The 144,179-nt window shown below is 32.0% G+C and overlaps 1 protein-coding gene and 1 pseudogene across 2 annotated transcripts in view; both read right to left on the bottom strand.

The window, feature by feature from the left end:
• LOC119606469 overlaps window positions 1-16,004 on the bottom strand; it is an 85,107-nt gene extending 69,103 nt beyond the window's left edge. The window contains exon 1 of one of the 2 annotated variants that reach the window (XM_037959985.1): window positions 15,560-16,004. The gene's annotated coding sequence lies outside the window, so the exon portion shown is untranslated. The remainder of the gene's footprint in view (window positions 1-15,559) is intronic. The other variant, XM_037959986.1, reaches the window with a different exon arrangement.
• Window positions 16,005-37,416: 21,412 nt separating this feature from the next.
• On the bottom strand, window positions 37,417-140,814 carry LOC119606468 (annotated as a pseudogene).
• Between the last annotated feature and the right edge of the window lie 3,365 nt (window positions 140,815-144,179).

The raw sequence follows: 144,179 nt of genomic DNA, 5'->3' as shown, positions 1-144,179 counted from the left end.
GAAAGCATCTATCTTACTGTTGAGATCACCAATTTCCTTTTGCAGCACACTCTCAAGACCAGCCCTAGGATTACTATCACAGGCACTACAGGAAAACGATAATGATTTGTTAGCTTTTAGAGCAGTAGGATCACTGTCAGTAATGCCTGCACACGGAACATGAATCCATAATGTACATATTTTGCATTGAATGCTAGGCTGGGTTTTTATAATAGTCTCCTTACAAACGCCACATTTGAAAACACTAGCAGTCGGCGACATTTTGGTTTAAGTTCTTTTGGTTGTCTTTGTTAATTTGTATATAATAAATAACAATATGGCGTTAAAAATCAACCAAAAAAATTTTATTGCAATAACTCGCCAAGAAATCCAAAAATATACAATTGTCTTTATATAAAACCTGTTGACAATACACAATTCTCTTAAAATATTCAGTTTTAAGAAATTAATTTGATTTATTTTAATTAAAAAAAGTTTAAAAAGTTAACAAATGATCAGCTGCAAAATCACACACGTCTACTCAGGCATAGCGTTGCCAGATTTATATTTTACATTTACATACACATTTAGCAATGTTAAGCAATTTCTTTCACAGTTTTAAATTTTTATTAAAGAAAATTTGAAAGTCGTGGCTCCAATTCAGCCGTCAGAGCTCATATGGTCAACCAGGCGTTGAAAAAAATACCCGTTAACATAAAGAACCGAGGAAACAGTATATTTTGATATTAAGAATATCATTTACAATTCAAATTTTTAAAAATAAATACAAAACGCAGTTTAAGAAATCTCAGCTAATGTCCCCAGTGTAATACTGTGAATCGTTTCTATTATTTTTTCCAATGCCAAATTTTTTACCCCTTTCAGGGTCATATATAATTTATGTCTAGAAAAAAACTTGAAAACTTATATTTAAGATAATTTGAGTATGCTGAATCCGGGAAAAATAATACTTTTTGAATTTGAGTTTTCCCTAGTGAGTTATAGAAGGTCAAAGTTAATTGTCAAATATATTCGACATTCGAAAAACAGTCTCCAAAAAGTACCACCAATATTTTTTATGATTTTTTTTTTTTTGTAAAATGTCTTCTTAAACTTCTTTCAATACAATACAATTTAAATCTGCATAGTCCGATCTCCTAAAATACAATTTTTTTGGCCATTAAATTAAGCTGTTTTTTAAACGTTGTTAAAAAGCACTTTTTAAAAAGTAGTCATAAGTGTAAATTTCTTAAAATCTGATTTTTAAATACTTTTAAAATACGGAAGATCTCAATTATAAATATAATAAAGTCTTCATTTTCATTTAAAAGAAAAAATTTAAACTAAAGTTAAATATTATACCCAAAAAATGCTTAAAAACAGAGTCTATTGTAATGTCGACAAAACCACGGAAAGGGTTAAATACCAATAAAATACGATGGAGCAAAAAAACTTACAAACTCCATTTATCATTGGAAAGTAGACCTAAATACCTTTTATTTAAGACACAAATAATCAAATTGTAACGGGTACTTTTTGAGAAAATTTAGTTTTCACCACTATATAAAGTCGGTTCTATTATTTTTTCCACCACTATATATATATATATATCTATATATATATATATATATATATATATATATATATATATATATATATATATAGCGATGTTCGATGAAATAGAGCCACCATCACGTTCAAAGTTTCTCTCCACTTAAAATCTCTCCTACAAAGAATAGAGTTGAAAAACTAACTGAAATGTTGTATTGATCTGTTATGAATGTAATAGCATTATTTTTGCAATAATTTACGCGTCGCTATTCGTAATTTTAATGAAATTTTAAATTAAGCTATATAAAATGGTGTAACAAAAAATAGAGCCAGTTTGCACAAATATAAAAATTTAACAATTTGTAGACAATTTTCAAATTAAAATAGATCCAAATAGTAAGTTTAATGCTTTTTAAATTATAATTTTGAGTACAAAAGAAGCAGAGGCAAACATTGAAGGCGATACAGCAGAAAAACGATAAAAACACTCCTTGATCTAGGAAAGGGCTATAGACAAACTGTTGAAATAATTAGGTGCTCCAAGAATGTAATAGAAGATGCTGTAAAATATAAGTTTAAGCCAAAAAATATGGAGAAGAAATAAAAAATTACATCTTTTTTTAAGCGAAAATCAGGCTCATGCAGAGGATGAGGTTGGAAATAAGTTGTTTTTTTAGTAGAGTTATTTATAGAATATTTATGAAAAAATAAAAATAAAAAGTCGACACAGACTGGGGTTGAACTCAATACCTTCCGTCTGCCAGTTGGATGCTCCACTCACTACACCACTGCTTAGCTGTTTTATTGTGCGTCAAATAATAGTTTTCACACACAAATACTATTTTATTTTCTGTTTGTCTAAAAATAGATATTTGATATCGTGTGCACAAAAAAAGAAAAAGTAACTGTTTTATGTTTGTTTGTTTCTTTATTATGATTTTTTTTAGACTTTACATACAAAGTAAGTCATTAATAAAGTACTTAATGGTAATCATTGTAAGCAAAGATTTTGCTGGGAAGTATATTTATTTTATTCTGATATGATCCGTATAGCTATACGTAGACGTTCCAACACTGGATTTTGTCCCCAATGTGCTATGAAGATCATTGAACATGGTGGCGGATACGTAATGGTATGGAGTTATTTTTTCTTGTTTGGAACATGGTCTCTATTTCGGATTGAGGGAAGATAGGACTGTAAATATCCCATAATTATAATTAAAGATTCCTACTATTCCTATGTCCTCAAAAGCGCAATTTTTTTACATGACTCCATATTTCTTGCTCCAAAAAGAAGTGTTATTTCTTATTCTTTCTTGATATTTTCTGGTTTAAACTTATGCATTTTTACAGTTTATACTATTTTTTTGGACCAAAGAATTATTTCAACAATTTGTCTTGAACATGGCGTATTTTTATAATTTTTTGTTTGCTTCTGCTTCTTTTTGGACTCAAAATTATTGTTTATAATGAGATTATATTAGGATTGTAATAATAAGCCTTAAACTTACAATTTGCATCGATTTCAATTTTTTTTTTTTTTTATTAATTCATTCTCTTACTTGATATCATCAAGTGCAGTTGTCTTGTGTGTAATCGTCAATTCTGTAATTAGTGTGAGATTAGTATAAACAGTTAATTTATCTACTCTCTTTTGTTATCTGTTTTGATATTCATTTGTTTATTAATATAACAAGTGAATATTTAAAATAAGTCCACGTGCACCACCTGGTGAACATGGCAAGAAGAAGAAAATCTAAAGGCCTAAAGTCGTCTATTACGCAAACTCCATCGATTCATATCTGAATAATCAGAGGAAAAATATAACGGCCAATAAATTTTGCTATATTAGCAAAAAATGATAAAATGAATGTTGATCCCCAAGCTTCAACTCCGCCGGCTATCACTAAAAAGCCACAGAAGGCCCCGCCTATAGTTGTTGACTCGTCTGTAGAGTTCACAAAAGTCGTTGAAAAAGTAGGCTATGACGGATATTTCTTTCGTAGAACCTCAATGGGAACCAAAATCTTCTCTGAAAATATGGATAAATACCTTAATCTCCTTAGAGAATTAAAACTCACGGACTTTAAATATCATACCCACAAAGTATATGATAACTCCACCTATAAAATGACAATTAAGGGTCTTCATAAAATTCCCACAGATCTAATTCAAAATGAATTGCAAAATTATCATGGAGTTAAATGTACTGAAGTTAAAGAGATAATAACTCAAAAATCATCTAACAATGATGCTTTGTACTTACTCACATTTAGCCGGGCTGAAGTCAATAAAAAATTTCTATATAAGATTAAATATATTCAAAATGTCTCAATTACATGGAAAAACCAAAAATCCTCTCCAAATAGAGGTCCAACACAATGTCAAAAGTGTGGATTGTACGGTCATGGCACCGAGAATTGCTTCAGGCAAGCTATTTGCTTCTTATGTTCTAGCACCTCACACGAAGCAAGCACATGCGTTATGAATAATTCCGCCGGTGGTAAAATTTATAAATGTTTTAACTGTGTTTCTAAGGGATATACTAATTATGCGCACAAGGCCGATGATCCCAATTGCCCATGCAGATCAAATTACTTAGAAGCTCGTAGGAGAGCCACTAATAAAAACGCAGTTAACCAGAGACGTCAATTAGATGCACCAATATTTAACATGAACAGCTTTCCTAACTTATCTAATTCAAATGTACATAACGTAAATGCCAACGTTCACGATAAAACATCATATGCCAGTCAGGTGAAACAAAACAACGTTTCGCAAAGCGATTTATTCTCCATGGATCAGCTCTTTGCAATCTTTCAAAATGCAGTAATAGAACTAAAAAAATGTTCGACTAAGTTAGACCAACTTAATATCATCATGAGTCTTCTTAAATATGGAGTCTAATCCTGAAATAAAAAACCTGTATTGGAATGCGCAAGGCATCAATTCTTTTTCCAAAAAGATACAATTACAAAAAGTTCTAAAACTAAGTATATCGATATAATCTTCCTATGTGAAACTCTCTTATATGAACAATGTAGCTTCTATCTCCCAGGTTATCGCATATTTATTTAATTTACAAGTTCAAAAAACCAAGCCCTTGGGGCCAAATATGGCTTACATACTACTCCATAACAATACTTTCCAAAGTTATTTAAATAATGTAAATTGTGACAGAATAATAAAAGTTAAAGTGTGATATACATATATAAATTATAAAATAATTGTTGAAACGAATGTAGCGATAACAAAAAAAAATATTATTTTTGAGTAATGAATTATGAATTATAATAATTAAGCATTATGTTCATTAAAATGTTTAAATATTTTTTTCTTAAAAATCTGATTAGAGTAAGAAAAATTTTTAATTTCCCTAGGTAGCGTATTCCACACTCTCGAAACTCTCACTTGAAATGACTTTTCATATACTGCAGATGCAATGTGGGGAAATATTAATTGAGGATTCCTCAACGATTTAGAAAATTTAAAAGTGTCAGCGATGTATATAGGACAATTATTCTTGATAATCTTATAAAAGAGTAATAAAATTCTTGTATCTACTAAATTTTCAAATGGAAGCATATACAGAAGGGATAGGGCTACCGCAGGAGGAGGAGTTGCTATTGCAGTTACAAATAAATTTAAAACACAAATCTGTCCAAAATATCAAACTTCTGGTATTGAAAATGTATCAGTTGAGCTATTTCTACAAAATCGGTCGATAATCCTAACATCTGTTTATTCACCCAAATACGACGACAAATTTAAAGAGGATCTCAACAAGATAACACCTTCAAATAAAGAATTTAAAGACCTACACCTAATCTGTTAAAAATATCTATGAATACAAAACTTTGTATTCGTATGAGAAATAAAATGAAAAGACAGTTACAAAGGACAAACATTAACAGCATCAAAATTACACTTCAGGCAATTATCAAGCAGCTAAACAGACTCATAGAGAAAAATGTGTGGAAAGACAGGAATGAAAACTGGAATCGGTTTTTATCAAAGCTCCCTACAGGATCCAAACGATTTTGGTGTATTACTAAAACCCTTACAGGGAAAAAACATAATAAAATTCCAACTCTGAAGCATAATAACTTAGACTTTGATGAAGATGTTGATAAAGCTAGACTTATCGCTGATCAGTTTGAAAAATCTCATAAAATAACAGCAAATATAAAACATAGAGTTGAGGAGAAAGTTGCTAAAACCAATTGCCGACTTGAACCAGGAACAATCCCATTTCTCGACAGTGAAATTCTTATAACCGAAGAAGTTAAACAACACGTCATGCAACTGAGAAATAACAAAGCACCCGGTAATGATGGAATCCTTAACATATTTTTAAAAAAATTACCTGATATTGGATTTACATTTTTAATGAATATATTTAATGCCTGCCTTAAATTAGGTTTTTTTCCCGACAAGCTTTAAATGTGCAAAGGTTGTAGCCATACATAAACGAGGTAAGGATCCGAAATTATCTACTAGCTATAGACCAATAAGTTTATTAAGTTCGGTGGATAAAATTTTTGAAAAAATGATTCTGTCTAGATTAAATACTTTTATCGATGATAACAATTTGATCAATAAAGAACAATTTGGATTCCGCCAACAACATTCAACGGTACACCAAATAAAAAGATTAACAAATATGATCCATAAAAATAAACGTCAAAGACTACCAACTGGCGTTGTTCTTATAGATATAGAAAAAGCATTCGATAGCATCTGGCATGATGGATTGGTATATAAATTAAAAAAGTTCAACTTCCCAACATATATTTTAAAAATAATAAAATCGTTTCTAGCAGATAGATTGTTCAAAGTATACATAAATAACACCGCATCATCTGCACGAAGTATACCTGCTGGAATACCACAGGGAGCTGTACTCTCTCCTACATTGTACTCACTGTTTGTATCGGACTTTGTACCTAAAAAAGGTACTGAAATAGGGCTCTATGCTGACGATTTAGCTATGATCGTGGCAAACTTTCAAATGTGGTTATTAATAAACTCGAGAAAAGTCTACACAAATGCAATAAGTACTATAATAAATGGAAAATTAGGATTAATTTGGACAAAACTCAGGCAATATTGTTCCCCTTTAATAAGTCGCCTAAACGTACTCCTTCTATTCCTCTCAAAATCGAGAACGTTAATATACCTCTAAGTAATACTGTTAAATACTTTGGGGTACAACTCGACAGAAAATTGACATTTGCTGCCCACGTAGAACACATAGTGGACAAAGCTACCAAATGTTTCCGAGCTCTTTATCCATTGCTTAACAAGAGATCTCACCTCAACTTTAAAAATAAACTAATCATATATAAAACAGTAATTAGACCGATTTTGCTCTATGGGTGCTCAGTTTGGAACAAAACTTGTAAAACACGTGTCAAAAAGATTCAAGTAGTCCAAAATAAAGTTTTAAAGATGATACACAAACTCCCACGTTTATACCGCACCCATGAATTACATGATAGATTTGGACATCAAACCATTAAGGACATAATACACACTCAGAGTATCGCATTTTTAAATAAATGCAGGATCTGATTATGAACTGATTAAAAACTTATCCATGGACACTTAGTAGTTTACCTAGTTAACTACTAAGGTGTCAAGGGTAAAAAATGATATATCGTTCTCCAGATACAGCCAAATCCCGATAATAAAGAAAGGTTTTCTGTCATTTTTTCCTTTAAAATTTTTTCTATATACTTATTTGTACTTTTATTTTTATTTATGATTTTAATGCTGAAATATCTTATGTTTGTTAACTAGATAGCAACTCATTAATTCGATTTTATATTAAACTTTGTATATTTTGACTTTCAATAAAATAAAATAAAAATAAATAAATAATCGATTTCAATTTGAAAATTGTCTACAAATTGTTAAATTTTTATATTTTTGGAAACTGGCTCTATTTTTTGTCACACCATTTTATATAGCTCAATTTAAAATTTCATTAAAATTACGAAAAGTGACGCGTAAATTATTGCAAAAATAATGGTATTATATTCATAACTGATCAATACATACATACATACAAATTTCAGTGGCTCTATTTTTCGGAACATCACTGTATATATATATATATATATATATATATATATATATATATATATATATATATATATATATATATATATATATATATATATATGTATATATATATATATGTATACAGTGGTGGCTACGATTTCACCGCACTTGGTATATGTTGCCTACAACATAAAATATTTCCTATAGTTCTTAACCTTTTTAACAAATTCTTTTTTATGCGTAACACATGTCCTTCGTGGATCACGACACATTACATTTTGTTCCACTACTTCCAAAGTACATCTACCTCCAAAAAAATCTGGACATAAGTTTAGCACAAAATTAAAAAATCATTAAAAAATTAAAAATAAAACAAAACAACCGGCTATATTCCTCTTATTGCACTTAAAATTTTATATTTTGTGGAATAGTTGCAGATTTTGATAATATCATTCCTCCTCCTGGACATAATCTTCACCAGAACCCTCAAGAAATTTCATGACATAAATATTAACTTTCAGCCCATAAATTGGCAAAATTCTTGGTGATTTCTGCTTTTATTTGTTGGTCCATATCATGTTATATGTTCTCTATTGAATTGGAATCAAGAAAATATACTGGTCACTGCAAACATGACAATCCCGCTCGCTTCCAAGCAGCTCATCTCAGCACTTTTAGCATATTTACGGTCGATGTCGACCAAAAAACGCCATCTTTGTCCTCCGATTTTTTTAATAAAGTATTTAAGATCCTATTTTGATAGTCATACGGATCCACTTCTGCATCCAACATCAATATAGGACCAACAGCACTCCAAGAAAATGCAATGAATACCATGAAATTTACCCCCATTGTGATATATGATTTCTCTGGAACACTTTAGCTTTAGCTTTATCTGCATGATTGGAGGATACTAGTTGAAGATTAATAGGATCAAATTTGATGGAAAAATGTAATTATGCTGTACTCCAAACATGCAGCAACAACCAAAGTGTACATTTAAAACCATAAAACACAATGGGTGAAATATGACGAATTCGGAGGCGTTTTCCGGGCGTAGTGGAGGTTCTATACGCAAGGTGGATGCACAAATTGATCAGTATGACCATAAAAATAGACTCTTAAATATTTTAGTAAAAAAATTAGTGGACAAAAGTTCAGTTAAATGGCATTTTTTGGTCGACAATGACCCAAAATATGTTAAAAGTACAGAGAGGAGCTTCTTGGAAGCGAGCGAGATTGACATGTTTGCAGCGCCCAGAATAATTTCTAGATCCCAATCCAATAGGGAACATATGAAACGAAATGGTGCAACAAATAAAACACAAATTCCTAAGAATTTTGCCTATTTATGGGCTGAAAGTTAAAATTTATGTCATGAAATTTCTAGTGGGTTCTGGTGAAGATTATGTCCAGGAGAAGAAATTATATTATCAAAATGTGCAACTATTCTACAAAATATAAAATTTTAAGTGAAATTATGTACATAAATTTATCCGGTTTCTTTGCTTTATTTTTAATTTTTTAATGATTTTTTTATTTTGTGCTAAACTTATGTCAAGATTTTTTTGGGGGTTGATGTACTTTGGAAAGAAAAAAATCTATATGCGACAAAGTAGTGGAACAAAATGTAATGTGTCGTGATCCTCGAAGGACATGTGTTACGCATAAAAAAGAATTAGTTAAAAAAGTTAAGAACTATAGGAAATATTTGATTTTATATTTAACAGATACCAAATGTGCTAACCTCATGGCCGCCACTGTATATATATATATATCATAGGAAAGAGTATATATATATATATATATATATACAGTATTGTTCGAAACCTAAGCAACTTTTTTTGGCATTGTATACAAAGTGCTATATTTTCTATTTTAATTGATTTATTCAAAATTATATAATTGATAATAATAATATTATGTGTCTACATTATAATAACAACAACAAAATTGTAATTCCATTTCGATGTGAGTTACAAGAAAATAATAACTGAATTAACTCAATAAATAGCTGTTCGAAACTTAAGCAACTTTTTGATCTTCTTATGCAAATCTTTGGTGCCTTTGAGTTCCAAACACCTTTATGGAATAGATTAGTTACTAGTGTAGTTCGTAATGAAACCCAATCGGATTTTAAGCTATTCGGCCCTGCAATGTTTTCCAAAACGGCGAGTTCCGAAACAGCACTTCAAAACGCCGAACAGCATCTCTAAGGGATTTGAGTCAGGAAATTTTGATGAGCAATCAAAGAGTTTGGGTCCTATTACCCGATAACAACTCTTAGATCAACTTTGCTAAAGGATTTGGTTCATTATCATGCTGAAAATCGCAATAAAGTAAGTTGATCTGTTCGATGTACTCAATCATATGATTCATTTTGTTGGCGAAAAACGTCCCAAAAGGAAAAACAATCCAACTTTGTTTGTGTTTCAACATCAGGACTAACTCTTCTCTTTAAAAAACATAGCCACACCCTAAAATTTTGCTCTCCATTCATTATTGGGCCTTTACTAAAAGGGTATATTGTAATATTTCCTTCAGCCTCTGAGCCTCGCATACTCTGTTTGAATTTAAGACGGAAAATGTGGACCCGTTTGTAAATAAAACTGTTTTTATTAGTCTTGCGTAATCTATTTCAATATTCTACCCAAAATTGTACAAAATTTTTGAAAAAATCGAATTTCTTTAAGTAAACTCTGTGCCATGTCACTGCGGGATTCATATGCGGTTACATCATCGTACATTAAAGACTTAAAAAAGCAAGGAGGTCACACAATTAAGGTTATGGGCAAGATTTTTAGTGAGTAGAGTAAGTCCTGATGTTGAAATACAAATAAAATTGGGTTGTTTTACTTTCTGGGACATTTTTGGCCAACAAAATAAACCAAAGGATTAAGTACATTGAACAGAACAAATTACTTTGTTGCGATTTTCATCATGATAATGAACCAAATCCTTTAGCAAAGTTGATCTAAGAGTAGTTATCGTATAATGGGACCCAAATTCTTTGATTGTCCATCAAAATCTCCTGACTCAAGCCCTTTAGAGATGCTGTTCGGCATTCTGAAGCGCTGGGTCGAAACTCGCAGTTTTAGAAAACATTACAGCTGGCGAATGGCTTAAAATCCGATTGGGATTCATTACGAACTACACTAGTAACTAATCTATTCCATAAATGTGTTTGGAACTCAAAAGGATCAAAGATTTTCATATGAAGATCAAAAAGTTGCTTCAGTTTCGAACAGCTATTTATGGAGTTAATTCAGTTATTATTTTCTTAAAACTCACAGCGAAATGGAATTAAACTTTTGTTGTTGTTATTATAATGTAGACACATAATATTATTATTATCAATTATATAATTTTGAATAATTCAATTAAAATAGAAAATATAGCACTTTGTATACAATGCCAAAAAAAGTTGCTTAGGTTTCGAACAATACTGTATATATATATATATATATATATATATATATATATATATATATATATATACTATCGGACAAAATAAAGTGCAAAAGTGCTCATGCTACATTATTTCATAGAAAAATCTGTTAAATGATTATTGAATATGGAATTTTTTTAAATTCATTTAGTTTATATACAATGCTACAAAAATAACAATAAAACAAATTTATTCCACCTAAAAATTTTCTGTATAACATTTAAAATTAAAGTAAATTCACTTTTTTGTCGGACAAAATAAAGTGTAAATTTTATATACCATTATTTTAATTTTATGTATATCAAAATTTTTTATCTATTTTGGTTCTGATTTGAATATCTGGATCTACTCAAGCCATTTTTGTAATTTTTTCACCATTATTATTCGCAATCGCTTTCACTTTCCCTTGCTTTCTCCCATACTATTATTTTCAAAAGAAATCCGTTTTTGTTCGCTATTTTAGCGGAATTTTGTGATCAATTGTGGTCAAATATTAATCTATTAGATTTAGGGCGATGCTCTGAGCAGGTCATTCAAATTTTTCAGTGTTTTTTTTTCTTACAATAATGTTTTTAACCTTAGTCGTGTGTTTGAAGTCATGAATCGGTTGAGGCATTAGGTCTCCCAAACCCATTTTTACGGCATTTATTTCAAAATTTGTATTAAATACGCTCGTGAATTGCTCATTTGTTATTGCTTACTTCATTTCCGTTAAGATTCTCGCTCTTAAAGTTGAATAATGTAACAATACCGATAGCCCTCCACCATAATGTTTAAAACCTGGGGTATTGTTTTTAAAATTTTGTATATTGAAGGGCTTAACTCACACTCATTGTCGACATTTCAAAATTTTCGGTAGAAATTGGGACTCATCTGACCAACTACGTAAATTTGAGCTAAAAAATACGAAATTAAATACTAAAATCGAAAAAAATTTTTAAACTTTTAAATATGTTGATGAAAGATTGAAGGTATGGGTCAGTTGACTCTTCGTATGTGTCCAATTTTTAACGTTAGGTGTGGGGAACCTAGGTGAAATTTATTCAAAAAGCTCCAATGAAAACTATATGAGCATATTACAGTCAAATCTTAAGATCAGTGCCTTCGAAATGGACTTGGGCAACTTTATATTTCGGCAAGATAATAAGCTTAAGCACTTGATAAAATTAAAAAATAACATTTCTGTAGGAAAAATCATTGAAAAATTTAAATAAGTTGCTCAGAGCACCGCCCTAAATCCAATAGATTAATTTTGGACCACAATTTATCAAAAAATTCCGATGAAATAGTGATCAAAAACGTATTTCTTTTTAAAATTGTCATATGGCAAGGGGAAGGGAAGGCGATTGCGAATAATAGTGGAGAACAAAATTACCAAAATGGCTTAAGTAGATACAGATATTAAAATCAGAACCAAAATAGATAAAAAATTTTGATATACAAGAAATTTAAATAATGATATATAAAATTTACACTTTATTTTGTCCGACAAAAACGTGAATTTATTTTAATTTTAGATGTTATACAGAAAAATTTTAAGTACAATAATTTTGTTTTATTGTTATTTTTGTAATTTATTAATTGGCCAATAAGGATTACAAATTACAAATGAAATAAATAAAATAAAAATAAAATAAAAAAATAAAAAAATCATTAAAAATTTTAAAATAAAGCAAAGCAACCGGATAAATGTATCTAATTTCACTTAACATTTTTTTAATAATAAAAAAACTATTCTATTATTTCTACAAAAATCAATACACCTATATTTTGTATTATCCTAAATAATACTTCCGATTTTAGTAATGATCTCTACGATGCATGTACCAGATAAATATGAACTAAATCTATTTAATTAATGTTAATCTAACTAAATATTATTTTCACATTGGCGCATGAATAAGTTGATTTAATATGTTTTGGTGCAGGGTATAATTAACGGTTTTTTCATACTCGGTTAACCGACAAACCGGTTTTCTAGAAATAGCCAATTTTTGGGTAACCGGCAAACAGGTTTATCCAAAAGTCGTTTTTATATAAACTCTAAAGGGGGTTTTACATTACAATACTTTTTAATAATATCAGAGTTTCGTTATTTTTAATAAAAAATGGAATTTGTTGTCAAACTGTATTGAACAATTTTCATGTATTATGAAACCTTTTTTGTTTATTTTCAATTTCAAAAATAAAAGAAAATGAATTTACAAATTAAAATCCAAAAGAAAACCATAAATTATATATATATATATATATATATATATATATATATATATATATATATATATATATATATATATATATATATATATATATATATATATATATATATATATATATAATATATTATATTAATACAAAATAACATAATGTAAAGTACCTTCAAGTAGTAGCAATTAAAAACAATAACAAATTAATTGAAATCAAACACACTAAATGAATTTTTCATTAAATACTTTTCTGCTTTTGTTTTCTTCAAAAGTATTTATTTTTGTTTTAGTTTTGCTCACGTACATTAGTATTAGTATTGTACGTTATATAAACGTTTGCGAAAGGTTTCGTTTGATTTCATACTCTGCAACGAATACTGGACGAATGGTGTGAACGTTTTTAGTTTTTTCATGTGGCATTGAATTATTTCGTTGCTTGATGTATAGTCATATAAAAAGAGATTGAAATAAAGGCAATGCACATTTGTATTATTGTTGAGTAAAGACAGTTCAAAAGAAATTAATTTGCGAATGATCATAAAACGTGAATAGTTTAATTCTGTTCTCTGATGTGCAATACCATGAATCGTTTTCATTATTTTGGAATGGAAGTTATGTGGGAGGTGGCACGCCCATTCATACAAAATATAGTGCCTTTAACTACTATAGTTTAGATATACGCTACGCCCACTAATTCTTCATCCATTTATTTTTGAAATATATTTTTTTTTTTCGCAAATACTGGGTTAAAAGTCATATAAATAATTAAACAAAATTTAATTTTTTAAATGGTAGGCAGTGTGTCATACCTATGTACACTGCCAGTTTTTCGGATTAATCCTGATTTGTGCCTTCTTTTTAGAACTATACCTACTACAAAGTAAAATGACTGTTATTGACGGATTTTCGGTGCCCTCCATTTTTGTATTGACGGAACATTATTGATATTTAAAACTTATTCACGAATATAGCCAAATCTATACCTCATGTATCACCATAAATTATGTATTAATATATAAGTCGTCCCATATCTTCGATTAATTATGTTGTTCCTAATCGAAACCCCAGCAAATTTCGTTAATTTATACCAAAAATACTCTGCCGAAGACAGATTGGGTATGTGTTTTTGTTTACTCTGAAGTATGTAAGGCTTTGTCATTATTTCCAAGCCCACTATACCTTCAGTTTTTACTCAATAAATACAAAACTACAAGACCTTATTAATTTTTGCACGAATAATCTTTAAAATTTGTTATATCACACATTAATTTATATTATTTATTCTGTCACAATTAACACTATTAAAATAACTTTAAGTATTGTTATGGAGTAGAATGTAAGCCATATTTGGCCCCAAGGGCTTGGTTTTGAATTTACAAAATTACAAGATAAAAAAATTATGTTGGTTCAAATTTTCTATAATTTAAAAGATAACAGAGTTGTGGAGCAGTATAACTTTAAGTCTGTCTAAAAATGATTAAACATCCATACAAATATAGGTCTGTTGGTGTCTGCAAGCACCAAATCGTATATTTAAGGAATTTATATTAGACAGTTGTGCAAAGATTGCAGGTATTTTTTTTTTTGCAATGTCAATTTGTTTGTTTTTTCATTATTTTCGGTTATTAATAATAATGTAATACCTATGTATATGCATTTGAAAGTATATACCTATATATGTACATATAGGTACGTTTACATATGTAAATAAATATATACAACACATATAATAAATAAGGATTTATATATATATATATATACTATATATATATAATATATATATGATATATATATTATATATATATATATATATATTATATATCTTATATATATATATATATATATATATATATATATATATATATAGTTACTATATATATCTCTCTCTATCTCTCCTCTCTAATATCTATCATATATCTCTATATCTCTATTCATCTATCTCTCTATATTCATTATGCATCAACACTAATACTTCTTCTGTTCTCACCAACTCATTAAGTGCTTAATTTCCAAAGGTGACGATGTTTCTTTTTATCGGAAAATATTAATTAATCCATTTCTTATTGCAATATGTACTACATATATAGATATAGACATATATAATATATATATATATATATATATATATATATATATATATATATATATATATATATACACGCATACATACGTATGTGCATCCATATACACTATTTTACACAATTGGTGGTGCACAAAAAAATCAGGTTTTATTCAATACACAGAATAGTGACAATAATTTATGAAATCTTTTCGTTATAACAATTATACGGGATTTTTAAGCACTTACATTTAAAATTTATTTTTTTTTTAATAATCTTAAACTTATTGCTTACAAAAGTTTGTAAACATTATCCACATATTTTTTAATTAATTTACTAACACTTTTCTTTCCACGAATTCCTTCTTTGTTGTTACAAAACCTACAAGCTACAAAATGGCTGCTGTTTTTGTTTGCAGGTTTAACAGCAGAGTTGCCAGATATTATTGGGTGCAGACAATTTCTGCAGTCCAACAAAATTTTTAATTTTTTTTTTTTGTTTTTTACATTTTTTGTTTGACTTTATCATGATCACAAATTAAACATATGGTAACATGACATATAGTTCATTATTTTTATTTACTGTATTTTCATAGTATATTTTATTTAAATTTTCTTTGTCTACTTTCACATTGCGTTGATTTAATTACTCCATTTTATTCGATCTGGTATTTAGTTTTTATGCTTTTGCAGAATATATTGAGTATACGGGTATTCAGTATTAAGTACCATCTATATTAAACCGGTACATAATACGGATTACACTCAGTGTTGCCACTTTGGTTATTATTAACCAAAATTGGTTATTTTTATTTTGCATGTGTACATGTGATTATTTAGGTTTAGTTATTTTTTGCAAACAAAATGCTGATTGCTTTTATTCCGTTTTTAAAATAGAAAAACTTTTTGCTCTCTAGTAATAAACCAACTATGCAAATAAACATACATACATATCTTTTTTATACGCACCAATAAAAAAGGAGTATATTGATTTTGTCATTCCGTTTGTAACACATCGAAGTATTGGTCATAGTCCCACCAATGTATATATATTCTGCAAAAGCATATATTCTGGGTCCTTATAAAATTTTAGGACGATCTAGCCATTACCGTCCGTCTGTCTTTTGAAAACACGATAGAGTCAAAACAAAACAAAATTCAGAGGTGAAATTTTGCGGAAATATTTTTAGTTGGCATAATTTATTTGCTATTAAAAATGGACAATATCGATCAACGATTTCAGCTAGTCCCCATATTAGGTCTATTCAGAAAATGATTATATTGCTAGTAACTGGCTTAAAGCGACATGGCCACACATCAAATTTGTTGACTCAAACGGTAAATTTTTTAAGTGATAACACAAACAAAAATTTACCGTTTGAGTCAACAAATTTGATGTGTGGCCATGTCGGTTAAAAAAGCAAATATAGCGATGAAATCGACATAAACAAGTTTTATTGGAGCCAAAATATTTTTGTCAGTTTCAGAAAATTATTATATTGCTAGTAACTGGCTTAAAAAAGCATGTGTAGCGATGAAATTCGGTCTATAATTCGGTTAAATAAATAAATGAAATAAAATAAAAATAAATAATTGACTTTACGCACGATAAAAGGTCGAAGAATTACTTTAACGCTCATGACTGTCTTTATTATAAGTACCAGTATAGAGACGAAATTCAACATAAAACATTTTTGTAAGAACATAAATCTCCCTTCCAATTTATGACTCTAAAGTTCATACCTAACTATCTAAATGTAAACACGAAATAAATAAAAATATTTTGGTTACATTTTATATTTATATGGTTTTATTTTATACGAATTTTGGTTAGAAAAATATTGTTGTGCCAACACTGATTACACGAAAACATATAAAACAAGTAAGAGTGCTATATTCGGCTGGCAATCTTATATACCCACCATCAAATCATATGTCTAAAATTTCAGGTGATTTTCGGAAAGTGGACCTATACTATAACAACCGATGATTTATCATATATAAATATATAAGTACACTTATTTTATTGTATTTAATAATTTTTTAATATTTTGACTTCCTGTAAATTTACTTATGCTAAATTTTGGATCCTCCTAAAATTCTACAAAGATTTTGCATTCAATAAAACTTGTTTTGTTGAATATCAATTCCTTCTAAGACTTATGTGAAGGCTTTAATCCAATATGGCTCGATGGTCATAAAATTTGACAAAAAGATTTTAGATCCCATAATACTAGTTCATGACGAATTTTATTTTATTTTATTTTTTTTATTTTATTTCAATTCAGGTAATAATAAGAAGCCATATTTGGCCAAAAAACATTATTACAGAGCTTACATCTAAAAAAAAATTTAAAATTTTACAATTTAATTAAGTTAGAATTAAATATAGAAGGCCCCCCAGCCAAATTTGTAAAGAATAAATAACAATAAAGTAAGGTCCATGGTAGTAACAGCAATGTTTATATTAAAAATAGATGAAAGAAGATTATGATGACTCACACATATGCAAATATAGTTTATGTTTAAATATGTTAGCCGAATTTGCGAACACCCTAAGATCTGGTGCAGGGTGCACTTATAAGGTGAAGTCAATTCTACAAAAACAACAAAAGTAGATACTTCTGTCAAAAAATTTACATGTTGCCACCGTGTTTTTTTTAATTTATCTTACAAAAAGACAATCCCACATGCCCAAAATTCTCTTCACGTAAAGTAAATATGTATTATAAGATAAAATTTATTAAAAATTATACATGAATTGAAAAATTATTTACAAACAAAATTTTTATTTTATAAGCGGTATTTTGTATGGAAATTTTGTTTTATAAACCTTTTATAAAATAAAAATACTGTTTGTGAATAAGGGGGATAGAATATTATTTATTATTTACTTATTAAAAAAGTAAATAAATTATCAATTAAAATAACAAAAAATTAGTATTAGATTACAAAATTGTAAGAAGTAGCAAAAATACAAATTATATACATATTATTTTTTAACAGTCAATATTGGGAACTTATAATACCGTGTAGGCCTCTACTATTGTCGTATAAGAAATATATAATGATCTTTATAGAAATGTGACCAAACCACTACCATTTAAAGTTGTAAAAAAATAAGATATCTATGATAAAATCGAGTTTTAATAATTTTTTTACAATTGTGGGATGTTTGTACTCTCAATTGATTAGTAAAAAGTTCCCTATACTTGATAAAATAGATGCATATTTAAGACAAATAGTTTGTGCAATTTTTTAGTATTTCGCACAAATTAACTATGGATTAAAATGAATATAGAATTTATTTATTAATTTTTTGTCCTAAAAATATAATGAATCCCTATATAGATGTGCATATTTTTTCGGATTGTGGCAACTCTAAAGTTGTATCTACCTCAAATAAAAAAAATGAGTGATCAGCTGTTGAATTGACTTCACCTTATAAGTGCACCCTGATCTGGTGGTAGGCAGTTCCAGAGATGGGTAACTCTCACAAGAAAAGAATGTTCAAATATAGATTTAAATATTCGGGGAATTAAAATTTGAACATTTCTGGTGGATCTAGAAAAGTTAAAAAGGTTTCGCAGGTTTGGTGGTGATGAATTAAAAATTATCTTATAAAAGAAAAACAATAAACGGTAATCTAAAAATTTCCTAAATGTGCAGCCCAAAAACTGAATTACAAAAGGGGTTACATGTTCTCTAATTTTAACATTGAAAACGAAACGCACTATCATATTGAATATCTTTTCAAGTCTATTTAAATTAATTAAATTAGTGCCTGATATTATTTCTAAACCGTATTCTAGTTTCGACATTAACAGTGCGAAAGCAACCTTACGCCTGACATGTAGCGGTAGAAAAATATCCGAATTGTATAAGCGACGAAGTGTATAAATAATGCTGCAAACGTGCAATATGACTACCAAAATCTAATTTATCATCAATAATTATTCCTAAACAACGTAATTGGTCAACACATATTATACTACAGTTATTTATTTGAATATTAAAGATATGGTTAGAAGTATTACCAAAAATAATATACTTGGTCTTTGAAGGATTAATGGTAAAACCATTCCTTATCATACAAGATGATATCTAGGCAGAAATTGGTATTAACTTCTAAGACATCTAAAAATTGCCTTTCATTCCCTAATATAATATGCACATCATCTGCGAAAACAAACATCTTGCACATATGTAATTCATTTACTTTTTCTATGAGGTCATCAAGATATAAAATGAAAATAAGTGGGCCAATGACTGAGCCCTGTGGCACACCTAAGTTCATATCACAAGTCCTAGAGATACTACAATCAATATCAACAAACTGAGAACGTTCTGACAAATATGAATATATAAGTTTACACGCATGCCTAGAGAATTTAAATTTATCGTGAAGCTTTTTCGCGACTCTACTACGGTCAATACAGTCAAATGCTCTAGATAGATCTAGAGATACTAACAAATCCACCTTTCCCCTATTAAGATCGTTTCTTATAAATTCGGTCATCTCCGTCAAAAGTAGTGAAGTGTTAAGGCTCAGTTAGTCTCTACGTTCCGTTCCGTGATGAATCAGCTGATTCCTTTTTGGCTTACGAAAACCTGTGTAAGTGGTTAGTTTTGCCGTAACGTTGATATGCAAGGTCCCTCAACGATGTTGCATATATTATTTCTCTAGTTCTCATCCAAGCATCCTTTTTAACAATAGCTTTACGACGATTTGTGGGAACAAATGTATAAGCCTGATTTAAAAAGGTATTTAATATGATCACCTGAGTGTCTACATTTTTTTATCGCTATATTGGTATTTTTAAGCCAGTTATGGCCGTTAATGTTAATCTATGATAGGGGATAATGCCAATTATGAGCGTTAAAGCCATTTTATGTAGGGGACCTTATATGGGGGGCGGGGGTGTTGTATAATCAATTATGGACCGATCACTTAATATTTGGCAGAGAGATATTAGTTTCTATAAAACATGTTTATGTCAATTTCGTTGATATACTGTCATTTTGAAGCAAATTATGAACTTTAAAGTAATTTTCTGAGAGGAACCTTATATGAGGGGTAGGGTCAATTATGAGCCGATATCCGTAAAATTTGGCAGAGATATTTGTTCTTCGAAAACTTGTTTACGTCGAATTTTGTTGCTTTACTATAATTTATTAGCACATTATGAGCGATATAGTCAATTTATGAGGGAACCTTATATCTGGGGTAGGGCCACTTATGAACCGTTCCTCATAAAATTTGGCAGAGATTTTAGTTCCTCTAAAACTTGTTTATGTTGACTTTCGTGATTTACTGGTATTTTTAAGAAAGTTGTGAACTTTAAAGTAATTTTCCGAGGGGAACCTTATATGGTGGATAGGGTCAATTATGGGCCGATCTCCATAAAATTTGGCAGAGAGATATTAGTTCCCCTAAAACTTGTTTATGTCGAATTTCGTTGCATTGCTATTATTTTGTCGTTATAGTCGTTTTCTGAGGGACCTTATATGGGGGTGGGGTCAATTATGGACCGATTCTAATAAAATTTGGCAGGGAGACTTTGGTTCCTTAAAACTTGTTTATATAGAATTTCGTTGCATTGCTATCATTTTGAAGCAAGTTAAGAGCGTTATAGTCGTTTTCTGAAAGGGCCTTGTATGGGGGGTAGGGTCAATTATGGACCGATTCTCATAAAATTTGGTACGGAGATTTTGGTTCATATAAAACTTGTTTATGTGGAATTTAATTGACATACTGCAGTTTTTAAATCAGCTATAACTGTTTACAATGTTTTTCGGGGGCGAATTGTGTGGGGCTATGCCAAAACATGGACCAATATTACCCATTTGCAATAGCAAACAAACCTTACCTATAGAGAATATTTGTGGAAAATTTCAACCCTCTAGATGTTTCCGAACTCTATCGTGTATTCAACAGACAGACGGACGGACATGGCTAGATCGTCTTAGATTTTAATAAGGACCCAGAATATATACTTTTGTGGGTCTATGACCAATATTTCGATGTGTTACAAAGGGAATGACAAAAAAAAATATACCCCCATCTTTTTTGATGGTAGGTATAAAAACGTTAGAGTCGACTTTCTTTCAATGAGTTATAGATCTACTTTCTAATTCATGCACTGTTGTTCAATTCATAATCGAAAAAAAGAACATAAAAATTACTAGAGAATGACTTCAGGAGTAGTAGTGAATTTGAAATCAAATAAAAAGGACATCTCTCCTATGACAAGCCTGTGTTAAAATCATCACTTCTGCAGGTCTTTTTCAGTACTTCCATGAAGTAAATTCTATTTCTTTTTGGCTTCTTTGGATGTTCTTTTTTGCTGGGTGTTGGTATTTTCTATGCAAAAGCTCTATACAACTCTTACGACAATTTTTCACTCAATCAATTTTGTTTAAAAAACGATAAAGTGGTAACATTGAAATCACAAACAGACAGCTGTTTACCAAAACAAAAAAATAAAATTTTATTAAAAACTGTTTATTTTTAGTCGTAATTCAGGCACAAAGTATACTTTGTGATTCAGGTCCCTCGCGTCATCGCCATTATTTCTTAACCAGTGTCTATATTAGAAAAAATATTTATTATGCTAAACGTCAGATTGTTATCATGATAAAAAATTAGCAGGTACAGACAGTATTTATTAGCGTTATAACATCGTTATGACAGTGTTGTCTAAACAATTGTTTAGACAACGTTGTCTTGATAACAAACGTCATTTTATTGTAAAATTTGTTTAGAATTTTGTTTTTGTGCAATTAAAATGGACTTTTAACATAAGTTTTGATGAAAATAGTGTTTATTTACAAAATTTGCATTTAATTTTAATTGTTTTTATAAAATATAGCATTATTTCAATAAAATTATCTGTGAGTTGTCGTGACAAAATCAGCATTTTGTTGCCGACGTTTTGTTAAGTGCCGTGATAAATATTTGTCTAATATAGACACGGGGTTAAGGACGATCAGACTTGTGTTTGTTGCCAAGCTTTCGACAGAGTTACGTCTCACTCGCACCAATTGAGTGTATTACTCAGTATAACTGTTTTAAAGTTATACGTTGTTTGCATTAATTGCGTGCTTTCGTTTAACTTACCTCCTTTGAGGTTATGTTTGATTAAATTGGTGGAGACCAAATACTTTTGATGGAATAATTGTTCGGGGCTCCAACTTCCTATATAAAGGTATAGGTCGATTGTTGGGCTCTCTCCGAACCAACGTGGGATAACCTGGCATTATTTGATTTTATTTATCTTTTGACATTGTTATGTATGTAGGATGTACACTTGACCCACTGTAACATAACAGGACACTAAACAGAACACTAATACAGTGTACACTTAATAAGGTAGCCTCGTCCACACAGTTCATCAGCTGTTACAGTCTTATCAGTCAAAATTCCTGTTTGTTTACATTAAGAAAAAAATCGCAAAAGTTGTAAAAATTTTTAAAAAGTGCAGAAAATTATGTATTTAAATATGATTTCTGGGTCAATTGTGATTAAATGCCTTTGTCCTCCTCCCTTGATAAAATAAGAAAATCTTTTGCTCCGGCATACGTTCCAAATCAGATTCAACAATTTTTAGCACGACCTATTACTTTTCACAAAAAGCACGTTTTATTCGCAAAATTTGTCTTCCCAATAGTTATAGTTATGATTTTCAGGCATTCCACGTTTAATTAATTTAATATATTAATATTAATTGTTAAAATTTAAAATATTTGCTTAAAACTCGTATTTTTATTGTGTTTTATTTGTATCTTTTTCATTCTCCGCATGCAGTTAATTTTGACAGATGGGATTATTTCACAATAACAAATCGCCTGTTGTTTTTGTATTGTTGTATTTGTTGTAGCGACGAGGCTACCTTATTAAGTGCACACTGACTATGACATACACTCTGAACCAGCGTTGCGCGTTCATACTGTTCAAATTACGAAGATTTTCTGCAATTTACGCGTACACTCAGGGCTGTTAGATGGATTTTTGAAAAAATCTTCAATTTCCCGATAAATTTTTAAATAATCGTCATTTTGGTTTTCAGAAATCGTCAAAAAAAAAAAAATCGGAGAATATAAAAAGCTTAAAATTTTTATAAAAAATTAAAAATATTGTAATATTTTAAGATGAAATATATTAAAGAATTTATAATATTAATACATATTTATGTAAAATTCGTAAAATATGAAATATTATTGCTCAAAATTCAATAAACTTAGAGTTTTGAAGAATATTCGACAGTAATGTTAATTCTTTTCTAATGTTCTCATAATGTTTTCAATGTTCTGGTTTTTTTAAAATATCAAACATAAATACTGCTAAAATTTACATAGTGTTCACATCTAGTTTTTAGGTATAGAAACTTGTTCATCTTTTTCATTAAATTACTCAAAGTTTGTTGCATCACAATATTGCTTGTTTTGGTGCACAAGGAATATTTTAATCTTTTTAAGCAAAAAACAGTTTGTAAAATGTTTGAAATAAGTATAACAACTGCATCTTTAACTCCTTCCTCTATTGCATCTTAAAATTATTGCCTTACAAAAAAGATTTTGGAAGGCATATATTCAGCAATTATTGTTTGTGGTGTAGAAATTTGCTTCTCAACAGCTCTAAAATCACTTAATTTTTGCATCTTTCTAAATTTAAATCAATGTTCAGTGTTGAAAAATAATATTAATTCACTGAAATCAGCGCAATTTCAACAATATGAAACATGCACATTTTGGATTCCTTAGGCAGAGCCTCTACGAGAGGAATCCCATATAAAAATCATATATTCTTTCATAACAAGTGCAAGCAGTAACAACTGCTCTCTGTCTTACAAATCTGCTTCCGAGGAAGCACTATTTTTTGCTGGGTAGATATAAAAAGATTAAACTTGGTGAGATTTCTTCGTAAAATTTAGTTCTTTTACAAAACTTGTTTGTACTGGATTTAACTTATAAAGTGTGAAAATTTGGTTCAGATCTGTCGATCTCTTCATACACATACACATTTAGATGTAAAATATGTTTAAGCTTTGAGAGCTTAAAACTCAAAACACACTTTTTCAACTTAGAATGTTTTATAGAATTTAATTTCTAGTTTTCATTATAATATAAATTCTATTTTTACTGAATTCCAAGTTTAATATTAATTTCTTTTTTTCACTGTAAAATAAAAAAAAATATATATTAAAATCTTTAATTTTTCAAAAATCGTCAGTTTCAAGGAAAAAATCGTCAAATCGTCACTTTGCTATTTTTGAAACGAAGAATCGTCAAAATGACGATAAATCGTCGAATCGGGCAGCTATGCGTACACTACCCGATCCAGGGCACACTTAGAAAGGTGACTGCGATGAAACAGCCGATTATTTTTTTATTTTTGCGTAGAGTATGCTTATTGTCAAAAGTTGTTATTGTTTACATTTTTTGATGTCAAAAGTTGTTATTGTTTACATTTGAACAAGTGACATTTAAAAAAGCGTGGGTTATTTAAAGTTAATTTTGTGCCAAATTGTGATAAATTATCTATAATAACTAATTTATTGAAAAAAGTGTTTTTAAAAACATATATAATATGGTTAACTGTGCCCTGTGCAACAAAAAGGCACAGCCAGGCAATGGCACATTCTTCGCTGTTCTAAAAGATGATAAGAGGCGGATGAATTGGAGTGCGATCTGCCGAAAGCGCCTTAATCCAAGTTCACGTATTTGCGTGGATCATTTCGATTCGTCCCAACTAATAACGGCTGGGCGAAAGCAGCTCTTATTACCAATAGCGGGGCCAAAAGCACTGTCGCCGACCCCACAACAGTAAGTAAAACCTAATGAACCTATATTTATATTTCATGGTTAAAGTCCTTCTGAGGGGACTTTATATGGCAGGTAGGGTCAATTACGGACCGATTGTCGTAACATCTGATATAGATTTTATATCCTATACGACTTATTTGTGTAAAATTTTAGCATTATGCACTGACATTTGTAAGCTAGTATGTGGGTTAAAGTCAGTTTTTGAGAGGGACCTTATATGTCAAGTAGGGTCAATTATGGAACGTTCGTCACAAAATTTGGTAGATAGATTTTGGATCCAACTTTTTCAATTATTTATTGTTTAATTTAGAATGCCAAGTTTCATAAATAATGAAAACATTGAGCCAACCAATATGGAAGCAGATGAGTTTTTATATTTAAATAATTCAAGTGTTCCATGGACAGCAAATTCTGTACTTTTGGAACCAAATTTGTTGAATAATCCTGCTTGTTCAACGAATGACTTGTTTGTCCATTGGACAGCAAATGCTGTACCAACAACAATTGTTCCAACTTGTAAAACGTTTGTAAATCAAGAAACCCAAACAGAGTAAGACATAAAATATATAAACGTTTGCAATTATCTTTTAGCATAATAAAAATTTAATGTTTTAACCCAGACATTTTTGCTGCGGAATCTGCGAAATATGTCGAAAAAATTCTCACATTAGAGAGGGAGAACAAAGATTTACGGGTTGAACTCCTCAAAACAGAAATGGCCAATGATGGCATAAGACAATCCGTAAATAAAATATTTACTGAAGGCCAAATAAGGAAGTTGGAGAGGTCGAAGAAAATTGTGTGGAGATGGGCCGATATCTCCAATGCAATTTGTTTGAATGCTGCTGGGCCAAGAGCTTACAACCACGTTACCTCACGTAACCACACTACAGCGCTGGTGTCAAAAAATAAACATTGATGAAGGAATTCTCAACACGTCGATATGTTTCATGAAACAAGCTGTAGATCTAGCACTCGACGATAAAATGTGTATCCTTGCGTTCGACGAGATGAAAGTTGCAGAAAGTTTCGAATACGACATACGAAAATCGTGGAAACAGCCCGTCTTCTACGATTTTGACTGCAAAATGACTAGTGAACTTTTGATAAGTATCATTTCAGATGTCTCAAAGGCTGGGTTTCCGGTGGTGGCAGTGGTTTGCGACATGGGTCCCACTAATCGTAACTTGTGGAGTGATTTGGGTATAAGAAAAGGTAAGTATTTTGAAGAACAAGGAACATGTAAAACACACCACACACCACTTTTTAAACATGGACAAAGGCTGTAACGATTTCTACTACCACTATCAAGTCTCTGAAGGACGAGGCTACCTAATAAACCGGCTCTGCTCGTCGTCGGGGTGTGTTCTTGTCCTTTAGAAGACCTGATCGAAACTCGCTACAATGAACTTTACTTTAGGTAGCTTTAAAAAAAATTATAGTGGTATTTTAGGAAAATAACATAAAAGGGAACATTATTGATAATGGTTGGGAATGGGTTAAAGTGTTGATTCCATTCCCTCTATTTCCGACCCTCCCTAATGGCAAATATCTAATTTTCAATACCATCCCAAAAGATACCTTGCATTATCTACAAGACTTCACCGTTCGTAAATGAAAATAACAAAAGTTTAGTTTTTCATTTTAAAATTTAAAGAGAAATGTTGACATGTTTATTCATTGGAATTTCCTAATATACATACATATATAACAAATTGACCAAATTATAAAACAAAATTTTTTTTATGTTTAAATATTTACAATGGTAAATTAGAAATTAATAAAATATGGTCACTCTTATTTAACTTCATAAATCTAATATTCGTTAAAATATTTTCTATTAGACCACATAAACTTTAAATGTTATGTACTTTCCTTAGTTTATTATAAAAATGTTTAAAGCATGAATAACAACAACAATATTAATGTTCAATCACTAAAGATGGTAACTTTAATTCCGAAACTCAAAACAAAATGAAATTAATTTGCTCAAAATTTCAATTAGTGTTATTCATGCTTTTATTTGTATGTATGTTCGAAAAGTGTTATAAAATAAGAAAATATTCAAACTTACATTATTTATCCCACGAAGTCTGCAAGCGCTCGTAGACGGCTGTGAGTTTTATCTTCAAATTTGAATTTTCAAAATTTATATTATTATGTATGTATTAGTTAGTTAGTATAATAATGATGTGAGAGAGATTTTCAAATATGGTGATTTGTGTTTATGAATCAATTTTGATGTTTATGAAATTTTTATTAGTTTATTGATGTGTTAGTGTTTCGTAAAGTCAAAATGTGGAATGTGGAATTTATTTGATTTTAATATTTATGAATGGATAATGTAATATGATTATTACATTAGCACAAAAATTGTAAGGTGACCATATAAAATTTTATATATTAAGGAAAATGTACGTTAAGTATTTAAGATTATTCAAAAGAAATTTAAGAAGTTTTAATTATTTAAAACAGAATTATTTAAGAATATAATAAGAAGTTTAAAATTGAAATAGTACTTAATAACATTTAAATATAGAATAGAATGAGTATAGTTCAAGAAAGATAGACGAAAAGTTAGATTAAGATGAAAAGTTAATAAACAAATTTAAAATAATGTATAAAATCATGAACAATTATTATAATGCAAATTGTTTCCTTGTGTAAATTAGGGAAATGTACTAGTTGCGATAAGTCCAGGAATAAGAAAGATGTTTTAGAACGAAAGTAACCACACTTTATGTATAAAATTGGTAACGAAATTTAAAATTATGACCAAAATCGTTGGTTAGTTGGATTTCGCTCAATAAAAGTTTCTTAAAAATTTAAATGGCCAATATAAATATGATGTTCGTCGGTCACAAAAAAAAAATAATAACGAATATCAATATCGTGGAACTTGTGTTACCACGATATCTGTACCCAAACACCAATACAAATTGCCAAAAGTTGATTGATGAGAGCTTGATCTTTCTTCCAGAAAACAAATATGGATGGATTCGATAACCAATAACAAAAATGGAGTGTTTTGCAACCCAAATCTACATATATGAAAGAATATTCCAAATAAGAGTAACATATCCTTTCTTACCAATATAAATATATCCTTACCAGTTTATATAACTTGTTTTCCCCCAATATACAAAAATATCCTCTTCCTTTAGTTTACAAACAGAAATAATATTGTTATATTAACAAATGTTGAAACGAACTTCTTTTTTAAATTTTCGACACACAAATGAATTTAAAATTTTCATAATTTTCCTTTTCGATAATAAAAAAGCCTACTTTAAATTATTTAAAAAAAATTAAAATTAATAAATAAAAACCCAAAAATATACACTCAAATAATTTCGTCAATAAAACTTCTAAAATCGACACCACAAGGCTTAGTTGATTCTTGTGTTCGCCTCTGTACAAGGGATTTTGATATTAAACAACTGGTCATCTAAATCATTGGTGGCCACAAAGAGAATTTTTAAAATGCTTATGTAGTAGTGTAACATATGAAAGAGAACATAAATGAAAATGTGTGTGCTTTGCACTGAAAAAAATTATATGTTTGTACTTATTTGTGTTATTCATATTATTTGTATTATAAATGAACAACAGAGGGAATGTATACATCGATGTATGTATGTATTGACGAAACGATATATTGATGCATATATTAATGTAAGAATGTATTAATGCATATGTTGATGTATTTATGGACCAATGTATGTATGTATGTATGTATGTCCGTCTATAAGTGTGCAAATGATTAACCGTTAATCGATAAAATGTTGGCGATTAATGGCGGTAATTAGTATAATCGATTTTAAAATTTATTAAGTTTAAGAAATTCAAATTAAGTTAAGATTCGGTTTTAAAATTTCTCGATTATGCTCGTTATAATCTTTAAGAAATATCACTTAACATTAAGTTCACTAAGATTTGTTTTAAAAATAAGAATAAATTATGATTAAGTTTTATACTACACTATAATAAGCTCTATGATACACAATAAGATTCTACACTAAGATAATATTATTTGATGTTATGGATCGTTATTTATTAAATATATTTTATTCTATTTTCCCTTTAGATAAGCCATGGTTTCCTCACCCTTTAAATTCTGAGGTTAAAGTTTCCACTTTTGTGGATGCTCCTCATTTATTGAAATTGTTAAGGAATCACTATATAGATACCGGCGTAATATGTAATGGCGAGCACCTAACATCGCGCACCATCGCTGACGTTTTGAAACATACTGGTAAAAGCGATGTATCTATCACATTTAAACTTAATGATGAGCATCTCTTAGTCAAAGGCGTAGGTATTGATGCATATATTTACTTATTATATACCAAAAAATAATAAATAAAAAATTAACTTACAGGTAGACAAAAGGTAAAACTGGCTGCTCAGTTATTTTCGCATACAACTGCAAGTGCAATCCGGCGTTGCTATGCGCACGGATTAGATATTTATAAACCAATTGAGACTGCTGAATTTTTTCAGACAGTTAATGATTGGTTTGACGTCCTTAACTCGTCGATGAATACGTCTGGACTCCCCGGCAAAGTAAGTGATTTCTTTTAAGTATTTAGATAATATTAAAATAAACGTAAATACCTATAGGAACCATACGGGAATGATTTGGAAAATCAGAAGGAAAAGTTAAGTAAAATGAATCAAATTATGTCCGTTCCAATCGTGCCAGGAAAAAAAGCCTTGAACTCTTCCAAAAGGCATACTTATCACTAATTCTGCCTTAGTAATGCTCCACAAATATCTAAAAAAGTTTGGCATGACGTATATTTTAACAAGCAGACTAAACCAAGACATTCTGGAACACTTTTTTGGAGCGATTTGAAGCAAGGATGGATTGAACGATCATCCTTCTCCGCAAGATTTTAAGTATAGGCTAAGGAAGTATATATTAGGTAAGTTTGATATTACATTTAATACTATATAACCCTTTATACCATTAAACAGTTAGCCCGAAATACCGAACAGTTAAGTGGCAGAGGGAATGTGGAAAATGACGAAACGGAATGGCTCAACTCGACGAGTAACAATTTAAATCGCTTGGAAAGTTTGCCAGAAGTTTTCTTCGAATCGGAAGCAGTCCTCACTGATGATTTCGAAACTTCGGTACCAACCCCGACACAGATGGAAGACCTTGACGGCGAAGATTTAGAAGACATTGGTATTCTTCAAGAGGATGCTCTTGAATATATATCCGGTTATATGATTCGAAAGCTAAATCTTGAGGAATACCAATGTCATGAAAACACATTCACTTGGGTCGACGAAGTTTCAAAGGGTCCTTTAAAAAACCATCCACCAATTTATTGGAAAAAGTGAAGCAGTTGGAAAAGGTATTCTACCGTATCAATGGTACCGAAATATCCGACTTGGTAAATCTTCGCCAGCCGGATCATGTAAACCAATTCTATTTCAAATGTAGAATACTTTTTTCGCATACGATTTTTAAATAATCGCCTCAAATTTGAGAAGAAAACAAAAGCAATAGCCTCCAAAAAAATGAAAAAAATTGTTTTATAAATGTAAGTATTATTCATTAATTTCCTGTCCCTATAAAATACCTACTAAAATACAATTATAATAACTAGAAACGAGTTATTTGCATTATAAAATCATACCTTTAGTTATTGCCAAGTTGTAATAACAAAATTATTTTGTTTATTAATTTCATCTTATATTTTTTTTATTTCATTATAGTATCTTCATCCCATGTGTTCCCCTCAACACCCAGCGACAACTGTATCTTCCTCAGGTAAAAACTATCGGCCACAGTCGAACTGTTACGACAACAACAAATGCCCTCAAGTTTGTCCAAAAGTTTTAAGAAAACTTCATCACAATATGCTCTTCAAAAAACCATTTCCATTTAATGATATTTAAAATAAATAATAAATTAACAATATTATATAATTTTCAACAGAATTTAATGTTGCCTTTAATTTAAAAAAATATTAATTTAATAAAATAAAAAGAACATTTTTAATTTTCTACACATAAAAAATTCAAATTTAAAAATTTTTTCTCGAAATAGTCTTATGGCATTTTAAGTAATTTTCGGATAAGAGGTTTATATGGGGACTAAGTCAAATGAGGCCCGATTATTCTAAAAAATCAGCGGTATCACTAACCCAACAAAAAATAATTGATGTAATACTTTACAAACGACATCTTAATCACATCTAAAAATAAAGAGAATAGTCTAGTCTATAGTCTAGTCTATAGTCTAGTCTATAGCCTAGTCTATAGTCTAGTCTATAGTCTAGTCTATAGTCTAGTCTATAGTCTAGTCTATAGTCTAGTCTATAGTCTAGTCTATAGTCTAGTCTATAGTCTAGTCTATAGTCTAGTCTATAGTCTAGTCTATAGTCTAGTCTATAGTCTAGTCTAGTCTAGTCTATAGTCTAGTCTATAGTCTAGTCTATAGTCTAGTCTAAGAGTCTAGTCTAATAGTCGAGTCTATAGTCTAGTCCCTATAGTCTAGTCTATAGTCTAGTCTATAGTCTAGTCTATAGTCTAGTCTATAGTCTAGTCTATAGTCTAGTCTATAGTCTAGTCTATAGTCTAGTCTATAGTCTAGTCTATAGTCTAGTCTAGTCTAGTCTATAGTCTAGTCTAGTCTAGTCTATATATAGTCTAGTCTATAGTCTAGTCTATAGTCTAGTCTATAGTCTGTCTATAGTCTAGTCTATAGTCTAGTCTATAGTCTAGTCTATAGTCTAGTCTATAGTCTAGTCTATAGTCTAGTCTATAGTCTAGTCCTATAGTCTAGTCGATAGCTAGTCTATATCTAGTCTATAGTCCTAGTCTATAGTCTAGTCTATAGTCTGTCTATAGTCTAGTCTATAGTCTAGTCCTTAGTCTAGTCTATAGTCAGTCATAGTCTAGTCTATAGTCTAGTCTATAGTCTAGTTCTATAGTCTAGTCTTAGTCCTAGTCCTATAGTCTAGTCTATAGTCTAGTCTATAGTCTAGTCTATAGTCTAGTCTATAGTCTAGTCTATAGTCTAGTCTATAGTCTAGTCTATAGTCTAGTCTATAGTCTAGTCTATAGTCTAGTCTATAGTCTAGTCTATAGTCTAGTCTATAGTCTAGTCTATAGTCTAGTCTATAGTCTAGTCTATAGTCTAGTCTATAGTCTAGTCTATAGTCTAGTCTATAGTCTAGTCTATAGTCTAGTCTATAGTCTAGTCTATAGTCTAGTCTATAGTCTAGTCTATAGTCTAGTCTATAGTCTAGTCTATAGTCTAGTCTATAGTCTAGTCTATAGTCTAGTCTATAGTCTAGTCTCTAGTCTAGTCTATAGTCTAGTCTATAGTCTAGTCTATAGTAGTCTATAGTCTAGTCTATAGTCTAGTCTATAGTCTAGTCTATAGTCTAGTCTATAGTCTAGTCTATAGTCTAGTCTAGTCTAGTCTATAGTCTAGTCTATAGTCTAGTCTATAGTCTAGTCTATAGTCTAGTCTATAGTCTTGTCTATAGTCTTGTCTATAGTCTAGTCTATAGTCTAGTCTATAGTCTAGTATATAGTCTAGTCTATAGTCTAGTCTATAGTCTAGTCTATTCTAGTCTATAGTCTATAGTCTAGTCTATAGTCTAGTCTATAGTCTAGTCTATAGTCTAGTCTATAGTCTAGTCTATAGTCTAGTCTATAGTCTAGTCTATAGTCTAGTCTATAGTCTAGTCTATAGTCTAGTCTATAGTCTAGTCTATAGTCTAGTCTATAGTCTAGTCTATAGTCTAGTCTATAGTCTAGTCTATAGTCTAGTCTATAGTCTAGTCTATAGTCTAGTCTATAGTCTAGTCTATAGTCTAGTCTATAGTCTAGTCTATAGTCTAGTCTATAGTCTAGTCTATAGTCTAGTCTATAGTCTAGTCTATAGTCTAGTCTATAGTCTAGTCTATAGTCTAGTCTATAGTCTAGTCTATAGTCTAGTCTATAGTCTAGTCTATAGTCTAGTCTATAGTCTAGTCTATAGTCTAGTCTATAGTCTAGTCTATAGTCTAGTCTATAGTCTAGTCTATAGTCTAGTCTATAGTCTAGTCTATAGTCTAGTCTATAGTCTAGTCTATAGTCTAGTCTATAGTCTAGTCTATAGTATAGTCTATAGTATCTATAGTCTAGTCTATAGTCTAGTCTATAGTCTAGTCTATAGTCTAGTCTAGTCTAGTCTAGTCTAGTCTATAGTCTAGTCTAGTCTATAGTCTAGTCTATAGTCTAGTCTATAGTCTAGTCTATAGTCTTGTCTATAGTCTTGTCTATAGTCTAGTCTATAGTCTAGTCTAGTCTAGTCTATAGTCTAGTCTATAGTCTAGTCTATAGTCTAGTCTATAGTCTAGTCTATAGTCTAGTCTATAGTCTAGTCTATAGTCTAGTCTATAGTCTAGTCTATAGTCTAGTCTATAGTCTAGTCTATAGTCTAGTCTATAGTCTAGTCTATAGTCTAGTCTATAGTCTAGTCTATAGTCTAGTCTATAGTCTAGTCTATAGTCTAGTCTATAGTCTAGTCTATAGTCTAGTCTATAGTCTAGTCTATAGTCTAGTCTATAGTCTAGTCTATAGTCTAGTCTATAGTCTAGTCTATAGTCTAGTCTTATCTAGTCTATAGTCTAGTCTATAGTCTAGTCTATAGTCTAGTCTATAGTCTAGTCTATAGTCTAGTCTATAGTCTAGTCTATAGTCTGTCTATAGTCTAGTCTATAGTCTAGTCTATAGTCTAGTCTATAGTCTAGTCTATAGTCTAGTCTATAGTCTAGTCTATAGTCTAGTCTATAGTCTAGTCTATAGTCTAGTCTATAGTCTAGTCTAGTCTATAGTCTAGTCTAGTCTAGTCTATAGTCTAGTCTAGTCATAGTCTAGTCTAGTCTAGTCTATAGTCTAGTCTATAGTCTTGTCTATAGTCTGTCTATAGTCTAGTCTATAGTCTAGTCTATAGTCTAGTATATAGTCTAGTCTATAGTCTAGTCTATAGTCTAGTCTATAGTCTAGTCTATAGTCTATTCTATAGTCTAGTCTATAGTCTAGTCTATAGTCTAGTTCTATAGTCTAGTCTATAGTATAGTCTATAGTCTAGTCTATAGTCTCGTCTATAGTCTAGTCTCTAGTCTAGTCTAAGTTAGTTCTAGTCTGTCTATAGTCTAGTCTATGTCTAGTCTATAGTCTAGTCTATAGTCTAGTCTATAGTCTAGTCTATAGTCTAGTTCTATAGTCTAGTCTATAGTCTAGTCTATAGTCTAGTCTATAGTCTAGTCTATAGTCTAGTCTATAGTCTAGTCTATAGTCTAGTCTCTAGTCTAGTCTATAGTCTAGTCTATAGTCTAGTCTATAGTCTAGTCTATAGTCTAGTCTATAGTCTAGTCTATAGTCTAGTCTATAGTCTGTCTATAGTCTAGTCTATAGTCTAGTCTATAGTCTAGTCTATAGTCTAGTCTATAGTCTAGTCTATAGTCTAGTCTATAGTCTAGTCTATAGTCTAGTCTATAGTAGTCTATAGTCTAGTCTATAGTCTAGTCTATAGTAGTCTATAGTCTAGTCTATAGTCTAGTCTATAGTCTAGTCTATAGTCTAGTCTATAGTCTAGTCTATAGTCTGTCTATAGTCTAGTCTAGTCTAGTCTATAGTCTAGTCTATAGTCTAGTCTATAGTCTAGTCTATAGTCTAGTCTATAGTCTAGTCTATAGTCTAGTCTATAGTCTAGTCTATAGTCTAGTCTATAGTCTAGTCTATAGTCTAGTCTATAGTCTAGTCTATAGTCTAGTCTATAGTCTAGTCTATAGTCTAGTCTATAGTCTAGTCTATAGTCTAGTCTATAGTCTAGTCTATAGTCTAGTCTATAGTAGTCTATAGTCTAGTCTATAGTCTAGTCTATAGTCTAGTCTATAGTCTAGTCTATAGTCTAGTCTATAGTCTAGTCTATAGTCTAGTCTATAGTCTAGTCTATAGTCTAGTCTATAGTCTAGTCTATAGTCTAGTCTATAGTCTAGTCTATAGTCTAGTCTATAGTCTAGTCTATAGTCTAGTCTATAGTCTAGTCTATAGTCTAGTCTATAGTCTAGTCTATAGTCTAGTCTATAGTCTAGTCTATAGTCTAGTCTATAGTCTAGTCTAGTCTATAGTCTAGTCTATAGTCTAGTCTATAGTCTAGTCTATAGTCTAGTCTATAGTCTAGTCTATAGTCTAGTCTATAGTCTAGTCTATAGTCTATAGTCTAGTCTATAGTCTAGTCTATAGTCTAGTCTATAGTCTAGTCCTGTGGTCGGCAAACTTTTGAGTCGGAAGAGCCAAAATTTACAGTTTACAAAACATATGTTTTAAAAGAGCCACAAAATTGTTGTTTATTAAAACTTTACAAATACTTTATGAATTCACTTCAAAAACATAAATTTGGTTTAATTATCTACAGGACATTCTGCAAGGAATCTTTCTTATAGATTTTTGACTACAAATACTTTTTGAATTTTTATGGGTCATTCGAATGCATTTTTAAACACTCGTTATATAAAAATATAGAAGTTTATTAGAGTGACAGTGTTATCATTTAAAAGGCATTTGGAAACATATCAGGAAATGTAAAAATAACGAAAATAGATGACGCAGCTAATACAGTATAAAGTAATATATTAATTTGGCGGCAATGGAGATAAATAGTTTACCAACCCCAATATTAGGTCCTTTTCAGAAAATGACTAACGATCATAATTGACTTAACAGTAGCAATATAGCGGCGAAATTCAAAATATACAACATTTATAAGAACAAAAATCTATCTTCCAAATTTGATTCTAACGTTCATAACTGTCTTAATAATAGCAGTATTATGACAAAATTCAACACAAACATAACATAAACATAATGACAAAAGGTCTACTTCAGAAAATAACTTTAACGTTCATAACTGATTTAATAATACATATTAGTATAGCGACGCAATTCGACACAAACAAGTATTATAGGAACGAAAATCTCTTTCCAAAATTTTTTAAGGGTCAGTTCATTGTTGACCATACCCCCATGTAAATTCCTCTTCAGGAAATGACTTTAACGATCATAACATGCTTAATAATACCAGCATAGTGGTGAAATTCGTCATAAACAAGTTTATAGGAACAAAAATATCCAGCAAAAACTCTGTAATGGGTTGTACTTCCATAACCACTTACTTTTCAATGACTACTACTTATCGTCTGCATTACTTAGATGTACTCTAGTAATGACTTTCTTATAATCTGATATAGAAGTACTTTATTTTCGGCTTTGTCATATTGTTTGCACATTTTATTTTATTGCGTTTTAAGAATTGTGTTTTACAAAAAATAAAACAAAATTAATTTTGATTGTGAAAACCATTATTTGATGCGCGATAAAATAGCTATGCAGTGGTGCAGTGTGTAGAACATTTGACTGGCTCTTTTTATTATTAAAAAACAAAACAACTTACTCAACAACTGTTTTGTAAGAGAAATTGCAAGTACTTCTTTAACTTCCTATTAGTAAGCGTGCGTAGAAGTACTTGCCTCCAATGACATCACCGTGTTAAAATAATGACTTAAAATGCTAATGAAGAAGTAGTGAAAAGAGGTTTTATTAGCTTTTTAACTCACTACTTTTCAATGTCAGTTTTTCCTGGGTAACTGTGTCCAATCTCTACATTATTAAGTAATTATTTAATTACTATATTTTCAATTTCCAAAAAATATTTTTTAATTGGAAATACACAAAAATTTCGTAATGTATGATCTTGTTTTACATTTTATCTAATGGCACTTCGTAGGAGCGCTCATATACCCCATCGTTTATAAGGAACTTTTCAACTAAAAATTTAAAGAATTAAACATTTTCTTACAATACTAACTTGTTTTAGAAAGTTTGTATCATAACTTGTTGTTTAATGTTTCACAAACGACTCTAAACTTTCATTTGTTAGTTGTCTCACATACAGAAGAATTAAACAAAGTTGAAATGTTGTGTATATTGTAGAAACGTTTGCGAATTGTTTTGTTAGTTTTAACAAACACTGCTCGTTAATCTATTCAGAAATATTTTAATACATGTATATACATATATTTTTTTATAAAATAAAAAAATTGCGTATGAAACTAAAGAGCCATAGCTTCACATCCAAAGAGCCGCATTTGGCTCGCGAGCCGTAGTTTGCCGACCCCTGGTCTAGTCTATAGTTTCTAGGCTCTAGTCGATTCTCTTTCCTTTGTCTTATTTTGTTACAATAATCCTTACCCGGTTTAATATTAATTGCCTGATATATATCAGCACCGGTTTTATTGGAATCTGTATTTGCGTCTTCCGAATATGTTACATTTTGTTATTTGCCTAAAAGGGAGCGTGTGAGAGAAGAAAAAGTGAAAATTTTATTCCAAAAATTTACTACTTGAGCTTAAATAGATAAAAACTATTTACCATAACTATGGCCCACAAATTCTACACCACAAACATGGCTATTTTTATGAGAATCCAAATTTTCATAATGCATTTGATGCAAAATGAAACGATTTCAATTCTAAGAAATAAAAAACACAAAACATAAAAAACGTAAAACAATTAGTTTTCTAAACCCACCTGTATTAAACTAATTAAATTAATATTTAATGATCTATCGGATAAAATGAGGCCCAAGGCAGAGGCCTCGGGTACAGTACGAAAAGATCTTAAGAAATTGCTGGCCTGGCAAGGTGTAGAAGCTAAAAGCAAAGTCCATTAAAATGTTTGTTTTACAGCAATTTATTAATAACAAAACTTACCACTACTTTTATCCAACATATAGAAAAGAAAACCCAATTCACAAGATAAACAAAACTCCTTGGCACAACTTTGATTTAATAATTTCTGGCGCAAAGGTTATATGAAATATAAAATCTGCAACATGGCATTGCATTAGGAATTGGGCAAGGTGGCCTCTAGGCTAGCAAAACAAGTTTGATTGTGTTGTTCGAAATCAAAGTCATGAGTACCCAATTTGGTGTATATCAATTCCACCTTGCGATAACGTCTTGGTATAATTTTCACCCCGGAGTCAGAGGATTTGACCGCATTATTAAGACCATTACCACTGCCTGAACTTAAGCCGGCACCATTTTCCAAAATGTAGGGTATTTGATTATGTCTCAAAGTGCGCGTTTTGGGAGAATAACCAATGGGTCCTTGTATTTTCATGTTATTCAAAACATCCTGTTCAATGGGCTTGGGGCGATATTGATAGCGCAATAATTCTGAGGGCCAGTCGGAAAACCAACGTGATCCGGTTACCAAACGTGGCAATACTATAGACTATAAAGGGAATGTGGTGTCGGTTATGGGTACTATAGGCAACTGCGGTACTGGATCGGCAAATTCGGTGTCACGTGAAAAATTATTGAATTGCGGTTGGGCAGAATTTACTGCTGCTCTGATACTTATATGACCCGACTGATCACCAAACGCCATAACTTGAGACGAAGAACTGACATCAAAACTTAACAAACACTGGTTACCGGTGGTATTTATCTGATACATAGAGACACGCGGTTCACTTAATTCCACCGAATCGACCAATTACACCTGACCATAACTGGAAACGACAGCCAAACGTGAAGCTTGTGAGGGCAAAAACTTTAAGAGTTGTGGATCGAGGAGTTCTTGTATGGGTGATACTAGACGCAACATACGTAAATCATAGACCATTAGAAAACGATCAACGGCCAGAGTACCTTGACGACAACTATAACCACAGGATATTAGATAATTGCTTTGAACATCAAAGTCCGATAAACTGTCGGTATGGGTCTTGATGGTGTGTTCTACATGAAGAGAATTTAGACCGCGCAAGGTAATGGTGTCATAAGGATCGCCAGCAAAAAGAAAACGGGAATTCTGTCTTAACAGAGCTTAAGGCTTCTTTTGTACTGTGATCGTTTTCCTTTCTTTTTGGTGGCTTTTTAGCAATAGGTGAGGAAGATTTCTCTGGTTGTATACGAGTAGACTTACGACAAATAGTGCAGGAAACTTTTTATCACGATTAAAATAAACTAATAACAAAACTATGCCATTTTTATGAAATTGAAATAAAATTTGTTGATAGAAAAAACAAAAACATTTTTATTTTTATATCAGCTGATTTTGACAATACGCTGATTCTAGAACAAAAACAAAATATATGTTGTTTTTGTATTGTTGTATTTGTAGTGATGCAGTCACCTTTCTAAGTGTGCCCTGACCCGATCGTAAACAAAACTCACAGCAAGAGCGTAAAAATACAAAAAATTATCTTCAGTTGCCTAACAGCCACAAAGTATACAGAGGTGTCACTTTTGACATTTAAAAAAGTCTAAAATCAACTTTTGTTTGATTTTGAAATTGTTTGGTGAGAAGAGGTATATAAAATACAGCTAAAAAAAATTATTGAATTCGTTTTGTGCGAAAGAGAGGGAAATAGTTTTTTGCTCGTGACGCCTCTGTATACCCTGTGTAACAGCATTCAACAATGTAGGTTGACTTCGATTTGTTTCAAAAATTGCAAAAACAATTTTTAAAAACTACAACACAATTTGTAAACAAGAGAATTACTTGCAAATACTCGTACACTCCAAAAAAATTTCACTAATGCATAAGAATGAAAACACATAAAAACAGTATTTTAAATACTTTTTTTACACATTTTAAATAAAAAACTTTATCTTTGTGAAGAAATATACATTTTACTTTTCTTTGAATATGTTTTATCCGTAAAATTTACCATTCTACTTGTTATGAAATTTGATCATAACAAGCGTAATTAGGCAATATTTTTTCTAAGTGTTTTTTTAGTATTTTCTCACCACTACAGTAACAGTTTCTTAGCATCTCTCTTTCTGCGCTTGGCTGCTCTGAACTCATCATATTTTTATTAGAACAGAACATTAAGTTTTTGCCAAAGAGATCAGTATCAAATCGAACACGAAAGTAAAACAAACGTTATAGCTTAAGATTTAATTATAAATAAATTAATATTTGAACTTTGAATTAATTAAATTAAAGTGTTTGATTTGGTACCCCTGCATATAGGGGCTCAATCGGGATGTAGCCAAAAACAAAAAGTGATTTGTAAATTATTAAAAATATTGAAACAATTGTTAACACATTTTTTTCCTACAAAGAACATTAAAAGCGAGCAGAGAGATGAACAGAAACTAAATAAAAAAAATTTGAACGCAAAGTAAATGTCATAAAAAAAAGTTTTCTTTTGTGACTACATATCATGTCCACATTTTTATAAATTAACAGTTATAATTGTTCGCTAAAACAAATAAATGAAAAGTAGAAGAACAAAACGACAAAGTGTGGGAAAAGAAAGAACCTGTTTTTAAATAATATTTGTTGCGAGTGATCCGAACCCAAAGTAGAACTGCTGGCACTGTGTTTTGTTTGTGTTCTCTTCTGTTGTTGTCTGGAGTCCAGTTTGTATATTATATCTGGTGTTTTCGTTCCTCATGTTCTTTTGTTTGTTGATTCAGTTTGATTTGTGAGTAGTCCAGTGTGTTAAGCCTGTTGTTTTCTGTGTTTCTGAAATAGAAATAATTTAGTTATTTATATATATAAATGATTTACATGTGTACTTACCATTGATTGTAATCTTTTTTGCACGTCTCGATTTTTATACCCTACACCACTTTAGTGGGGAGGGTATATTGGATTTGTGCTGATGTTTGTAACATACAAAAATATTCGTCCTAGACCCACCTTAAAGTATACCAATCGGCTTAGAATCGTTTTCTGAGTCGATTAAGCTACGTCCGTCTGGCTGGCTGGCTGTCCATGTAAACCTTGTACGCATGTTTTATTTGACCCAAGGACGAAGCCTATTGAAAATGGTTGAAATCAGTCCATTATTCCACCTAGCCCCCATAGAACAGAACCCCCCGAAAAGGGCTTCTGAGCTCATAATTATGTTAAATACACAGATATATCGATAAAATACGGCACAACTAAGTTTTATAGAAGTCTTGGTGACCCTGCCAAATTTCATAAAGATCCCCCCATTTGACCCTAGCTCCCATACAAAGTCCTCTTCAGAAAATTACTTGAATGTCCCAAATTAACTTATAAACACAAATATCGCGATGAAATTCAGCACAATAAAATATTATGTAAATTAAATATATTCACAAAATTTTATCGGGCTTGGTCCATATTTGCCCCTAGCCCCCATATAAAGCCTCTTTCAGAAAATTAGTTTTTCATCCATAAATTGCTTAAATGTATCGGAACAATGGAATATTGAAGATAAATGCTTTATTATGAAAAATAAATCACATATAATATTCATAAATGGTGTAGGGTATCATATGGTCGGCCACGCCCGACTATACTTTCTTACTTGTTATACCCTACACCACTTTAGTGGGGAGGGTATATTGGATTTGTGCTGATGTTTGTAACATACAAAAATATTCGTCCTAGACCCACCTTAAAGTATACCAATCGGCTTAGAATCGTTTTCTGAGTCGATTAAGCTATGTCCGTCCGTCCGTCCGTCTGGCAGGCTGGCTGGCTGGCTGGCTGGCTGGCTGGCTGTCCATGTAAACCTTGTGCGCAAGGTACAGGTCGCAATTTTCAAGATAATTGGATGAAATTTGGCACGCACGTTTTATTTGACCCAAGGACGAAGCCTATTGAAAATGGTTGAAATCGGTCCATTATTTCACCTAGCCCCCATAGAACAGAACCCCCCGAAAAGGGCTTTTGAGCTCATAATTTTGTTAAATTTACAGATATATCGATAAAATGCGGCACAACTAAGTTTTATAGAAGTCTGGATGACCCTGCCAAATTTCATAAAGATCGGGCCCCATTTGACCCTAGCTCCCATACAAAGTCCCCTTCAGAAAATTACTTGAATGTCCCAAATTAACTTATAAACACAAATATCGCGATGAAATTTAGCACAATAAAATATTATGTAAATATAAATATATTCACAAAATTTTATCGGGCTTGGTCCATATTTGCCCCTAGCCCCCATATAAAGCCTCTTTCAGAAAATTAGATTTTCATCCATAAATTGCTTAAATGTATCGGAACAAGGGAATATTGAAGATAAATGCTTTATTATGAAAAATAAATCACATTTAATATTCATAACTGGTGTAGGGTATCATATGGTCGGCCACGCCCGACTATACTTTCTTACTTGTTTTAATGTCTTTTTGTTTGTTTGTTGGAGTGAATTTGTTTTAATTGCATGTTCTGTGTTGTTTTTTTCTTCTTGCATATTTGTCATGTGTTTGGTTGTGTGTCAGCTGTTCGGTGTAGAAACGCCTTTACTATAATGTAGTAACGCGGAGAAAAGGCGTAAAGCACAGGGATGCATTTTCTGGAATGGAAAATAATAATTTTGGCGGATTTTGAAAATAAGAATAAATTATGAATGAAAATAATATTTGCTAATTTTTATGGGAGCCTGTTACCACCTTAATTGCGGACGAAGCTCTGGATGATGTTTATGGGTCAGGAGGAATAGGAAATATGTAGGTTCATAACATATAGGAGAAAATCATATAAATATAATATAAATTAGAGTTGACAACTGAGAATAAACCTAAGAAGAAAAAAAAAAGAGCTCCCCGTCTTGTAATACACAGTCGAAGCCAAGCCATACTTCACTCAAAGGAACCCCAAGTCAGAATCCTGAGAGTAAGGGTGACAACGCCAAGATAGATATCCCGAAGACGACCACGTCGGCGAAATCAACCTCGAAGGTAAGGGTATCGCAAAAGAAACCCCGAAAAGCGAGGAAAGATAGGCTTGACAGTGGAAAAGAGCCGCCATCTTACGCCAAAGTTGCCAAAATAAGACACCGGGACGATCCCTTTTATGCAGTTTACGATGCCGGTAATCTGGCAGGCAAAATTCCAACAGAGTAAGGTAGAAGATCTGGTGAACAATAAGATAGTGGACCACGCAATCGCTTCAAAGGGCAAACAACCAATAGAGTGCGTGAGCTGCGAGTTCAGAATGGGCGTGATGTTGTTGAGGTTGGCATCTCACCAATGTGTGAGCACCCTAAAGAACTTGGTGGAAAGTATCCCTCCACCCTGGAACGGTGCTAAGCTGGGACTGGCAAAGAAGAGCGAGCTTCTGGTGCTCTTAAAGTCCACTGTCTACATAAAAGGATGGGACAGTAAACTGGCTAATGAACGTATACTGGAAATTCTTGGTGGTCAAAATGCTGAGCTGGCCGTGGAAAAATGGGACGTCTTTTACAGGAAAGAAGAACCTGAGGAAACTTTATTTGTAATAGGTATCGACCAGAAATTTATGGCTAGTCTTGCCAAGAATAAAGGTAGGGCTTACTTCGCCTCTAAAGCTGTCATATTCAAAATTGGGAAGGTGCCGATTGGAAGGGCTGTTACAACAAGCCTCGAAAAGGACACTAAAATACCTAAGACCACAGCATCAGTAGCAACTACTGATAACGTTAGGGAGTCAAATCCTAAAAGCGAGGATGATACCACTAACTCGCCAAAAGAAGGTGCAGCTGCTCTTTCCAAAATTGGGGAGGTGCCGATTGAAAGGGATGTCAAAACCGGCCCCGATAAGGACACTAAAACACCTAAGACGGTACTCAAAGCATCATTAGCAAGTACTGGTAATTTTGAGGAGTCAAATCCTAAAAGCGAGGAGGAAATCACTCACTCGCCAGAAGACAGAACAGCAGTGCTGTCCAAAATTGGGAAAATGTCGATTAAAAAGACTGCTCTTCCTATGCCTGATAAGGACACCGCAGTGCCATCAATGGTACCCACTGCATCAATAGCCACTTCAGGTTACCCGGAGCAGTCAAATCCAACGAGCGGGGATGTGATCACCAGCTCGCTGGAAGACAGTTTAAATGGATGACAATGATTGAGGTCTCGATCGAGAACATGTATCTTATGTCACAAGAATTTATGTTTTCTCCTCTAAACAGGATTATCCACATCGGAAGCAACAGTACTGAAGCAAGGTCGTGGCAACATATACCTTGCATCTGTTTACCTGCCTTTCGATTCTCCGACACTACCACCAACGTCGGAGCTGATGAAACTGGTCGAAGAGGCACAAAGGCAAAATAAGAAAATTGTAATAGGTTATGATGCCAACTCCCACCATGTAGCTTGGGGTAGTACAAACACCAATCGCAGGGGACAAGCCCTTATGGATTTCCTTAATACTAAAGACTTGATCACATCGAACTTAGGTAATAAAGCTACCTTCGTCAATAGAATCAGAGAAGAAGTATTAGATATAACTGTATGATCAGAAGAGCTTATAAACGAAATTCAGGATTGGAGAGTTTCGGACGAGCACTCCTTTTCTGACCATCGGTACATAAGATTCAAAATACTACGGCCGCCACTAAAGCCGATAAAGTTTCGGAATAAGTCTAAAACTAATTGGACAATGTTCGGTTCCTTACTAAAGAACCGTTTATGTCAGAACACTTTTCAATGTCGAAATAAAGAGGACATAGACGCCAAAGTAGAAATGCTCACAAGTGCCTTGGTTGAATCGTTCGAGGACAGCTGCCCTCTGCGAGAGCGGAGATCTGCCCAGGAGAAACCGTGGGTAACCGGGTAGATTCGGAACCTTGGTAAGACTCTTCGCAAACTATTTAACCGGGCACGGCGTAAAAAGACCGCAGTATACTGGGATGAGTATCGTAGTAAACTTGGTGAATATAAGAAAATTGTTTGTAAAGCCAAACGAGACTCCTGGAAACTTTTCTGTGAAAAGGTAGACAGTGTAAATGACGTATCGAAGATAAAAAATTCCTATCCAAAACTCATGTCCAACCAGAATCTATGGTCGATGATACGGGCAGGAGGTTGGAGGATATGGAGGAGACAATGAAACTCCTAATGGACTCTCATTTTCCACCCGGTTATTGGAGGAAGGGGAGGCTAACACGGAAATTGTAATTACATCTGATATGGTTAAAGGGGCAATCAAGAGCTTCGCTCCCTATAAAGCTGCAGGGCCGGATGGCATTTTCCCGGCACTCTTACAGATGGAGGCGGGACTGGTTTCCGTACATCTGTCTCAGATATTCACTGCATGCTTAAAATTCACATATACCCCCATTAAATGGCAGGATGCAAGGGTAATATTTATACCTAAACCAGGGAAATCTAGCTATTCGACACCTAAGTCTTATCGACCGATAAGTCTTACGTCCTTCCTACTTAAACCTTTGGAACGGATAGTTGATAGTATGGTGAAAAGCAGTATACCCGACAAAGACATAAAATTTAAGCAGCATGCTTAAATTTAGGGACGATCGGTGGAAACCGCTTTAAACGAAGTTGTCCACTACATAGGTGCATCCTTTGATAGCAAACTGTATACACTGGCGGTATGCAAATTACTTGTGTAGAAGAACTGAGGTGGCTCTGAATACGGCCTTGAGCTGGGCTCAACCGAGAGGCTTCAATGTTAACCCGGCAAAAACGGAAATCTGTCTTTTCACAAGAAAGACAAAAATTTCTACGTATACTGAACCTTGCTTCCTTGGCAAGAAGATACCAGTGACAGACAAAGTTAAGTACTTAGGTGTAATCCTCGACCGGAAATTAAAATGGAGATACCACATAGAGGATAGGATCAACAAGGCTCATCGGTGCTGGGCGATATGTAGGAGAACTATAGGCGTGAAATGGCTTTATAAAATTGTAATTAGACCAATTCTAGCTTACGTTTACGAACTGGCCAAAAGCGGTTATAGGACAGGTCATCAATGTATTCTGGACATATTGGAAGGTTATACACAATCATCGGACGTGCCTGATCGTATACCAGACACAGAATATGTCGGAAACTTTGAAACGCTGATCCCAGATAGAATGTCTTGGTCATGCGGAACATTAGAGCAAATACCATTAGGAATCCGTTGTTACACGGATGGCTCTAAATTGGGGGGCAAAGTGGGGCTGGGTTTCTATATTCAAGACCCAGAAACAGAAATATAGCACCGTTTACCAAATCATAACACAAGCTTCCAGGCAGAAGTACGAGCAATAACGGAATGCGTAAATTGGATTAGAATAAATATGGCGCCCACAGCGCTTAATATATTTACCGACAGCCAGAAGGCAATTAGGGCGATATCAGGCGATAGAACTAAATCTAAGACCGTATTGGATTGTAAGAAAACTTTAACTGAATACTCTCCCAGAGGTAAGGTTCACATCATATGGGTACCTGCCCACTCGGGAGTAGTCGGTAACGAAAGGGCGAATGTAATAGCTTTAAAGGGAAGGGAGCTCGAGGCAGTTAACCTGACAAACGCAAAACCATTCGACGCAACAAAAGCTGAACTAAAAATATGGGTGAGAGAATCCCATAAGGCCTCTTGGAATAATGAAACAGTGGGTAGAACCACGAAGATCCTATTGGGTGACCCTGATGAGAGCAAGACGAAAAATCTCCTCAAAATGAGCAAGTCTGAAGTTACTATGATGGTACGTATTCTGAGTGGACACACAGGACTACGAGCACATCTATGCAAAATTGGACGTGCGGATTCAGACGAATGTAGAGCATGTGGAGAGGACAGTGAAACTCTGGAGCACTTTCTTTGCCACTGCCAGGCATTCGTCGAAGTTAGATCCAAGTATCTTGGAAGTGATGTTATTCCGGAAATAACATTCCTGACTAACACTGATTGGAAGATTCTTCGAAATTACGTTCAGGAAACTGAGTTTCTGAACACTGAAAAATAATTCTTTCAGTTTTTTTTTTTTCATGATAAGGAGCGCATAACAGGCCCGATAGTGGCCTAGGTGTATTTCTTCGGATTTGATGTAGTATACATCCTCCTATCGACCTACCTACCCTACCTACCTAATATAAATAAGGCTGAAAAAAACAAGTAAGAAATTATAATCGGGCGAGGCCGACCATATAATACCCTACACCTTTGACAAAAATATAATGTGATTTAGTTGCCATAATAAAGCATTTAAGTTGAATTGTACCTTGCCTTAGATATACATACTTAAGCCGTTTATTGTTGAATAAAATTGTGGACATTTAAGTGAAGCTTTTCATAGGGGCTAGGGTCATATGAGAACCTAATATTATGGAATTCGTGGGGGTCATCAAGTCTTGTATACAACTTGGTTATTGCAGCTTTTTGTCGAGATATGAGTATATTAAACATAATTATGAACTTAAAAGCCCTATTCGGCGGGTTCAGTTGTATGGGGGCTAGGTGAAATAATGGACCGATGTAAACCATTTTCAACAGGCTTCGTCTACGATACCATAAAAGATCATGTGCCAAATTTCATTGAATTATCTGCAAAATTGCGACCTGTAGTTTGATTACAAGGATTACAAGCCCTATTGGGGGGTTCAGTTGTATGGGGGCTAGGTGAAATAATGGACCGATCTTAACCATCAATAGGCTTCGTCCCTGGGACAATAGAAGATCATGTACCAAATTTCATTGAATTATCTTCAAAATTGCGACCTGTAGTTTGATTACAAGGTTTACATGGACGGACGGACATAGCTAAATCGACTCAGAAAATGATTCTGAGCCGATTGGTATACTTTAAGGTGGGTATAGGACCAATATTATTGTGCGTTACAAACATCAGCAGAAACCCAATATACCCTCCCCACTAAAGTGGTGTAGGGTATAAATAGAATATTTAAATATATATTTTAAATAAACAAATGTATATACTTACAGTTAACGGTAGGAAAACTGGCAACATAGGATTTTCTAGTAAATAGCGATAATCTCGCGAAAGACAAAGTAGTTTGGTAGTTGAAAAGCAAAAGAAAAATCATAAGCGATATTAACGTCAAATAACAAAGACGTTAAAAGTTAAATTAATCTTTGATTTTTTTCTGTGTGGTTACTAATTTAATATTTTTGTGGTGACAATTATAAAAGAAAGATTAATATGGAAACGTAAGTGTGTTATATAAATTTTTGTGATAAAACGTCGTCCTGATTTAATTTTTTTTATCATTTGACTCAGCTGGCTATTATCAGGAAGATGGTTGGATTAATTGACACCTTCCAAAACCACATAGACCACATATTTATAATAGCCAGGTAACCTACTTTGATTCTTTTAAATATAAAGATAAGATTATGTTAAACACTTAAAGTGGCTTAAAATTTATTGAATTGTGAAATACAAATAACTCATCTGTGTTTTTAAACAAAATCCGTAAATAAGATCTTGAAAGAAAACGTCAAGAAAGATCAGGAGTAGATTTTTTTAAAAGGGAGAATTTTTAACATTTAATATCAAGTCTTGATGCAGAAGAGAACTGGGAAGAATACACATGGATAACAATATCCCAAAATATAGATTATGTTTAAATTAAGTGTAGTCGTGTTTCGGTGAACCAAGTTTATAAGTGTCGCGTTGAATGTACTAGTTGATGTGTGTGTGTGCTGTCTATTTATGTGTTTATACACTTATCCCTCGATCGTCGCGATTTAAACGAGAATCGTGAATCTAGAGCCCAAGTAACGCGGTAGTTATTTAGAATTTTCCCGTATAGTGACAGGTATTATACGACCTCAGAAAGCTCTTTTAGGTATTAGTAAAATTATAGAAATCGTCAAAACCAAAATTTGAGGAAGGAAAATTAACTTGTGCGCTAGATAGACAAAAAATATATTTTTTTAATTGAATCTACGATGATAGCTGTTAATAGTAATGTTATATGCGAGGAAAAAATGTATCATAAGTATCCATATTTGTTTCGTTAATAATTGTTATTTACCTTAATATAAGTTAAGAAACGTTAAATTGTATTTTAATAAACGATGTGATTGTTGTTCTTGAAATATAATATTTTCTATATTGGTTATTCAGCTAGGTGCGGGTGATGATGGATTGGTAAGTGAAGGAAGTCAAGGGGATTTGGGTCGCTAGCCTAAATTAGATGTGGATGCAGCTGCGACAAGGTTGGGAGGGCAGAAGAGACGAACAGCTGTCTCGGAATCTCTTTATGTGGTTGTTTTGGTTTATTTAGTTTCTGTAGCTTGTTTATTGTAGTTTTCTTTTCTTTGTTTACTGTTCGGTTCTGTGCCTGGTAAGCAGGGTTGGGACCACCTGAGATCATTAACATGCTCCATAGTCAGAAACCTCGCCAGGGAACACGTTCCGTAACATATAGAGACCGTGTAAAGGAAAAAAACAATGTATGCATCAACATACACATGTGTGGAGAAACGGTTCATAATTTGTATATGTGAAGAAAATGAACTAAAAGGAGAATCAACTATCTTAGAGTGCCGAGCAGTGTGACCAGGTCTCAAAAATTATTGCAGCTAAATCCTATCCAAAATAATGCTAAACAAGTAAGAAAGTATAGTCGGTCGTGGCCGACCATATGATACCCTACACCATTTATGAATATTATATGTGATTTTTTTTTCATAATAAAGCATTTATCTTCAATATTCCATTGTTCCGATACATTTAAGCAATTTATGGATGAAAAACTAATTTTCTGAAAGAGGCTTTATATGGGGGCTAGGGGCAAATATGGAACAAGCCCGATAAAATTTTGTGAATATATTTATATTTATATAATATTTTATTGTGCTGAATTTCATCGCGATATTTGTGTTTATAAGTTAATTTGGGACATTCAAGTAATTTTCTGAAGAGGACTTTGTATGGGAGCTAGGTCAAATGGGGCCCGATCTTTATGGAATTTGGCAGGGTCACCAAGACTTTTATAAAACTTAGTTGTGCCGTATTTTATCGATATATCTGTATATTTAACATAAATATGAGCTCAGAAGCCCTTTTCGGGGGGTTCTGTTCTATGGGGGCTACGTGAAATCATGGACCGATTTCAACCATTTTCAATAGGCTTCGTCCTTGGGTCAAATAAAACGTGCGTGCCAAATTTCATCCAATTGCGACCTGTACCTTGCGCACAAGGTTTACATGGACAGCCAGCCAGACGGACGGACGGACGGACGTACATCGCTTAATCGACTCAGAAAGCGATTCTAAGCCGATTGGTATACTTTAAGGTGGGACGAATATTTTTGTATGTTACAAACATCAGCACAAATCCAATATACCCTCCCCACTAAAGTGGTGTAGGGTATAATTAAAAATTTATATTTTTCAGTCTTTATACATACATATATGTAAATAGATATGTCTTTATATATAAATACACTAGCTATACCCTGTGTGCTTTGCTACCCTAAAAGGAATATGTATAAATAAATACCAGATTTATTATATGTAACATATGAAAGATGTCAAGCAAATTATTGCAAGTTCGCCAGTTTCTATCTATCGCCAATTTCTATCTATCTATAAAAAATTTGAATAATATAAGAGTTTCCAATATGCACGAAATTTTGTATTTAATTCATATATGTTGTGCCAAGCCACCCATTGAAAGTCCGCCCGTTATGCTCTAAATGTTCACAAAAAGTTCAAAGTTCTCCAAGTAAAATTTGAAGATTCTAGCTCTAATAGTTTCTCAGATATACGAATTTTTCTATTTGATTCATGTGGGGGCTTCAAGACCCCCCAGATGAAAGACCGCTTTTTTCCTCCAAAATGTTCAAATGAATATTTAAGTTCTTCGTGCAAAATTTGAAGAATTTAGTTCCATTAATTTTCCAGATAAACGAATTTTTGTCTTTAATTAATATAGGAGGTGCCGCTCCCCTCATGGGTAGTCCGCCAATTTATTACCCAAAATGTTTTGATGGAGGTTAAAGTTTTTCGTGCAAAATTTTAAGATTCTAACTGTAATAGTTTCCAAGATAAACGTATTTTTGTATTTAATTTATATGGGAGGTGCCACGTGCAAAGTTTTAAGAATTTAGTTCTATTAGTTTCCCAGATCAACGAATTTTTGTTTTTAATTAATATGGGAGGTGCCGCTCCCCTCATGGGTAGTCCCCCAATTTATTACCCAAAATGTTTACATGGATGTTAAAGTTCTTCGTGCTAAATTTTAAGAATTTAGTTATATTAGTTTCCCAGATAAACGAATTTTTGTGTCTAATTTATATGGGAGGTGCCACGCCCCCTAATGCTAGTCCGCCTACTTTTTGTCCTAAATGATCATATTGACACTAAAGTGGCTCCGAAAAAATTTGAGGACTCTAACTGTTATATTATCTCAAATATACGGATTTTATATTTTCTTAATGTGGGCGTGGCTCATCGCCCACTTCAATTTTCGAAATAAAAAGTAGCCTATTACCTATTCCAGACATGCCGGAATACGCTGTGAAAATTTCAAGAAAATCGGTTCAGCCGTTTAGTAGTCTATAACGTTCAAACATACAAACATACAAACAAACACACATTCATTTTTATATATATAGATAAAACAATTTTGGACAAAAGCAATCATTAATTCATGTAACATTTTATGTATTTTATATATTCTTAAATGCGATAAAAAAAAAAAAAAAAAAAAATTGCTATTTAATAGCATTTGTACTTCACAAATAAATTAGTTTTAACAAAAATAAAAATTTTTAGCTACATATTAAATACTTCATCTCTTTCTGAGGCCTCTGTTATAATATTATATACATTATCGGACAAAATAAAGTGCAAAAGTACTCATGCTATATTCTTTCAGCGAAAAATCTGTTAAATGATTATTAAATAATGAAAATTTATTTAAATTCATTTAGTTAATATACAATGCTACAAAAATAAAATGTTTCTGTATAATATTTAAAATTAAAGTAAATTCACTTTTTTGTCGGACAAAATAAAGTGTAAATTTTATATATCATTATTAAAATTTCTTGTATATCAAAATTTTTTATCTATTTTGGTTCTGATTTGAATATTTGGATCTACTTAAGCCATTTTGTCAATTTTTTTACCATTATTATTCCCAGTCGCCTTCTCCTCCCTTTGTTTTCCCGCATACGATTATTAGGGCGGTGCTCTGAACAGGAGATTCCAATTTTCCGGTGTTTTTCCTACATTAATGTTATTTTTTAACTTTATCAAGTACTTAAGCTTATTATCTTGCCGTGATATAAAGTTGCCCAAGTCCACTGATCTTTAGATTTGAGTGTAATATGCTCACGTAGTGTTCACTAGACTTTTCTGAATACATTTCCCGTAGATTCCCCACACCTAACGTTAAAAATTTAACACATACGAAGAGTCAACTGACCCATATCTTGAATCTTCCTCCAACTTATTTAAAAGCCGGAAAGTTTCTTCCGATTTTAGTATTTAATTTTGTGTTTTTTAGCCGTGATATAAAGTTGCCCAAGTCCACTGATCTTTAGATTTGAGTGTAATATGCTCACGTCGTGTTCACTAGACTTTTCTGAATACATTTCCCGTAGGTTCCCCACACCTAACGTTAAAAATTTAACACATACGAAGAGTCAACTGACCCATACCTTGAATCTTCCACCAACTTATTTAAAAGCGCGGAAAGTTTCTTCCGATTTTAGTATTTAATTTTGTATTTTTTAGCTCAAATTTATGTAGTTGGTCAGATGAGTTCCTATTTGTATCGAAAAATTTAAAATGTCGACAATGAGTGAGAGGTAAGCCATTTAATATACAAAACTTGAAAAACAATACCCTGGTTTTTAAACATTGGCGTGAAGGGCAATCAGTATTGGTACATTATTGAAATTTAGGAGCGGGAATCTTAGTGAAAATGGAGTAAGTAATTACAAATGAGCAATACACGAGCATATTTAATAAAAATCCTGAAATAAATGGCGTAAAATGGTCTTGGGAGACTTCATGTCTCAACAGATTCATGACTTCAAACACACAACAAAAATTCTGATGAAGTAGTGAATAAAAATGGATTCATTTTGAAAATAATCATATGCGGAAAAACAAGAGGAAGGAAAGGCGATTGGGAATAATAATGGTAAACAAGTAAGAGTGTTATATTCGGCTATGCCGAATCTTATATACCCACCATCAAATCACTGCCATAAAAATAAACTTTGATATTTTGAATATTTTATTTTTATATATCGATACTAATGTGAACATCAGGGTAATATTTGAAATAGTTCTCTTAATGGGGATTCAACTATTGACAGTGAAGATTTCGGATTTGACGGTAGGAAGATTTCAGTTCCTTACTTATTTCAAATTTTATAGTTCTACTTATATTTTTAGGCCAGTAATGAACATTAAAGTAATTTTCTTAAAGGGACCTTGTACAGGGTTAGGGTTAATTATGGACCGATCCTCATAAAATATGGTAAAAAGATTTTAGCTTAAAATTAGTTTATGTCGAATTGCATTGCGGTATTCGTATTTTCAGCCAATTAAAGTAATTTTCTTAAGGGGACCTTATATGGGGCGTAAGACTAATTATGAACCGAACATCCTTAAATCTCGTAGAACGATTTTTATTTATACAAATCATATTTGTGTATAATTTCCAGCCAGTAATGAGCGTTGTAAAAATTTTCGGTGGGGTAATTATGAACTGATCTTCATAAAAATTGGTAGAGAGATTTCGGTTCCTATAGGACTTATCAGTGTCGAATTTCATCGCTGTACTCGCATTTTTAAGCCAGTAATGAGCGTTAGAGTATTTTTGTCTAAATGGGGGGTAGGGTCAATTATGGGCCGACCCCCACAACATTTTGTAGAGAGATGTTAGCTCATACAAAACTAGTTTATGTCGAATTTCATTGATCTACTAGTATTTTTAAGCCAGTATTTAGTTTTAAAGTCATTTTCTGAAGTGGCCTTATATGGGGGATGGTCTATTACAGACCGATCCTCGTAAAATTTTGTAGAACCATCTTGGTTCATACAGGTCATGTTTATAACGAATTTCATCGCTTTACTCATTTTTTAGGCCAGTAATGAGCGTTAAATTATTTTTCTGATGGGGACCTTATATGTGGGGGGGGGGGGGGTCAATTAAGGACCGATCCACAAAAAATTTGGTTAAGAGAATTTGGATCTGAAAGAACTTACTTGAGTCGAATTTCATTGCTATACTCGTATTTTTACGCCAGTAATGAGCGTTAAAGTAATTTTATGGAGGGGACCTTATATGGGGGATAGGGTCAATTATGGACCGATCCATATAAAATTTGGTGGAAAGATTTTGGCTCCTAAGGTACTTACTTATGTCAAATTTCTTTGCTATACTCGTATTTTTACGCCAATAATGAGCGATAAAGTCATTTTCTGAAGGGAACATTATATGGAGGGTAGGGTAAATTATGGACCGATCTACATAAAATTTGGTAGAGAGATTTTGGCTAGTATAAAACATACTTCTGTTAAGTTTCACCGCTATAGTCGTAATTTTAAGCCAGTAATGAGCGTTAAAGTAATTTTTTGGAGGGGACCTTATATGGGGGATAGGGTCAATTATGGACCGATCCGCATAAAATTTAATGGAAAGGTTTTGGCTCATATAACACATACTTATATCAAATTTCATCTCAATACTCGTATTTTTACGCCAATAATGAGCGTTAAAGTCATTTTCTGAAGGGGACTTTATATGGGGCGTAGTGTCAATTATGGACCGATCCACATAAAATTTCGTGGAGAGATATTGGCTTGCTTGAAACCTATGTATGTCGAATTTCATCGCTATATTTGTATGTTTAAGCCAGTAATCAGCATTATAGTCATTTTAAAAAGGGGACCTTATATGGGGGGTAGGGCCAATTGTGGTGCTATTTCCGCCGTAATTCAGAATTTTATTTCGGTAGTCAAAAAATCGACTTATGCGAAATTTTGTGGCATTTGCTTCATAAACAACGAATTTGTGAATGTTTGAAGCTCTTTATACAATATGCCGGGGGGTACATTTGTATGGGGGCTATGTGAAATCGTTGACCGATTTTGCCCATTTTCAATACCAAACATTTCTGATCAATAAGAAATATTTTGGGAAAATTTCATCTCAATATCTCTTTTTTTGTGGACGCTATCGTGCCAACAACAGACAGACGGACAGACGGACGGACATAGCTAGATCGTCTTAGAATCTTACGAGGTTCCAGAATATATATACTTTATGGGGTCTGTGAACAATATTTCGATGTGTTACACACGGAATGACAAAATCAAAATTACCATAATGGTTTAAGTAGATCCAAATATTCAAAACAGAACCAAAATAGATAAAAAATTTTGATATACAAGAAATTTAAATAATGATATATAAAATTTACACTTTATTTTGTCCGACAAAAAAGTGAATATACATTAATTTTTAACGTTATACAGAAAAGTTTTAAGTACAATAATTTTTTTTATTGTTATTTTTGTAGCATTGTATATTAACTAAACGAATTTAAAAAAATTTTCTATATTCAATAATCATTTAACAGATTTTTCGCTGATAGAATATAGTATTAGTAGTTTTGCACTTTATTTTGTCCGATAGTGTATATTTGTATCACATTTTTGGATTAATTCTTTAGTTATTTGAAAACTTTGGCAGCATTTATTCAATCTTTTCAATCCACATCTTATATAGAGGAGTGAATTCATTGTTTTTAATATCATTCTATTTCTTATTTTATTTTTTAAAAGATTCATTCCGCTAAATACACGTTCAACTTCTGCATTACTAAATGGCAAAACTAAAAATTTCATAACAAAACCGGACAAATCCTTGAAGGGATTTTCATTCACAGCATTCTTGTATTCATATACTTGTATCCAAAACTCAACAGTTGTCTTCTGATTTTCCCACTCATATGAAGTTAATTTTTGCCATTGCAATTCTAAAGTTGTCTTCTTCTTTGAAATTTTCATATAATTTACTTTTATTTATTTTTAAACTATTGTCAACAGCAAAAAAGTTAATATTTTTTAAACTTAACAAATGTTTGGGTAATTTTAGCCTTAATTAACTATTAACTCTGCTACGAAATTTCTACATATTATTCTAATTTCTTTTTCAGTTTCAGAATTTATGTTTGTTGATGGTATAGGTATATAAAATTTTTTTTTTCTAAGGATGAAGTTAAAGGATCAAAATATTCAGATTTTAAAACTATTTGAGATGAAAGATTTTTTAAAATTCTGAGAATAAGAGTGTAGGATCGGCGTCATTACTTTCAAACATTTTATTTACTTTTTGTATATCTTCTTCTTCTATATATATAAAATTCTAACGTTACTGACTGACTGACTGATTCACTGACTGATTCATCATCGCACAGCCTTAACGGTTGAAGCTAAAGAGCTGAAATTTGGACAGGAGGTTGGTCTCCCGCCAAATAGATCCACTAAGACGGGATTTTTGGAAATTCGAATGTTTAGGGGGTAAAAAAGGGTAAAAACGGGTAAATTCGGTAACCTTATATCTCCTAAACTAGAAAAGATACAAAAACAGTTTAATGCTTATCGCCGTTCATTTAAAAAATAAACGGACAGGTGTCTGGTACTTTTTTAAAATTCGGCCCCTTTAGGGAATAAACGGGTAAAAACTGTATTTTGGTACTTTTTTCGCACCCCATGTATCTTTTAAACCAGTGCACATTCAAAAAATATTTTTGACTCCTTCATAACTTAACGAAAAAATAAAAATATGAATTTAGTACTTTTTGGATATTCGGACATTTAAGGGGTTAAAATTGTACCTATTTTTGGTACTTTTTTCATAAAACATTGTTTTTGGTTTATTAACTTATACATATGAATACATAATAACGGGCTCCCACTACGATGTTGCAACTTTTTGGAATAGAATTTTTATTTCGTTAATGGGGAGGAAAAAGTAACAAAAGGGGTAAAAACGGGAAATTTGATTTTATTCAACCACAATGATCCAATTTAGATAAAATTTTTAAATTTAGAAACACTAAATATCCTAATGGGGTGTTATTTGGAACCCCGGTATCAAGTGATATTTTTTGGTACTTTTCATTCTCCAACTGGTCCTTTTTGAGTTTTCTATGATATTGAAATAGAAACATGAAATTAATAATAAAGGGACTTTTCGCTACTTTTTCGTTCTACACAGGTACTTTTTTGAGTTTTCTTTAAAATTAAACCTAGAAACATGAAATTAAGCATGTAGAGCTCGGAGTAAATGAGAATCTATAAAATGGGACTTTTTGGTACTTTTTCGTTCTTCAAAAGGTACTTTTTGAATTTTCTATAATATTGAACCTAGAAACATGAAATTAAACATGTAGAGACCGGAGTAAATGAGAATCTATAAAAGGGGACTTTTTGGTACTTTTTCGTCCTTCGACTGGTACTTTTTGAGTTTTCTATAAAATTTAACCTAGAAACATGAAATTAAGCATGTAGAGCCCGGAGTAAATAAGAATCTATAAAAGGGGACTTTTTGGTACTTTTTCGTCCTTCGACTGGTACTTTTTGAGTTTTCTATAAAATTTAACCTAGAAACATGAAATTAAGCATGCGGAGGCCTAGTTAATGAGAATCTATAAAAGGGGACTTTTTGGTACTTTTTCGTCCTTCGACTGGTACTTTTTGAGTTTTCTATAAAATTTAACCTAGAAACATAAAATTAAGCATGTAGAGCCCTTAGTAAATGAGAATCTATAAAATGGAACTATTTGGTACTTTTTCGTCTTTCGACTGGTACTTTTTGAGTTTTCTATAAAATTTAACCTAGAAACATGAAATTAAGCATGTAGAGCCTGGAGTAAATGAGAATCTATAAAAGGGGACTTTTTGGTACTTTTTCGTCCTTCGACTGGTACTTTTTGAGTTTTCTATAAAATTTAACCTAGAAACATGAAATTTAGCATGTAGAGCCCTTAGTAAATGAGAATCTATAAAAGGGGACTTTTTGGTACTTTTTCGTCTTTCGACTGATACTTTTTGAGTTTTCTATAAAATTTAACCTAGAAACATGAAATTAAGCATGTAGAGCCCGGAGTAAATGAGAATCTATAAAAGGGGACTTTTTGGAACTTTTTCGTCTTTCGACTGGTACTTTTTGAGTTTTCTATAAAATTTAACCTAGAAACATGAATTTAAGCATGTAGAGCCCAGAGTAAATGAGAATCTATAATAGGGGACTTTTTGGTACTTTTTCGTCTTTCGACTGATACTTTTTGAGTTTTCTATAAAATTTAACCTAGAAACATGAAATTAAGCATGTAGAGCCCGGAGAAAATGAGAATCTATAAAAGGGTACTTTTTGGAACTTTTTCGTCTTTCGACTGGTACTTTTTGAGTTTTCTATAAAATTTAACCTAGAAATATGAATTTAAGCATGTAGAGCCCAGAGTAAATGAGAATCTATAATAGGGGACTTTTTGGTATTTTTTCGTCCTTCGACTGGTACTTTTTAAGTTTTGTATAAAATTTAACCTAGAAACATGAAATTAAGCATGTAGAGCCCAGAATAAATGAGAATCTATAATAGGGGACTTTTTGGTACTTTTTCGTCCTTCGACTGGTACTTTTTGAGTTTTCTATAAAATTTAACCTAGAAACATGAAATTAAGCATGCGGAGGCCTTAGTTAATGAGAATCTATAAAAGGGGACTTTTTGGTGCTTTTTCGTACTTCGACTGGTACTTTTTGAGTTTTCTATAAAATTTAACCTTGAAACATAAAATTAAGCATGTATAGCCCTTATTAAATGAGAATCTATAAAAGGGGACTATTTGGTACTTTTTCGTCTTTCGACTGGTACTTTTTGAGTTTTCTATAAAATTTAACCTAGAAACATGAAATTAAGCATGTAGAGCCCTTAGTAAATGAGAATCTATAAAAGGGGACTTTTTGGTACTTTTTCGTCTTTCGACTGGTACTTTTTGAATTTTCTATAATATTGATCCTAGAAGCATGAAATTAAGCATGTAGAGCCTGGAGTAAATGAGAATCTATAAAAGGGGACTTTTTGGTACTTTTTCGTCCTTCGACTGGTACTTTTTGAGTTTTCTATTAAATTGAACCTAGAAACATGAAAATAAGCATTTAGAGCCCGTAGTAAATGAGAATCTATAAAAGGGGACTTTTTGGTACTTTTTCGTTCTTCAAAAGGTACTTTATGAATTTTCTATAATATTGAAAATAGAAACATGAAAGTATGCATATAGATCCTGGATTAAGTGAGAAACTACAAAAGGGGACTTTTTGGTACTTTTTTGTTCTTCAAAAGGTACATTTTGAATTTTCTATAATATTGAACCTAGAAACATGAAATTAAACATGTAGACCCCGAATTAAGTGCGGACCTATAAAAGGGGACTTTTTGGTACTTTTTCGTTCTTCAAAAAGTACTTTTTGAATTTTCTATAATATTGATCCTAGAAGCATGAAATTAAGCATGTAGAGCCTGGAGTAAATGAGAATCTATAAAAGGGGACTTTTTGGTACTTTTTCGTTCTTCAAAAGGTACTTTTTGAATTTTCTATAATATTGATCCTAGAAGCATGAAATTAAGCATTTAGAGCCTGGAGTAAATGAGAATCTATAAGAGGGGACTTTTTGGTACTTTTTCGTTCTTCAAAAGGTACTTTTTGAATTTTCTATAATATTGAACCTAGAAACATGAAATTAAGCAAGTACAGCCAAGATTAAGTGATAACCTATAAAAGGGGACTTTTCGGCACTTTTTCGTTCTTCAAAAGGTACTTTTTGAATTTTCTGTAATATTGAACCTAGAAACATGAAATTAAGTACGTAGAGCCCGGAGTAAGTGAGAACATATAAAAGAGGACTTTTTGGTAATATTTCGTTCTTCGAAAGGTACTTTTTGTGTTTTTTATAACATGAAATTAACCATGTGGAGCCCGGAGTTAATGAGAATCTATAAAAGGGGACCCTTTGGTCATTTTCCGTTCTTCATCTGGTACTTTTTTAATTTTCTATAATATTGAACTTAGGAACATGAAATTAAATAAAAGAGGTCTTTTGTTACTTTTTCGTACTTCATTGGTACTTTTTGAGTTTTCTAAAATATTGAATATATAAACATAAATTTAAATAGGGGACTTTTTGATATTGCAGATATATATACATTTACAATAATATTTATTTTATTCCATTACGATGAGGGTAGCGGAGCACACTGGGTATAGCTAGTCTGATAATAAAGGCTTTAAAAACTTTAAATACAATAATTTTTATCTGTATACAACTCTTTTAAAATTGTAGCTTGATGACAAGATTTGGAACAGGCAGCAATTTCAAAATGGGTTTTTAGCTCCAGCCATTGAGTTTCTATACGATTTACAGCTGCACAGTGGGGCAGAATGGAAATTTTTTGGAAATAAATCTGGCATTTCTAAACGGCTGATCCGATCGGGATAACATTTGGCGTGAGCGTAGGAGTATTCGAGTTTAAGATTTGGAACAGGCAGCAATTTCAAAATGGGTTTTTAGCTCCAGCCATTGAGTTTCTATGCGATTTACAGCTGCACAGTGGGGCAGAATGGAAATTTTTTGGAAATAAATCTAGCATTTCTAAACGGCTGATCCGATCGGGATAAAATTTGGCGTGAGCGTAGGAGTATTCGAGTTTAAGTTTTGAAGATGAACCCTGCAGATGCCCCAGGGACGGCGCTGTGGCGGCTCAAAGTAGGGTACCTACGACATGTAAAATTTTTAAAGATTTTTATATTTTGTAAAAGCGCTCGACGAGATCTTAAAAAAACATGCTTGGACATACTACTTATCTCTTATAATATCCGAGTTATAGGCATTTAAAAATTTAGTGATACAAAATTTACCAAAATTTACTTTTATTTATTTTTAAACTATTGTCAACAGCAAAAAAGTTAATATTTTTTAAACTTAACAAATGTTTGGGTAATTTTAGCCTTAATTAACTATTAACTCTGCTACGAAATTTCTACATATTATTCTAATTTCTTTTTCAGTTTCAGAATTTATGTTTGTTGATGGTATAGGTATATAAAATTTTTTTTTTCTAAGGATGAAGTTAAAGGATCAAAATATTCAGATTTTAAAACTATTTGAGATGAAAGATTTTTTAAAATTCTGAGAATAAGAGTGTAGGATCGGCGTCATTACTTTCAAACATTTTATTTACTTTTTGTATATCTTCTTCTTCTATATATATAAAATTCTAACGTTACTGACTGACTGACTGATTCACTGACTGATTCATCATCGCACAGCCTTAACGGTTGAAGCTAAAGAGCTGAAATTTGGACAGGAGGTTGGTCTCCCGCCAAATAGATCCACTAAGACGGGATTTTTGGAAATTCGAATGTTTAGGGGGTAAAAAAGGGTAAAAACGGGTAAATTCGGTAACCTTATATCTCCTAAACTAGAAAAGATACAAAAACAGTTTAATGCTTATCGCCGTTCATTTAAAAAATAAACGGACAGGTGTCTGGTACTTTTTTAAAATTCGGCCCCTTTAGGGAATAAACGGGTAAAAACTGTATTTTGGTACTTTTTTCGCACCCCATGTATCTTTTAAACCAGTGCACATTCAAAAAATATTTTTGACTCCTTCATAACTTAACGAAAAATAAAAATATGAATTTAGTACTTTTTGGATATTCGGACATTTAAGGGGTTAAAATTGTACCTATTTTTGGTACTTTTTTCATAAAACATTGTTTTTGGTTTATTAACTTATACATATGAATACATAATAACGGGCTCCCACTACGATGTTGCAACTTTTTGGAATAGAATTTTTATTTCGTTAATGGGGAGGAAAAAGTAACAAAAGGGGTAAAAACGGGAAATTTGATTTTATTCAACCACAATGATCCAATTTAGATAAAATTTTTAAATTTAGAAACACTAAATATCCTAATGGGGTGTTATTTGGAACCCCGGTATCAAGTGATATTTTTTGGTACTTTTCATTCTCCAACTGGTCCTTTTTGAGTTTTCTATGATATTGAAATAGAAACATGAAATTAATAATAAAGGGACTTTTCGCTACTTTTTCGTTCTACACAGGTACTTTTTTGAGTTTTCTTTAAAATTAAACCTAGAAACATGAAATTAAGCATGTAGAGCTCGGAGTAAATGAGAATCTATAAAATGGGACTTTTTGGTACTTTTTCGTTCTTCAAAAGGTACTTTTTGAATTTTCTATAATATTGAACCTAGAAACATGAAATTAAACATGTAGAGACCGGAGTAAATGAGAATCTATAAAAGGGGACTTTTTGGTACTTTTTCGTCCTTCGACTGGTACTTTTTGAGTTTTCTATAAAATTTAACATAGAAACATGAAATTAAGCATGTAGAGCCCGGAGTAAATAAGAATCTATAAAAGGGGACTTTTTGGTACTTTTTCGTCCTTCGACTGGTACTTTTTGAGTTTTCTATAAAATTTAACCTAGAAACATGAAATTAAGCATGCGGAGGCCTAGTTAATGAGAATCTATAAAAGGGGACTTTTTGGTACTTTTTCGTCCTTCGACTGGTACTTTTTGAGTTTTCTATAAAATTTAACCTAGAAACATAAAATTAAGCATGTAGAGCCCTTAGTAAATGAGAATCTATAAAATGGAACTATTTGGTACTTTTTCGTCTTTCGACTGGTACTTTTTGAGTTTTCTATAAAATTTAACCTAGAAACATGAAATTAAGCATGTAGAGCCTGGAGTAAATGAGAATCTATAAAAGGGGACTTTTGGTACTTTTTCGTCCTTCGACTGGTACTTTTTGAGTTTTCTATAAAATTTAACCTAGAAACATGAAATTTAGCATGTAGAGCCCTTAGTAAATGAGAATCTATAAAAGGGGACTTTTTGGTACTTTTTCGTCTTTCGACTGATACTTTTTGAGTTTTCTATAAAATTTAACCTAGAAACATGAAATTAAGCATGTAGAGCCCGGAGTAAATGAGAATCTATAAAAGGGGACTTTTTGGAACTTTTCGTCTTTCGACTGGTACTTTTTGAGTTTTCTATAAAATTTAACCTAGAAACATGAATTTAAGCATGTAGAGCCCAGAGTAAATGAGAATCTATAATAGGGGACTTTTTGGTACTTTTTCGTCTTTCGACTGATACTTTTTGAGTTTTCTATAAAATTTAACCTAGAAACATGAAATTAAGCATGTAGAGCCCGGAGAAAATGAGAATCTATAAAAGGGTACTTTTTGGAACTTTTTCGTCTTTCGACTGGTACTTTTTGAGTTTTCTATAAAATTTAACCTAGAAATATGAATTTAAGCATGTAGAGCCCAGAGTAAATGAGAATCTATAATAGGGGACTTTTTGGTATTTTTTCGTCCTTCGACTGGTACTTTTTAAGTTTTGTATAAAATTTAACCTAGAAACATGAAATTAAGCATGTAGAGCCCAGAATAAATGAGAATCTATAATAGGGGACTTTTTGGTACTTTTTCGTCCTTCGACTGGTACTTTTTGAGTTTTCTATAAAATTTAACCTAGAAACATGAAATTAAGCATGCGGAGGCCTTAGTTAATGAGAATCTATAAAAGGGGACTTTTTGGTGCTTTTTCGTACTTCGACTGGTACTTTTTGAGTTTTCTATAAAATTTAACCTTGAAACATAAAATTAAGCATGTATAGCCCTTATTAAATGAGAATCTATAAAAGGGGACTATTTGGTACTTTTTCGTCTTTCGACTGGTACTTTTTGAGTTTTCTATAAAATTTAACCTAGAAACATGAAATTAAGCATGTAGAGCCCTTAGTAAATGAGAATCTATAAAAGGGGACTTTTTGGTACTTTTTCGTCTTTCGACTGGTACTTTTTGAATTTTCTATAATATTGATCCTAGAAGCATGAAATTAAGCATGTAGAGCCTGGAGTAAATGAGAATCTATAAAAGGGGACTTTTTGGTACTTTTTCGTCCTTCGACTGGTACTTTTTGAGTTTTCTATTAAATTGAACCTAGAAACATGAAAATAAGCATTTAGAGCCCGTAGTAAATGAGAATCTATAAAAGGGGACTTTTTGGTACTTTTTCGTTCTTCAAAAGGTACTTTATGAATTTTCTATAATATTGAAAATAGAAACATGAAAGTATGCATATAGATCCTGGATTAAGTGAGAAACTACAAAAGGGGACTTTTTGGTACTTTTTTGTTCTTCAAAAGGTACATTTTGAATTTTCTATAATATTGAACCTAGAAACATGAAATTAAACATGTAGACCCCGAATTAAGTGCGGACCTATAAAAGGGGACTTTTTGGTACTTTTTCGTTCTTCAAAAAGTACTTTTTGAATTTTCTATAATATTGATCCTAGAAGCATGAAATTAAGCATGTAGAGCCTGGAGTAAATGAGAATCTATAAAAGGGGACTTTTTGGTACTTTTTCGTTCTTCAAAAGGTACTTTTTGAATTTTCTATAATATTGATCCTAGAAGCATGAAATTAAGCATTTAGAGCCTGGAGTAAATGAGAATCTATAAGAGGGGACTTTTTGGTACTTTTTCGTTCTTCAAAAGGTACTTTTTGAATTTTCTATAATATTGAACCTAGAAACATGAAATTAAGCAAGTACAGCCAAGATTAAGTGATAACCTATAAAAGGGGACTTTTCGGCACTTTTTCGTTCTTCAAAAGGTACTTTTTGAATTTTCTGTAATATTGAACCTAGAAACATGAAATTAAGTACGTAGAGCCCGGAGTAAGTGAGAACATATAAAAGAGGACTTTTTGGTAATATTTCGTTCTTCGAAAGGTACTTTTTGTGTTTTTTATAACATGAAATTAACCATGTGGAGCCCGGAGTTAATGAGAATCTATAAAAGGGGACCCTTTGGTCATTTTCCGTTCTTCATCTGGTACTTTTTTAATTTTCTATAATATTGAACATAGGAACATGAAATTAAATAAAAGAGGTCTTTTGTTACTTTTTCGTACTTCATTGGTACTTTTTGAGTTTTCTAAAATATTGAATATATAAACATAAATTTAAATAGGGGACTTTTTGATATTGCAGATATATATACATTTACAATAATATTTATTTTATTCCATTACGATGAGGGTAGCGGAGCACACTGGGTATAGCTAGTCTGATAATAAAGGCTTTAAAAACTTTAAATACAATAATTTTTATCTGTATACAACTCTTTTAAAATTGTAGCTTGATGACAAGATTTGGAACAGGCAGCAATTTCAAAATGGGTTTTTAGCTCCAGCCATTGAGTTTCTATACGATTTACAGCTGCACAGTGGGGCAGAATGGAAATTTTTTGGAAATAAATCTGGCATTTCTAAACGGCTGATCCGATCGGGATAACATTTGGCGTGAGCGTAGGAGTATTCGAGTTTAAGATTTGGAACAGGCAGCAATTTCAAAATGGGTTTTTAGCTCCAGCCATTGAGTTTCTATGCGATTTACAGCTGCACAGTGGGGCAGAATGGAAATTTTTTGGAAATAAATCTAGCATTTCTAAACGGCTGATCCGATCGGGATAAAATTTGGCGTGAGCGTAGGAGTATTCGAGTTTAAGTTTTGAAGATGAACCCTGCAGATGCCCCAGGGACGGCGCTGTGGCGGCTCAAAGTAGGGTACCTACGACATGTAAAATTTTTAAAGATTTTTATATTTTGTAAAAGCGCTCGACGAGATCTTAAAAAAACATGCTTGGACATACTTCTTATCTCTTATAATATCCGAGTTATAGGCATTTAAAAATTTAGTGATACAAAATTTACCATACCTTGGTCCGCCTTTTTTTGAATACCGGGCGTAATTTCACCAAATGGACTCAATTTTTTCTTGTTAGTTAGATTTAAGATCAATATCATTTACAGATCCTAAAATATACGTTTTTTAATTTAAAAATTCAAAAAATTTTAGATTTTTGCCGTTTTTTTGCCAAAAATGTGTCTTAACTCTTTTATTAATAAAATAAAATTTTCTTTAAGAACATATAACAATTTTATAGTTTTCTAAAAGGTATCTTTACGCAAAACGCTTTGGCGTAAAAAACTTGTCCTATTTTTTGAAAATGTTGCCACTGCGCACAGTGGTATAGGAAAAAAAAAGAGGGAAATAATTCGGTAACTTCTAAACGGTTAATCCGATTTTAATGAAATTTGGTGTGCACAAAGAGGAGGTGTTGTCGAGTTTAGGTTTTGAATTTGGACCTTATAGGCCAACCAGGGGCCCGGCGGGGGGTCCTCAAATTAGGACACCTCGGCTATGTTAAATTTTTAAAACGATCCTATTTCTTCATTTGAGTTCCGATTTAAAAAAAATTTCGTATATAGAATCTCCTCATCGAGCACTATAAAAAATGTCGTGCAGTAAATTATCTCTTATAGTTTAGGAGATATTCGCATTTGAATATTAAAATTTTAAAATTTTTACCGTCCTTACTTTAGTTTTTTTGATAATAGCAGGTCCAAATATTTCCGATTTTCGCCATTTTTTTTTATTTGCTTAACAACAAGTTTATATACCAAGCAGTGAAAGAATTATGTAAAAATCATGACTGAGTCCAAAGTTATAGGCATTTAAATTTAAAAAATTAAAAAAAGGCGATTTTTTGTCATTTTTTTGGGAAAAAAGTATCTTTTTCTTTTAAGTTATCTAAAAAGTTTCTAAGAAGATGTATATAGAATTTATACTTTTTGTAAAGCTGACTTTACATAAAATACGATAAATGAAACAAAACCTAAAAATTTTTGATACCGAGGGGACCAGGTCCATCCAAAAAAAAACCCTATTTTTTATGGAAAATTAAATTTTGAGCAAAAATTCTCAAATCGCATAGTCGATATCAAATTATAGTGACCTGTTTTATATGACCCAATATGTTCTTAATAATTTTGTAACGGGTTTCGATAACCCCGCCCCTGGTATGGATATAATAGGCAAAAAACTAAAAAATCCCATTTTTGGGATTTTTTAAAACTTTTTGGGAATTCCGGGATTTCTAATAAGAAAATTCGAAATTTTGATTTAATTTTGGATTTTAAGTAAAAAAATCTACCTAACTGTAAATTTCATCAAAAAATATTCATAAATAAAATTTTTATTGCAATTAGAAAAATTTGTATCTTCGCAAAAACTGAATAAAAAACATTTTTTAATTTTTTTTAAAAAAAGTATTCCGCGAATTTTTTAATTTTCAAAAATTATATACAGTTTTGAAAAATAGACAAAATTACCTTTCCATTGATATATAACATGCCTACCTAATGTTTTTTAAGTGACAAATTAATTAGGGAAAACTCAACATCTTTTAGAAAATTTACCTAGCACTATTATTTTCATCCATATATGTAACAAATTTAAGAGTTAACCTTATGGATGAAAATAATAGTGCTAGGCAAATTTTCTAAAAGATGTTGAGTTTTCCCTAATTAATTTGTCACTTAAAAAACATTAGGTAGGCATGTTATATATCAATGGAAAGGTAATTTTGTCTATTTTTCAAAACTGTATATAATTTTTGAAAATTAAAAAATTCGCGGAATACTTTTTTTAAAAAAAATTAAAAAATGTTTTTTATTCAGTTTTTGCGAAGATACAAATTTTTCTAATTGCAATAAAAATTTTATTTATGAATATTTTTTGATGAAATTTTACAGTTAGGTAGATTTTTTTACTTAAAATCCAAAATTAAATCAAAATTTCGAATTTTCTTATTAGAAATCCCAGAATTCCCAAAAAAGTTTTAAAAAATCCCAAAAATGGGATTTTTAGTTTTTTGCCTATTATATCCATACCAGGGGCGGGGTTATCGAAACCCGTTACAAAATTATTAAGAACATATTGGGTCATATAAAACAGGTCACTATAATTTGATATCGACTATGCGATTTGAGAATTTTTGCTCAAAATTTAATTTTCCATAAAAAATAGGGTTTTTTTTGGATGGACCTGGTCCCCTCGGTAGCAAAAATTTTTAGGTTTTGTTTCATTTATCGTACTTTATGTAAAGTCAGCTTTCCAAAAAGTATAAATTCTATATACATCTTCTTAGAAACTTTTTAGATAACTTAAAAAGAAAAAGATACTTTTTTCCCAAAAAAATGACAAAAAATCGCCTTTTTTTAATTTTTTAAATTAAAATGCCTATAACTTTGGACTCAGTCATGATTTTTACATAATTCTTTCACTGCTTGATATATAAACTTGTTGTTAAGCGAATAAAACAAAATGGCGAAAATCGGGAATATTTGGACCTGCTATTATCAAAAAAAACTAAAGTAAGGACGGTAAAAATTTTAAAATTTTAATTTTCAAATGCGAATATCTCCTAAACTATAAGAGATAATTTACTGCTATGACAACATTTTTTATAGTGCTCGATGAGGAGATTCTATATACGAAATTTTTTTTTAAATCGGAACTCAAATGAAGAAATAGGATCGTTTTAAAAATTTAACATAGCCGAGGTGTCCTAATTTGATGACCCCCCGCCGGGCCCCTGGTTGGCCTATAAGGTCCAAATTCAAAACCTAAACTCGACAACACCTCCTCTTTGTGCACACCAAATTTCATTAAAATCGGATTAACCGTTTAGAAGTTACCGAATTATTTCCCTCTTTTTTTTTTCCTATACCACTGTGCTGCGTCCTTCCGAATATGACCTATTTTTATCAAAACTTCAACTTTGTGCGACATGTTCTAAAATCCCAAAGCTGGGATCAGAAAACTGAAAGCACTTTTGGAAACCTCAATATGTTTTCTATTTACTCCAAAAGTATTTTCCCAGCCCTGAAAGAAATGTGGACCCTATGGGCAAAAAAGTAAAAAATCCCATTTTTGGGATTTTCATTCCTATTTTTGGGAATTGCGGGATGCCCTTTGACGTTTTCAATTTTTTTGCATTTTCATATTTGAAATGACAAATTTAACAAGCGTTGAAAATTTCATTGAGTTTTGTTCATAAATAAAGATTTTGTCATATATTACATATTTGTTTAATTTCTAAAACTATGATTTATATCAAAATTTTAATAGGGTCGCAGATAGCTACAACAATTTAGTCCATATTTATCCCTTAATATCATTTTTTAGTTAGATATGGAAATTCTCGACCCTTTACAAAAAATTTCAAGCCAATATCTCAATTACATTCAAAAATATGTTAATTTAAACCTGTGTCCTTTAATTTCATCTTTTTCATATTTTAGTATTAAGTATGACAGAACATATTTAAATCTTATATTTACCTATTTTCTATTTGTTTGCTTATCCTTATAATTGAAAGGTCCTATTATGCTTAAATTTTCAAAAATTTATAACTATTTTTTATTTATTTTTTTTATTTTTATTTATTTATTTATTCAAAAACAATGGCCGTAAGCCGATAGGGCCTAATTGGCTAGTCTACAATTAAATATACTTATAATACAAAAATATAATTCGTACATTATTTAGTAGAAAAATATATCATATATTTATAATTTTTTTAATTATAATTATAATTTTCTTATTTTTAATAGTTAGACTTGAAGTTTTGTACACACTGATTAGGATTCTATAAATTGGTGAAAATAAAGATAATATTATTAGCCTAAAAATGACAGTAAAACATAATAGGAGCGAAATGCAATAAGGTTATATAAAAGATTTTTTGCATCAAATGAGTTATACCAATTAAATATTTTATAAAAACTTAGGGGAAATGGCTGTACAATATACATTTACATAGTGGAATATCATTAAAAATAGGCTCAGGGTTAGTTATGAATTCGACAAAAAAATATTTTTAAATGCATATAATGAATGTGAAAATTTACGTTCCTGGTAAGGAATAACAGTATTCCATAAGCGCGCTATGTTAACTCGAAATGATCTCGTCATAAATAATGAAACATGTGCTGGACATATTAAAGAATGTGTTCTATTTGAAATAGTAAAGTTAAATTTATTCTGCAAATAGTCAGGTTTACCATATTTTATAGTTTTAAAAAAGAAAATCATTTTTCTCAACTGAACATATCGAAAGAAACTACAACCAAGTAAATCAACGTAATATTGAGAAACATGATCACTAATCCGAAGTCCATAAATATAACGTACTACACTATTAAAGGATCTTTTTAATCTGTCAATGTTGGTGTTTGAAGTACATGAGTAAACTTCAATACCATAAATTAATAACGGTAAACACAATGATAAAGCAACACTACGTTTTATTGAAGAGGGCAAGTAAAAACCAATATTATATAACTTTCTCAATGTCCAAGATATTCGTGAATTTACTGAATTTATATGAAAACTAAATGTTAGCTTATCATCCAAAATAATACCAAGTGTTTTATAATGAGGAACAATTTCTAATACTTCGTTATTCAGAATAATGTTTAAAGAAATAGATTGTTTAGAAAATACCATTACCTTACATTTCATGGCATTTAGTTGTAAGAAGTTACGTTTTGACCAATCAACTAAAAGATCAAGTTCAGAATTAATATGCACCTCAGAATTTTGTAGAGATAATAAGTCAAACGTTGATAAAAGCTGTATATCATCAGCATAGGTATAACATTTCAAGAAATATAATTCATGATAAATGTCATTTATATATAACAAAAATAATAATGGCCCTAACATTGACCCTTGTGGCACACCTCGGTAAATTGGAATCCTACTAGAAACTTCACGTTCTATTTGAACAAATTGACTGCGACCATGTAAGAAAGAGTAAATGAGTTTACAGGCACTTGAACTATAACCAAATGTATGTGAGAGCTTATGGATCAACAATGAATGATTAATCGAGTCGAATGCCTTACAATAATCCAAAAAAATTAAAATACTAACCAAATCCTTGTCGAAGTTTTCCCTAATAGTTTCCGTGATTTCCAGAAGTGTGCCAGTAGTACTAAATCCTTTCCTAAAACCTGATTGATGTGGATGAATCAAACTACAACTATTTAGATGATGTAACATTTGTTCCCTAATAATTAGTTCCAAAACTTTTGAACAGACTGACAAAATACTGATAGGACGATAGTCCGAACAATTCCTAGGAATCTTAACTTTCGGAATCGGTACAATCCTACCAACCTTCCAAATTTTAGGAACTACCGATGTTGTCAACACCCTGTTAATAATAAATGTTAAATGTTTTAAAATAGGCAGTATTATGAATTTAAGAAATTTAATATGAATTTGATCAGCACCTACCGCTTGAGATTTGATACTTAAAACTGCATTTAAAACATCAGTTTCCGTAACATTTGCAAAAGCAAATCCTCCAGAGGAAGGTAAATGGTCTAGACCACCATCAGCAGTTCCAGCCATACGGGAAAATTCATTAAACTCATTCAGTGAAATAGGAAACCGTTCATTTCCTGGTGATTTCACAATTCCTATAGATTTAATCTTGCACCATAACTGTTTCTGATCACATGTAGAAAAAAATCTTAAACAGTACTTCCTGCGAACACCTCTTATGATGGTTTTTAATCTGTTTCTAGCTCTGCTATAAGCTTCAAAATTCCTATCAGACCTATTTTCCCTGTAGGCACGATATGTCAAATCTCTAATACGCTTAGCACTATAAATACACTCTTCATTCATCCAATTATGTACAACGCTTTTAACTAATCTACGATTTGGTACATTATCCTCAAACAAACGATTTAAATTGGAATTAAAACATTCTACACTCTCGTCAACATTCAAACTATCATAGACGCCAGAAAAATTCATAGATTCTAATTGAAGTAAACATTGGTCGTAGCTAAGATTTGAATAATCCCTACAAAGGTATATATCCGGATTTTTAAACTGAGAAATATTACATGTTATAAATATTGCCGCATGATAGGAATTTAGAGCAGGTATTTAAAATTGATGTTTACTACTAACTAATTCTATGTCAGAGACTAGATAAAAATCTATAAGTGATGTAGATAATTGTTGAGGAGAATAATGTGTGGGTAAAGAATTGTGAACTATATATAACGACAGTCGCTCGCAAATTTCGCGAACAATAGCACCATTAATAAAAAGGTTTATATTAAAATCGCCCATCAAAATTATATTATTATACCTAGAAGAGAAATTTTCAAGGACCCTTTCACAACAAAGGAATTGACCATTAGGAAGATATATAACACCTAACAAAGCTACTGAATTGTCCTCTAAAATTATCTCCACGAAAAGTGATTCAACATTAACATCATATTGTTCATCAAAAATATTACCAGTCTTTAAATTATTCCGTATGTATAAGCAAACCCCCCACCTCTACAACCACTTCTATCCATTCTAAAAAGTTTAAAACCAGGAATTGACACAGCCGAATCATAAATAAACTCCTTATACCATGTTTCCGTTATACCAACGGCATCAATATCGCAATCCATTATCAAGTTACGAATTTCATCAAATTTAGTGCTATTTTCTCTAGGAACCAAACTTTGTGCATTGAAGTGTAGAATATTAAAGTTTGCAGAGTTTATTACAGCATTAATTTTACTGCCATCAGAGGCAATTTCACCTAAATTCTCACCTAAATTCATCATAAACCCTAAAGTGTGCACAAAAATCAATCATCCCTATTAAAAACAAATTTAACTTATTTAATATATATAAAGGCAACATAAAATAAAGGTCGCAAAAAAGCAAAAATAAATTTAAAAATATTAAAACATTCAAAATTCATTAAAATTCAAAGTAAAAAAAATTAAAAGTTTACGAATGTAATAATTATGATTTAGTGATAAATAATAATAATAGTATTTAATATTACAATAAAATAACTTAAATTTCGTATTTAATTTTTTTTTCTTTTTTATATCAAATTAATTAAATATTCAAATTTTAATAATAATTAAAAAAAAAAATAGAGATCATATTTCAAATTTTGTTTTAAAAATTTTAAATAGTTTTAGTAAGTAACAACTACAAGATAACATTATTGTTAAAAATGGCACAAATTGTAATTGCATTTTTTATTTTATTTTATAAAAAAACTAATAACAAATCATCATTATTGTGCTCAAATATTTAATTTTTTAATTTAGTTAATTTTTTATTATTTTGTTTTTCAGTTTAATTTGTAATACGATTCAATTATTTTAAATTAGCATTTGTATGTATTTATTATGTAGAAAAGAGAAAATACAAATTAAAAAGAAAAAAAAGTTTTATTAAATAGTTTTATTTATTTAAATTCAATTGATATTAATTGTCTTCAAATGTATTTTTTCCTTTTCAATAATGTTGAATTTCTATTACTTCAGATTTATTCATAGTCGATTTGGTATACTTTAAGTTGGCATATGTATTAATTATGTATTAATGGGTACACTAAATTATTTACTTTTTATTTTCATAATTGTATATAGATACAGTGATGCCAAGTGTAGGGATTTTTCCCTTTTTGTAGGGATTTTTTTCAAAAATTTCACGTGTAGGGAAAAAGGGAAAGATTTCTTACTATTGTCAAATTGTAGGGATTTTTCAATTTCATAGTTTTTAACAACTAAAAATATACTCTTTCATGTATTAAACTTTTAAATTAAAAATGAAATCAGTTTTAAGTGTATCGTTAGTAAAAATTCCGCTTGTAATTTCTACAATATATGTGCCTACATATCGCTACAAGACTGGCATAATCCAAAATTCGGCTTTCTTAAACTAAGGTCTTCAAAACATGCGACATACTAAAATCTTTCATATAGATTTATGAAATTTCAAATATGTCTATTATTTTCGATATGAAATCGATTTTTTGTAAACGTAAAAACTAAAACCCACGTTTTTGTGAATATTAGACAACTAAAAATTTAATTTCAATTTAGATGAGAAACATATTAACCTCAACTATCTGAATCTGGATTTTTAAAACCCCTTGATTTGTTTAAAAGTTATTAAAAAAATAGTTAAATGTCATTAAATATACATATCCTTTTTTTTGAAACGACTTTTTGGATTATGCCAATCTTGTAGGGCGATATATTCTGACTCCTTATAGATAGAGTAGTCGGGGGCTTAATGCAGTAACTCAGGATTGAAAAAATGAATTTAATGTTCTGAAAATTTATAAAAGTAAACCGCAAAAAGTAAACGCAAAAGTAAACCTTATTTAAAATAATTATTTTATGAAAATTTTTTTGTTGGAGGCACATAAAATAAATTTTTATCACGATTCGATATACTACCATAAATCTTTCAATTGTTTTTTTTTTAATCTTAACTGAAGAGTCAGGGTTGGAAGATTTGTATGATGTAAAATTGAAAGAAAAAAAAATTAAAATTTAAATTCTAGAAATTTCATTCCTAAAAATTAAAAAAAAAATACATACATATATGTATATTATAAAACGGAGCTAATATTTTAGTTTTTGATGTTATTTTTGTATTTTTTTAAGATAAACTTTGAAAAAAATGGAAAAAAGTAGTGTAGGGAAAAATGTAGGGAAAATAAAAAGTGTGTGTAGGGAAAAAAGGGATTTTTTCTCATAAGCGTAGGGATTTCTGAAAAAAATCTCCTGGCATCACTGTATAGATATATCAAATACATGTAAATTTATCCAATTTACACTGAGTTAATAATTTTAATTTTAATTAGTTTAAATTATAGTTATTAATAAATTTTGAGTAATAAGGTTTTTATTTGTATATTAAACAAATTAAGTAATTAATAAACATTAAATTAATATGGTAAGTGTTTCAGATTCTATTATTAGTTCAGTTTTGTTCAAATAAGTATTTGTAATTTCCATTTAAATAAAAAAATATCAATTTAATTGTGTACAAAAATTATTTTTATTATCCTCTGAAAATTTTCTATTATAAATTTATCAGTTGGGCAACTAAAAATATGTTATATAACAATATTTCAAATTATTAATTAAAATGTATTTAATTTAGGCATTAATAATCAATAAATATGAAATATGTTATAAAATTAATAATAAAGAAATACAAATACAATTTGAGTTGAATATTACTAATAAAATAACTTTAATAGTATTATTACTTTAAAAGTATTATTAATAACTTTGATTAATTACTCTCAAAATTTGCAGTAAATATGTAATTAATATTTCAAAATAAATATCTAATATTACGAAGGAGAAAAAAAAAAATAAAAAAAATTAGAAAAGAAAAAAAAAATTATAAATATATTAGTGTACACCTTGAGAAAAATACATATGTTTTATAGAATGAAATTATTAACTACATGTGTGATTATACTACACATGAGAAAAAATATCTAAATAATCAAATGCCAATTTTAAGTACTATACAAAAGGATATAAGTATGAATGATATAAATGTATAATTTTCATTTTAAAATAATATAATAATTGCAATACAGTAACTATAATATCAATATAATAATAATTACCTGATGATAACAATAATTTATAACAAATACAATTTATTTTATATTATTAAATTACACTTATTACTAATTATTATCATCTTCAGGAAGATTCAAACAGCCATCCAATAGGTTTGCACACTGCTGGCTATCCAACAAAATATTTTTTCCGTCCAGCATAAGAATTTTGGCTTTAGGATTGTCCATATTTAATAGATACAATTTTTTTATTTTCTTCTCAGACAAAAGTTTGCGACAAAGATAATTTAGTTTGCCAGACGATGGGGACAAATTGTCGTTCAGATAAATTCTGGATTCAATGGTTCCACCTATGATTTTATTTAGCAATAACGGTTCTGATTTGTGGTAATTTTTCATGATGGTGTCACGTAATTGCACGGAATTCAATTTTACTATAAAGTATTTTCTATGTTTTATGTAACAGCAATGATTAATATCTGAGAGGCTAATATCCACTCCAACAAATTTGGCTATTTTAATTGTGTTTTCACGTATCTTTTCGATGGTACAATTTAATCCACTTATCAAAATATCCGATCGATTTAAGCGTCTTTCCAACATGTTGTTCTTGTATTGAAGTTGATGATATTTGTTCTCATACGCTTTATCTGCATTTTTGACACAAGAGTAACAATTAGCAACATCCGATTTAATATTAGCAATTTCAGTATTGACTTCTTTACGAAAATCATTAACCATCTGGACTACTTTAGTTTCTAGGTTTAAAAATCCGTTATCCATTCGATGCTCAATATTTACTTTGGTATCCTCAATTTTATTTTCTATTGAAATTTTAATTTCTTCCATTCGTTTGATAATGTCATTGTTAGTATTTTCACCAACTCCAATGCCTTTTTTACAATCATTACACAAAAATTTAGAAATATTTTTACGAACGGCATTTAATAATTGTTCAGTGACACCAGCACACTTGTTATGAAAGTAAAGACCACAACTTCCACATCCAATACTAGGATTAGTTTTTGTTATATTCGTGTGGCAAATAGGACACTGGACAGGATTCTTTGGTGACACACAGTGGTATAGGAAAAAAAAAAGAGGGAAATAATTCGGTAACTTCTAAACGGTTAATCCGATTTTAATGAAATTTGGTATGCACAAAGAGGAGGTGTTGTCGAGTTTAGGTTTTGAATTTGGACCTTATAGGCCAACCAGGGGCCCGGCGGGGGGTCCTCAAATTAGGACACCTCGGCTATGTTAAATTTTTAAAACGATCCTATTTCTTCATTTGAGTTCCGATTTAAAAAAAATTTCGTATGTAGAATCTCCTCATCGAGCACTATAAAAAATGTCGTCGTAGCAGTAAATTATCTCTTATAGTTTAGGAGATATTCGCATTTGAATATTAAAATTTTAAAATTTTTACCGTCCTTACTTTAGTTTTTTTGATAATAGCAGGTCCAAATATTTCCGATTTTCGCCATTTTTTTTTATTTGCTTAACAACAAGTTTATATACCAAGCAGTGAAAGAATTATGTAAAAATCATGACTGAGTCCAAAGTTATAGGCATTTAAATTTAAAAAATTAAAAAAAGGCGATTTTTTGTCATTTTTTTGGGAAAAAAGTATCTTTTTCTTTTTAAGTTATCTAAAAAGTTTCTAAGAAGATGTATATAGAATTTATACTTTTTGGAAAGCTGACTTTACATAAAATACGATAAATGAAACAAAACCTAAAAATTTTTGATACCGAGGGGACCAGGTCCATCCAAAAAAACCCTATTTTTTATGGAAAATTAAATTTTGAGCAAAAATTCTCAAATCGCATAGTCGATATCAAATTATAGTGACCTGTTTTATATGACCCAATATGTTCTTAATCATTTTGTAACGGGTTTCGATAACCCCGCCCCTGGTATGGATATAATAGGCAAAAAACTAAAAAATCCCATTTTTGGGATTTTTTAAAACTTTTTTGGGAATTCCGGGATTTCTAATAAGAAAATTCGAAATTTTGATTTAATTTTGGATTTTAAGTAAAAAAATCTACCTAACTGTAAAATTTCATCAAAAAATATTCATAAATAAAATTTTTATTGCAATTAGAAAAATTTGTATCTTCGCAAAAACTGAATAAAAAACATTTTTTAATTTTTTTTAAAAAAAGTATTCCGCGAATTTTTTAATTTTCAAAAATTATATACAGTTTTGAAAAATAGACAAAATTACCTTTCCATTGATATATAACATGCCTACCTAATGTTTTTTAAGTGACAAATTAATTAGGGAAAACTCAACATCTTTTAGAAAATTTACCTAGCACTATTATTTTCATCCATATATGTAACAAATTTAAGAGTTAACCTTATGGATGAAAATAATAGTGCTAGGCAAATTTTCTAAAAGATGTTGAGTTTTCCCTAATTAATTTGTCACTTAAAAAACATTAGGTAGGCATGTTATATATCAATGGAAAGGTAATTTTGTCTATTTTTCAAAACTGTATATAATTTTTGAAAATTAAAAAATTCGCGGAATACTTTTTTTAAAAAAAATTAAAAAATGTTTTTTATTCAGTTTTTGCGAAGATACAAATTTTTCTAATTGCAATAAAAATTTTATTTATGAATATTTTTTGATGAAATTTTACAGTTAGGTAGATTTTTTTACTTAAAATCCAAAATTAAATCAAAATTTCGAATTTTCTTATTAGAAATCCCGGAATTCCCAAAAAAGTTTTAAAAAATCCCAAAAATGGGATTTTTTAGTTTTTTGCCTATTATATCCATACCAGGGGCGGGGTTATCGAAACCCGTTACAAAATGATTAAGAACATATTGGGTCATATAAAACAGGTCACTATAATTTGATATCGACTATGCGATTTGAGAATTTTTGCTCAAAATTTAATTTTCCATAAAAAATAGGGTTTTTTTGGATGGACCTGGTCCCCTCGGTATCAAAAATTTTTAGGTTTTGTTTCATTTATCGTATTTTATGTAAAGTCAGCTTTCCAAAAAGTATAAATTCTATATACATCTTCTTAGAAACTTTTTAGATAACTTAAAAAGAAAAAGATACTTTTTTCCCAAAAAAATGACAAAAAATCGCCTTTTTTTAATTTTTTAAATTTAAATGCCTATAACTTTGGACTCAGTCATGATTTTTACATAATTCTTTCACTGCTTGGTATATAAACTTGTTGTTAAGCAAATAAAAAAAAATGGCGAAAATCGGAAATATTTGGACCTGCTATTATCAAAAAAACTAAAGTAAGGACGGTAAAAATTTTAAAATTTTAATATTCAAATGCGAATATCTCCTAAACTATAAGAGATAATTTACTGCTACGACGACATTTTTTATAGTGCTCGATGAGGAGATTCTATATACGAAATTTTTTTTAAATCGGAACTCAAATGAAGAAATAGGATCGTTTTAAAAATTTAACATAGCCGAGGTGTCCTAATTTGAGGACCCCCCGCCGGGCCCCTGGTTGGCCTATAAGGTCCAAATTCAAAACCTAAACTCGACAACACCTCCTCTTTGTGCATACCAAATTTCATTAAAATCGGATTAACCGTTTAGAAGTTACCGAATTATTTCCCTCTTTTTTTTTTTCCTATACCACTGTGTGACATTATGAGAATGTATTAATTTATATTATTTATTTATTAGGAGTATGTGTGAATAAATATAGATTTGTTTTTTTTTTTATTAATTAGATGTTGGGTAATTTTAACTTTTACACATATTAATAGTAAAATGCAGTATTATTTTCTTTTCACCAAAAATATTATTAATTAATGTATTTGTGTGCGTAAATTATTGTATTGTTTATTTATTTTGTTTTATTTTTTTATCCATCAAGTTGACAACACTAAATATTTCTTATATGAATCTTTCAAATTCCTTTTATCCACAACATTCTTCCCACTAAATGTTACTTTTAAGATCTTTACTCTCCATCATTTCTTACATTTATTCTGTCCTTCATATGTATGTGTTTAAATCAAACGTTATATTGATATCATGTACAGTGAATCAACTACGTTTTTTGCCTACCTTTTTTTTAAGAGAATTTTGTTTTTTGTTCATAAATAAAATTCAAAAAAACAGGTAAAAAGTAAATTTATGTTTTCCAATTGAAAATAGAGATTATGTAGAATGGGAAAACCAGGAAAAAAATATAAAAATAAAAATTTTATTGCATTTGTTGTTGCATTTTATTATTTTTCATCAGAATTTGCACGGCAATAAAGTATTTTGCATATTGAAATTTCCAGTTAATTTCGTTGGGTTTTCAAATTATTTTTTAATTGCTTTTTGGAATTTATTGTTTTATTGTTAAAAGGACACGTGTTAAGTATTTTTCAATTGTAATTTTCAAAAATCATATCCTTATTGTGTGAAACTGTGTAGTTATTTGCATCAAAAATGTTTAAAGGGAAATAATGAGGCAATTCCAATATAAAAAATTAGTTTAGATTTTTAGAACAAGTATAAATCAATGAAATTCAATTATGAGATGTTTAATCAATCATTAAAAAATATAAAATATAGAAATTGATGAAATAACACAAAGAATTATTAAAAAAAACGCACTGAGTTATCTTTCAAAATCTTTAACTGCCAAAGGAGAGCGACGTGTATCCAAGCAAAAACCATTGAAGTCCTCATTTTTCTTCTCCAAAGTCCATATACGAACTTAAAAGAACACTATGTTTAAATTTGGACCTCTAAACAGACCTTAGGTTGCTTGGAAACAATATAAAGTGAACTATCGTGTGGTACGGGAAAAATACTTAATTTAGATATTTACAAATAGAGGCGGTTCTCATCACCTAAGATCCACAAAAGCAATATTTTTCAGCTAATACATACACTTATATATAGTTAGAACACAAATCAAGAATAACTATCCAAATCCAACTACGCCTACTGTATTTTATTCATAAAATAATGCATTCAAAATATGAGATAGAATATCAAAATTCTAGCATGTAATAGTTCTATAGTGGTATACGGTGATATCCCCATACTTAGAGTGGCTAGGATGGTACTTAGTGTTAGCTTTATTGAATAAGAATCAATATTATACAATTCTAAATGAAATTCACACAGTACTCCCCAAATAGTAATGTAAGTAATGTAGTAATGTAGTTTTTGTTTATCAATACAAAATGACCAAAAACCCAGATTATTTTTGTTATAATCTATAGATTTATACCCCACTAAAATTTTTTTCTAGGTCCAAATCCATTGATTTCCTAATATATCATGTATCCAATTCAAAATTACTTATTATTTTAGAAATTAAATTTTTCAATATTTGACTTAACATGAAATCTATCGTGATTTCATGTTAAGTCAAATATTGAAAAATTCTTATAGGTATATAGGATAATAAATCGGTTAAGAAATGTCCAAACTTAGACGTTCCACTACTAAAATATCTAAAAAATGCTATTCTAATACATAGGAGTAATAAAAATATTAAATTTTATAAAATAATGCAGCAATATTAAAAAAATGAACAAAAAACCTAAAAAAGCAAAAAACTTTATTGACCTCAAAAATTAACAATACGTTCACATTTTATCAAAAATCTAGTTAATTAATATCACGATTTTACTTTTTATGGTAGAAAATTAAAATATAAGATATTCTTTAAAAAGTACAACAAACAAATTGCTTTATTTTGCTAAAAATAATTGTTCAGATAAAGTTTTTTCTTAAAATTTATAAAATTTTACATAGGCAAATTACTTAATTGATTCACTGTATATGTATATACATATATGGAAACAAATGTAGATTTATTCTATTGTAGTTTTTGGTGTCCATTAAATGTTGTGTTGAATTTTGATTTATTTATATTTATTTCACTTATATAGATTGTAATATGCATTAATATGAGAAAAGTAATTTTTAAAGCAATTAAAATATTTATTTGTATTTTGTAAAATTAATTAGATGTTGGGTTGAAACTTGTTTAATTCTAACTTTTACACATATTAATAGTAAACTTTCCACCAAAAATATTGATAATTAATGTATTTGTGTGCGTAAATGATTGTATTTTTGATTTATCTTGTTCTATTTTTTTTATTCATCAAGATGACAACACTAAATATTTCTTTCTTCAAATTCCTTTTATCCACAATATTCATACCACTAAATGTTACTTTTAAAATCTTTTACTCTCCGTAATTATACCCACCATCAAAAAAGATGGGGGGTATATTGATTTTGTCATTCCGTTTGTAACACATCGAAATATTGGTCATAGACCCACAAAAGTATATATATTCTGGGTCCTCATTAAATTCTAAGACGATCTAGCCATGTCTGTCCGTCTGTCCGTCCGTCTGTCTGTCTGTCTGTCTGTCTGTTGAAAGCACGATAGAGTCCGAATGGAAAGAGCTAGAGGGTTGAAATTTCACATAAATATTTTTTATAGGTAAGGTTTGTTTGGTATTGAAAATGGGCAATATCGGTCCACGTTTTCGGATAGCCCCCATACAAGTGGCCCCTCGAAAAGCAGCTCTAACAGCCATAACTTGTTTAAAAATATGAATATAGCGATGAAATTCGACATAAGTAAGTTTCTTGTGATCCAAAATCACTGTGCAAAATTTTATGAGGATCGGTCCATAATTGACCCTACCCCCCATATAAGGTCCCCTTCAGAAAATGACTTTAACGCTCATTACTGGCTTAAAAATTCTAGTATATAGATGAAATTCGACATAAGTAAGTTTCATACGAGTCAAAATCTATCTAAAAAATTTTATGTTGATCGGTCCATGATTGACCCTACCCCCCATATAAGGTCCCCTTCAGAAAATGACTGCAATGCTCATTAATGACTTAAAAATACGAGTGTAGCGATGAAATTCGACACAAAAAAATTTAATACGAACCAAATTCTGTCTACCAAATTTTATGAGGATCGACCCATAATTGACCCTACCCCCCTATATAATGTCCCCTTCAGAAAATTACTTTAACGCTTATAACTGGCCTAAAAATATGAATATATAGATGAAATTCGACATAAGTAAGTTTCATTCGAGTCAAACGAGGTTTGATGGTGGGTATATAAGATTCGGCATAGCCGAATATAACACTCTTACTTGTTTTTTTTTGCATTTATTTTATCATTCATATGTATGTGTTTAAATCAAACGTTATATTGATATCATGTTTATTGATATCATGTATATGCATATACATAAATGGAAACACATGTAGATTTATTCTGTTTTAATTTTTAGTGTCAATTAAATGTTGTGTTGTATTTTAATTTATTTATATTTATTTCACTTTTGCGGATTGTAATATGCATTAATATGAGAAAAGTAATATTTAAAGTAGTTAAAGTAGTTTAAAGTAGTTAAAATATCATGTATGTTTTTTTTTAGCTTGTCTTAACACCAAGTCCATGTGAGATATTCCAGTCAAATTTATTTTGTTAAAGTTTTTCGGGATTATTATCAAAACACACTTATATTTATATTCAACTAGCTATACCCTGTGTGCTTTGCTACCCTAAAAGGAATATGTATAAATAAATACCAGATTTTTTATATGTAACATATGAAAGATGTCAAGCAAATTATTGCAAGTTCGCCAGTTTCTATCTATCGCCAATTTCTATCTATCTATAAAAAATTTGAATAATATAAGAGTTTCCAATATGCACGAAATTTTGTATTTAATTCATATATGTTGTGCCAAGCCACCCATTGAAAGTCCGCCCGTTATGCTCTAAATGTTCACATGAATTTCAAAGTTCTCCATGTAAAATTTGAAGATTCTAGCTCTAATAGTTTCTCAGATATACGAATTTTTCTATTTGATTCATGTGGGGGCTTCAAGACCCCCCAGATGAAAGACCGCTTTTTTCCTCCAAAATGTTCAAATGAATATTTAAGTTCTTCGTGCAAAATTTGAAGAATTTAGTTCCATTAATTTTCCAGATAAACGAATTTTTGTCTTTAATTAATATAGGAGGTGCCGCTCCCCTCATGGGTAGTCCGCCAATTTATTACCCAAAATGTTTTGATGGAGGTTAAAGTTTTTCGTGCAAAGTTTTAAGATTCTAACTGTAATAGTTTCCAAGATAAACGTATTTTTGTATTTAATTTATATGGGAGGTGCCACGTGCAAAGTTTTAAGAATTTAGTTCTATTAGTTTCCCAGATCAACGAATTTTTGTTTTTAATTAATATGGGAGGTGCCGCTCCCCTCATGGGTAGTCCCCCAATTTATTACCCAAAATGTTTACATGGATGTTAAAGTTCTTCGTGCTAAATTTTAAGAATTTAGTTATATTAGTTACCCAGATAAACGAATTTTTGTGTCTAATTTATATGGGAGGTGCCACGCCCCCTAATGCTAGTCCGCCTACTTTTTGTCCTAAATGATCATATTGACACTAAAGTGGCTCCGAAAAAATTTATATATATAGAAGATAAGCTCAGAATTAAATATTAATCACTTTTTTACATAGATCATATTTTATAATTCAAATTATTTAATATTTTCAAAGATTTTTTTGCTTTTGCTTCATGACCGCGAATTTTTCTCAACCGCACATATTGACGTTGCTAGACGTTTTTTACCTAAATTTTTTCGACAGATCATTTCGTTCTGTTTCGTTTATGATCATTTAGGTAAAAATATACAGGTAATGATAATTTCGATTCATTCCCTATAAGAAATATCAATGACTGAATTACAGGTTATAGTAATATAGTCCTAAATGTTAATAGGTAGACAATTTGTAATTTTTTACTTTGAAATACCTGTATCGGAAATGACAAGAATCGGTATATAAGTAAACTTCTTAGATTTTAAGTACCATATTTAATAAATCTACAATGAAGATTACATTAAACGAAGAGTTGTGTTCCGTTTTATGGAGTGTATCTTCAAAAGGGCCAGAAAGAATTGAAGACATTTCAAATTATATAAAAACTACATATAGTAGAAAAGTAGACAAAACAGGCATATCAAAAATTTAAAACTTTTTGATGTAAAAAGTAAGTCTGTGGATGGAAATCAAAAGAAATTTCGATTAAAATTTTGTAGTTGGATGGAAACTACTACGGAAATCTCAACTTTCAACACATCAACAGGAGCGCCTTGCAAGTCATACGAAGACTTATGTTCAAGGTCAAAAAAAAAGAGGGTCACACAAAAACTTTTTTCAATCTCAAATGAGGAAATTGCTGATACATTTAACGAAATGCTGAAAAAGGAAAACCAACCTATGGATGTCGTACATATTGCAACTATTCTTCCTAATGCATCACCAAAACGACTTAAGCGAATTGTGGAAAGTATACCAACTCCAACATCACAATCAAATTTTACTGAAGAGGAAGCAATAGCGCTTATGTTGGAACTGGGTCTCAGTCGAAATAAGTACCAAATATTAAGGAAAGCTCTGCATGAAAAAGGACACAATATATTACCATCATAGAAGGCGATCTAGGAAAAAAAAAAAAACAAACTATCCTACCATCACCTATTGCTGTTAATGATGTGGAAGCTTGTATTGATATATCATCTTTGCTCGAAAACACAGGATCAAGAATTGTGTCAGACTTTTCAGAAGACCAACTTAGGAAAATTCATAACTGTGATGTTGTCTTAATATGTAAGTGGGGATGTGACGGTTTATCAGCACTTCCAGAATACAAACAAGCTTGTGGAAGTCGGACATTAGCAGACTACAAAAGTGTATTTATGTCATCATTAGTGCCATTACGAATTCGTTCATATTCCCTTAATCCATCATCGTCAAGCATGGGAAATTCATTTGAAGATATATATATATATCAATACAACTCCGGGTTCAAAAAATTTTTGTAGACCCATTGGATTTGAACATATAAAGGAGTCAAAGAAAACAACAAAAGATTTAGTGGAATATTTAAAAGATGAAATAAATGCACTGGAGCCCATTTGCATAAAAATAAAGGAATTCTCTATTAACGTATCATATCAGCTAAGCTTAACAATGATTGATGGAAAGGTCAGCAATGCCATAACAGAAACTTCTTCCTTCTGGAGATGCTCAATATGTAATGAGAAAAAGTCGCAATTCTCAAATATAAATAAAAGCAGAAGTATTAATGAAGAAGACCTGTCTTTCGGAATTTCACCACTTCATGCCAGAATACGATTTTTGGATTACTTTTTACACATAGCATACGACCTCAAATATAGAGGTGTGCCAGAGAATCTTACTAAATCAACAAAAAATAATGAAGAATTGAAAGAACTGAGAGCTGCGGAAAAAAGCAGAATCCAAGAAGAATTTAAAGTTCAGATGGGATTAAACATCGACAAACCACTTCCAAGTTGCGGTAGTACAAATGACGGTAATACGGCGAGAAGGTCTTTTCGTGATTTTGAAATTACTTCAAAAATAACTGGAATCGACAAGGAGTTGCTTCGAAGAGTTAACACTATTTTAATGGCACTGAATAGTAAACATAAAATTAATGGAAATCGATTTGGGGAATATACATCTGAAATTTCTAAATTACTTGTATCTCTGTATCCATGGAGGGAACTAACACCAACAGTACACAAAGTATTGTGTCATGGTCAAATAATAATTGAATCGAATATTCTTCCACTTGGAGAGTTAACAGAAGAAGCCCAGGAAGCGAGATTTTAAGCATGTTCAACTATTCAGCTCAAGAAAATGCTCCAGGCAATCACAGAATGAAGATATTTTTAATAGTTTACTTCTATCTTCTGATCCTGTTCTTTCAACTATACGAAAAAGATGGATTTGTTATGAAACTTTATCATCTCAAAACAAGGAAGATTTAAAGGACTTATATTACCTTCTGGATATGTATACCGATATGACAGATTATTTTATAGAAAATAAGTAGTGTTAGGAATTAACTATATAAGTAGGTTGTAAGAATTAATTGTATTATGTTTAAGATAAACATTTCAAAAAAAAAGCTATTATACTAACTGATGATATTGTATTAAATTGTGTTTTATATTTCGGTGGGCGGGAAAGGTAATTTGTGTGGGGTGATTTAGGTGTTGTTGTGCGTGGCTCATAATAAAATTATAACTTTTTATTGTATATACAATGTTATAGTCTTTAATAAAATAATTAACTAAATAATTTTAAAAATTGTCCAAATATTTTATTCAACACCAAATGTATGTTCTGTCATACTTAATACTAAAATATGAAAAAGATGAAATTAAAGGACACAGGTTTAAATGAACATATTTTTGAATGTAATTGAGATATTGGCTTGAAATTTTTTGTAAACGGTCGAGAATTTCCATATCTAACTAAAAAATGATATTAAGGGATAAATATGGACTAAATTGTTGTAGCTATCTGCGACCCTATTAAAATTTTGATATAAATCATAGTTTTAGAAATTAAACAAAACAAACATTAAACAAACATATTACATATATATGACAAAATCTTTATTTATGAACAAAACTCAATGAAATATTCAACGCTTGTTAAATTTGTCATTTAAAATAAGAAAATGCAAAAAAAAAAATTGAAAAGGTCAAAGGGCATCCCGCAATTCCCAAAAATAGGAATGAAAATCCCAAAAATGGGATTTTTTACTTTTTTGCCCATAGGGTCCACATTTCTTTCAGGGCTGGGAAAATACTTTTGGAGTAAATAGAAAACATATTGAGGTTTCCAAAAGTTCTTTCAGTTTTCTGATCCCAGCTTTGGGATTTTAGAACATGTCGCCCAAATTTGAAGTTTTGATAAAAAATAGGTCACATTCGGAAGGACGCAGTGGCAACCTTTTCAAAAAATAGGACAAGTTTTTTACGCCAAAGCGTTCTGCGTAAAGATACCTTTTAGAAAACTATAAAATTGTTATATGTTCTTAAAGAAAATTTTATTTTATTAATAAAAGAGTTAAGACACATTTTTGGCAAAAAAACGCCAAAAATCTAAAATTTTTTGAATTTTTAAATTAAAAAACGTATATTTTTGGATCTGTAAACGATATTGATCTGAAATTTTTTGTATATTATTGGAAATTTTGTTGTCTAACTAACAAGAAAAAATTGAGTCCATTTGGTCCAAAATTACGCCCGGTATTCAAAAAAGGCGGACAAAGGTATGGCAAATTTTGTATCACTAAATTTTTAAATGCCTATAACTCGGATATTATAAGAGATATGTAGTATGTTTTTCAAGCATGTTTTTTCAAGATCTCGTCGAGCGCTTTCACAAAGTATAAAAATCTTTGTATTTGGGTGAAAAAAAATGGTACGAGTTTAAAAATTTTACATGTCGTAGGTACCCTACTTTGAGCCGCCACAGCGCCGTCCCTGGGGCATCTGCAGGGTTCATCTTCAAAACTTAAACTCGAATACTCCTTGGCTACGCTCACGCCAAATTTTATCCCGATCGGATCAGCCGTTTAGAAATGCCAGATTTATTTCCAAAAAATTTCCATTCTGCCCCACTGTGCACCATCAGTGGTGATAGAGGGTATATATAACTTTGTCATTCCGTGTGTAATACCAAGAAATATTCATCTGAGACCAAACAAAGTATATATATTCTGGGTCCTGATGAAATTCTGAGTCGATTTAGCTATGTCCGTCTGTCCGTCCGTCTGTCTGTCTGTGTAAAACACGCTCACGTTAAAACGAAGCAATATAATTTAACCAAATTCACCCGAAATATTCACTATTATCCGGTACATTTTGTATTGAAAATGAGCAAAATCGGTTCACATCGGGAAAAGTTATGAATCAAAATTTAAAACAACTCCGAAAAAAATAAGCATGTTTTACACATTCTGATGTAATTTTCTCGAAAACTATGCAAGATAATTTCATGAAAGTCATCATACGTTCGTTTCTACACAAGATATTGATTCCTGCTGAAAATTGCCAGAATCGGTCAATAATTTCATATACCTCCCATACAAAAGTACATATTCCCGGAAAATTAGTTTTTTCTTAATAACTTCCGTTAGAATGTTGATATCTTCACAAAACTTTACAAATTAAAATCTTATGTCAATAGAATTCATTGGGAGAAAACATTTTTTGGATCGGTCCATAATTGGTATTAGCTCCCATACAGGGTCCCCTCCCGAAAATCACTTAAAAGCACATAACTCATTACTAAATTAAGATATCCATATAAAATTTGGTACAAGTATTGCTCTCATATACAGAAATATTTTTATGCAATTTTTTTGCGATCGGTCCATAATTTGTCATAGCTCCCATACAAGGACCCTTAACGAAAATCACTTAAACGCGCATAACTCATTACTAAATTAAGATATCCATATAAAACATGGGATAGGTATTGCTAATATGCACAGAAATATTACTATGAAATATTTTTCCGATCGGTCCATAATTGGTCATAGCTCCCATACAAGGACCCTTCCCGAAAATCACTTAAACACACATAACTCATTACTAAATTAAAATGTCCATATAAAGTTTGGTGCAAGTATTGCTCATGTGCACAGAAATATTACTATGAAATTTTTTTCCGATCGGTCCATAATTGGTCATAGCTCCCAACAAGGTCCCCTCCCGAAAATCACTTAAACACACATAACTCATTACTAAATTAAAATATCCATATAAAGTTTGGTACAAGTATAGCTCTCACATATAGAAATATTACTATGAATTTTTTTTCCGATCGGTCCATAATTGGTCACAGCTCCCATACAAGGTCACCTCCCGAAAATCACTTAAATGCACAATATTCATTGCCAAATAATGATATAGATACAGAATTTTGAAATTTTGTCTTTATATACATAATAATTGGTCCTAGGTCCTTTTACGAAAATCTCTTAAACGCACATTACTCATTACTAAATAAAGCTATTGATACAAAATTTGGCACAAATATTAGTTTGGTATACAAAAATTCTATTTCAAGATTTTTTCATGATCGGTCTATAACATGGGTGCGGTCGGTGCCATGCAAGTGTCCCTTCAGAAAATCACTTGAACACACATTACTTATTACAAAATTACGATATAGATACAAAATTTGACTGAAATATAGTTTTTATGTACAGAAATTTTGCTTAAAGAATATTTTACGATCGGTCTATAATTGGTCATATCTCCCATACTAGGTCCTGCCCCTAAAAACAATTTGTGTAGAACAAAATTATATATATGTATTTTGAAAATCCTTAAATCTTTTACACACATGCATACATGCACATTATTAAATATCGTTAAAGCATATCTAAGGGCGCTATACAAATATAAAAGAAAATGGGGTTTGTAATGTTCAACAAATCTTGGAATTGTAACAGATTTAAGCTGTTTAAATCTTGGTGTTTTTCTATTTAAGACATGAGAAAACTTATTTCTAAAAATATTTGATCAATTAAAAAACTATTAATATAAAAGTAGCTGGTGGAGGGTATTTAAGATTCAGCTCAGCCGAATATAGCACTCTAACTTGATTTGTATATATCATCTTCAATTATGTTAGTTATGATATTCATGCCAATCACGATTTATTTAGTGATGGATCACCTAACATAAAGTTGTTCCATTCGTTAATATTGAAGTTAAACGAATGATCTGGTTGTGCTCCAGTCAGTTGTGGTAAAATCAGTGCCTCTGTTTCTATGGACTGGTCGCTTAAAAATCGTGGTTTCATTGTTAATTTTATTTTCGATTTTGAACCACTACTCCTCCAAGACCATGTATTTCTGTTTTGCATTTAAGCACTAATATTTGGGAAGCTTCCTCTGATACCGTTGTAACTTGAGACCATGCAGGGACTTCACCTTCACTTGTGCTGTAGCAAGTAACACATTTGCTGGTGAATGTGTACTCATTGAACTAGCAGTGTTATTTGCTGCTGTTCCTGTTGATTTTCCAAAATTTATATCTAAACGTGCAGATGCATTCTTCCACATACTTGGCATTTTGTTTTCGTGAAGCATCTCTTATTCATCCTATGGTTTAGGCAGATATTACACATTTTTGCTTGTCGAACCCAGGAATTCCGCTTTTCTACCGTTAATGCTATAAAATTATTGCACTCACGGATTTTATGGCCGCCTCTTCTACAATAGTTGTAGTAATATCATATAAAATGAGCCCTTCTTTATATGGCTTTCTAATTATAATTCTCGCTATTATTGGGTCAGCACCTTTCAAACTAACTCCCATTGCTTTTAATGCTGGCATGCTTTCATTCGTAATATTCAGCAAGTTTCTTAGGCTGCTCCCCGACATGATGTTGGTACTGGGCTGATCCAATATTTTATTCACCAATTTTGTGAACAAAATTCCTTTATTACCAAATCTTTGGTTTAAAATCTCCCAGGCAGTTTAATATTTGTTTTCCGTTATCGGAAGGTTTTGTATAATTTTCAGAGCTTTTCTTCTGACGTGAGTTTTTAACTTCACTAACTTCTCCACAGCTGGAAGTTTATTCATATGAACAAATCGATTGAACATATTGTGAAATGAGCACCATTCTTCCATATCTCCATTAAATATTGGTATTTATATTGTTTCCAATACCACCGCTTTCATCTCTTCTTGCATTGCGGACATTTTTATTAATATTCCGTTCTACTAATTCACGGTGGATTTGTTTTACATCCAGCATGATTTTTTCCCAAGAGCTTTTTTTGTGCTCGAGTATTAGAATGTTTTCTGCTTCAATCTCAGATAAACTTTCTTCTAATTTTCGTATTTCTCTACGAAATTGAATGAGCAAGTTGGACGTCACTTCCTCTTCTTTTCTTATGCCGGCTTCATCATGGTTTTGCACCTTCTCTTCTTTGGAAGTATTTTTGTAAGGAACCTCCAGTTATTCCGGGTTTGAAGCTGGGGTAGTGCTCAGTCTAGTCCAGGATTCCTTTACATAAAATGTTAATACACGCTTTCAAATGTTCTTTTTTTTCTATCTCTCGAGCTTTATTGAACACTTTTATGCTTATATTTTTTTTTTTTTCTTTTCAAGTATTTTTAATACTTATATCACTTAACACGAACTTGTCTCGCTGGCCGGGTTGTGAACGTGTGACGCGTGTCGGTGTCCCTTCAATCCTGCCCTCTAACTCCTACCTTTGGGAATATCTTATAGTATTTTGCAAATTAAAAGATGTTTTAAGTTCTTTTATTTCTTCGCAAGAGCTAAGTTACAGCTCCCTTGTGTTAAGCGAAGTGTGTCTTTATTGAAAAAGTTCTTAGATTATATAGTAATTAATTGCTTACACAGCATTATTCATAAAGTGGATAGTGTAACAATTGGACAGAACATTGAACGCAAGAAATACATACAAACAAAGCCACGATCAGTAAAATATTTAAAGTATTGACTGTTTAATCGACTTTGTAATATGATATTATTTTTAATTGCTTTTTCAATATTCTGTCGGCATAAGCGATACATGTTTTATGCTACACTTCCCTTTTACAGAAGAATGTTCATACCCTTTTTAAATGTATGGACATTCTTTAACAAATTATTACTATAATCTTAATAATTAATTTTATTACAAATATGGGAATAAACATCTTATTTATTACTTAAACACATGCGCATATGTTACTAAGGATAATGTTAATTATATTATTTGTTGAAAATCTTAAGTCTATTCTTATGAACTATTTGCTCTTTTTTATTTTTCTTATCTACTATAGTTACATTATTTCTTAAATCTATGTTTTTTATTTCGTAAGGTCCTTTATATTGTGGATCTAATTTGTGACCTACTTCATTTTTAACTAAAACTAAATCTCCCACTTTTAATTTATAATCTAACAATGTCTTATCATAATTTAATTTCTGTTTTAACTTATACCTATCAATTATTTCTCGTGCTCTCTTATGTGCTATTTCTAACCTATATCTAACTTCCTTAGCATAATCTTCTACATTATATAAAGGTGATATTGTATGAACCTTATCAAATTGATGAAACCCATTAGGAGTCTTACCGAAAACTAACTCATAAGGGCAATAGTCATGCACCGTAGATGGCGTGGTATTGAAACAGTAAGTCAAATACCTGAGCCATTCATCCCAATCGCTTTTGTCAACGGATATGTATGATCTTACATATTCGTTGAAGGTTCTATGACTTCTTTCTATAGTTCCTAGCGTCTGGTGATGATGAGCAGTCGATGTAATATTTTCTATCTTCAAAAGGTTACATAATTCATTAAGCACCGAATTTTTGTACTCTGTACCCATGTCCGTAATGAACGTCTTCATCGGTCCATAAGTAAGAATAAAATGTTCAAATATGGCTTTCGCAACTGATTTTGCGCTTTTATCTTGAATAGGTACCGTTACAAGATATTTTGTCATGTCGCATATTATTGTGACAGCATATGAATTTCCTTTATATGATTTTGGTAGTGGACCTATAGTGTCCACTATTACCGTATCAAATGGTTTAGCTGGTGTATTTGTCAAAGTCAATGGCATTTTTGTGTGTTTTGTAATTTTAGCCGACTGGCATTTTTGGCACACTTTAACATATTTCGTAATATCACGAGTCATGTTCTTCCAGAAATAGTATCTTTTTATTTTACTAAGAGTTCTTGAAACACCAGAATGTCCGCCCTCCGCTGGATCATCATGATATCGTTTCATTATCTCTGTTATAAACTTAGCATTTGTTACGTGGATCACCTCATTAAGTAGCGCTACTTTCAATACTTTTAATAATTTATTGCCCATTTCCTTAAATTCATTAATAGAGACAAATTCGAAAATTTTCTCACTAGGTGCCACTTGTAATTTATTAATTTTTAGTTTACCGGCCACTTCTTCGAGCCTTGGGAAAAATTGTCCTAAGTCAAATTTCCCATTGATAAACAATTCATTTATTATCATACATGCAAGTTTCGATTTACCACGTTTAATATAAAATGTATGTGGGTCAATTTTTAGCTTGCAAAATTTTCTGACGTCAAAATTCATAATTGGGTTAAATACATTGGGCTTCTCATGTTTATTTTCTAAATGCTTTTTGTTTAATGTAACTGGAGATTTTTCAAGTGAATCTTTTGCCATTGATCGTGTTGTTATTTTGTATACATTGTTATTTTTATTGTTCATTTCTTTCAAATCATCTGTGGTTATACGCGATAATGCGTCAGCAACATAATTATCTTTTCCCCTAAGATATTCAACTCTAAAATCATATTCCTCTAAATCAAGTCTCATTCTTGTTAATTTTGAACTTGGATTTTTCATAGAAAATAAATAAGATAATGGTCTGTGATCAGTGCGGACTAAGAAATGTTTTCCATATATGTACGGTCTAAAATGCATAATAGCCCAGTGTATAGCTGTTAACTCCTGTTCTATAGTTGATTTATTGCTTTCGCCCTTTGTAAATACTTTTGAAGCATATGCGACTGGAAGATGCTTTCCATTGTGTTCTTGTGTTAGAAAGGCACCACAAGCTTGTTTGCTTGCATCAGTTGTTATACAAAATTCTTTTGTATAACAACTGGATACTGGATACTGAAGCAATGTTGGACTCATTAATGCCTTTTTTAGATGTTTAAAAGCCAAATCACAAGCCTCAGTCCATTTGAATTCAACATTTTTCTTCGACAGCCGTGTCTTCTATAATAGTTGCAAAAGGCTACAAATCGTCTTGCCTCGTCAGCGTTTTTTGGTGTTGGATAGTTTTCAACTGCGCTATATTTGCTATCGTCTGGGAGTATTCCTTTATCCGTACATTTATGTCCCAGATATGTTACCTCTTTCCTGAAGAACGTACATTTCTCAGGGTGCAACTTGAGATTATATTTCCTACATAACTCAAACACATTTGTTAAATTCGAAAGCATGTGCTTTTCGGAACAACCTAGTACTACTAAATCGTCCATATACAAGAAAGCTTGGTCGGGCCTTAGACCGCTGAAAGCAATTGTCATCATTCTTTGGAATGAATTTGGGGCTATTTTTAAACCATAAGGTAATCTAGTAAATCTGTATGATCCATTACTAGTTGAGAAAGACGTAAGATCTCTAGAATCCCTTTCTAGACCTATTTGATGAAAACCTGACATTAAATCCAAACAGGAAAAATATTTTGCTCTGCCAAGTTGATCCAAGATATCATCAATTCTTGGTATCGGGAATTCATCTTTCACTACGTGAAAGTGATGAGGAATCAAAAACTGCGTGTATCTTAGATCAAAAAATATCGTACCAAGGGATCTAATTTTGCCTTCACCTATTCCACTTAATGTTGTTATATGGTTAGTATTTAATTTTTTAAAGGCATACTGGAGTTTTAGCAAGGATATGTCTGCACCTGTGTCTACTAGCAATGTTATTAATTCTTTAGTTTTATTAATCTGTAGTTTTATGAAAATGCTTAAGTTGAGGTTAAGATTGTACACTTTTTTATTTACTGTTCTAATCCTAGGGGAGCGTTCTGGTTTTCCGAATCGCTGTCAGATAGATTGGCTGCTTTCACATAATTTCCGCGGTTGTTGCCTCGCTGCAATCTATTTCTGTTTCTGTTGTTATAATTGTTATTATTATTTCTAAATCCATTTCTGTTCGGATTTCTAAAGCCGTGGTTGTCTACAAAGTTATTGTTACTTCTATTGTAATTTCTTTTCCTATCATAATTATTCTGTCTTTGTCCATAATACAGTACGGCGTTTTGTTGTCCTGTTGCCCCGGGTCAACTGTTTACAAACTTACTAACAACTTCGTTCATACTGTTAAATTGACCTGCTTCCATGATAAGTTTTACTTTATCAATTGTGCAGTTTTTAGTAAGTGCCTTTACGGCAACCTGCGTTGAATATTTGCTTGCCAATTCGCAAGACAAGCCATCCGATATATACGCGTTTTCTAATGATTTTGTAAGATTTTCTATCTCTGTACAATATGCATTTGCTGTTTTATTATTTTGTCTTATGTTTATTATTTTTGCTGATAATTCTTCCACCGATTCTCCCTTAACAGTACTATTCAATTTGCCAACAATTTCTGCTATGGTCGCTTCATTGTTAATTAAATTTCTAGCAGTTCCTTTTAGTTTAGTTTTTATAAGAGACACTGCTGCACAGTGGGGCAGAATGGAAATTTTTTGGAAATAAATCTGGCATTTCTAAACGGCTGATCCGATCGGGATAAAATTCGGCATGAGCGTAGCCAAGGAGTATTCGAGTTTAAGTTTTGAAGATGAACCCCGCAGATGCCCCAGGGACGGAGCTGTGGCGGCTCAAACTAGGGTACCTACGACATGTAAAATTTTTAAACTCGTGCCATTTTTTTGTTTTTCACCCAAATACAAAGATTTTTATATTTTCTGAAAGCGCTCGACGAGATCTTGAAAAAACATGCTTGGACATACTACTTATCTCTTATAATATCCGAGTTATAGGCATTTAAAAATTTAGTGATACAAAATTTACCATACCTTGGTCCGCCTTTTTTTGAATACCGGGCGTAATTTTGGACCAAATGGACTCAATTTTTTCTTGTTAGTTAGACAATAAAATTTCCAATAATATACAGAAAATTTCAGATAAATATCATTTACAGATCCAAAAATATACGTTTTTTAATTTAAAAATTCCAAAAAAGTTAGATTTTTGCCGTTTTTTTTGCCCAAAATGTGTCTTAACTCTTTTATTAATAAAATAAAATTTTCTTTAAGAACATATAACAATTTTATAGTTTTCTAAAAAGAATCTTTACGCAGAACGCTTTGGCGTAAAAAACTTGTCCTATTTTTTGAAAATGTTACCACTGCGTCCTTCCGAATATGACCTATTTTTTATCAAAATTTCAACTTTGGGCGACATGTTCTAAAATCCCAAAGCTGGGATCAGAAAACTGAAAGCAGTTTTGGAAACCTCAATATGTTTTCTATTTACTCCAAAAGTATTTTCCCAGCCCTGAAAGAAATGTGGACTCTATGGGCAAAAATGTAAAAAATCCCATTTTTGGGATTTTCATTCCTATTTTTGGGAATTGCGGGATGCCCTTTGACCTTTTCAATATTTTTTTTGCATTTTCTTATTTGAAATGACAAATTTAACAAGCGTTGAAGATTTCATTGAGTTTTGTTCATAAATAAAGATTCTGTCATATATTACATATTTGTTAAATTTCTAAAACTAAGATTAAATCAAAATTTTAATAGGGTCGCAGATAGCTACAACAATTTAGTCCATATTTATCCCTTAATATCTTTTTTTAGTTAGATATGGAAATTCTCGACCCTTTACAAAAAATTTCAAGCCAATATCTCAATTACATTCAAAAATATGTTCATTTAAACCTGTGTCCTTTAATTTCATCTTTTTCATATTTTAGTATTAAGTATGACAGAACATACATTTGATGTTGAATAAAATATTTGGACAATTTTTAAAAATTATTTAGTTAATTATTTTATTAAGGACTATAACATTGTATATACAATAAAAAAATTTATTATGAGCCACGCACAACAACACCTAAATCACCTCACACAAACCACCTTTCCCGCCCACCGAAATATAAAACACAATTTAATACAATATCATCAGTTAGTATAATAGCTTTTTTTATTTGAACTGTTTATCTTAAACATAATACAATTAATTCTTACAACCTACTTATATAGTTAATTCCTAACACTACTTATTTTCTATAAAATAATCTGTCATATCGGTATACATATCCAGAAGGTAGTATAAGTCCTTTAAATCTTCCTTGTTTTGAGATGATAGAGTTTCATAACAAATCCATCTTTTTCGCATAGTTGAAAGAACAGGATCAGAAGATAGAAGTAAACTATTAAAAATATCTTCATTCTGTGATTGCCTGGAGCATTTTCTTGAGCTGAATAGTTGAACATGCTTAAAATCTCGCTTCCTGGGCTTCTTCTGTTAACTCTCCAAGTGGAAGAATATTCGATTCAATTATTATTTGACCATGACACAATACTTTGTGTACTGTTGGTGTTAGTTCCCTCCATGGATACAGAGATACAAGTAATTTAGAAATTTCAGATGTGTATTCCCCAAATCGATTTCCATTAATTTTATGTTTACTATTCAGTGCCATTAAAATAGTGTTAACTCTTCGAAGCAACTCCTTGTCGATTCCAGTTATTTTTGAAGTAATTTCAAAATCACGAAAAAACCTTCTCGACGTATTACCGTCATTTGTACTACCGCAACTTGAAAGTGGTTTGTCGATGTTTAATCCCATCTGAACTTTAAATTCTTCTTGGATTCTGCTTTTTTCCGCAGCTCTCAGTTCTTTCAATTCTTCATTATTTTTTGTTGATTTAGTAGGATAGTTTGTTTTTTGTCCTGGATCGCCTTGTATGATGCACAGTGGTATAGGAAAAAAAAAAAGAGGGAAATAATTCGGTAACTTCTAAACGGTTAATCCGATTTTAATGAAATTTGGTATGCACAAAGAGGAGGTGTTGTCGAGTTTAGGTTTTGAATTTGGACCTTATAGGCCAACCAGGGGCCCGGCGGGGGGTCCTCAAATTAGGACACCTCGGCTATGTTAAATTTTTAAAACGATCCTATTTCTTCATTTGAGTTCCGATTTAAAAAAAATTTCGTATATAGAATCTCCTCATCGAGCACTATAAAAAATGTCGTCGTAGCAGTAAATTATCTCTTATAGTTTAGGAGATATTCGCATTTGAATATTAAAATTTTAAAATTTTTACCGTCCTTACTTTAGTTTTTTTGATAATAGCAGGTCCAAATATTTCCGATTTTCGCCATTTTTTTTTATTTGCTTAACAACAAGTTTATATACCAAGCAGTGAAAGAATTATGTAAAAATCATGACTGAGTCCAAAGTTATAGGCATTTAAATTTAAAAAATTAAAAAAAGGCGATTTTTTGTCATTTTTTTGGGAAAAAAAGTATCTTTTTCTTTTTAAGTTATCTAAAAGTTTCTAAGAAGATGTATATAGAATTTATACTTTTTGGAAAGCTGACTTTACATAAAATACGATAAATGAAACAAAACCTAAAAATTTTTGATACCGAGGGGACCAGGTCCATCCAAAAAAACCCTATTTTTTATGGAAAATTAAATTTTGAGCAAAAATTCTCAAATCGCATAGTCGATATCAAATTATAGTGACCTGTTTTATATGACCCAATATGTTCTTAATCATTTTGTAACGGGTTTCGATAACCCCGCCCCTGGTATGGATATAATAGGCAAAAAACTAAAAAATCCCATTTTTGGGATTTTTTAAAACTTTTTTGGGAATTCCGGGATTTCTAATAAGAAAATTCGAAATTTTGATTTAATTTTGGATTTTAAGTAAAAAAATCTACCTAACTGTAAAATTTCATCAAAAAATATTCATAAATAAAATTTTTATTGCAATTAGAAAAATTTGTATCTTCGCAAAAACTGAATAAAAAACATTTTTTAATTTTTTTTAAAAAAAGTATTCCGCGAATTTTTTAATTTTCAAAAATTATATACAGTTTTGAAAAATAGACAAAATTACCTTTCCATTGATATATAACATGCCTACCTAATGTTTTTTAAGTGACAAATTAATTAGGGAAAACTCAACATCTTTTAGAAAATTTGCCTAGCACTATTATTTTCATCCATAAGGTTAACTCTTAAATTTGTTACATATATGGATGAAAATAATAGTGCTAGGTAAATTTTCTAAAAGATGTTGAGTTTTCCCTAATTAATTTGTCACTTAAAAAACATTAGGTAGGCATGTTATATATCAATGGAAAGGTAATTTTGTCTATTTTTCAAAACTGTATATAATTTTTGAAAATTAAAAAATTCGCGGAATACTTTTTTTAAAAAAAATTAAAAAATGTTTTTTATTCAGTTTTTGCGAAGATACAAATTTTTCTAATTGCAATAAAAATTTTATTTATGAATATTTTTTGATGAAATTTTACAGTTAGGTAGATTTTTTTACTTAAAATCCAAAATTAAATCAAAATTTCGAATTTTCTTATTAGAAATCCCGGAATTCCCAAAAAAGTTTTAAAAAATCCCAAAAATGGGATTTTTTAGTTTTTTGCCTATTATATCCATACCAGGGGCGGGGTTATCGAAACCCGTTACAAAATGATTAAGAACATATTGGGTCATATAAAACAGGTCACTATAATTTGATATCGACTATGCGATTTGAGAATTTTTGCTCAAAATTTAATTTTCCATAAAAAATAGGGTTTTTTTTGGATGGACCTGGTCCCCTCGGTATCAAAAATTTTTAGGTTTTGTTTCATTTATCGTATTTTATGTAAAGTCAGCTTTCCAAAAAGTATAAATTCTATATACATCTTCTTAGAAACTTTTTAGATAACTTAAAAAGAAAAAGATACTTTTTTCCCAAAAAAATGACAAAAAATCGCCTTTTTTTAATTTTTTAAATTTAAATGCCTATAACTTTGGACTCAGTCATGATTTTTACATAATTCTTTCACTGCTTGGTATATAAACTTGTTGTTAAGCAAATAAAAAAAAATGGCGAAAATCGGAAATATTTGGACCTGCTATTATCAAAAAAACTAAAGTAAGGACGGTAAAAATTTTAAAATTTTAATATTCAAATGCGAATATCTCCTAAACTATAAGAGATAATTTACTGCTACGACGACATTTTTTATAGTGCTCGATGAGGAGATTCTACATACGAAATTTTTTTTAAATCGGAACTCAAATGAAGAAATAGGATCGTTTTAAAAATTTAACATAGCCGAGGTGTCCTAATTTGAGGACCCCCCGCCGGGCCCCTGGTTGGCCTATAAGGTCCAAATTCAAAACCTAAACTCGACAACACCTCCTCTTTGTGCATACCAAATTTCATTAAAATCGGATTAACCGTTTAGAAGTTACCGAATTATTTCCCTCTTTTTTTTTTCCTATACCACTGTGTGATGGTAATATATTGTGTCCTTTTTCATGCAGAGCTTTCCTTAATATTTAGTACTTATTTCGACTGAGACCCAGTTCCAACATAAGCGCTATTGCTTCCTCTTCAGTAAAATTTGATTATGATGTTGGAGTTGGTATACTTTCCACAATTCGCTTAAGTCGTTTTGGTGATGCATTAGGAAGAATAGTTGCAATATGTACGACATCCATAGGTTGGTTTTCCTTTTTCAGCATTTCGTTAAATGTATCAGCAATATCCTCACTTGAGATTCAAAAAAGTTTTTGTGTGACCCTCTTTTTTTTTGACCTTGAATATAAGTCTTCGTATGACTTGCAAGGCGCTCCTGTTGATGTGTTGTAAGTTGAGATTTCCGTAGTAGTTTCCATCCAACTACAAAATTTTAATCGAAATTTCTCTTGATTTCCATCCACAGACTTACTTTTTACATCAAAAAGTTTTCAATTTTTGATATGCCTGTTTTGTCTACTTTTCTACTATATGTAGTTTTTATATAATTTGAAATGTCTTCAATTCTTTCTGGCCCTTTTGAAGATATACTCCATAAAACGGAACACAACTCTTCGTACTTTAATGTAATCTTCATTGTAGATTTATTAAATATGGTACTTAAAATCTGAGAAGTTTACTTATATACCAATTCTTGTCATTTCCGATACAGGTATTCCAAAGTAAAAAATTACGAATTGTCTACCTATTAACATTTAGGACTATATTACTATAACCTGTAATTCAGTCATTGATATTTCTTATTAGTGAATGAATCGAAATTATCATTACCTGTATATTTTTACCTACATGATCATAAACGAAACAGAACGAAATGATCTGTCGAAAAAATTTAGGTAAAAAATAGTTATAAATTTTTGAAAATTTAAGCATAATAGACCCTTTCAATTATAAGGATAAGCAAACAAATAGAAAATAGGTAAATATAAGATTTAAATATGTTCTGTCATACTTAATACTAAAATATGAAAAAGATGAAATTAAAGGACACAGGTTTAAATGAACATATTTTTGAATGTAATTGAGATATTGGCTTGAAATTTTTTGTAAAGGGTCGAGAATTTCCATATCTAACTAAAAAATGATATTAAGGGATAAATATGGACTAAATTGTTGTAGCTATCTGCGATCCTATTAAAATTTTGATATAAATCATAGTTTTAGAAATTAAACAAATATGTAATATATGACAAAATCTTTATTTATGAACAAAACTCAATGAAATTTTCAAACGCTTGTTAAATTTGTCATTTCAAATAAGAATATGCAAAAAAAAGTTGAAAAGGTCAAAGGGCATCCCGCAATTCCCAAAAATAGGAATGAAAATCCCAAAAATGGGATTTTTTACTTTTTTGCCCATAGGGTCCACATTTCTTTCAGGGCTGGGAAAATACTTTTGGAGTAAATAGAAAACATATTGAGGTTTCTAAAACTGCTTTCAGTTTTCTGATCCCAGCTTTGGGATTTTAGAACATGTCGCCCAAAGTTGAAGTTTTGATAAAAAATAGGTCATATTCGGAAGGACGCAGTGGCAACATTTTCAAAAAATAGGACAAGTTTTTTACGCCAAAGCGTTCTGCGTAAAGATACCTTTTAGAAAACTATAAAATTGTTATATGTTCTTAAAGAAAATTTTATTTTATTAATAAAAGAGTTAAGACACATTTTTGGCAAAAAACGGCAAGAATCTAAAATTTTTTGAATTTTTAAATTAAAAAACGTATATTTTTGGATCTGTAAATGATATTGATCTGAAATTTTTTGTATATTATTGGAAATTTTGTTGTCTAACTAACAAGAAAAAATTGAGTCCATTTGGTCCAAAATTACGCCCGGTATTCAAAAAAAGGCGGACCAAGGTATGGTAAATTTTGTATCACTAAATTTTTAAATGCCTATAACTCGGATATTATAAGAGATAAGTAGTATGTCCAAGCATGTTTTTTCAAGATCTCGTCGAGCGCTTTCACAAAGTATAAAAATCTTTGTATTTGGGTGAAAAAAAATGGCACGAGTTTAAAAATTTTACATGTCGTAGGTACCCTACTTTGAGCCGCCACAGCGCCGTCCCTGGGGCATCTGCAGGGTTCATCTTCAAAACTTAAACTCGAATACTCCTTGGCTACGCTCACGCCAAATTTTATCCCGATCGGATCAGCCGTTTAGAAATGCCAGATTTATTTCCAAAAAATTTCCATTCTGCCCCACTGTGTGCTGTGGATTCGTGGCTTCCCTTTATTGAGTCGACCAAAGCCAATGAATCAAGAAAAGATCGTAAGTTTTCAGATTTTCCATCAAAATCTGTAATTAGCCTTGAGGCTGAATTCAAAAATTCCACTACTGTTTGCGACATTGTTTTAACTGTTCCTGATTCTTGCTGTGAAAAAACCAGATTTTATAATTATCTCTTCATGCAAATTTTCTGGTAAGTCAATTTTTATATCCTTTCTAATGGCAACTTTAAAAACTCTTTCTTTTAAATCCAGAAAAAATCCCTCTGCTGCTGTTTGATGTGCTTTAGTTAGTCTGTTATAATTTACGTTAAGTATTACTCTTATATCCTCAAAACAACGTAGCAAAGTTTGCATATGTTGGTGAATTGTTTCTTCCTTAGTTGGTCTATCAATATTCAAACATTTGTAAGACCGGTCAAATTTATCTCTAATTATTCTAACTCTTTTTACTATATTCGACCACTCCATCTATACTCTATCCAAATTGTTAGCTCGGCTTGTATATTTCTTCTTTAATCTTTTATTATGTAAGGCGTAAAGACGCAACAATGTATTTAAACCTATTAAAACAGTTGTTATAACTAAACAACATTCAATTAATTCAATACTTGTATTTCCCTGTACTACCTCTACTTCATTGACCACATTGGCCGAAGGATTTTCTATTTTGGATTGGTGTTTTCCCATTACAAAGGACCTTAAAAAATTTTAATTGTGCTTAAATATTCTCTATATTATTTTATTATTCATTATTCTTATTTATATGTATAAAGTAAAAAAATCTTTGTCAAATGGCGGTTAACGCCTACTGACCTAAATGTGCAACTGAATGCACAATTATTTTTTTTTTTTTATTATTTTTTTGTTTTTAATAGAAGATCGATTCTACCGATCTTTTCCCACATGGCCGACGCCTGGTTCCAAGGAGGTGGTGGATCCTGGTTTATCAGCCGGATCAGGACTGGCCTTTCTCGTCTTAACCTTGTCTTAAAACCACCCCTTCGTTTTGGTTTTGTTGTTGGTGGTATCTTTGTTAGGTCTTCTACTGGTTTATTTTTCCTTTTAAAATACTCATCCAGTGTTATAGCTCTTGGGCCTGGTGTATCCATTCTATACCTTGGACGTACAGACTTCTGACGGAGACTTAGCTGTCCGCCAGGAACCACAATTTTGCTTTTGGGTGTCCTTTTATTTTCTGGCACTCCAAAAGACTTTTTATAATAAAACAATTGCCTTTAGGTGCTTTAGAACAGCACTCCCAAGGTCTTTTTTTTTTTTTTTTTTTATTCCTTTGGGTGCTTATTATTTTTTTTTTTTTGCACTCCAAAAAGGCTGGCAGGATCGCCATATAGTATTTTGCAAATTAAAAGATATTTTAAGTTCTTTTATTTCTTCGCAAGAGCTAAGTTACAGCTCCCTTGTGTTAAGCGAAGTGTGTCTTTATTGAAAAAGTTCTTAGATTATATAGTAATTAATTGCTTACACAGCATTATTCATAAAGTGGATAGTGTAACAATTGGACAGAACATTGAACGCAAGAAATACATACAAACAAAGCCACGATCAGTAAAATATTTAAAGTATTGACTGTTTAATCGACTTTGTAATATGATATTATTTTTAATTGCTTTTTCAATATTCTGTCGGCATAAGCGATACATGTTTTATGCTACAATCTAGAATGTAAATTCTAGAGATTTTCTCTTGTTCCTAACTCTTCCGAATGTAAACTTCCAGGAAGATTTCTATCGCTTTTGCCCTGAGCCAGTGCTTGCCTACGGTTTTCTTCTAGAATGTAATTCTAGAGTTCTTTCTTGACCCTAATTTTCCCGAGTGTAAACTTCCAGGGAAAATGTCTATCACCTCTGCCCTAATCTTCCTCTAGCAGATGTAAATCCGTTAAAGGTTTTTGTTTGTCCACTGATTGTAAACCAGAGACCTAATCTTAGACTTACTGTGTTTCTTGCTAACCTAGCACTGCCCACTGTAGTTTTCTTACCGACACACACGTCTTAGCTGTTCACTTGTTACACCGCAAAAAAGAGACTGATTGTTCATTTACATCCACTTTTATAGTCCTCTGTAACTACAACTTCAGTAGTTTTGTAGTAATGCTCCTCTCATAGGTTTGAATCGTTAACGGTTTTACTGCTTATTATCCCCATCCGACTGTCCTCCCTATCACTGGCTGGATATCTTCTTATTCTCTCTTGCTGAATACATTTCTTCTCTCTTGCTGAATTCCTCTCTTGCTGAATATCTTCCCTCTCTCTGGCTGAATATCTTTCTCGTTATCTCTGGCTGAATCTGATCGTTTTTTTTTTATCTGAAAAGAAACAAACACACATTGGTGGATGTAATCCGCTCCCCTTTGATGGCTGTAATACATTGCCCTCCAAATAAAACACCGATGCCGTGAATATCTTATTTATTTATAAAAAAACAAAGGATGCAAAAAAAAATGTGTGGCCCAAAATGGCAACATTTTGGGTCCTTACATTCCCCCTTTCTTCCCGGTAGACAAAGGACGGTAACATTCCCAGTCGCCGAGACACGTAGTCGATACGACTTTCCCCTCACTTCCCGTCGGAAACACACTTTTTCCGTTTTTCTACTGCTGCAACGATTTCTATGATAATCTCCGCCGGTAGTTGCTGCTCTCCGTCAACTTCGATCGGGAAATCCGGTGCTGCACTGACTGGTGGTGATGGGGACGTTCGGGGAGGCGTGTCTGGGGAACCATTGGGTTGGGCCATTGCCTGGTGGAATGCCTCTTCAAGGCTTCCCAGACTTATGTCGCCTAGGGAAAGCGCATCCTCCTCAAAGTCGCTTAAGCGAAGCTCGTCACTGTCGGTCGGCAGCAGCGGTTCCTGGGCCTCCTCCTCCCGTGGTGGGCTGGCGCAGCCGTCCATTAACGCCATCCTTTTGGGAGACACGGGAAACTCTACCAGCGGGTCTGGATCCTCGCCCTTACTATCCGACGCCTCCACCGTCCAGGTAACACATAATTGTGCAATGTACTGATGGTACTTCGGGCGGCGCCGGATGTAACGGTCTAGTCGCGCTTCCATCCAGACCCTCGACTCCCACTCGGGTTGGGATGAATCCGTGCTCTGCGAACAGGACAGCTGCTCATCGGGGTCATATCTACCATTTTCCGCTTGCTACAGACTCTTTTTATACCCACCATCAAAAAAGATGGGGGGTATATTGTTTTTGTCATTCCGTTTGTAACACATCGAAATATTCATCTAAGACCCGTAAAAGTATATATATTCTGGATCCTCATTAAATTCTAAGACGATCTAGCCATGTCCGTCCGTCTGTCCGTCTGTCCGTCTGTCTGTCCGTCTGTTGAAAACACGATAGAGTCCAAACGGAAGCAGCTAGCGAGCTGAAATATTTTATATTGATGCAGTTTGTTTGGTATTGAAAATGGGCAATATCGGTCCACGATTTCGCCTAGCCCCCATATAAGGTCCCCCTCAGAAAATGACGTTAACGCTCATAACTGACTAAAAGAAGCAGCCATAGCGATGAAATTCGACATATACATATTTTTTAGGAATCTTAGTATCATTGTAAAATTTTATAAGGATCAGTCCATAATTGACCCTATCCCCCATATAAGGTCCTCCTCAGAAAATGACATTAACGCTCATAACTGATTAAAAAAAGCAGATATAGCGATGAAATTAGACATAAACATATTTTATAGGAATCTTAATAAATTTTATAAAGATTGGTCCATAATTGACCCTATCCCCCATATAAGGTCCCCCTCAGAAAATGACATTAAAGCTCATAACTGACTAAAAAAAGCAGCTATAGCGATGAAATTCGACTTAAACATATTTTTTTGGAACCTTAATATCATTGTAAAATTTTATAAGAATCGGTCTATAATTGACCCTATCCCCCATATAAGGTTCCCCTCAGAAAACGACATTAACGCTCATAACTGACTAAAAAAAGCAGCTATAGTGATGAAATTCATTAAGTAGCGCTACTTTCAATACTTTTAATAATTTATTGACCATTTCCTTAAATTCATTAATAGAGACAAATTCGAAAATTTTCTCACTAGGTGCCACTTGTAATTTATTAATTTTTAGTTTACCGGCCACTTCTTCGAGCCTTGGGAAAAATTGTCCTAAGTCAAATTTCCCATTGATAAACAATTCATTTATTATCATACATGCAAGTTTCGATTTACCACGTTTAATATAAAATGTATGTGGGTCAATTTTTAGCTTGCAAAATTTTCTGACGTCAAAATTCATAATTGGGTTAAATACATTGGGCTTCTCATGTTTATTTTCTAAATGCTTTTTGTTTAATGTAACTGGAGATTTTTCAAGTGAATTTTTTGCCATTGATCGTGTTGTTATTTTGTATACATTGTTATTTTTATTGTTCATTTCTTTCAAATCATCTGTGGTTATACGCGATAATGCGTCAGCAACATAATTATCTTTTCCCCTAAGATATTCAACTCTAAAATCATATTCCTCTAAATCAAGTCTCATTCTTGTTAATTTTGAACTTGGATTTTTCATAGAAAATAAATAAGATAATGGTCTGTGATCAGTGCGGACTAAGAAATGTTTTCCATATATGTACGGTCTAAAATGCATAATAGCCCAGTGTATAGCTGTTAACTCCTGTTCTATAGTTGATTTATTGCTTTCGCCCTTTGTAAATACTTTTGAAGCATATGCGACTGGAAGATGCTTTCCATTGTGTTCTTGTGTTAGAAAGGCACCACAAGCTTGTTTGCTTGCATCAGTTGTTATACAAAATTCTTTTGTATAACAACTGGATACTGGATACTGAAGCAATGTTGGACTCATTAATGCCTTGTTTAGATGTTTAAAAGCCAAATCACAAGCCTCAGTCCATTTGAATTCAACATTTTTCTTCGACAGCCGTGTCAAATGTCTTGAATAATCGGAAAAATTTTTGATGAATCTTCTATAATAGTTGCAAAAGGCTACAAATCGTCTTGCCTCGTCAGCGTTTTTTGGTGTTGGATAGTTTTCAACTGCGCTATATTTGCTATCGTCTGGGAGTATTCCTTTATCCGTACATTTATGTCCCAGATATGTTACCTCTTTCCTGAAGAACGTACATTTCTCAGGGTGCAACTTGAGATTATATTTCCTACATAACTCAAACACATTTGTTAAATTCGAAAGCATGTGCTTTTCGGAACAACCTAGTACTACTAAATCGTCCATATACAAGAAAGCTTGGTCGGGCCTTAGACCGCTGAAAGCAATTGTCATCATTCTTTGGAATGAATTTGGGGCTATTTTTAAACCATAAGGTAATCTAGTAAATCTGTATGATCCATTACTAGTTGAGAAAGACGTAAGATCTCTAGAATCCCTTTCTAGACCTATTTGATGAAAACCTGACATTAAATCCAAACAGGAAAAATATTTTGCTCTGCCAAGTTGATCCAAGATATCATCAATTCTTGGTATCGGGAATTCATCTTTCACTACGTGAAAGTGATGAGGAATCAAAAACTGCGTGTATCTTAGATCAAAAAATATCGTACCAAGGGATCTAATTTTGCCTTCACCTATTCCACTTAATGTTGTTATATGGTTAGTATTTAATTTTTAAAGGCATACTGGAGTTTTAGCAAGGATATGTCTGCACCTGTGTCTACTAGCAATGTTATTAATTCTTTAGTTTTATTAATCTGTAGTTTTATGAAAATGCTTAAGTTGAGGTTAAGATTGTACACTTTTTTATTTACTGTTCTAATCCTAGGGGAGCGTTCTGGTTTTCCGAATCGCTGTCAGATAGATTGGCTGCTTTCACATAATTTCCGCGGTTGTTGCCTCGCTGCAATCTATTTCTGTTTCTGTTGTTATAATTGTTATTATTATTTCTAAATCCATTTCTGTTCGGATTTCTAAAGCCGTGGTTGTCTACAAAGTTATTGTTACTTCTATTGTAATTTCTTTTCCTATCATAATTATTCTGTCTTTGTCCATAATACAGTACGGCGTTTTGTTGTCCTGTTGCCCCGGGTCAACTGTTTACAAACTTACTAACAACTTCGTTCATACTGTTAAATTGACCTGCTTCCATGATAAGTTTTACTTTATCAATTGTGCAGTTTTTAGTAAGTGCCTTTACGGCAACCTGCGTTGAATATTTGCTTGCCAATTCGCAAGACAAGCCATCCGATATATACGCGTTTTCTAATGATTTTGTAAGATTTTCTATCTCTGTACAATATGCATTTGCTGTTTTATTATTTTGTCTTATGTTTATTATTTTTGCTGATAATTCTTCCACCGATTCTCCCTTAACAGTACTATTCAATTTGCCAACAATTTCTGCTATGGTCGCTTCATTGTTAATTAAATTTCTAGCAGTTCCTTTTAGTTTAGTTTTTATAAGAGACACTGCTGCACAGTGGGGCAGAATGGAAATTTTTTGGAAATAAATCTGGCATTTCTAAACGGCTGATCCGATCGGGATAAATTCGGCATGAGCGTAGCCAAGGAGTATTCGAGTTTAAGTTTTGAAGATGAACCCCGCAGATGCCCCAGGGACGGAGCTGTGGCGGCTCAAACTAAAGTACCTACGACATGTAAAATTTTTAAACTCGTGCCATTTTTTTGTTTTTCACCCAAATACAAAGATTTTTATATTTTCTGAAAGCGCTCGACGAGATCTTGAAAAAACATGCTTGGACATACTACTTATCTCTTATAATATCCGAGTTATAGGCATTTAAAAATTTAGTGATACAAATTTACCATACCTTGGTCCGCCTTTTTTTGAATACCGGGCGTAATTTTGGACCAAATGGACTCAATTTTTTCTTGTTAGTTAGACAATAAAATTTCCAATAATATACAGAAAATTTCAGATAAATATCATTTACAGATCCAAAAATATACGTTTTTAATTTAAAAATTCCAAAAAAGTTAGATTTTTGCCGTTTTTTTTGCCCAAAATGTGTCTTAACTCTTTTTTAATAAAATAAAATTTTCTTTAAGAACATATAACAATTTTATAGTTTTCTAAAAGAATCTTTACGCAGAACGCTTTGGCGTAAAAAACTTGTCCTATTTTTTGAAAATGTTACCACTGCGTCCTTCCGAATATGACCTATTTTTTATCAAAATTTCAACTTTGGGCGACATGTTCTAAAATCCCAAAGCTGGGATCAGAAAACTGAAAGCAGTTTTGGAAACCTCAATATGTTTTCTATTTACTCCAAAAGTATTTTCCCAGCCCTGAAAGAATGTGGACCTATGGGCAAAAATGTAAAAAATCCCATTTTTGGGATTTTCATTCCTATTTTTGGGAATTGCGGGATGCCCTTTGACCTTTTCAATTTTTTTTTTGCATTTTCTTATTTGAAATGACAAATTTAACAAGCGTTGAAATTTCATTGAGTTTTGTTCATAAATAAAGATTTGTCATATATTACATATTTGTTTAATTTCTAAAACTATGATTTAATCAAAATTTTAATAGGGTCGCAGATAGCTACAACAATTTAGTCCATATTTATCCCTTAATATCTTTTTTAGTTAGATATGGAAATTCTCGACCCTTTACAAAAAATTTCAAGCCAATATCTCAATTACATTCAAAAATATGTTCATTTAAACCTGTGTCCTTTAATTTCATCTTTTTCATATTTTAGTATTAAGTATGACAGAACATACATTTGATGTTGAATAAAATATTTGGACAATTTTTAAAAATTATTTAGTTAATTATTTTATTAACTATAACATTGTATATACAATAAAAAATTTATTATGAGCCACGCACAACAACACCTAAATCACCCCACAAACCACCTTTCCCGCCCACCGAAATATAAAACACAATTTAATACAATATCATCAGTTAGTATAATAGCTTTTTTTATTTGAACTGTTTATCTTAAACATAATACAATTAATTCTTACAACCTACTTATATAGTTAATTCCTAACACTACTTATTTTCTATAAAATAATCTGTCATATCGGTATACATATCCAGAAGGTAGTATAAGTCCTTTAAATCTTCCTTGTTTTGAGATGAGAGTTTCATAACAAATCCATCTTTTTCGCATAGTTGAAAGAACAGGATCAGAAGATAGAAGTAAACTATTAAAAATATCTTCATTCTGTGATTGCCTGGAGCATTTTCTTGAGCTGAATAGTTGAACATGCTTAAAATCTCGCTTCCTGGGCTTCTTCTGTTAACTCTCCAAGTGGAAGAATATTCGATTCAATTATTATTTGACCATGACACAATACTTTGTGTACTGTTGGTGTTAGTTCCCTCCATGGATACAGAGATACAAGTAATTTAGAAATTTCAGATGTGTATTCCCCAAATCGATTTCCATTAATTTTATGTTTACTATTCAGTGCCATTAAAATAGTGTTAACTCTTCGAAGCAACTCCTTGTCGATTCCAGTTATTTTTGAAGTAATTTCAAAATCACGAAAAAACCTTCTCGACGTATTACCGTCATTTGTACTACCGCAACTTGAAAGTGGTTTGTCGATGTTTAATCCCATCTGAACTTTAAATTCTTCTTGGATTCTGCTTTTTTCCGCAGCTCTCAGTTCTTTCAATTCTTCATTATTTTTTGTTGATTTAGTAGGATAGTTTGTTTTTTGTCCTGGATCGCCTTGTATGATGCACAGTGGTATAGGAAAAAAAAAAAGAGGAAATAATTCGGTAACTTCTAAACGGTTAATCCGATTTTAATGAAATTTGGTATGCACAAAGAGGTGTTGTCGAGTTTAGGTTTTGAATTTGGACCTTATAGGCCAACCAGGGGCCCGGCGGGGGGTCCTCAAATTAGGACACCTCGGCTATGTTAAATTTTTAAAACGATCCTATTTCTTCATTTGAGTTCCGATTTAAAAAAAATTTCGTATATAGAATCTCCTCATCGAGCACTATAAAAAATGTCGTCGTAGCAGTAAATTATCTCTTATAGTTTAGGAGATATTCGCATTTGAATATTAAAATTTTAAAATTTTTACCGTCCTTACTTTAGTTTTTTTGATAATAGCAGGTCCAAATATTTCCGATTTTCGCCATTTTTTTTTATTTGCTTAACAACAAGTTTATATACCAAGCAGTGAAAGAATTATGTAAAAATCATGACTGAGTCCAAAGTTATAGGCATTTAAATTTAAAAAATTAAAAAAAGGCGATTTTTTGTCATTTTTTTGGGAAAAAAGTATCTTTTTCTTTTTAAGTTATCTAAAAAGTTTCTAAGAAGATGTATATAGAATTTATACTTTTTGGAAAGCTGACTTTACATAAAATACGATAAATGAAACAAAACCTAAAAATTTTTGATACCGAGGGGACCAGGTCCATCCAAAAAAACCCTATTTTTTATGGAAAATTAAATTTTGAGCAAAAATTCTCAAATCGCATAGTCGATATCAAATTATAGTGACCTGTTTTATATGACCCAATAAGTTCTTAATCATTTTGTAACGGGTTTCGATAACCCCGCCCCTGGTATGGATATAATAGGCAAAAAACCAAAAAATCCCATTTTTGGGATTTTTTAAAACTTTTTTGGGAATTCCGGGATTTCTAATAAGAAAATTCGAAATTTTTATTTAATTTTGGATTTTAGTAAAAAAATCTACCTAACTGTAAAATTTCATCAAAAAATATTCATAAATAAAATTTTTATTGCAATTTGAAAATTTGTATCTTCGCAAAAACTGAATAAAAAACATTTTTTAATTTTTTTTAAAAAAAGTATTCCGCGAATTTTTTAATTTTCAAAAATTATATACAGTTTTGAAAATAGACAAAATTACCTTTCCATTGATATATAACATGCCTACCTAATGTTTTTTAAGTGACAAATTAATTAGGGAAAACTCAACATCTTTTAGAAAATTTGCCTAGCACTATTATTTTCATCCATAAGGTTAACTCTTAAATTTGTTACATTATGGATGAAAATAATAGTGCTAGGTAAATTTTCTAAAAGATGTTGAGTTTTCCCTAATTAATTTGTCACTTAAAAAACATTAGGTAGGCATGTTATATATCAATGGAAAGGTAATTTTGTCTATTTTTCAAAACTGTATATAATTTTTGAAAATTAAAAAATTCGCGGAATACTTTTTTTAAAAAAAATTAAAAAATGTTTTTTATTCAGTTTTTGCGAAGATACAAATTTTTCAATTGCAATAAAAATTTTATTTATGAATATTTTTTGATGAAATTTTACAGTTAGGTAGATTTTTTTACTCAAAATCCAAAATTAAATAAAATTTCGAATTTTCTTATTAGAAATCCCGGAATTCCCAAAAAAGTTTTAAAAAATCCCAAAAATGGGATTTTTTGGTTTTTTGCCTATTATATCCATACCAGGGGCGGGGTTATCGAAACCCGTTACAAAATGATTAAGAACTATTGGGTCATATAAAACAGGTCACTATAATTTGATATCGACTATGCGATTTGAGAATTTTTGCTCAAAATTTAATTTTCCATAAAAAATAGGGTTTTTTTGGATGGACCTGGTCCCCTCGGTATCAAAAATTTTTAGGTTTTGTTTCATTTATCGTATTTTATGTAAAGTCAGCTTTCCAAAAAGTATAAATTCTATATACATCTTCTTAGAAACTTTTTAGATAACTTAAAAAAAAAGATACTTTTTTCCCAAAAAAATGACAAAAAATCGCCTTTTTTTAATTTTTTAAATTTAAATGCCTATAACTTTGGACTCAGTCATGATTTTTACATAATTCTTTCACTGCTTGGTATATAAACTTGTTGTTAAGCAAATAAAAAAAATGGCGAAAATCGGAAATATTTGGACCTGCTATTATCAAAAAAACTAAAGTAAGGACGGTAAAAATTTTAAAATTTTAATATTCAAATGCGAATATCTCCTAAACTATAAGAGATAATTTACTGCTACGACGACATTTTTTATAGTGCTCGATGAGGAGATTCTATATACGAAATTTTTTTTAAATCGGAACTCAAATGAAGAAATAGGATCGTTTTAAAAATTTAACATAGCCGAGGTGTCCTAATTTGAGGACCCCCCGCCGGGCCCCTGGTTGGCCTATAAGGTCCAAATTCAAAACCTAAACTCGACAACACCTCCTCTTTGTGCATACCAAATTTCATTAAAATCGGATTAACCGTTTAGAAGTTACCGAATTATTTCCCTCTTTTTTTTTTCCTATACCACTGTGTGATGGTAATATATTGTGTCCTTTTTCATGCAGAGCTTTCCTTAATATTTACTTATTTCGACTGAGACCCAGTTCCAACATAAGCGCTATTGCTTCCTCTTCAGTAAAATTTGATTATGATGTTGGAGTTGGTATACTTTCCACAATTCGCTTAAGTCGTTTTGGTGATGCATTAGGAAGAATAGTTGCAATATGTACGACATCCATATGTTGGTTTTCCTTTTTCAGCATTTCGTTAAATGTATCAGCAATTCCTCATTTGAGATTGAAAAAAGTTTTTGTGTGACCCTCTTTTTTTTACCTTGAAATAAGTCTTCGTATGACTTGCAAGGCGCTCCTGTTGATGTGTTGTAAGTTGAGATTTCCGTAGTAGTTTCCATCCAACTACAAAATTTTAATCGAAATTTCTTTGATTTCCATCCACAGACTTACTTTTTACATCAAAAAGTTTTCAATTTTTGATATGCCTGTTTTGTCTACTTTTCTACTATATGTAGTTTTTATATAATTTGAAATGTCTTCAATTCTTTCTGGCCCTTTTGAAGATATACTCCATAAAACGGAACACAACTCTTCGTACTTTAATGTAATCTTCATTGTAGATTTATTAAATATGGTACTTAAAATCTGAGAAGTTTACTTATATACCAATTCTTGTCATTTCCGATACAGGTATTCCAAAGTAAAAAATTACGAATTGTCTACCTATTAACATTTAGGACTATATTACTATAACCTGTAATTCAGTCATTGATATTTCTTATTAGTGAATGAATCGAAATTATCATTACCTGTATATTTTTACCTACATGATCATAAACGAAACAGAACGAAATGATCTGTCGAAAAAATTTAGGTAAAAAATAGTTATAAATTTTTGAAAATTTAAGCATAATAGACCTTTCAATTATAAGGATAAGCAAACAAATAGAAAATAGGTAAATATAAGATTTAAATATGTTCTGTCATACTTAATACTAAAATATGAAAAAGATGAAATTAAAGGACACAGGTTTAAATGAACATATTTTGAATGTAATTGAGATATTGGCTTGAAATTTTTTGTAAAGGGTCGAGAATTTCCATATCTAACTAAAAAATGATATTAAGGGATAAATATGGACTAAATTGTTGTAGCTATCTGCGATCCTATTAAAATTTTGATATAAATCATAGTTTTAGAAATTAAACAAATATGTAATATATGACAAAATCTTTATTTATGAACAAAACTCAATGAAATTTTCAACGCTTGTTAAATTTGTCATTTCAAATAAGAATATGCAAAAAAAATTGAAAAGGTCAAAGGGCATCCCGCAATTCCCAAAAATAGGAATGAAAATCCCAAAAATGGGATTTTTTACTTTTTTGCCCATAGGGTCCACATTTCTTTCAGGGCTGGGAAAATACTTTTGGAGTAAATAGAAAACATATTGAGGTTTAAAACTGCTTTCAGTTTTCTGATCCCAGCTTTGGGATTTTAGAACATGTCGCCCAAAGTTGAAGTTTTGATAAAAAATAGGTCATATTCGGAAGGACGCAGTGGCAACATTTTCAAAAAATAGGACAAGTTTTTTACGCCAAAGCGTTCTGCGTAAAGATACCTTTTAGAAAACTATAAAATTGTTATATGTTCTTAAAGAAAATTTTATTTTATTAAAAAAGAGTTAAGACACATTTTTGGCAAAAAACGGCAAAATCTAAAATTTTTTGAATTTTTAAATTAAAAAACGTATATTTTTGGATCTGTAAATGATATTGATCTGAAATTTTTTGTATATTATTGGAAATTTTGTTGTCTAACTAACAAGAAAAAATTGAGTCCATTTGGTCCAAAATTACGCCCGGTATTCAAAAAAAGGCGGACCAAGGTATGGTAAATTTTGTATCACTAAATTTTTAAATGCCTATAACTCGGATATTATAAGAGATAAGTAGTATGTCCAAGCATGTTTTTTCAAGATCTCGTCGAGCGCTTTCACAAAGTATAAAAATCTTTGTATTTGGGTGAAAAAAAATGGCACGAGTTTAAAAATTTTACATGTCGTAGGTACCCTACTTTGAGCCGCCACAGCGCCGTCCCTGGGGCATCTGCAGGGTTCATCTTCAAAACTTAAACTCGAATACTCCTTGGCTACGCTCACGCCAAATTTTATCCCGATCGGATCAGCCGTTTAGAAATGCCAGATTTATTTCCAAAAAATTTCCATTCTGCCCCACTGTGTGCTGTGGATTCGTGGCTTCCCTTTATTGAGTCGACCAAAGCCAATGAATCAAGAAAAGATCGTAAGTTTTCAGATTTTCCATCAAATCTGTAATTAGCCTTGAGGCTGAATTCAAAAATTCCACTACTGTTGCGACATTGTTTTAACTGTTCCTGATTCTTGCTGTGAAAAACCAGATTTTATAATTATCTCTTCATGCAAATTTTCTGGTAAGTCAATTTTTATATCCTTTCTAATGGCAACTTTAAAAACTCTTTCTTTTAAATCCAGAAAAAATCCCTCTGCTGCTGTTTGATGTGCTTTAGTTAGTCTGTTATAATTTACGTTAAGTATTACTCTTATATCCTCAAAACAACGTAGCAAAGTTTGCATATGTTGGTGAATTGTTTCTTCCTTAGTTGGTCTAATATTCAAACATTTGTAAGACCGGTCAAATTTATCTCTAATTATTCTAACTCTTTTTACTATATTCGACCACTCCATCTATACTCTATCCAAATTGTTAGCTCGGCTTGTATATTTCTTCTTTAATCTTTTATTATGTAAGGCGTAAAGACGCAACAATGTATTTAAACCTATTAAAACAGTTGTTATAACTAAACAACATTCAATTAATTCAATACTTGTATTTCCCTGTACTACCTCTACTTCATTGACCACATTGGCCGAAGGATTTTTATTTTGGATTGGTGTTTTCCCATTACAAAGGACCTTAAAAAATTTTAATTGTGCTTAAATATTCTCTATATTATTTTATTATTCATTATTCTTATTTATATGTATAAAGTAAAAAATCTTTGTCAAATGGCGGTTAACGCCTACTGACCTAAATGTGCAACTGAATGCACAATTATTTTTTTTTTTTTATTATTTTTGTTTTTAATAGAAGATCGATTCTACCGATCTTTTCCCACATGGCCGACGCCTGGTTCCAAGGAGGTGGTGGATCCTGGTTTATCAGCCGGATCAGGACTGGCCTTTCTCGTCTTAACCTTGTCTTAAAACCACCCCTTCGTTTGGTTTTGTTGTTGGTGGTATCTTTGTTAGGTCTTCTACTGGTTTATTTTTCCTTTTAAAATACTCATCCAGTGTTATAGCTCTTGGGCCTGGTGTATCCATTCTATACCTTGGACGTACAGACTTCTGACGGAGACTTAGCTGTCCGCCAGGAACCACAATTTTGCTTTTGGGTGTCCTTTTATTTTCTGGCACTCCAAAAGACTTTTTAATAAAACAATTGCCTTTAGGTGCTTTAGAACAGCACTCCCAAGGTCTTTTTTTTTTTTTTTTTTTATTCCTTTTGGGTGCTTATTATTTTTTTTTTTTTGCACTCCAAAAAGGCTGGCAGGATCGCCATATAGTATTTTGCAAATTAAAAGATATTTTAAGTTCTTTTATTTCTTCGCAAGAGCTAAGTTACAGCTCCCTTGTGTTAAGCGAAGGTGTGTCTTTATTGAAAAAGTTCTTAGAGATATAGTAATTAATTGCTTACACAGCATTATTCATAAAGTGGATAGTGTAACAATTGGACAGAACATTGAACGCAAGAATACATACAAACAAAGCCACGATCAGTAAAATATTTAAAGTATTGACTGTTTAATCGACTTTGTAATATGATATTATTTTTAATTGCTTTTTCAATATTCTGTCGGCATAAGCGATACATGTTTTATGCTACAATCTAGAATGTAAATTCTAGAGATTTTCTCTTGTTCCTAACTCTTCCGAATGTAAACTTCCAGGAAGATTTCTATCGCTTTTGCCCTGAGCCAGTGCTTGCCTACGGTTTTCTTCTAGAATGTAATTCTAGAGTTCTTTCTTGACCCTAATTTTCCCGAGTGTAAACTTCCAGGGAAAATGTCTATCACCTCTGCCCTAATCTTCCTCTAGCAGATGTAAATCCGTTAAAGGTTTTTGTTTGTCCACTGATTGTAAACCAGAGACCTAATCTTAGACTTACTGTGTTTCTTGCTAACCTAGCATGCCCACTGTAGTGTTTTTTACCGACACACACGTCTTAGCTGTTCACTTGTTACACCGCAAAAAAAGAGACTGATTGTCATTTACATCCACTTTTATAGTCCTCTGTAACTACAACTTCAGTAGTTTTGTAGTAATGCTCCTTCATAGGTTTGAATCGTTAACGGTTTTACTGCTTATTATCCCCATCCGACTGTCCTCCCTATCACTGGCTGGATATCTTCTTATTCTCTCTTGCTGAATACATTCTCTCTCTTGCTGAATTCCTCTCTTGCTGAATATCTTCCCTCTCTCTGGCTGAATATCTTTCTCGTTATCTCTGGCTGAATCTGATCGTTTTTTTTTTATCTGAAAAGAAACAAACACACATTGGTGGATGTGTAATCCGCCCCTTTGATGGCTGTAATACATTGCCCTCCAAATAAAACACCGATGCCGTGAATATCTTATTTATTTATAAAAAAACAAAGGATGCAAAAAAAAATGTGTGGCCCAAAATGGCAACATTTGGGTCCTTACATTCCCCCTTTCTTCCCGGTAGACAAAGGACGGTAACATTCCCAGTCGCCGAGACACGTAGTCGATACGACTTTCCCCTCACTTCCCGTCGGAAACACACTTTTTCCGTTTTTCTACTGCTGCAACGATTTCTATGATAATCTCCGCCGGTAGTTGCTGCTCTCCGTCAACTTCGATCGGGAAATCCGGTGCTGCACTGACTGGTGGTGATGGGGACGTTCGGGGAGGCGTGTCTGGGGAACCATTGGGTTGGGCCATTGCCTGGTGGAATGCCTCTTCAAGGCTTCCCAGACTTATGTCGCCTAGGGAAAGCGCATCCTCCTCAAAGTCGCTTAAGCGAAGCTCGTCACTGTCGGTCGGCAGCAGCGGTTCCTGGGCCTCCTCCTCCCGTGGTGGGCTGGCGCAGCCGTCCATTAACGCCATCCTTTTGGGAGACAGGGAAACTCTACCAGCGGGTCTGGATCCTCGCCCTTACTATCCGACGCCTCCACCGTCCAGGTAACACATAATTGTGCAATGTACTGATGGTACTTCGGGCGGCGCCGGATGTAACGGTCTAGTCGCGCTTCCATCCAGACCCTCGACTCCCACTCGGGTTGGGATGAATCCGTGCTCTGCGAACAGGACAGCTGCTCATCGGGGTCATATCTACCATTTTCCGCTTGCTACAGACTTTTTATACCCACCATCAAAAAAGATGGGGGGTATATTGTTTTGTCATTCCGTTTGTAACACATCGAAATATTCATCTAAGACCCGTAAAAGTATATATTCTGGATCCTCATTAAATTCTAAGACGATCTAGCCATGTCCGTCCGTCTGTCCGTCTGTCCGTCTGTCTGTCCGTCTGTTGAAAACACGATAGAGTCCAAACGGAAGCAGCTAGCGAGCTGAAATATTTTATATTGATGCAGTTTGTTTGGTATTGAAAATGGGCAATATCGGTCCACGATTTCGCCTAGCCCCCATATAAGGTCCCCTCAGAAAATGACGTTAACGCTCAACTGACTAAAAGAAGCAGCCATAGCGATGAAATTCGACATATACATATTTTTAGGAATCTTAGTATCATTGTAAAATTTTATAAGGATCAGTCCATAATTGACCCTATCCCCCATATAAGGTCCTCCTCAGAAAATGACATTAACGCTCATAACTGATTAAAAAAAGCAGATATAGCGATGAAATTAGACATAAACATATTTTATAGGAATCTTAATAATTTTATAAAGATTGGTCCATAATTGACCCTATCCCCATAAGGTCCCCTCAGAAAATGACATTAAAGCTCATAACTGACTAAAAAAAGCAGCTATAGCGATGAAATTCGACTTAAACATATTTTTTTGGAACCTTAATATCATTGTAAAATTTTATAAGAATCGGTCTATAATTGACCCTATCCCCCATATAAGGTTCCCCTCAGAAAACGACATTAACGCTCATAACTGACTAAAAAAAGCAGCTATAGTGATGAAATTCATTAAGTAGCGCTACTTTCAATACTTTTAATAATTTATTGACCATTTCCTTAAATTCATTAATAGAGACAAATTCGAAAATTTTCTCACTAGGTGCCACTTGTAATTTATTAATTTTTAGTTTACCGGCCACTTCTTCGAGCCTTGGGAAAAATTGTCCTAAGTCAAATTTCCCATTGATAAACAATTCATTTATTACATACATGCAAGTTTCGATTTACCACGTTTAATATAAAATGTATGTGGGTCAATTTTTAGCTTGCAAAATTTTCTGACGTCAAAATTCATAATTGGGTTAAATACATTGGGCTTCTCATGTTTATTTTCTAAATGCTTTTTGTTTAATGTAACTGGAGATTTTTCAAGTGAATTTTTTGCCATTGATCGTGTTGTTATTTTGTATACATTGTTATTTTTATTGTTCATTTCTTTCAAATCATCTGTGGTTATACGCGATAATGCGTCAGCAACATAATTATCTTTTCCCCTAAGATATTCAACTCTAAAATCATATTCCTCTAAATCAAGTCTCATTCTTGTTAATTTTGAACTTGGATTTTTCATAGAAAATAAATAAGATAATGGTCTGTGATCAGTGCGGACTAAGAAATGTTTTCCATATATGTACGGTCTAAAATGCATAATAGCCCAGTGTATAGCTGTTAACTCCTGTTCTATAGTTGATTTATTGCTTTCGCCCTTTGTAAATACTTTTGAAGCATATGCGACTGGAAGATGCTTTCCATTGTGTTCTTGTGTTAGAAAGGCACCACAAGCTTGTTTGCTTGCATCAGTTGTTATACAAAATTCTTTTGTATAACAACTGGATACTGGATACTGAAGCAATGTTGGACTCATTAATGCCTTGTTTAGATGTTTAAAAGCCAAATCACAAGCCTCAGTCCATTTGAATTCAACATTTTTCTTCGACAGCCGTGTCAAATGTCTTGAATAATCGGAAAAATTTTTGATGAATCTTCTATAATAGTTGCAAAAGGCTACAAATCGTCTTGCCTCGTCAGCGTTTTTTGGTGTTGGATAGTTTTCAACTGCGCTATATTTGCTATCGTCTGGGAGTATTCCTTTATCCGTACATTTATGTCCCAGATATGACCTCTTTCCTGAAGAACGTACATTTCTCAGGGTGCAACTTGAGATTATATTTCCTACATAACTCAAACACATTTGTTAAATTCGAAAGCATGTGCTTTTCGGAACAACCTAGTACTACTAAATCGTCCATATACAAGAAAGCTTGGTCGGGCCTTAGACCGCTGAAAGCAATTGTCATCATTCTTTGGAATGAATTTGGGGCTATATTTTAAACCATAAGGTAATCTAGTAAATCTGTATGATCCATTACTAGTTGAGAAAGACGTAAGATCTCTAGAATCCCTTTCTAGACCTATTTGATGAAAACCTGACATTAAATCCAAACAGGAAAAATATTTTGCTCTGCCAAGTTGATCCAAGATATCATCAATTCTTGGTATCGGGAATTCATCTTTCACTACGTGAAAGTGATGAGGAATCAAAAACTGCGTGTATCTTAGATCAAAAATATCGTACCAAGGGATCTAATTTTGCCTTCACCTATTCCACTTAATGTTGTTATATGGTTAGTATTTAATTTTTTAAAGGCATACTGGAGTTTTAGCAAGGATATGTCTGCACCTGTGTCTACTAGCAATGTTATTAATTCTTTAGTTTTATTAATCTGTAGTTTTATGAAAATGCTTAAGTTGAGGTTAAGATTGTACACTTTTTTATTTACTGTTCTAATCCTAGGGGAGCGTTCTGGTTTTCCGAATCGCTGTCAGATAGATTGGCTGCTTTCACATAATTTCCGCGGTTGTTGCCTCGCTGCAATCTATTTCTGTTTCTGTTGTTATAATTGTTATTATTATTTCTAAATCCATTTCTGTTCGGATTTCTAAAGCCGTGGTTGTCTACAAAGTTATTGTTACTTCTATTGTAATTTCTTTTCCTATCATAATTATTCTGTCTTTGTCCATAATACAGTACGGCGTTTTGTTGTCCTGTTGCCCCGGGTCAACTGTTTACAAACTTACTAACAACTTCGTTCATACTGTTAAATTGACCTGCTTCCATGATAAGTTTTACTTTATCAATTGTGCAGTTTTTAGTAAGTGCCTTTACGGCAACCTGCGTTGAAATATTTGCTTGCCAATTCGCAAGACAAGCCATCCGATATATACGCGTTTTTCTAATGATTTTGTAAGATTTTCTATCTCTGTACAATATGCATTTGCTGTTTTATTATTTTGTCTTATGTTTATTATTTTTGCTGATAATTCTTCCACCGATTCTCCTTAACAGTACTATTCAATTTGCCAACAATTTCTGCTATGGTCGCTTCATTGTTAATTAAATTTCTAGCAGTTCCTTTTAGTTTAGTTTTTATAGAGACACTGCTGCACAGTGGGGCAGAATGGAAATTTTTTGGAAATAAATCTGGCATTTCTAAACGGCTGATCCGATCGGGATAAAATTCGGCATGAGCGTAGCCAAGGAGTATTCGAGTTTAAGTTTTGAAGATGAACCCCGCAGATGCCCCAGGGACGGAGCTGTGGCGGCTCAAACTAAGGGTACCTACGACATGTAAAATTTTTAAACTCGTGCCATTTTTTGTTTTTCACCCAATACAAAGATTTTTATATTTTCTGAAAGCGCTCGACGAGATCTTGAAAAAACATGCTTGGACTACTACTTATCTCTTTAATATCCGAGTTATAGGCATTTTAAAATTTAGTGATACAAAATTTACCATACCTTGGTCCGCCTTTTTTTGAATACCGGGCGTAATTTTGGACCAAATGGACTCAATTTTTTCTTGTTAGTTAGACAATAAAATTTCCAATAATATACAGAAAATTTCAGATAAATATCATTTACAAGATTCAAAAATATACTTTTTTTAATTTAAAAAATTCCAAAAAAGTTAGATTTTTGCCGTTTTTTTTGCCCAAAATGTGTCTTAACTCTTTTATTAATAAAATAAAATTTTCTTTAAGAACATATAACAATTTTATAGTTTTCTAAAAGAATCTTTACGCAGAACGCTTTGGGCGTAAAACCTTGTCCTATTTTTTGAAAATGTTACCACTGAGTCCTTCCAGAATATGACATATTTTTTATCAAAATTTCAACTTTGGGCGACATGTTCTAAAATCCCAAAGCTGGGATCAGAAAACTGAAAGCAGTTTTGGAAACCTCAATATGTTTTATATTACTCCAAAAGTATTTTCCCAGCCCTGAAAGAAATGTGGACTCTATGGGCAAAAATGTAAAAAATCCCATTTTTGGGATTTTCATTCCTATTTTTGGGAATTGCGGGATGCCCTTTGACCTTTTCATATTTTTTTTTGCAGTATTCTTATTTGAAATGACAAATTTAACAAGCGTTGAAGATTTCATTGAGTTTTGTTCATAAATAAAGATTCTGTCATATATTACATATTTGTTAATTTCTAAAACTAAGATTAAATCAAAATTTAATAGGGTCGCAGATAGCTACAACAATTTAGTCCATATTTATCCCTTAATATCTTTTTTAGTTAGATATGGAAATTCTCGACCCTTTACAAAAAATTTCAAGCCAATATCTCAAATTACATTCAAAAATATGTTCATTTAAACCTGTGTCCTTTAATTTCATCTTTTTCATATTTTAGTATTAAGTATGACAGAACATACATTTGATGTTGAATAAATATTTGGACAATTTTTAAAAATTATTTAGTTAATTATTTTATTAAGGACTATAACATTGTATATACAATAAAAAAAATTTATTATGAGCCACGCACAACAACACCTAAATCACCTCACACAAACCACCTTTCCCGCCCACCGAAATATAAAACACAATTTAATACAATATCATCAGTTAGTATAATAGCTTTTTTTATTTGAACTGTTTATCTTAAACATAATACAATTAATTCTTACAACCTACTTATATAGTTAATTCCTAACACTACTTATTTTCTATAAAATAATCTGTCATATCGGTATACATATCCAGAAGGTAGTATAAGTCCTTTAAATCTTCCTTGTTTTGAGATGATAGAGGTTCATAACAAATCCATCTTTTTCGCATAGTTGAAAGAACAGGATCAGAAGATAGAAGTAAACTATTAAAAATATCTTCATTCTGTGATTGCCTGGAGCATTTTCTTGAGCTGAATAGTTGAACATGCTTAAAATCTCGCTTCCTCGCTTCCTGGGCTTCTTCTGTTAACTCTCCAAGTGGAAGAATATTCGATTCAATTATTATTTGACCATGACACAATACTTTGTGTACTGTTGGTGTTAGTTCCCTCCATGGATACAGAGATACAAGTAATTTAGAAATTTCAGATGTGTATTCCCCAAATCGATTTCCATTAATTTTATGTTTACTATTCAGTGCCATTAAAATAGTGTTAACTCTTCGAAGCAACTCCTTGTCGATTCCAGTTATTTTTGAAGTAATTTCAAAATCACGAAAAAACCTTCTCGACGTATTACCGTCATTTGTACTACCGCAACTTGAAAGTGGTTTGTCGATGTTTAATCCCATCTGAACTTTAAATTCTTCTTGGATTCTGCTTTTTTCCGCAGCTCTCAGTTCTTTCAATTCTTCATTATTTTTTGTTGATTTAGTAGGATAGTTTGTTTTTTGTCCTGGATCGCCTTGTATGATGGTAATATATTGTGTCCTTTTTCATGCAGAGCTTTCCTTAATATTTAGTACTTATTTCGACTGAGAACCCAGTTCCAACATAAGCGCTATTGCTTCCTCTTCAGTAAAATTGATTATGATGTTGGAGTTGGTATACTTTCCACAATTCGCTTAAGTCGTTTTGGTGATGCATTAGGAAGAATAGTTGCAATATGTACGACATCCATAGGTTGGTTTTCCTTTTTCAGCATTTCGTTAAATGTATCAGCAATATCCTCACTTGAGATTCAAAAAAGTTTTTGTGTGACCCTCTTTTTTTTTGACCTTGAATATAAGTCTTCGTATGACTTGCAAGGCGCTCCTGTTGATGTGTTGTAAGTTGAGATTTCCGTAGTAGTTTCCATCCAACTACAAAATTTTTAATCGAAATTTCTCTTGATTTCCATCCACAGACTTACTTTTTACATCAAAAAGTTTTCATTTTTGATATGCCTGTTTTGTCTACTTTTCTACTATATGTAGTTTTTATATAATTTGAAATGTCTTCAATTCTTTCTGGCCCTTTTGAAGATATACTCCATAAAACGGAAACACAACTCTTCGTACTTTAATGTAATCTTCATTGTAGATTTATTAAATATGGTACTTAAAATCTGAGAAGTTTACTTATATACCAATTCTTGTCATTTCCGATACAGGTATTCCAAAGTAAAAAATTACGAATTGTCTACCTATTAACATTTAGGACTATATTACTATAACCTGTAATTCAGTCATTGATATTTCTTATTAGTGAATGAATCGAAATTATCATTACCTGTATATTTTTACCTACATGATCATAAACGAAACAGAACGAAATGATCTGTCGAAAAAATTTAGGTAAAAAATAGTTATAAATTTTTGAAAATTTAAGCATAATAGACCCTTTCAATTATAAGGATAAGCAAACAAATAGAAAATAGGTAAATATAAGATTTAAATATGTTCTGTCATACTTAATACTAAAATATGAAAAAGATGAAATTAAAGGACACAGGTTTAAATGAACATATTTTTGAATGTAATTGAGATATTGGCTTGAAATTTTTTGTAAAGGGTCGAGAATTTCCATATCTAACTAAAAAATGATATTAAGGGATAAATATGGACTAAATTGTTGTAGCTATCTGCGATCCTATTAAAATTTTGATATAAATCATAGTTTTAGAATTAAACAAATATGTAATATATGACAAAATCTTTATTTATGAACAAAACTCAATGAAATTTTCAACGCTTGTTAAATTTGTCATTTCAAATAAGAATATGCAAAAAAAAAGTTGAAAAGGTCAAAGGGCATCCCGCAATTCCCAAAAATAGGAATGAAAATCCCAAAAATGGGATTTTTTACTTTTTTGCCCATAGGTCCACATTCTTCAGGGCTGGGAAAATACTTTTGGGTAAATAGAAAACATATTGAGGTTTCTAAAACTGCTTTCAGTTTTCTGATCCCAGCTTTGGGATTTTAGAACATGTCGCCCAAGTTGAAGTTTTGATAAAAAATAGGTCAATATTCGGAAGGACGCAGTGGCAACATTTTCAAAAATAGGACAAGTTTTTTACGCCAAAGCGTTCTGCGTAAAGATACCTTTTAGAAAACTATAAATTGTTATATGTTCTTAAAGAAGAATTTTATTTTATTAATAAAGAGTTAAGACACATTTTTTGGCAAAAACGGCAAGAATTAAAATTTTTTGAATTTTTAAATTAAAAAAACGTATATTTTTGGATCTGTAAATGATATTGATCTGAAATTTTTTGTATATTATTGGAAATTTTGTTGTCTAACTAACAAGAAAAAATTGAGTCCATTTGGTCCAAAATTACGCCCGGTATTCAAAAAAGGCGGACCAAGGTATGGTAAATTTTGTATCACTAAATTTTTAAATGCCTATAACTCGGACTATTATAAGAGATAAGTAGTATGTCCAAGCATGTTTTTTCAAGATCTCGTCGAGCGCTTTCACAAAGTATAAAAATCTTTGTATTTGGGTGAAAAAAAATGGCACGAGTTTAAAAATTTTACATGTCGTAGGTACCCTACTTTGAGCCGCCACAGCGCCGTCCCTGGGGCATCTGCAGGGTTCATCTTCAAAACTTAAACTCGAATACTCCTTGGCTACGCTCACGCCAAATTTTATCCCGATCGGATCAGCCGTTTAGAAATGCCAGATTTATTTCCAAAAAATTTCCATTCTGCCCCACTGTGTGCTGTGGATTCGTGGCTTCCCTTTATTGAGTCGACCAAAGCCAATGAATCAAGAAAAGATCGTAAGTTTCAGATTTTCCATCAAAATCTGTAATTAGCCTTGAGGCTGAATTCAAAAAATTCCACTACTGTTGCGACATTGTTTTAACTGTTCCTGATTCTTGCTGTGAAAAACCAGATTTTATAATTATCTCTTCATGCAAAATTTTCTGGTAAGTCAATTTTTATATCCTTTCTAATGGCAACTTTAAAAACTCTTTCTTTTAAATCCAGAAAAAATCCCTCTGCTGCTGTTTGATGTGCTTTAGTTAGTCTGTTATAATTTACGTTAAGTATTACTCCTTATATCCTCAAAACAACGTAGCAAAGTTTGCATATGTTGGTGAATTGTTTCTTCCTTAGTTGGTCTATCAATATTCAAACATTTGTAAGACCGGTCAAATTTATCTCTAATTATTCTAACTCTTTTTACTATATTCGACCACTCCATCTATACTCTATCCAAATTGTTAGCTCGGCTTGTATATTTCTTCTTTAATCTTTTATTATGTAAGGCGTAAAGACGCAACAATGTATTTAAACCTATGTAAAACAGTTGTTATAACTAAACAACATTCAATTAATTCAATACTTGTATTTCCCTGTACTACCTCTACTTCATGACCACATGGCCGAAGGATTTTCTATTTTGGATTGGTGTTTTCCCATTACAAAGGACCTTAAAAAATTTTAATTGTGCTTAAATATTCTCTATATTATTTTATTATTCATTATTCTTATTTATATGTATAAGTAAAAAAATCTTGTCAAATGGCGGTTAACGCTACTGACCTAATGTGCACTGAATGTACACAATTATTTTTTTTTTTTATATTTTTTTTGTTTTTAATAGAAGATCGATTCTACCGAATCTTTTCCCACATGGCCCGACGCCTGGTTCCAGGAGGTGGTGGATCCTGGTTTATCAGCCGGATCAGGACTGGCCTTTCTCGTCTTAACCTTTGTCTTATAAACCACCCCTTCGTTTTGGTTTTGTTGTTGGTGGTATCTTTGTTAGGTCTTCTACTGGTTATTTTTCCTTTTAAAATACTCATCCAGTGTTATAGCTCTTGGGCCTGGTGTATCCATTCTATACCTTGGACGTACAGACTTCTGACGGAGACTTAGCTGTCCGCCAGGAACCACAATTTTGCTTTTGGGTGTCCTTTTATTTTCTGGCACTCCAAAAGACTTTTTTATAATAAAACATTGGCCTTTAGGTGCTTTAGAACAGCACTCCCAAGGTCTTTTTTTTTTTTTTTTTTTATTCCTTTTGGGTGCTTATTATTTTTTTTTTTTTGCACTCCAAAAGGCTGGCAGGATCGCCATATAGTATTTTGCAAATTAAAAGATATTTTAAGGTTCTTTTATTTCTTCGCAAGAGCTAGTTACAGCTCCCTTGTGTTAAGCGAAGTGTGTCTTTATTGAAAAAGTTCTTAGATTATATAGTAATTAATTGCTTCCACAGCATTATTCATAAAGTGGATAGTGTAACAATTGGACAGAACATTGAACGCAAGAAATACATACAACAAAGCCACGATCAGTAAAATATTTAAAGTATTGACTGTTTAATCGACTTTGTAATATGATATTATTTTATAATTGCTTTTTCAATATTCTGTCGGCATAAGCGATACATGTTTTATGCTACAATCTAGAATGTAAATTCTAGAGATTTTCTCTTGTTCCTAACTCTTCCGAATGTAAACTTCCAGGAAGATTTCTATCGCTTTTTGCCCTGAGCCAGTGCTTGCCTACGGTTTCTTCTAGAATGTAATTCTAGAGTTCTTTCTTGACCCTAATTTTCCCGAGTGTAAACTTCCAGGGAAAATGTCTATCACCTCTGCCCTAATCTTCCTCTAGCAGATGTAAATCCGTTAAAGGTTTTTGTTTGTCCACTGATTGTAAACCAGAGACCTAATCTTAGACTTACTGTGGTTTCTTGCTAACCTAGCACTGCCCACTGTAGTTTTCTTACCGACACACACGTCTTAGCTGTTCACTTGTTACACCGCAAAAAGAGACTGATTGTTCATTTACATCCACTTTTATAGTCCTCTGTAACTCCAACTTCAGTAGTTTTGTAGTAATGCTCCTCTCATAGGTTTGAATCGTAACGGTTTTACTGCTATTATCCCCATCCGACTGTCCTCCCTATCACTGGCTGGATATCTTCTTATTCTCTCTTGCTGAATACATTTCTTCTCTCTTGCTGAATTCCTCTCGTGCTGAATATCTTCCCTCTCTCTGGCTGAATATCTTTCTCGTTATCTCTGGCGAATCTGATCGTTTTTTTTTTTATCTGAAAAAGAAACAAACACACATTGGTGGATGTAATCCGCTCCCCTTTGATGGCTGTAATACATTGCCCTCCAAATAAAACACCGATGCCGGAATATCTTATTTATTTATAAAAAAACAAAGGATGCAAAAAAAAAATGTGTGGCCCAAAATGGCAAACATTTTGGGTCCTTACATTCCCCCTTTCTTCCCGGTAGACAAAGGACGGTAACATTCCCAGTCGCCCGAGACACGTAGAATCGATACGACTTTCCCCTCACTTCTCCGTCCGGAAACACACTTTTTTCCGTTTTTTCTACTGCTGCAACGATTTCTATTGATAATCTCCGCCGGTAGTTGTGCTCTCCGTCAACTTCGATCGGGAAATCGGTGCTGCACTGACTGGTGGTGATGGGGACGTTCGGGGAGGCGTGTCTGGGGAACATTGGGTTGGGCCATGCCTGGTGGAATGCCTCTTCAAGGCTTCCCAGACTTATGTCGCCTAGGGAAAGCGCATTCCTCCTCAAAGTCGCTTAAGCGAAGCTCGTCACTGTCGGTCGGCAGCAGGCGGTTCCTGGGCCTCCTCCTCCCGTGGTGGGCTGGCGCAGCCCGTCCATTAACGCCATCCTTTGGGAGGAACTACGGGAAACTCTACCAGCGGGTCTGGATCCTCGCCCTTACTATCGACGCCTCCACCGTCCAGGTAACACATAATTGTTGCAATGTACTGATGGTACTTCGGGCGGCGCCGGATGTAAACGGTCTAGTCGCGCTTCCATCCAGACCCTCGACTACCACTCGGGTTGGGATGATCCGTGCTCTGCGAACAGGACAGCTGCTCATCGGGGTCATATCTACCATTTTCCGCTTGCTACAGACTCTTTTATACCCACCATCAAAAAAGATGGGGGGTATATTGTTTTGTCATTCCGTTTGTAACACATCGAAATATTCATCTAAGACCCGTAAAAGTATATATATTCTGGATCCTCATTAATTCTAAGACGATCTAGCCATGTCCGTCCGTCTGTCCGTCTGTCCGTCTGTCTGTCCGTCTGTTGAAAACACGATAGAGTCCAAACGGAAGCAGCTAGCGAGCTGAATATTTTATATTGATGCAGTTTGTTTGGTATTGAAAATGGGCAATATCGGTCCACGATTTCGCCTAGCCCCCATATAAGGTCCCCCTCAGAAAATGACGTTAACGCTCATAACTGACTAAAAGAAGCAGCCATAGCGATGAAATTCGACATATACATATTTTTTAGGAATCTTAGTATCATTGTAAAATTTTATAAGGATCAGTCCATAATTGACCCTATCCCCCATATAAGGTCCTCCTCAGAAAATGACATTAACGCTCATAACTGATTAAAAAAAGCAGATATAGCGATGAAATTAGACATAAACATATTTTATAGGAATCTTAATAAATTTTATAAAGATTGGTCCATAATTGACCCTATCCCCCATATAAGGTCCCCCTCAGAAAATGACATTAAAGCTCATAACTGACTAAAAAAAGCAGCTATAGCGATGAAATTCGACTTAAACATATTTTTTTGGAACCTTAATATCATTGTAAAATTTTATAAGAATCGGTCTATAATGGACCCTATCCCCCATATAAGGTTCCCCTCAGAAAACGACATTAACGCTCATAACTGACTAAAAAAGCAAGCTATAGTGAATGAAATTCATTAAGTAGCGCTACTTTCAATACTTTTAATAATTTATTGACCATTTCCTTAAATTCATTAATAGAGACAAATTCGAAAATTTTCTCACTAGGTGCCACTTGTAATTTATTAATTTTTAGTTTACCGGCCACTTCTTCGAGCCTTGGAAAAATTGTCCTAAGTCAAATTTCCCATTGATAAACAATTCATTTATTATCATACATGCAAGTTTCGATTTACCACGTTTAATATAAAATGTATGTGGGTCAATTTTTAGCTTGCAAAATTTCTGACGTCAAAATTCATAATTGGGTTAAATACATTGGGCTTCTCATGTTTATTTTCTAAATGCTTTTTGTTTAATGTAACTGGAGATTTTTCAAGTGAATTTTTTGCCATTGATCGTGTTGTTATTTTGTATACATTGTTATTTTTATTGTTCATTTCTTTCAAATCATCTGTGGTTATACGCGATAATGCGTCAGCAACATAATTATCTTTTCCCCTAAGATATTCAACTCTAAAATCATATTCCTCTAAATCAAGTCTCATTCTTGTTAATTTTTGAACTTGGATTTTTCATAGAAAATAAATAAGATAATGGTCTGTGATCAGTGCGGACTAAGAAATGTTTTCCATATATGTACGGTCTAAAATGCATAATAGCCCAGTGTATAGCTGTTAAACTCCTGTTCTATAGTTGATTTATTGCTTTCGCCCTTTGTAAATACTTTTGAAGCATATGCGACCTGGAAGATGCTTTCCATTGTGTTCTTGTGTTAGAAAGGCACCACAAGCTTGTTTGCTTGCATCAGTTGTTATACAAAATTCTTTTGTATAACAACTGGATACTGGATACTGAAGCAATGTTTGGACTCATTAATGCCTTGTTTAGATGTTTAAAAGCCAAATCACAAGCCTCAGTCCATTTGAATTCAACATTTTTCTTCGACAGCCGTTGTCAAATGTCTTGAATAATCGGAAAAAATTTTTGATGAATCTTCTATAATAGTTGCAAAAGGCTACAAATCGTCTTGCCTCGTCAGCGTTTTTTGGTGTTGGATAGTTTTCAACTGCGCTATATTTGCTATCGTCTGGGAGTATTCCTTTATCCGTACATTTATGTCCCAGATATGTTACCTCTTTCCTGAAGAACGTACATTTCTCAGGGTGCAACTTGAGATTATATTTCCTACATAACTCAAACACATTTGTTAAATTCGAAAGCATGTGCTTTTCGGAACAACCTAGTACTACTAAATCGTCCATATACAAGAAAGCTTGGTCGGCCTTAGACCGCTGAAAGCAATTGTCATCATTCTTTGGAATGAATTTGGGGCTATTTTTAAACCATAAGGTAATCTAGGTAAATCTGTATGATCCATTACTAGTTGAGAAAGACGTAAGATCTCTAGAATCCCTTTCTAGACCTATTTGATGAAAAACCTGACATTAAATCCAAACAGGAAAAAATATTTTGCTCTGCCAAGTTGATCCAAGATATCATCAATTCTTGGTATCGGGAATTCATCTTTCACTACGTGAAAGTGATGAGGAATCAAAAACTGCGTGTATCTTAGATCAAAAATATCGTACCAAGGGATCTAATTTTGCCTTCACCTATTCCACTTAATGTTGTTATATGGTTAGTATTTAATTTTTTAAAGGCATACTGGAGTTTTAGCAAGGATATGTCTGCACCTGTGTCTACTAGCAATGTTATTAATTCTTTAGTTTTATTAATCTGTAGTTTTATGAAAATGCTAAGTTGAGGTTAAGATTGTACACTTTTTTATTTACTGTTCTAATCCTAGGGGAGCGTTCTGGTTTTCCGAATCGCTGTCAGATAGATTGGCTGCTTTCACATAATTTCCGCGGTTGTTGCCTCGCTGCAATCTATTTCTGTTTCTGTTGGTATAATTTTATTAGTATTTCTAAATCCATTTCTGTTCGGATTTCTAAAGCCGTGGTTGTCTACAAAGTTATTGTTACTTCTATTGTAATTTCTTTTCCTATCATAATTATTCGGTCTTTGTCCATAATACAGTACGGCGTTTTGTTGTCCTGTTGCCCCGGGTCAACTGTTTACAAACTTACTAACAACTTCGTTCATACTGTTAAATTGACCTGCTTCCATGATAAGTTTTACTTTATCAATTGTGCAGTTTTTAGTAAGTGCCTTTACGGCAACCTGCGTTGAATATTTGCTTGCCAATTCGCAAGACAAGCCATCCGATATATACGCGTTTTCTAATGATTTGTAAGATTTTCTATCTCTGTACAATATGCATTTGCTGTTTTATTATTTTGTCTTATGTTTATTATTTTTGCTGATAATTCTTCCACCGATTCTCCCTTAACAGTACTATTCAATTTGCCAACAATTTCTGCTATGGTCGCTTCATTGTTAATTAAATTTCTAGCAGTTTCCTTTTAGTTTAGTTTTTATAAGAGACACTGCTGCACAGTGGGGCAGAATGGAAATTTTTTGGAATAAATCTGGCATTTCTAAACGGCTGATCCGATCGGGATAAAATTCGGCATGAGCGTAGCCAAGGAGTATTCGAGTTTAAGTTTTGAAGATGAACCCCGCAGATGCCCCAGGGACGGAGCTGTGGCGGCTCAAACTAAGTACCTACGACATGTAAAATTTTTAAACTCGTGCCATTTTTTTGTTTTTCACCCAAATACAAAGATTTTTATATTTTCTGAAAGCGCTCGACGAGATCTTGAAAAAACATGCTTGGACATACTACTTATCTCTTATAATATCCGAGTTATAGGCATTTAAAAATTTAGTGATACAAAATTTACCATACCTTGGTCCGCCTTTTTTTGAATACCGGGCGTAATTTTGGACCAAATGGACTCAATTTTTTCTTGTTAGTTAGACAATAAAATTTCCAATAATATACAGAAAATTTCAGATAAATATCATTTACAGATCCAAAAATATACGTTTTTTAATTTAAAAATTCCAAAAAAGTTAGATTTTTGCCGTTTTTTTGCCCAAATGTGTCTTAACTCTTTTATTAATAAAATAAAATTTTCTTTAAGAACATATAACAATTTTATAGTTTTCTAAAAAGAATCTTTACGCAGAACGCTTTGGCGTAAAAAACTTGTCCTATTTTTTGAAAATGTTACCACTGCGTCCTTCCGAATATGACCTATTTTTTATCAAAATTTCAACTTTGGGCGACATGTTTCTAAAATCCCAAAGCTGGGATCAGAAAACTGAAAGCAGTTTTGGAAACCTCAATATGTTTTATATTTACTCCAAAAGTATTTTCCCAGCCCTGAAAGAAATGTGGACTCTATGGGCAAAAATGTAAAAAATCCCATTTTTGGGATTTTCATTCCTATTTTTGGGAATTGCGGGATGCCCTTTGACCTTTTCAATATTTTTTTTGCATTTTCTTATTTGAAATGACAAATTTAACAAGCGTTGAAGATTTCATTGAGTTTTTGTTCATAAATAAAGATTCTGTCATATATTACATATTTGTTAAATTTCTAAAACTAAGATTAAATCAAAATTTTAATAGGGTCGCAGATAGCTACAACAATTTAGTCCATATTTATCCCTTAATATCTTTTTTTAGTTAGATATGGAAATTCTCGACCCTTTACAAAAAATTTCAAGCCAATATCTCAATTACATTCAAAAATATGTTCATTTAAACCTGTGTCCTTTAATTTCATCTTTTTTCATATTTTAGTATTAAGTATGACAGAACATACATTTGATGTTGAATAAAATATTTGGACAATTTTTAAAAATTATTTAGTTAATTATTTTATTAAGGACTATAACATTGTATATACAATAAAAAAATTTATTATGAGCCACGCACAACAACACCTAAATCACCTCACACAAACCACCTTTCCCGCCCACCGAAATATAAAACACAATTTAATACAATATCATCAGTTAGTATAATAGCTTTTTTTATTTGAACTGTTTATCTTAACATAATACAATTAATTCTTACAACCTACTTATATAGTTAATTCCTAACACTACTTATTTTCTATAAAATAATCTGTCATATCGGTATACATATCCAGAAGGTAGTATAAGTCCTTTAAATCTTCCTTGTTTTGAGATGATAGAGTTTCATAACAAATCCATCTTTTTCGCATAGTTGAAAGAACAGGATCAGAAGATAGAAGTAAACTATTAAAAATATCTTCATTCTGTGATTGCCTGGAGCATTTTCTTGAGCTGAATAGTTGAACATGCTTAAAATCTCGCTTCCTCGCTTCTGGGCTTCTTCTGTTAACTCTCCAAGTGGAAGAATATTCGATTCAATTATTATTTGACCATGACACAATACTTTGTGTACTGTTGGTGTTAGTTCCCTCCATGGATACAGAGATACAAGTAATTTAGAAATTTCAGATGTGTATTCCCCAAATCGATTTCCATTAATTTTATGTTTACTATTCAGTGCCATTAAAATAGTGTTAACTCTTCGAAGCAACTCCTTGTCGATTCCAGTTATTTTTGAAGTAATTTCAAAATCACGAAAAAACCTTCTCGACGTATTACCGTCATTTGTACTACCGCAACTTGAAAGTGGTTTGTCGATGTTTAATCCCATCTGAACTTTAAATTCTTCTTGGATTCTGCTTTTTTCCGCAGCTCTCAGTTCTTTCAATTCTTCATTATTTTTTGTTGATTTAGTAGGATAGTTTGTTTTTGTCCTGGATCGCCTTGTATGATGGTAATATATTGTGTCCTTTTTCATGCAGAGCTTTCCTTAATATTTAGTACTTATTTCGACTGAGACCCAGTTCCAACATAAGCGCTATTGCTTCCTCTTCAGTAAAATTTGATTATGATGTTGGAGTTGGTATACTTTCCACAATTCGCTTAAGTCGTTTTGGTGATGCATTAGGAAGAATAGTTGCAATATGTACGACATCCATAGGTTGGTTTTCCTTTTTCAGCATTTCGTTAAATGTATCAGCAATATCCTCACTTGAGATTCAAAAAAGTTTTTGTGTGACCCTCTTTTTTTTTGACCTTGAATATAAGTCTTCGTATGACTTGCAAGGCGCTCCTGTTGATGTGTTGTAAGTTGAGATTTCCGTAGTAGTTTCCATCCAACTACAAAATTTTAATCGAAATTTCTCTTGATTTCCATCCACAGACTTACTTTTTACATCAAAAAGTTTTCAATTTTTGATATGCCTGTTTTGTCTACTTTTCTACTATATGTAGTTTTTATATAATTTGAAATGTCTTCAATTCTTTCTGGCCCTTTTGAAGATATACTCCATAAAACGGAACACAACTCTTCGTACTTTAATGTAATCTTCATTGTAGATTTATTAAATATGGTACTTAAAATCTGAGAAGTTTACTTATATACCAATTCTTGTCATTTCCGATACAGGTATTCCAAAGTAAAAAATTACGAATTGTCTACCTATTAACATTTAGGACTATATTACTATAACCTGTAATTCAGTCATTGATATTTCTTATTAGTGAATGAATCGAAATTATCATTACCTGTATATTTTTACCTACATGATCATAAACGAAACAGAACGAAATGATCTGTCGAAAAAATTTAGGTAAAAAATAGTTATAAATTTTTGAAAATTTAAGCATAATAGACCCTTTCAATTATAAGGATAAGCAAACAAATAGAAAATAGGTAAATATAAGATTTAAATATGTTCTGTCATACTTAATACTAAAATATGAAAAAGATGAAATTAAAGGACACAGGTTTAAATGAACATATTTTTGAATGTAATTGAGATATTGGCTTGAAATTTTTTGTAAAGGGTCGAGAATTTCCATATCTAACTAAAAAATGATATTAAGGGATAAATATGGACTAAATTGTTGTAGCTATCTGCGATCCTATTAAAATTTTGATATAAATCATAGTTTTAGAAATTAAACAAATATGTAATATATGACAAAATCTTTATTTATGAACAAAACTCAATGAAATTTTCAACGCTTGTTAAATTTGTCATTTCAAATAAGAATATGCAAAAAAAAGTTGAAAAGGTCAAAGGGCATCCCGCAATTCCCAAAAATAGGAATGAAAATCCCAAAAATGGGATTTTTTACTTTTTTGCCCATAGGGTCCACATTTCTTTCAGGGCTGGGAAAATACTTTTGGAGTAAATAGAAAACATATTGAGGTTTCTAAAACTGCTTTCAGTTTTCTGATCCCAGCTTTGGGATTTTAGAACATGTCGCCCAAAGTTGAAGTTTTGATAAAAAATAGGTCATATTCGGAAGGACGCAGTGGCAACATTTTCAAAAAATAGGACAAGTTTTTACGCCAAAGCGTTCTGCGTAAAGATACCTTTTAGAAAACTATAAAATTGTTATATGTTCTTAAAGAAAATTTTATTTTATTAATAAAAGAGTTAAGACACATTTTTGGCAAAAAAACTCCAAAAATCTAAAATTTTTTGAATTTTTAAATTAAAAAACGTATATTTTTGGATCTGTAAACAATATTGATCTGAAATTTTTTGTATATTATTGTTTGTTTATTGTTGTCTAACTAACAAGAAAAAATTGAGTCCATTTGGTCCAAAATTACGCCCGGTATTCAAAAAAAGGCGGACCAAGGTATGGTAAATTTTGTATCACTAAATTTTTAAATGCCTATAACTCGGATATTATAAGAGATAAGTAGTATGTCCAAGCATGTTTTTTCAAGATCTCGTCGAGCGCTTTCACAAAGTATAAAAATCTTTGTATTTGGGTGAAAAAAAATGGCACGAGTTTAAAAATTTTACATGTCGTAGGTACCCTACTTTGAGCCGCCACAGCGCCGTCCCTGGGGCATCTGCAGGGTTCATCTTCAAAACTTAAACTCGAATACTCCTTGGCTACGCTCACGCCAAATTTTATCCCGATCGGATCAGCCGTTTAGAAATGCCAGATTTATTTCCAAAAAATTTCCATTCTGCCCCACTGTGTGCTGTGGATTCGTGGCTTCCCTTTATTGAGTCGACCAAAGCCAATGAATCAAGAAAAGATCGTAAGTTTTCAGATTTTCCATCAAAATCTGTAATTAGCCTTGAGGCTGAATTCAAAAATTCCACTACTGTTTGCGACATTGTTTTAACTGTTCCTGATTCTTGCTGTGAAAAACCAGATTTTATAATTATCTCTTCATGCAAATTTTCTGGTAAGTCAATTTTTATATCCTTTCTAATGGCAACTTTAAAAACTCTTTCTTTTAAATCCAGAAAAAATCCCTCTGCTGCTGTTTGATGTGCTTTAGTTAGTCTGTTATAATTTACGTTAAGTATTACTCTTATATCCTCAAAACAACGTAGCAAAGTTTGCATATGTTGGTGAATTGTTTCTTCCTTAGTTGGTCTATCAATATTCAAACATTTGTAAGACCGGTCAAATTTATCTCTAATTATTCTAACTCTTTTTACTATATTCGACCACTCCATCTATACTCTATCCAAATTGTTAGCTCAGCTTGTATATTTCTTCTTTAATCTTTTATTATGTAAGGCGTAAAGACGCAACAATGTGTTTAAACCTATTAAAACAGTTGTTATAACTAAACAACATTCAATTAATTCAAGACTTGTATTTCCCTGTACTACCTCTACTTCATTGACCACATTGGCCGAAGGATTTTCTATTTTGGATTGGTGTTTTCCCATTACAAAGGACTTTAAAAATTTTTAATTGTGCTTAAATATTCTCTATATTATTTTATTATTCATTATTCTTATTTATATGTATAAAGTAAAAAAATCTTTGTCAAATGGCGGTTAACGCCTACTGACCTAAATGTGCAACTGAATGCACAATTATTTTTTTTTTTTATTATTTTTTTGTTTTTAATAGAAGATCGATTCTACCGATCTTTTCCCACATGGCCGACGCCTGGTTCCAAGGAGGTGGTGGATCCTGGTTTATCAGCCGGATCAGGACTGGCCTTTCTCGTCTTAACCTTGTCTTAAAACCACCCCTTCGTTTTGGTTTTGTTGTTGGTGGTATCTTTGTTAGGTCTTCTACTGGTTTATTTTTCCTTTTAAAATACTCATCCAGTGTTATAGCTCTTGGGCCTGGTGTATCCATTCTATACCTTGGCCGTACAGACTTCTGACGGAGACTTAGCTGTCCGCCAGGAACCACAATTTTGCTTTTGGGTGTCCTTTTATTTTCTGGCACTCCAAAAGACTTTTTATAATAAAACAATTGCCTTTAGGTGCTTTAGAACAGCACTCCCAAGGTCTTTTTTTTTTTTTTTTTTTATTCCTTTTGGGTGCTTATTATTTTTTTTTTTTTTTGCACTCCAAAAAGGCTGGCAGGATCGCCATATAGTATTTTGCAAATTAAAAGATATTTTAAGTTCTTTTATTTCTTCGCAAGAGCTAAGTTACAGCTCCCTTGTGTTAAGCGAAGTGTGTCTTTATTGAAAAAGTTCTTAGATTATATAGTAATTAATTGCTTACACAGCATTATTCATAAAGTGGATAGTGTAACAATTGGACAGAACATTGAACGCAAGAAATACATACAAACAAAGCCACGATCAGTAAAATATTTAAAGTATTGACTGTTTAATCGACTTTGTAATATGATATTATTTTTAATTGCTTTTTCAATATTCTGTCGGCATAAGCGATACATGTTTTATGCTACAATCTAGAATGTAAATTCTAGAGATTTTCTCTTGTTCCTAACTCTTCCGAGTGTAAACTTCCAGGAAGATTTCTATCGCTTTTGCCCTGAGCCAGTGCTTGCCTACGGTTTTCTTCTAGAATGTAATTCTAGAGTTCTTTCTTGACCCTAATTTTCCCGAGTGTAAACTTCCAGGGAAAATGTCTATCACCTCTGCCCTAATCTTCCTCTAGCAGATGTAAATCCGTTAAAGGTTTTTGTTTGTCCACTGATTGTAAACCAGAGACCTAATCTTAGACTTACTGTGTTTCTTGCTAACCTAGCACTGCCCACTGTAGTTTTCTTACCGACACACACGTCTTAGCTGTTCACTTGTTACACCGCAAAAAAGAGACTGATTGTTCATTTACATCCACTTTTATAGTCCTCTGTAACTACAACTTCAGTAGTTTTGTAGTAATGCTCCTCTCATAGGTTTGAATCGTTAACGGTTTTACTGCTTATTATCCCCATCCGACTGTCCTCCCTATCACTGGCTGGATATCTTCTTATTCTCTCTTGCTGAATACATTTCTTCTCTCTTGCTGAATTCCTCTCTTGCTGAATATCTTCCCTCTCTCTGGCTGAATATCTTTCTCGTTATCTCTGGCTGAATCTGATCGTTTTTTTTTATCTGAAAAGAAACAAACACACATTGGTGGATGTAATCCGCTCCCCTTTGATGGCTGTAATACATTGCCCTCCAAATAAAACACCGATGCCGTGAATATCTTATTTATTTATAAAAAAACAAAGGATGCAAAAAAAAATGTGTGGCCCAAAATGGCAACATTTTGGGTCCTTACATTCCCCCTTTCTTCCCGGTAGACAAAGGACGGTAACATTCCCAGTCGCCGAGACACGTAGTCGATACGACTTTCCCCTCACTTCCCGTCGGAAACACACTTTTTTCCGTTTTTTCTACTGCTGCAACGATTTCTATGATAATCTCCGCCGGTAGTTGATGCTCTCCGTCAACTTCGATCGGGAAATCCGGTGCTGCACTGACTGGTGGTGATGGGGACGTTCGGGGAGGCGTGTCTGGGGAACCATTGGGTTGGGCCATTGCCTGGTGGAATGCCTCTTCAAGGCTTCCCAGACTTATGTCGCCTAGGGAAAGCGCATCCTCCTCAAAGTCGCTTAAGCGAAGCTCGTCACTGTCGGTCGGCAGCAGCGGTTCCTGGGCCTCCTCCTCCCGTGGTGGGCTGGCGCAGCCGTCCATTAACGCCATCCTTTTGGGAGACACGGGAAACTCCAGCGGGTCTGGATCCTCGCCCTTACTATCCGACGCCTCCACCGTCCAGGTAACACATAATTGTGCAATGTACTGATGGTACTTCGGGCGGCGCCGGATGTAACGGTCTAGTCGCGCTTCCATCCAGACCCTCGACTCCCACTCGGGTTGGGATGAATCCGTGCTCTGCGAACAGGACAGCTGCTCATCGGGGTCATATCTACCATTTTCCGCTTGCTACAGACTCTTTTTATACCCACCATCAAAAAAGATGGGGGGTATATTGTTTTTGTCATTCCGTTTGTAACACATCGAAATATTCATCTAAGACCCGTAAAAGTATATATATTCTGGATCCTCATTAAATTCTAAGACGATCTAGCCATGTCCGTCCGTCTGTCCGTCTGTCTGTCCGTCTGTTGAAAACACGATAGAGTCCAAACGGAAGCAGCTAGCGAGCTGAAATATTTTATATTGATGCAGTTTGTTTGGTATTGAAAATGGGCAATATCGGTCCACGATTTCGCCTAGCCCCCATATAAGGTCCCCCTCAGAAAATGACGTTAACGCTCATAACTGACTAAAAGAAGCAGCCATAGCGATGAAATTCGACATATACATATTTTTTAGGAATCTTAGTATCATTGTAAAATTTTATAAGGATCAGTCCATAATTGACCCTATCCCCCATATAAGGTCCTCCTCAGAAAATGACATTAACGCTCATAACTGATTAAAAAAAGCAGATATAGCGATGAAATTAGACATAAACATATTTTATAGGAATCTTAATAAATTTTATAAAGATTGGTCCATAATTGACCCTATCCCCCATATAAGGTCCCCCTCAGAAAATGACATTAAAGCTCATAACTGACTAAAAAAAGCAGCTATAGCGATGAAATTCGACTTAAACATATTTTTTTGGAACCTTAATATCATTGTAAAATTTTATAAGAATCGGTCTATAATTGACCCTATCCCCCATATAAGGTTCCCCTCAGAAAACGACATTAACGCTCATAACTGACTAAAAAAAGCAGCTATAGTGATGAAATTCGACTTAAACATATTTTTTTAGAACCTTAATATCATTGTAAAATTTTATAAGAATCGGTCCATAATTGACCCTATCCCCCATATAAGGTCCCGCTCAGAAAATGACATTAACGCTCATAACTGACTAAAAAAAGCATCTATAGCGATGAAATTCGACATAAACATATTTTTTAGCAACCTTTATATCATCGTAAAATTTTATAAGGATCGGTCCATAATTGACCCTACCCCCCATATAAGGTCCCATTAACGCTCATTACTGTCCAAAAGAAGCATCTAAAGCGATGAAATTCGCGATGAACATATTTTATAGGAACCTAAATCGCTTTGTAAAATTGTATATGGATCGGTTCATAATTGACCCTACTCCTCATATAAGGTCCCCTTCAGAAAAATACTTTGACGCTCAGAATGGTCTAAAATAAGCATCTATAGAAATTCGACACGAACATATTTTATAGAAACTTTAACATCATTGTAAAATTTTATAAGGATCGGTCCATAATTGACCCTACCCCCCATATAAGGTCCCCTTCAGAAAATGGCTTTAAGGTTCATAATTGTCTAAAAGAAGCATCTATAGCGATGAAATTCGACATAAACTTATTCTATAGAAACCTAAATCGCTTTGTAAAATTTTATAACGATCGGTCCATAATTTATCCTACCCCCATATACGGTCCCCTTCGGAAAATGGCTTTAACGCTCATTACTAGCCTAAACTAAAATCGTAATAGAAAATTTGACGAGGATCGGAAAATAACTTTAACGCTTTTTGCTACCTTAAAAATACAAGGACAGCGACAAAATTCGACAAAAATTTCCCTATACATAGATGTAATAAATGAGAAAATTGTTTTGATAATAACAAAAGCATCGATTCTTAAATATCAAAGTTTATTTATAAGGAAGCATTCCTTTTTGGCAATGATTTGATGGTGGGTATACAAGATTCGGCACAACCGAATATAACACTCTTACTTGTTTTTATTTAATATATATATGCTTTTTTTTTCTATATATAAGAACACATTTTCTTCCGCTACAAATCTGATATATTTTTTTTCCTAGATTGGGACCTTCCGAGTTCGGTTACGACATGGGAAGTCGCACTGAAACTCCATTAAATTGTCGCACGCTTGCTACAGACTCTTTTTTTTATTTAATATATATATGCTTTTTTTTCTATATATAAGAACACATTTTCTTCCGCTACAAATCTGATATGTTTTTTTTTCCTCGCATTTTCCTTTCCTTTTTTTTATATTGATCATTAAATATTTTTTTTTTTCACAAACCACGAAAATCACACTAAACACACAAACTTCTTTTGTTTCTATACTCACTGTTGTTGTTCTCGTATAAAAAAAAACTGTTAATTTAATGTTCTTGTTTGTGTAAATACTTTTTTTTTATTCAATTGTTGTGTTTTACAATTTTTATTTTTTTTTGTTTTGTCGCACTTGTTTCGTCCGCACTTCTTAGTTACGCACGCGCTGACTATTATAAACTGTGTGGAGTGTGTGTAGTAAATGTGTGTAAAGGGTATGCGTTGCATTGTTTACTCTTTGCCCACGCATTGATGTTCGATCGAACCATCGAACAATGTTGCCCATTGTAGCGTTTTTTCGTCTCCTTTCCCATGTACATTTTTTCCAGCGATTTTTTTTTAATTTTATTGTTTTATTAATTTTTTTAAAGGGTTTTTATAGTTTTTTTTAATATTTTCACTTTTTTTTGTTTTTTTTTTAAGATTTTTTTTAAATTCATTCTCATGATCGTTTATGATTTACTTCATAATTCACATTATAATTCACTTGATTTCTTCACGTCATTTACAGCCGACGGACCACTATAAGCTTTTAATTCACCCACGTGAGCAGTTCGCGAGCTCTTTTCACCGTCTTTTTGCACTTCGACAATTACGGGCGATATTAATCGGTGAATGCGGTACGGACCTGCAAACTTCGGGGCGAGTTTGGCGGCAAAACTATGCGCTGCACTGGACAAATGGTGTTCTTTAACCCATACCAGTTCTCCTACTTTAGGATTTCATTTCCTTCGGCGCAAATTATAGTAACGCGCCTGGTCTTTAGCTGCTATAACGAGGTTCCTTCTTACTAAGCTGAATATGTGCCTCAATATTTCGGCCTTTTCTTGTGGGTTTTGGGCTGATGTTCCCGACCCGGGGTTACTTCATCGTATAACGCGGCAGGAAGTCTCGGTTCTCTCCCTTGTACCAGAAAAGCGGCACTTTACTGGGTTGTGTCTGACTTAGCCGTGTTTATGGCTAATTGTATTTC

The sequence above is a fragment of the Lucilia sericata genome, unplaced genomic scaffold (genome assembly GCF_015586225.1).
Source record: "Lucilia sericata isolate MDLA Ls3-8-SP2 unplaced genomic scaffold, ASM1558622v1 Contig000588F_arrow, whole genome shotgun sequence".
Lineage (NCBI taxonomy): Eukaryota > Metazoa > Arthropoda > Insecta > Diptera > Calliphoridae > Lucilia > Lucilia sericata.
This window is presented reverse-complemented; position numbering and strand designations above follow the sequence as displayed.